This window comes from Melanotaenia boesemani, chromosome 7 (genome assembly GCF_017639745.1).
Source record: "Melanotaenia boesemani isolate fMelBoe1 chromosome 7, fMelBoe1.pri, whole genome shotgun sequence".
Lineage (NCBI taxonomy): Eukaryota > Metazoa > Chordata > Actinopteri > Atheriniformes > Melanotaeniidae > Melanotaenia > Melanotaenia boesemani.
In genome coordinates this window covers 27,394,786-27,538,964 of record NC_055688.1, presented here as the reverse complement: position 1 = coordinate 27,538,964, position 144,179 = coordinate 27,394,786, and the positions used below count along the sequence as shown (strand labels likewise).

The 144,179-nt window shown below is 38.3% G+C and overlaps 5 protein-coding genes and 1 long non-coding RNA gene across 11 annotated transcripts; 3 read left to right on the top strand and 3 right to left on the bottom strand.

The window, feature by feature from the left end:
* The first annotated feature begins 43,669 nt into the window (after window positions 1–43,669).
* LOC121642816 lies at window positions 43,670–58,444 on the top strand. 2 transcript variants are annotated; one of them, XM_041989778.1, is made up of 3 exons: window positions 43,670–43,683; window positions 56,426–56,530; window positions 57,135–58,444. In XM_041989778.1, exon 3 carries the CDS (start codon window positions 57,514–57,516, stop codon window positions 58,441–58,443), a length of 930 nt encoding a protein of 309 aa, XP_041845712.1. In that variant the 5' UTR covers window positions 43,670–43,683; window positions 56,426–56,530; window positions 57,135–57,513; the 3' UTR covers window position 58,444. The 2 variants fall into 2 exon arrangements, with proteins under 2 accessions (XP_041845712.1, XP_041845713.1); XM_041989779.1 differs by lacking the exon at window positions 43,670–43,683 and adding an exon at window positions 56,222–56,238.
* On the top strand, window positions 49,749–53,946 carry LOC121642815. Of its 3 annotated transcripts, XM_041989775.1 has the most exons (4): window positions 49,749–50,007; window positions 51,156–51,216; window positions 51,448–51,573; window positions 52,879–53,946. In XM_041989775.1, exons 1-4 carry the CDS (start codon window positions 49,761–49,763, stop codon window positions 53,798–53,800), a joined length of 1,356 nt encoding a protein of 451 aa, XP_041845709.1. In that variant the 5' UTR covers window positions 49,749–49,760; the 3' UTR covers window positions 53,801–53,946. The 3 variants fall into 3 exon arrangements, with proteins under 3 accessions (XP_041845709.1, XP_041845711.1, XP_041845710.1); XM_041989777.1 differs by lacking the exon at window positions 51,156–51,216; XM_041989776.1 differs by lacking the exon at window positions 51,156–51,216 and having other exon boundaries at window positions 49,749–50,011; window positions 51,439–51,573.
* Window positions 58,445–79,904: 21,460 nt separating the features above from the next.
* LOC121642818 lies at window positions 79,905–83,183 on the top strand. Its single transcript, XR_006010973.1, has 3 exons — window positions 79,905–80,050; window positions 80,749–80,856; window positions 81,497–83,183. It is a non-coding gene; the product is annotated as an uncharacterized LOC121642818 (long non-coding RNA).
* A 1,512-nt stretch (window positions 83,184–84,695) lies between these two features.
* On the bottom strand, window positions 84,696–98,035 carry reep2 (receptor accessory protein 2). The gene is made up of 8 exons (XM_041989780.1): window positions 97,686–98,035; window positions 95,491–95,563; window positions 92,912–92,988; window positions 92,484–92,604; window positions 92,215–92,328; window positions 90,318–90,498; window positions 89,193–89,359; window positions 84,696–86,764 (listed from the first exon to the last, which is right to left on the bottom strand). The coding sequence occupies exons 1-8, from the start codon at window positions 97,715–97,717 to the stop codon at window positions 86,693–86,695; spliced, it is 837 nt and encodes a 278-aa protein (XP_041845714.1). The 5' UTR covers window positions 97,718–98,035; the 3' UTR covers window positions 84,696–86,692.
* Window positions 98,036–99,198: 1,163 nt separating this feature from the next.
* kdm3b (lysine (K)-specific demethylase 3B) lies at window positions 99,199–127,516 on the bottom strand. 3 transcript variants are annotated; one of them, XM_041989829.1, is made up of 25 exons: window positions 127,022–127,516; window positions 118,132–118,296; window positions 117,449–117,562; window positions 114,927–115,032; window positions 112,753–112,877; window positions 112,587–112,646; window positions 111,599–112,297; window positions 110,292–111,465; window positions 109,992–110,208; window positions 109,670–109,884; window positions 109,352–109,504; window positions 109,066–109,173; window positions 108,843–108,970; window positions 108,450–108,750; window positions 108,085–108,338; window positions 107,574–107,846; window positions 107,286–107,457; window positions 107,103–107,193; window positions 106,599–106,729; window positions 106,254–106,373; window positions 105,840–105,863; window positions 103,339–103,478; window positions 103,010–103,186; window positions 102,766–102,900; window positions 99,199–100,047 (listed from the first exon to the last, which is right to left on the bottom strand). In XM_041989829.1, exons 1-25 carry the CDS (start codon window positions 127,229–127,231, stop codon window positions 99,967–99,969), a joined length of 5,373 nt encoding a protein of 1,790 aa, XP_041845763.1. In that variant the 5' UTR covers window positions 127,232–127,516; the 3' UTR covers window positions 99,199–99,966. The 3 variants fall into 3 exon arrangements, with proteins under 3 accessions (XP_041845763.1, XP_041845764.1, XP_041845765.1); XM_041989830.1 differs by having other exon boundaries at window positions 108,450–108,747; XM_041989831.1 differs by lacking the exon at window positions 105,840–105,863.
* Window positions 127,517–128,550: 1,034 nt separating this feature from the next.
* On the bottom strand, window positions 128,551–142,542 carry spon2a (spondin 2a, extracellular matrix protein). Its single transcript, XM_041990438.1, has 6 exons — window positions 142,401–142,542; window positions 138,885–139,113; window positions 136,959–137,179; window positions 131,128–131,319; window positions 130,634–130,805; window positions 128,551–130,346 (listed from the first exon to the last, which is right to left on the bottom strand). The coding sequence occupies exons 2-6, from the start codon at window positions 139,111–139,113 to the stop codon at window positions 130,156–130,158; spliced, it is 1,005 nt and encodes a 334-aa protein (XP_041846372.1). The 5' UTR covers window positions 142,401–142,542; the 3' UTR covers window positions 128,551–130,155.
* Window positions 142,543–144,179: the final 1,637 nt, after the last annotated feature.

The window sequence follows — 144,179 nt, the reverse complement described above, 5'->3', positions numbered from 1 at the left end:
TAGGTTTTTTGTTTGTTTGTTTGGTTGGTTGGTTTTCATTGTGGTGGCTGCAAAGTTATCTTTGTTTAGATGTTGTGTTGGAGACACTGCAAAGAATTAGCAAGGGACTGCATTGTTTCTGAGCTCTGCAATCCTACACATACACCCCCAAGGTAATATGGGGAATTTTTAGCAATGCAATGTACAGCACTTTAAATTTCTATTTACTCATACCTTGTGGGCATACAGTAATTTTTCCTGTCCAGAAAGAGTCAAAGAGAATGCTTAAATATACTGTATTTTTACACAGTTCAACAATTAGATAGACACTATGGTAATGCATCCTTGCTTTTAAAAAAGATGACAGAAACAGTATGATATGTGCATCATAACAAAACCTCTGTGTCAGATCCAGGTCTGCCCAGATACCTGTGGGTGGTGCTTCACGAGTGAGGCCCACTAATCTGAGAGCGGGCTCTGGCCCAGATCTCACTGAGTGGGAACCACCCCGACCATCTGTGGGTCTCCACACCCTCCCTGGCACCTCATATAACACACATGCACTCTCCCTCTCTTTCTCTCTCTCTCTCTCTCTCTCTCTCTCTCTCTCTCTCTCTCTCTCTCTCTCTTTAACAGATAGTAAAAAGATTAATTAATTAATTAATTAAAAACAGAAAGAGACATGAAGAAGGTAGAGCAACGTAAAGATTAGGACAGAATTGTGAGCATTTAACAGAAGGTTATCATGTACATGTATACACTTAATGACACAGATACCACAAACTGGCTTTCTGTTTCATATTCTCTCCTTCTCATTTTTTTCCTCTGGCAGGAAGCTGCTGGTCTGGAAGGCGGCATTACAGGGCAAGCAGGCGGCACGGTCGAGTCGACCTTCTGCGGTGGCTGGGTGGGAGGGCAGGAGGACACCCTGCGCCCCAGCCCAGGCCTGCCGAGAGGCCATCTGGACGGGGGAAACACATGCAGAGTACCTGGCCAGACCTGGAGCTCAACTCTGACTCACACGACCACACACATGACACATGTACATACACCACATGTAGCACAATTAGGCACACACAAGGTTATGTGTGTGTGTGTGTGTGTGTGTCTCAAGTATGCATACTTGCACAAACAGAAATATTTATTATGGTGCAGATATACAATTTGCAGTGGGACTGCATATGTGTGTGAGTGTATATCACACACAAACTGCCCTTTGTACATCATATGTATAATCAAGACTATATCCAGCTTGAAACTCCCACTCAAACCCACACACGCTTTCCACACAGCACTCTTCAGTCTATGGTGATGTTAACGTTAAGCCCCTCCGATTCTGCCTGCCAATGAGAGTTTTACATTTGGTTAAAACAGATTCTGCCTGTGTTGCTTTGGAGAGTGCTACATTTGGTTAAAAGCCATTATTATGGTAATGTGAGGGTGCTTGAGATAATGGCAAGATGAGAGCAGCTCGACTGCCTCTGACATAACAACCCTACTCTATCTATCTCTTCAGCTTCTTCGCTCTCGCTGTACTGTATTCTGCCTCTTCTCCCTCCCCTTCTCTATACCTTTCTCTCCCTGACTCACCTCGATTCCTGATCGCAGAGCTAGTTTTTTTTTCTGTCTCTCGTTACCTGCCTACAGCATAGCTATTTTGTCATTAAATTAAAACATTTCAGCGGGAGAGCTTTTGCAGCAGGTACATTTCAACTCTGTTTAAGAGAATGCCTTTCAAACAGTACATTGTTGCATATTTGCTATATTGTTGAAAATTAAATGGCATCAATCTGTTGCTTTTAAGCCTGGGTGCTACCTGTGTCGCAAGGATCTAGGAGAGTTCATCTCTGGGATGAGCGTGGATGGTAACACTGCTGGTAACAGAAAACAGAAGATCAACTCACCATATAAGTCACTGGCGAGGAATTTTTCAGGTCACTGGCATTGAAAAATCAGGAGTAAATCATGATGATGACAGAAGAGGGGCAGGAAGAAATGAAGTAAGAAAGTCAAAGAGAGAAGAGCAGAAAGAAAAAAGCGGAGATTGAGAGCAATGTAATGCCATGCACATCGAATTTCCCTTAATATGATTTTGTGTTCTGTGTTTATTCAAGTCAGCCCTGATTTGGTTGTGTGTATAATCGCATCAGAGCAGGGATTTGCTCTGGCTTTTTCACTGCTGTTGTGTTGTTTTTTCTCCTCTTATTGGAGTTGGCATCAGCCTTCATGACACAAATCCCCTCTGATAAATTAAAAATGATTGATTCAGAGTCAAAGATGGAAACTGCGACGCAGGGAGTAAACGCGCGTCCCCACTTGTGTCCACGCACCAGTACATGTTTAAAGTGCATGCATGTGCTTGAGTGTTGCTCTGCTCTTCTTCGTTTGTGCAGCCTTGCAAGTGCTGTTACGGGAGACAATGTGTGAGCACAGTATGCATGTACATTTGTTAGTAATGCAAGGCGATAGATGGGCTTACAACATTGGTTTCCTGACACTTTTAAAGAATGTGAGAAGTTGGCAGATATTCGATGTGTGAACCTCAAAGCCATCAGTGTGCATTTAATGCTCTAAGCTGCGTATCTTGCCAGCATCAACTAAAAGCGTGAAATTCTGGACCAAAAAGTGTGAAAATCCACCAAGAAGATAGAGTGAGCTTCAAATACCTATATTAGTTCAAATTACTTACATTTATACCCTAATACATCATATGTAGGCTTAATTAAGTGAGCATATATAAGTATACTTTGTCTTACATTCACTTATTCCTCCTAAAACAGATACACACTCTTTTTGACACACATACACTCGTTGTGGGCTCTGGCTCTCCCAATTAAGCAGAGGAGTGTTGCGGAGCATCGGTGTCGGGGGATTCTGCTTTCTTCTCCTCTGTCAGGACCCATCACAAAGGCTCCTCATTAGTGTCAACCTCAGCTGTGCCACCACTTTCTCCTTCCCTCTTCCTCACTCTCTCTCTCCTCTATCGCTTTGACTTTTCCTCTGTCTCTCTCCACATCTCCATCTCGCCATCTTCTCCGTGTTTGACTTATTCACATTCTATTGATTGCTGAACACCGTTTCCAAAAGCTGCAGCTGATGGCCCTGTTGTCACCCCTGTTGCGTCCGGCGTTGTTCTGGTGTTCTTCTCCTTCTAGTAAATTCCGTCACTCCTACAGACATCTGAGCTGCCGACAGCATCGTTCTCCCTCAGTGTCAACAACAGGTGTGTTTTTGTAGCAATGTAATGACAATGAGCACAGACATTTCAACCAAAAGAAGGGGTTACATAGTTAGTCTCATCATTAGACCCACAGAAAGGATGGAAGTTGATTTGTGACTCGACACGCAGCATCATAGACATATAATGATATTAATGATCAACAAGCTGCACACACAGCAGCGGAAACAACATGTAAACAAGGCAACAGGGGAGTTGGCATGGAAGCGCCGAGTTCAGAGATCACTAGATACATGCCGAGGACGAGATGTGGAAGAAAAGCAGCGAGATAAAAAAGATGATTGTTGTTTGTTTGTTGTTGCAGTTTTTCCCCTGAGTAACAGTTTCCTTTACCCCTGTACCCCCTACTGTTCCCATGCTCTTCTATCCCATTAGCATCCCTGTAGTCCAACTCTTTCTCTTATTCCCCCTCTGTGTGCATGTGCACCTCATTTTACTCTGTAATGAAGAAATTGAGCTTTGATTTCAAGAAAGGTTATGGGTACCATATTGGGATGCAGCATAAGATCCTTCACCCCGAGTCTCAGCCTGAACCTCTACACTGCCAACTCCAACAGGCTCATTCCCTTTTTCTGCACTATTTGGTATCAAAGACATGATAATTAGGCTGAACAGAAGTTCATCTGGTTTCCATTACTTCTCTTTAATTAATAGCGTATAATAATGACATAAAGTTACTCAAATGCACTTTGTGACTTATTGTGTGTCTGTGTGCGTAAGAGAGAAAGACACAGAGTGTGAACTCGTGCCTGTGCATGCATATCTTTTAGGGCACACATAACTTTAAACCCTGAGACGCCGCACAGATAAAAGGCGCCAAGTGTCAAAAGCTCGCAAACTTTTCTCTCCTTTCTCCTTCCCTCCTACCCCTCCTCCTCTCTCTTCTCCTCCCTTCTCTCCTCTCTTCTCCCTTCCTCTCCTCTTCTCCTCCCCTGTGCGGCAGCTCTCTCCTCACCGCATTTGTGGAGACCTAATGAGGACATTTCTGTCACGCTCCTCAATCACACACACAGCTGCCAGCCCCAACCAGCTATAAGTCCCAGGTATCTAAGACTTCACTCCTTTTTCCCCTAGATGAAAAACAACAAATAAATAAATAAACAAATAAAAGCACATTTAATGCAGTGCAATGATGTGAAGAAGAAGGGGAAGGGGGAGTATAAGAGAGAAGACTTAAAAGAAGACACAGTGGGAACAGAGCAAGGCTGAATTCACTAATCTCCGAAGAGGCATAAAGTGAACATGCCAACCACCTTCAGCTCCAAGGAAAAATTCCATTGGTTTGGTGATAAATAGGATTTAAGTTAGGGTGACAGCTCCTCTGTATGTATGCGTATGCATGCATGCTTCAATGTAAGTGCACGTTTGTCTGTTTTTTGTGCGCCTAAGCACATTCAACTGATACGCAGCAATGGGCATCCTTCCAGCGAGCCCCGGATGCTTTGCTTTGCGCTTGTTGTGACTTATCTCTCAGAAACAAAGATGGATGTGTCAGTGCGCTTATTAAAACATGCTTTTAGCCCTGGCCGCCACTCTTCAGGAGGAAATCATTTTCTGGCGGAGATTGACAGAAGAGAAAAGAGAAAACAACATCCTCATTTAGGCCCAACATCTCGGACATGATTGCTCGCTTTAAGCTGGGTGTTCCTACTGAGGATTTTTAATTGTTATTTGCTTCTTTTGCTCATAGCTCCATATTCACTAGCCAGGCGGCCATGGCTGAAATCTTTAATTACCTTCAGCTACCGTCCCCATACTTCAAACAATTGCATGATTAAATGCTTTTTTTTCTTTTCTTTGTGTCCTCAAAAACAGCAGTTATGTCAACAATTTTTTGTTGGTCGGCTTGTTTGTTTAACTGTTGAGTTTTAATTTTTAAAGCCACAGAGCACAAACCAACAAAGACTCCACTTGTGTTGTGGCAGAGTAGCAGCCTGGTTTTTGAACGCAGCCTGTTCAGATGCAATCCAGCTTTGCCTCTATCACATTATCGCACAGACATGATGGTGTCAGCTTACAGAGGAAATGAAAAGATTGTTGTTGACAAATCATCGCTGACAAGAGTAGCTGAAGAGATCCCTCCAGCTTCACACAGGATTAGCTGTGTGCCATCTTCAAGACAAACACAGTGGCCCATGTGTTGCTATTTCCATCAGTGATAAAAACAAAGGCAGGGGGGAGAGGAAGGCTTGTCTTAAGTCTTGGCGAGATGATGGGCTTTCTTCATTCGGTATTAGCAGATTAGACATGTTTTATGAGCCAATCACTCTGGATGATGTGGTGGTGTGTGTGAGTGCAGGAACACAGCAAAACAAAAAAGGGGGGTTGGTTCACTTTTGGATTTATAATTAAAGATGTGAAACAATATGGAATGGGAAGTGTTGTCATCTGCTGAGATGCAGCCTTACAGCGATGTATCTGCTCCAGCTCCATCTTCTAAAGATACTGTCAGCTGAGTTTGCTTTACGTTTGATCTTAAATGGATACTTTATTCATGAAGTGCACAGCTAAGCTGGCATTTGCACACATAAAGCTGTCAGTCCAGTTAAGTTCACATGTGTCTCATACTTTCAAAAATGAAAAAGAAAGGAAAACTAGAGGAAAGTCATATGTTTGGAGAATCATATATTTGACCAAAGTACTGCATGTTCTACTCTGTGAGAGGATGGCAGTTGCTACTAGGTATGATAAAGCTACACTTTCAGTCATGCGACAGTAATTCTTTGCTTTCTTTGTCCCCGTTTTCTTATTTCCCTCTGATGCCTTGCCAGAGTAATCGAGGTAATCTCTGGCAAAAAAAGGGTGGAAAGGAGAGGAGACGTGGAGTGTGGAGAATCGGCAAAAAGGGTCTGCCAGCACATGTGATCAAAGCTTATATAAGTGCAGCTAAAACTTCCGAAATTCACCTTGTGCTCACACTCCTGAGCCACTGACAACCTAGCATTTCCACTCAATGCTCTGCTTTGTTCCCAATTAAATGCAAAGCTGTCTCAAACAGTAGGAAGGAGGTCCTGCAAACCCCCCTGCTCCCTTCCTGATTGTGTGGACACACAAGAAACTTGACAAACTTGACTGAATCTACTTTGGATATTCCACCATGCCTGATAACCACCTGTTTTGCTAAAGTAACAAACCATATCTCCTGAAGTAAGGCTATTTATGTAACCCAGATTGATGGAATAACAGCCAACCACAGCTAGTAATGGATTAGCCAAGAAACCAGGTATCGCTTTCAAAATAGTGAACTCTGAGCACAATCGGTTATTTTATTAATTAAGCCAACTTAGTTGGTTTCACAGATTTTGCAAAGGTAGCTGCAATTCAAAACACTTTACAGATGAGAGACAAGATAGCACAAATACAATCAAAGTATAACTTCAAAACACCTTCAAACAGATAAAATAAAGAACACATGCAGAGTGGAAGATCAAAATTTAATGACAAAATCTAATAAATTATATCAAGCCACAGTATTTTCTCAGATAACAAAGTATAAAATGTTACTTGAATATGAGAATATACATATTTAGAATATATGTTTGAATTGCTTGTAAATATATATCTGAACAATATGCTGAATATAAGGTTTTATGTTAGTTTTAACTGGAACACTGAAAATGGCTGAACAAAAGACAAAAGTGAAATTGTTAGTACTTCATTTCATAGTCAATTTCTTTACCCTTTAATGATAAAAAAACCGACTTTAAATTCCAAATTTGTTGCAGCAGTTTAAATATGTCCTGATATAACACATGCATTCATGTCAGTGCAAAGCGATTGCATCTAGTTGCTGCCGTGGAACGATGGCTGTACCATGAGGTACGCACTTCAGGGACAAGGATATTCAACAGGTCAAAGGCTTTGCCCACAAGGTGGCGCTGTTCTGAAGCTGAGACTGAGTAACATGACTGAACTGCTCAGTACTGCCTAACCTGTTTGGTGAAGATGATTTGTTTGTACCATCAGTCTTGACAGAAGCAGAGGCACCTTTATACACTCTCTTTCATTCCCTCAAATGCTTTGTAGCTTTTATCTTTATGAGGATTTTTATTTTGCATCAGAATTTCACTAAACTACACCGTGGTAATAACCTAAATCATCTTGTTTTTACCTTAGCAGTTATTTAAATAAATACCTTTTCACACTGGATAGTAAGCTGACCAACTTCTATTGACATCTGGATTTTGTCTCCAGTGGGAAATTCAACATTTATTAAAGACGAAAAGGCTCAACAGTTGTCAGGTTTTATCAGTTTGAAGTGCTCAGTAACAGCTTTTGTAGATACAATGATAACTTCTGTGACTCTTTCCCACAAATTCAAAGTATCCATTCAGCAGATCTCAAACAGTGTCAGCCAATCTTGACTTTGATGAGAGTGCAGTAAAAGATACTTTAACAGTATCTGCAGTTATATTGTTACTGGTCTCTATTATGCTTTCCACTGTTTTTATGTTTCTAAATATAAATCAGGATTAGAAAAAACAACGCACTGGGAAAAGAGTCAGTACCCCTAGTGGGTTCACTCAAGTCTAAAACTTTTTTCACACAAGTACATGACATTAATGGTTTCATCAACCTTATGATGTGTGAATAACTAAACAAGATTTGGTTGTTCACACATTGGTTAAATTTCCATTAATGTATTCCTCATCATTCATTTAGACTTGCTCCTAAAAGTATTAGAAAGAGCCACAATGCACACATAATATTCATTGTATGAAGTGTTGTAGAATGTGAGCTAAGCGCACAGTGTTTATGTAAAACACAGGTACTGGGTTAAAAACAACTGAAAAATCTCACTTCCCTACATTTTAATGATGTTAAACAGACAGTGTTGAACTTGCAAGGGTTTAATTGCATTACAGTGGTAGTATAGTTAATGTCAACTTGAGAAAATCATGATATTTACTTTTCTTGAGGACATCTCTGCACATTTTTTGTGTTTGTGTAAAAAAAAAAAAAAAAGTAAGACCTTCAGTATTTGCTGTTTTCTGATCACATTTCATTATTCTTAGAATTCATATAATTTTTTTCACTTCCATGCCCCATTTTTTTAAATTGCCACTTGGGACAAATAAAGTGGCCTGAATTGAACAGAATACATATCAAGCTGACAAACATAGACCACTGGTAAACAAAACGGCTGAATATGGACACAAATGAAACATTCATATGATCAGATGGAGAGAAAAAAAAGCTTCAGCTACTGTTCAATCACTACTCTTATTATTTTGGCCCAGCTACTAAGTAAAAAGCAAATTGATGTTGCATCTAATAATTGGAGATAAAAACATGGAGAGTTTGCACAGCTTTGTTTTTTATTTATTCAGAATCATGACCTGTTGGATTCCTCAGAACAACTGTTCATATCAAATTAACCAACAGACGCTGTGCATACCTGTCAGTTAATGTGACTGCAGCACTTCACACTTGTGCAGTATTTAAAGTGATACCTATGTGTTAGGTCCAACTTAGTCAGGTTCCTATCTCAAAATGTTACAGATAATCACAAGTGGGTGATTCATTAGCGACACCAATGTGTTCATTTGCCATCAGATGTATGGAAATAATAAATGTATGAAAGGGGTTAATGAGTCCTTTGCATAAATGCAAATTTGGATCTAAAACTGTTTAAGTGAATGCTGTGTTCATGTTGCATGAAAGTCTGAAGACCCAGAACTCTCACAACAAAAGAAACACCCTGTACCACACACACACAAAACACATGGCTCCATCAGGCAGCATCATTATTAGCTCATAATGAACTATGTCAGCCTTTATGTGGATCTAAGTCTATGAGATGTAGAGCTGTGGTGGATGCAGCTTGCTGCCTGGGATGGAAACGCCTCTGTCTGCTTCCTGCCATGTCTAGAGGGGACAGTCCTTATAGGCTAACCCTGGCCTGTCCCGTGCTCTCATGTGCCACCCTGCCTAGTCGTGTGGACATCTGCCATTCTGACTGGTGTCAGCGCATGTTGCCTCTGTTTGGCTAACGGCTTTTGACACTCCAGCAGCCCCAGGCAACACGCTGTGCTGAGTGGTGGGCATCTCATTTGTGTAGCACATCTACAAACCAGCAGACACATTGACCTATTCTTTTGGCTTTAGCATCAATGTCAGACTGCGGCCTGCCGGTTGTTCAATCCAGACACCTCCAGATAGACCCAGATGCCAGATAACTCCTTCACTGTGAAACATCAAAGAGACAAATAAGCGTGCCGTTGAGCATGCCCATCAGGGGAGTGGTGGAGTTAACCCTTTCAGCGGATCACCTCTGGGAAAACTTCAAACACTTAACGATGCCATGGGCAGGAACAGCTAGTGATTAACACAGCAACTGCCTAGAGTGGTTGCTATAGAGACAACTTAGGCTCCAAAGAAAATCTAAACAACTCAGGCCTGTTGAAGCTTATGTGGTTCTTGTAGTCGACTAAAAACTTTCACAGAACTACAATCAGCAGAAGTTTCTTCTAAACTTTGATATTGTGGGATGTACATGCAAATCAGCATATCAGGCTCCTACAGGCCTTTATTAAATGACTCTACTGTTGACCAACAAAAGTATGGATCCTTTGTGTGCTATCTATCCCAGACATATTGTTATATAAGTATTAGCTTGGGGGCAGTTCACTCTCCTATCTGTCTACCAGGCCTGCCTTCTTACTCACCCTGAGCGCCCTTTTTTGTATCAAACGACATAATGTGCTTCTATTTCTGTGCATTCTGCCTTGAAGACACAGTTGTAATGCTTCTGTGCGCTGAAGCGAACCTTGGTGTAAACACACAGAAAGATGAGGAAAATATTCTACACTTGTGTCCTGTGTTGTTCACATCTATGAGAGAAATGTGACACAGGCAAGAGACTGAAAAGAGCACTGGGTTACTGAATATCCCCTTTGGTTTCAAGAGCCCTAGCATGTAGCCCTTTATATTAGATCACTCTATACACATTATTAGAGTAAGGGGGCCAAGGTGTGTTTGTACGAGTCCCAGCTATGGCAAGTTTTGATTACCTATGGTGGGATAATTCTCAGCTTCATAAAGATGGAAGTTGAAGAGGAACATCCTGAGCTGTGTGAGTCTCTGTATGTGTTGTGCTGCTTATGAGCATGCATGTATGGATAGGGACTGATGTGAGACTTAGGAGAGCATCTCCACACCAAAAGATCCATTTAGAGGTAATACGACCTGTCTTTCTAAAGGTGAGGAAGAAAGAGAGAAGCAAAAGAGAACAAGGAGAGATGAGAGAATGTGTGGACTTAAAAGCCTCTGGGCCTTTAAGAGATTACTGCCTTATTGCTTTGAGACTATCCAATCTAACATCAGCTATGTAGCACTAAGAACAGCTGACCACTCACGCAGATCCAGCAATAAAATAGAGACACAAAAATCTGTGAGAACGGGAATAAAGCAATGACGCACAGAGCAGCAGCCAAAAGAAACCAAGCAGGATCTTTCAAAACCAAAGAGAAGTTAGCAATATTACATTTTATACTGAGGTTTATATGAAATTTGTCTGTTAGTGTGGGGTGGAATCCATAAAAAGAAGAAAGCAGGCAGTAGGTAACAGGTAAGAACGAGACAGATAGAGGAAAGGAGGTGTATAGGTGGAGATGCTGGGATGGTAGAAAAAAGATCTTTCCACTGACAACTACAGAGTCTGGAAACCTCCTCTCAAGACCAGACATTGGGGGGCAGCGTGGGAGAAAAACTAAGGAAGGCCTATTAAAGGCCTATTAAAGAAACCAAGCTGAAGAACCACAAGATGAAGGGACTGATGCTGGAAAACAAGTAAAAGATTGTGTAGGTTGGAAAGAATTAAAAACAAAAGGGAGGAAAACAGGAGCAGGAAGGGGGTGTGGAGTAGAAGCTGGTGCGACAGAGAGGTAGTCCCGTCCATCGCCCCCTCAACCCAGCAACAGTGTCATGAACGGAGAGGAGAGCCTGGATGCTGGTAGCCACCCACAGAGCAACAGTAACCAGGGGAGCCCTGTTTCTGCTGCCTGCCTCCCACTCCACATCCAGTAGCAGCCAGTATATTTCCTCCCACCACACTCTACTTACAGACTCCACTTATTTAACCTCACCCACACACAAACACACACCCACTCTCTGTATCACACAACAGACTCAGTATCACTCTACAGCGGCAAACCACTGATTAGTCAATAAAGGTGGGAATGAATTGAGCAACAAATGGTGTGAACAATATTATAGACATGGAGGTGTGCTGCTCCTCCGTGGAGTTTCCTCTGGTATTTCATGAGTGGGTCTCAAACTGACATGGCAGGTCTTGTTTCATATGTAGAATGATGATGTAGCTGTTAGTTTCATCTCACTGCACATCACAGCAGGCTCAGCTAATGCAGATTGACTATTATTTACTGGTATCAAAGAACTGCTGTATGCTGTGAAGTTGGATCTCACTTACATCTGAACTGACACCACTTTCAGTGTCTGGAATTTTGGCCTTTTTTTCCAACAAAACTGGAGTTGTGATCAGCAACAAGATAACTTCAGTTTAGCCCAGGTTTTGAAAGTGACCCTTAAGTACATCAGCTTGTTACTATATGCAGTAAATCTAAGCTGCTCCAGGTTAGAGTAGGTTGTTCTCAAGCTCAAAACAGATAAAAGCACCAAAAACTGACAAATCGCCTGTATATTATCCTTTTTCTGATGGCCTGTATTTGTCCTTGATTGACAGCATTAACTGTCTAAACTGAGCTAGATATACACCAAACATGGCCCAAATCTGCTTTTTCTTTATGGGCCACACCTGGCTCACATACCTCGACGATGCCAAGAATGAGTTATAAGTGCAAAAAGTATCCTATATTGAGCCCTAATGTGTCTCCTAAACTATATATATATATATCTTGTGTGCCTCTGACAAGAGGCAGAGGGATTTATTTAACAAGGAATTTATTCAATTGTTAAACTAGGAAATCAGTTCACATATATAATTTCACTGGCATGGGTGCAGCCCCTGAGAGTACACAGAAAATAACCTCAAACGCTATGGCTCAGTTATGCCATGATCAGAGATACACATTTAGCAGTGCACACAGCATCCAGCAGAGCAGTCAGTTTTCATGGCCCCAGCAGCCACTGCCTGGAGAAGGCTGAGACCTTACCATTGGTACTCCAAGACAAAAGACTTGGCCTCGCCAAACCACAGCCACCTCGGAAGATGGGAGGAAGACAGCCCTGCCGGACAAACACATTTGCTTTTAAAAGACGCACGGTACCTCTGACTAATCAAGGTGCAAGACAGGCACAGTGCCATGTAGGAGAGAGACGACCTCTGGCTATCTGCATTTTTTTTTTTTTTATGGTAATCATGACCCATTTGCTAAAAATTTAGGCCTTAAGTTAAGTGGTGAAAAACCAAACTTTTTCACAAGCACAAATCTTGTATGCAGATTTCCCTCTGTCAAGTGATATAGTTGACTTTTTTTTTTTTTTTTTTCGCAAGAGGCAGGGTACACCCTGGACAGGTTGCAAGTCTATAAAAGTTAGTTGTAATCATTCCTTTTAAATACTTGCTGCTATCTGTAGTGTTCTCAGTGGCTGAGGTCGGTGTCAGTTTTAAATATCTTAACAAGGCACTAAAAAATATGGAGATGAAAACATTTTATGAAGCAAAACTCACTGTTTATTGCTCCACAGGTGTTTTGGTAATGCATCACGAGGAACTCCATATCCTCCCACACAGATAACACACATGTCAGCTCCACAATACTTGGGCTGCACAGCCAGCGACTGATCTCAAGCCTTGTCTGTGCCCTTGGGTTGCAGAACAGAGTAAAAAAAACTGATACCAATTTTGAAAAACAGAGAGAGAGGAGTAAGAAAGACAGAAAGGAAAAATAAAGAGAAAGAGACAGAACACTTTAGAAATCCAGAAACTGGTGTCTTTGCAGAGAATGAACATAACAACCTATAACACACATAAACACATATACATGGGGAGGGAAGCAGTGATGCACAGACAGGTATCCAGAAACAGTGAGTGGGTGGAGGTTAGCCCTTGGGCTTTCCCCGGAAACCAGCAGACTTGTTACAAAAGTAAACACACACTAGCACACACACATAAATGCACAAAGGACTTCCCTGATGCTGTAACATCTGTGATAAAGCATGAACACTTATAGGTGGAAGATAAAAGGGAAAGTATGTGCATGGTACACACAGCCTTGTACTGTAAACCAATACATAGTAAAACATTTTATATTGTTATTATATTTAAAATTGTTTGTAGTCCTCACAACAGACCGAATAAAGTGCTACTCCAGGTTCTTCTCGGCTTTAAACAAATAAGATAGGATTACATGAAGGGAAAACCCATTAATGTCAGCTTATTGATGTAATATTTATGAAGCCATATCAAGAGGTTCATTTCCATTATTCACGGAAGCAGTTGTAGTGTGTGTGTGTGTGTGTGTAGTTGGCTTTCACTACCAGAATACAGGGGCAAATGTGGGTGGAAAAGGGCTTTACCGATGACATGGAACAGTGCAATGCCTGCTACTCTTATGTAAGCAAGGATATTTACTGTACAGCAAACACCTACACCCCCTCACCCGATGCAAATCAGCTGCCCAGGGCAACCGTTGCATAAAGCAAATAAAAAGACGTTAACCTTAAAAATGTACATTAACATGGGTATGGTAAGAATATGCTGTGAGTTTGAGCAAATCAAAAGACAAACGAAGCCTACAGGATTTTGTTTCACTGAAATGCCACAAAACAATGAAATTCACATTTGATTGATAATGTTTTTACTCAGGAACATTTTATTTCATTTTAAAGATTTTTTTCAGTGACAAAAGAAAGAAGAGAAAATGGGGACTTTCTCTTCAGAAAAGAACAGGACCTCAAAATGGGGGAAGAAAATAAATAAAATTAAATTAATTTATTAAATAATAATAAATGATGTTACAGAAAGGTAGGACATACAAATGGCTGTGTACAGTTCTATTTCAAAAGGTAATGAATAATAAATAAAAAAGACAATGATACAAAATAAGATTGCTGTAATAGCTCTAATTGTATAATTTGTTCCATCTTTTAGTCCAGTGTTAGATACATCAGTACTGAAATGCAAGGGTACCGGGAGATTGAGAAGAATATGTCAGTGCGAACACATGCAGGCCTCCACACACATGCCGAGTGTGTCGACAGATAAGCACACACATATCTATGCCCACCTAAATCACCGGATGTTTTTAGCGTTACTAGGTCTAGATTATAGAGGAGCTTCACTGAATTGTAGGTTGGAGAAGTAGTTTAAAAAGGGTTTCCAGATCTTGCTAAATTTGTCCCTGGATTCTGGGTAGAGTAGTGGATCTTTTTGAGACTTAGACATGACTAAATGTCCAAAAGCCACTGAGTGTGAGTGGGCAGGGCAGCACATCTGAGCAATATCGCCCACCTGGCTAGGAGAAAGGCAAAGGACAAGATGTGACGCTTTGATGGGGTGAGGTGTTTATTCTCCTCTTCGATAGTATCAAACAAAGCGGTGGCAGTGACTGCAAAAGACCTCTGTCCAGAACTTTTGTAAACTATGACAAGTTTAAAACATCTGAACTAAGGAGGCCACTGGGTTGTCAGATCTTGCAGCAAGCGTCAAAGTGTGGAGAAATCTTGGACAGCCTGGCTTTGGACATATGGGCCCTGTGAACAACCTTAAATTGAAATAGGCAATGACGGACACAGAATGAAGAAAATTGACTAGGCAAAATATTTAGTCCCCATCTAAAATGGTGAAGTTAAGATCCCTCTCCCAAGAACCTCTAATTTTCCCAGAGAGATGTGATTTTGTGCCTCTCAGTTTGTTGTAAATGAAGAAACTTGCACCTTTAATGGATGGTTGTACCTTAAGGAATTTATTGAACAAATAAGTAGGCGGAGCTTCTGTGAAGTTTGGAAGCAGATTTTTTTAGAAAGCATTTTAGTTGGAAATATCTGAAAAAATGGGTGTTGGGGAGTTTGCATTTTAGAGAGCAAATCAAATAATGCCACACTGTTATTGATGAACAATGGCTACATAATTTTAAAGGAGCAAATTCAACTGTCCAAACTGCAGGTGCATCTAATGACAAAAGTCTTGAAAATAGTTTGTGACAAAGAAAAGTAGGGTCATGTCTCTATGGCCAAAACTTGAAGGGCAGAAATAAAACAGCTGAAGCATTTAAAACTTCCAGTAGAAGTTTAATCATTTTTTTGTGATATAGTCTTAACAAAAACTGCATTTTAAAAAGGCTCACAAGATCTTCAACTGCAGAACAGAAACTAGGTGCCCAGAGCTGAGAAGACATTTCACTGTGCTGACACTGAAATGGAGAAAGTGAAATCATGAACTAGACAATAATCTTTTTTTCACCTGTCTTCAAGTTTGAAAGTCAGTATTTGGTTTGACCATCTTTATTCTTTAACACAGGCTGAAAAAAAATGTTTTCCATTGCTGTTTTCTTAGTGTGAACATTAAAAGCTTTAGGAATTTTCAGGAAAAGAGCTTGATGGTCTGTTCTGTGTCATGATGATCCCATAATGTTTTAGTAATGTTGAGGTCTGGGTTCTGGGGAGGGTTCGTTAGTCTGTATGATATGTTGCCACTGATTTGCTTCTATAATCTAGAAAACCTTTACATTTCCTTTATGTTTCTATAGCTTATGAAAGTCTTCTTGACAGCCATCTTCTATGTAGACCACTTCAGTGAACAGTTGAAGGATCAATTGAAAGTCCAGATGAGTCTGTGTAAAATCTTAGGATTTAGGATAAAAGATGGATTTTTTTACAGTTTTCTCAGAACATCACTTACAGATGCTGTTCATCTGCTGTTGATGGTTTATTTGGTCTGCCATGTCATGAGCTGTACAGCTCTAGGTCTGTCTTTCCTTTTGTTTCATTTTATCTCTTCCTAGACGGTGGGCCAAGGCTGCTATCAGCTTTAGTTTTTGAAAATAATGATCCCCAGTGAGGGAGGACCTGGATCTTTTACATTTTAAAGCTTTTTTTTTTCTTGATCAGGATTTGTTTGTTAGCACTCGTAGTTCTTGCACATTTTTCCACAATCATAAGTTCTTTAAATTTACTGGCAAACACAGCGGCTTACTAAGTTAATTGAACCAATGGCATCCAAAGCTAAAAATCACATGACGTTATTACGCCAATCAGACGTAGATCTGCAAAGACCATTTGTTGATCTCAACAATGTCCACTGTTGGAAATATGGTGGACGCATTTAAAAACCTTTTTCATGAGCTAAAGAAGCAGCTTTTATTGGTAAATATTATTGTTTGCCAACCGCCAATAAAACTGCATAAGAAGAAACTACTAAGTACTAAAAAAAAGTACTAAAGTTGCTCAAAAATGCTATCTATGCTATTTATTTGATGCATAACTTTGGCGAAGTTTATTTTGTGTAAATGCTAGGTCTTGTTTATGCATGCTCGATTAATTGATCAATTAATTACACAAATGTGAAGCTCAAGAGATCTGAATCTATATTTCAGTTTCTCTGTTTGTTCTTAACAAATTAATATCACATCTTTCACCAAACCTGCTGTGAAATAACCCAAATTATTTGAGGTTAAACTTGTAATCATTTGGCATCTGGCCAGCGTTAATCATTAAGAGCTTAGCCATGTGTGTAGATATAATTAATGTTACCGGTTAGTTTATTTAGTGTATATTACTGGTGTTACCATAATATAAATAGCCAGAAAGAGAGATAGAATGGAAGGAAATTCGGTTAGCATGGGACTCAAGGAGCAAAATCCAGAAGCATCCAGTGATAGTTATTATATTTAGTCTTTTTACATAATTCTAAGAATCCAATAAGCTTATGTTACAAGTTAAAGACAAAGTTTGGTTAACAAGTTCAACGTACTTAATATAATTGTGCCTTGATGCCAGTTTCCTTTTTTTTTCTCCACAGATTCACAGCTGAAGTTTAAGATTCACACAGACTTAAATATTCTTTCCTCATTTGATACCTACCTTCTCTTTCAGCCTCTTTCTGAAATAAAGATGCCTTTTGACTTCTTCTCTGGGCTCATTTTATGTTTGTGATGTTAGTGAAGTGGCTGTAGCAGTCTCTGTGATAGCCACTGTTGGCTGGAAGTGCAGCAGGTTCCTGAAGTTCCATTCTGTGTCTATAAAGGGGATTACAGGACTATCTTTTTCAAAAATGTGCATACAGCAATCCATTTCTGTGGCGTCTGCTAGCAAACAGTTTGAACAAGAATCTGTGGCTAGGTCATTTTTGTGACATCATGCTCATCATTTTGTTAGATTGACAGGTGTAGGGGGCATCAGTGGACCTCAAATGTGGGAAAGTGGTAATATTATGTGCAACCAGAGATACTTGAACTTTTGAAGCAGACTTCAGTGCAATGCTCTGTGACAGTTTGAGGACATGTTACAAAAGTGATTTGCAAATTTATTTCAGCAGTGTATAAGTGTGTTTGTAGTGTGATCTTTAACAGGCTGATGGGATCAACAATGAAAGCGCAAGCTTAAAAGCCGACAAGAAAAACCCCACATTTGTTACTAGCAGGTTAAAAGCCACCCCCCACCCCAAGCCAAGTTTTGAGACGTGTCATTGGACAATAACTACAACTACGTCATTCATGTCGGGCCCCGAGCATAGCTGACCGCTCAGGTTGCCGGTACCAGCAACTCTGATAAAGTTGCAGATAAACAAAAAATGTGCAAGAAGTGAAAGTGCCAACAATTTTTGTTTCAACTGATGAAAAATGAAGATGCTGTTAACAAAAAATTAGGTCCTCCCTCGGTGGGGATTGTCCAAATACACGAAATCTTCCCTTGGCCCACCGCCTATCCCTGGTGTGTGCTTGTGTCAGTCTTCCCCTGTTACAGTGTGTGTCTAAGTGTGAGCGTGGCCTCGGCTCTCTCTGACAGAGTTCCTGATGAAGGTGTTCCTCAGCACTTTGTCAAAGCAAGGCACATTTATTTGTATAGCACAATTCAACGACTACACGGGTGATTCAAAGTGCTTTACAAAAATATTGAAACATAAAAAGATAAGAAGCATAATTTAAAATTAAAAACAAAAGGGAATGGGAAAGAAAGAACATTAGTTAAAAAAAAGTATTAAAACACGATTAAGTTTAAAAATTTAAGCTTAAAAGAAAGGGTAGATTTGGACTTTTAAAATAGGAACAATTGAAATGCAGCAGAGAACAGGTGGGTCTTTAACCTGGATTTAAATAAACTGAGTGTTTTAGCTGATCTGAGGCTTTCTGGGAGTTTGTTCCAGACATGTGGAGCATAGAAGCTGAATGCAGCTTCTCCATGTCTGGTTCTGACTCTGGGAACTGATAAGAAACTGGAGCCAGATGGCCTGAGGGTTCTGGTAGATTCATACTGGGTCAAGAGGACACTGATGTACTTTGGTCCAAAACCATTCAGAGCTTTATAGACCAGCAGCAGAATTTTAATGTCTATTCTCTGACGGACTGCCAGCCAGTGTAAAGACCTCAGAGCTGGACTGATGTGGTCCACTTTCTTGGTCTTATTGAGGAGTTTGTTACGGCCCCCGGCCTGTCAGCCTGGTGCCGGAATTGGATCCAGCTGTGTCTCGTTGTGACCTGACCACTGCCTCAGGAGCTGCTCCTCTCCTCCCCTCTCCTCCGCCAGGATTGGTCGCCTGCAGTGCTGGGACTTCCTGGAAGGGGCGGTGCTTCGTGGATAAAAGCCAGCTTCACCGTCGTTCTGGGTGACTGTGTACTGTGGGCACACAGTTCACAGGCTTGGAATAGACTCTTTCGTGTGTTGTCCCTGTGTGGGTTTAGCAGTGGCTGTAGAATTTGTGAGAGCTTTTCTAATTTACAGAAATTGTGGTTTAAAGAAAAGACTATTTCTATTTCAGTTTATGTTTGATATTTATGAGCGAAGTTTGTTTCATAGGAAGTTTTTGTGGTTTGTTTTCCATTGTTAAAGTTATCGTTACCCTCAATAGGAGGTTTCAGTTAGTAATTTTCAGTTGTTTTGTTTTTGTATAGTAAACCTGAAAAAGGACACTTTGTTATTTGTAACCGGACATGGTATATTTTGTTTATAGGAACTCATTCTTTGTTTATTGAACTCGGTATTTGTATTTTTGTTTATAGGAATCTGTATTAATTGTTTTAATAAATACTTTTATTTATACCATTTTGACGAAGTCCGGTCCGGTTTGTTATCGCCCCTTTTCCCCTAGACAAAAAGGGGGTCATAACAGAGTCGAACAGCAGAGTTCTGAATAAGCTGCAGGTGTCTAAGTGATTTTTTTATGTACCTTTGATATATTCTTAAGGTGAAAGTAGGCTGACTTTGTGATTCCCTTAACTTGTTTTTTAAAGTCTAGGTCTAAATCTATCACTACACCCAGATTTCTGGCCTGGTTGGTGGTTATTGGGTGTATAGACTGAAGCTCTGTGGTGACCTTTTTAATAATTTTTTTTTTTTTTTTTTGACTCCAAAGACAATCACCTCAGTTTTGTTTTGTTTAACTGAAGAAAGTTCAGACACATCCAGTCTTCAATATCCTCAATGCACTGACCAAGTCGCTGTACAGGGCCTCATTCTTCTGGTGACATTGTAATATATATCTGCATGTCATCTGCGTAGCTATGGTAAATAGCTATGGCTGGAGCAGACTTCACACCTTCTGTCAAACTCCACCTTAGAATTTGCTTGTTGTGTAAATATAGACCAGAGCCCTGTGATATTGATTTTTATTAGTTTATTAGCACATTATATTGATGTCAATTCATTATAGACAGTATAATACAAACCTTAATTCTAACATTAAGTTACACCTTATGCCAAATCCAAATTAGGACCCGGGTTTGAATTGCTTGTGAAGGACTAGGCTTTGATCCTAAGAAGAGCAACTACAATGGACAAGATTATTTTTATAAATTAAATGGTTGCATTTATGTAAAAATGGACACAGACATAATACGCATACATATATCCCAATTGACCCTAAGAGAATGTCTCAAACTTAAAAAAAATCACTTCTTTATCTGTGGAGACTAAATTGTGGCTACAGGAAGTCTTTATAAATTGGTGTCCAATCAGGTTTTGGTCTTGATCATGGTAATAAAACCAGGTAAACACACACAGCAGGTGTTAAAATGAGTCTGATTTGTTTGTTACATTGTCTTTGTGCTTTCCTCCTCTGCACCTGAACCAGTTTGTGTGAGTTGGTGTGTGTGGAGGACCAAACTGGTTTGTTTTCATTCCTCTGGTGTCAGGAAAGTTTGTGTGCTCCTTTGTTGCTCACACACAGCTCAACAGGATTCCTGCAATTACATTACAACTCCAAACTAAATACAAGAAACACCAAAATAACACAAAATGAATGAATGAATGAATGAATGAATGAAAAGGGAAACTAAACAAACCAAAAAGTAATAAACACAGTAATAAATGCTCAAAAAGGAAGAAGCACCCACTTATTTTATCCTTTGCCTCTTTTACTATTAATAAACAATCTTCACTACTTCCTGTTCAAATTTGTACTAATCTAATTACAATTACCTACATATTTCTATTTCATGAACCTAATAACCCTCCAAAATATACACATTTTTAATATTGTGACAACCGCTCCACCATGTGTCCTCATGAGTTTGCTGTGCAAGGTAATCAGTTACATGAGCTTTACCAGGACCTGGTGTCCTCTGGCCCTGTAAGATCTTCACCAGTCTGCAGTCTGTGAGTCTCCCTGGTTAGACTGGGAGGTCGCCTACCTCTAACTGGTACAGCATGTTATTTTGTGTCACACACTACATATATTTTCAAGCATCCATGCATGCCTTATACTACTGACACTGACTTACACAGTAATGTTATTTTTGTAAATAAGTTATATTTTTCTAAGATTCCCACTCATGTTTCCATCCTGGTATTTTGCCGTTTTGAGCCAGACTGTAACAGTATAAACACCCATACATAAAATTAACACAAAGGTAAGAAATATATTAAAATTAAGTCATGTGATTTGTAAAAACTGGTGTATATCAAATACAGTGAACCTGCCTGGATGCTCAAACCACTGTGAGGCAGGGGAGTCCAAAATTAAAGCTTTGCTATATGGTTTGCAATAATGATTGCTCATAATTTTGAAATTATGATTTTCACTGCTGGAAGAAAACAAGTTTGTTTGGTTTTTTTTTTGTTTGTTTTGTTTTGTTTTTTTTTGTTGTTGTTGTTTTTTTGTTTTGTTTGTTTGTTTGCTTGTTTGTTTGTTTTTCTTGTTTTGTCCAACCTGGAATTAGATTTGAAAGCTCAGGTCAGTTGATTTTGATGGTCTCTCTTTCTATTTTTCTTTCTTTCTTTCTTTCTTTCTTTCTTTCTTTCTTTCTTTCTTTCTTTCTTTCTTTCTTTCTTTCTTTCTTTCTTTCTTTCTTTCTTTCTTTCTTTCTTTCTTTCTTTCTTTCTTTCTTTCTTTCTTAATTTAACTTGTCCTGTCCAGCTTCATGTTGTGTTTTTATGCTCTCTTAACCTGCACTGTCAAAAATAAAAACAGGATGACTATCATTATTTCCTGTGTCTCTCATATAACTGCAATAAATTTATCTTTGTAAAAAAAACAGAAACATAACATCATTATTATACATGTTGTTGTAGAATCTTTAGAAATAAGGTTTGGGCCAATAATTTAATAATCTGATGGCAATAAGATATGAGTATTAACTACATCTACTGTGCTACCATGTGATGTATTCTAACAGATATCAGCATGAGACAAGCGTTCAACACTATGAGCTTTCTGGTTTCCATTTGTATCCCAAATACTGTTAACCATTTATGTTAGGAACACTGGTCACATGAAGGTTAACAATCCCTGTGGTGCAAAAGATTAGTTTATTTCTTTTCTGCATTTTAACAACTACTGTTGGACAGAATAGGAAGTCTTGGTACAGAAATCCATTATCCAGATGTCTGCTTGTTCTGGAACATTGAGCGTTCCTCCCGTAGGCTAAGTCAGCAGACGATCGCCAGTGGGTTCCCAAATTGACAGCTATGTAACCGACACCCCCCCTCAGACACACACATCAAAAACCTTTCTTAGAAGAGCTGTTAGTTTCACACAGAGACTTTCAAATGTGCCTGTAGCCACTGTCAAAGCTCACCCCTGTTTTCCTGTGAAGAAAAGGAAAATCTCATTGAAGCTTCTTATGGCTGGTGAACTCTATCTTGCAGTCGGGGACTGATTATAACATAGATGTCAGTCTGCTTCATGTACACTGACCTTACCATTAGCCATGAGTCCGCTGTTTCCTAATGCTCAGTGTTTCCTCTGTTGTATTTTTGTCTTTATGATGTGTTTGTAGAAGCTTCAAGTAGAGTTTAAAAATTATAAAAAAAAATAAACATTCCTAAAAGCACTCACAGAGCACAGCCCTCCGCCAAGCCATTGTAACATTTTATTTTATTTTATTTATTTATTTATTATTATTTCTTTTATTTTTTTTATTGGCAATAATTGTGGACATTATTTTTGAGTTAGAAGCCCTAATGGCAAAATTATCCCAAACTCCTTATAGCAAAGAATACTTTAAAAACTCCTGAATCCAGGCAGTCACCCTCAAAATCTGATAATTTGTTCCTTATTCCATTTCTGAAATTTCCAAAAATAATTTTGTCTGTTAACATAACTTTTTAATTATGTTGTCAACAGACAGACAGACCAACACCAGCGAACACATGACCTCCGCCTTGGTGGAGGTAATAAAACTCTAAGCTGTTGCACAAACATCAGTGTAATGTAACAGCAGCACTCCTGGAGTCATGGACTGCAGGATTGGATAATTAGCCAAGTGTATTTAAAATCTGCCAAAATATATGCCAGTGTGTGCCACGATGGACAAACTATATACGTTAGTTTTCTTTTTTAACATGTGGGTTCATAACGTATCAAAAGAAGTGTGTTGCTACTCAGCTGCATTCCTAGATTACTTGAGACATAAAAGAAAATGGAAACCTTGGCGTGGCCCCTTGTTAAACCTCCCCATGTGCACACCACTCAGCATCAAGAGAGAGGATATCCTCTTGTCTGTATGAAGACATTTAATTACACACCACCCCTCACCCATGGCCAATACGCCCAGCCCCCCAAATCTGTGTCGGTTATGTAAAACACGGGCCGAGGAGTATGGGAAAGGTCCCTGGAGAGCAACGTTGTCATCATACATTAAACAGCACCCCAGGTCTGACTAAACACCGGCTCATTAATAAATAATGAAGAAAGTGGTTAAAAATAGATCCTTCACAACTCCCTCCCTCCCTGGTTCTCCCCCTCTGACAGGAACCGCTCCATATGGAGAGCAGAAGACAAGGCCTGCCCTGTTCTGTTCCTCTATCGGTCCCTCGTGTTGGGATCAGCACCATGGAGAGCACCATGTTGATACCGATTGTGTGTGTGTGTGTGTGTGTGTGTGTGTGTGTGTGTGTGTGTGTGTGTGTGTGTGTGTGTGTGTGTGTGTGTGTGTGTGTGTGTGTGTGTGTTGACAGCCCACCAGGTGTCCTCTCAGTGTGAGTTCTTCAGTAAACAGCAGCTGAGCGGTAAACACAAGCCCTGCTGATGGTTATGATGTCAAACCCTCATCTCACCTCTTCTCCCTTCTTCCAGCTCTCACTTTGTTCACTCCATCCATCCTCTTCCTCTTCCACAGTCTTTTCTTCACTCACTACTGTCTGAATCAAACGTTCCCTCCTCACCTTTTCTTTCACCACATTTGAACTTATAGCGCTCTCCTCTATCACTCCCGCTCACCTTCCTACTTTTATACTTTATCCATAAAAATGTTAAAAACTAACTCTTCTCCATCACCAATAATTTTAGTGCATCTTCACCTCAGTGCTCCAGTGAATAGTTTAGTTTCCACAATCCACCTTTTTCTTCCTTCCTAAAGACCTATATCTGTTCCTCTGTCTGATTTATGCTGCAGGACTATTTTTTACTCTTTCCCCTAAAGGGCAGATGGATTTCTTTTCATGAGCCTGAAGAACAAGAAGGATGAGGAGAATTTGAAACCCAAAGGAGCGATCGAGGGGATAAGATAAAAAAAAAAAAATGGGTGATGGGTTGCAAGGAGCAGACACTTTGGCAACCTTTAGCTCTTCGCCTAGAGGGAGGACGTACATGGGGAGTATATCTAATCTGTTCTGAAAAATCAGGAAAATCTGTGTTTCAGGGGCTTTAAGATATGCATGCTGAATGTGGCTTATAAATGTAACATAACACCTGGAAACTATTGGAAACATATTTAGTTTTCTATGCAAAAATAAAGCACGGATTAAAGTATTTCTCATTTTTAAGCACGGAAACGTTGTTTATCACTGCCATCCACACATTCTAGATGTCTGTGAACATTTCCAGGTAAGTTAATCAGATGCTGCAGTGGACTCCTGGAGGCTTTGAAGGTCAAAAGCTCCACCTCTGGTTGGTAGCCAGATGACAGTCTGCCCATTCAGGTGGAGCAGATAAAGGAGGGGGGCACTTGTTTTGGAATGGTAGCCAAGACTTTGCAATAAATAATGCTCCCATCCAAAAGAACAACACCAAGAAATCACAGCAAGATGAACGCAATGGTGGGAGTGAGAGGGCTTAGAGGAAGACATGAATCTCATCGCAATAGAGAGGAGGGAGGAGAGGAAGAGGAAGAGGGTGAGATCCAGGGGTGAAGATGGAGTAGCAAAGTTGCCAGTGTCAGAGAGAAGGAGTGAGGGATGGAAGAGGAGAAGGGTGGTAGATGATGCGGGAAGGTGAGCCAATCGTCCTGCTCACTTGACCCTTCCAATTACCACGGCGACGGTTAATTAGCGCCGAGGTAAGCTCCAGTAATTACCACATTGTGTCTCGGACAAGAGGCTGCTCACACGGATCACACACACGCACACACTCATAATACACACACAAACATGTTGCTATGGATACCTGCAATCCTCTCCATCACTGTGCTGCCAAAGAAAGAGAAAGAGAAGATAGAAATAGATAAAAATGGATGAGAGGAGATAACAAGAGCAGAAAGAAGAAACAGGGAGAAGCAAACAAAAGCTCCACAAAGGGAAAGGAAGTACGAACAGTGTTTAGTTCAAAAGGAAGTGGTGGATTCTGTGTGTGTCGGCCACTTTGTTAGACACACACTTTAAACTTTCACTGTCGAGGAAAGACAGCTGAAAAAAAAACAACAAATTGATCATAAAGTGCACTCTTTAGCTTTAAAAATGAACATTTTAGGCACAGATTTCTTCAAAGAGACAGCAGGAAACATAAACTGTAACATGTTTGGGTTTAAGAGAAGGTAGATTGAAACAACATAACAACCATAGCCTTGCAATTGTCTGCTCGACACATCAGATACCTTATTAGTGACTTTTTCACCTCTCAAGCTGCTGTGGCTGTTTCTAAGGGCAACGTTTTTGTAGGATCTGACATACTAACCCTCACCATGCCACTGAGCAAACACATACATTTGATACACATGATAGGATGCATTTCTGCAGACAACTGCACAAACACACAGATACAGAAGTGTGTGTAACGGCCTACAGACTGCCACACAAGCAAAGATGCGACAGATAGGTCTTGGCACTCTGACCTGACTCCTCACCCCTGCCAACACCTTTACCCCTAAAACACTGATATTGTATGTCTGGAAACACACGTGTCTGCATACACATAACAAAGTGTCTCCCCTGTTTAGCTGACATGTTGCATAAGCTGTCGAAAATCGTATTTCTCAGAGGCAGTGTGTATTAGGAGCAGTAGCCTCCTTACACATCAGTGGAGAGGTGGCCAAGCAGCCTCTGACAGGCCAGTTTGTGACCCATGTTAGGGTTAAAAGACCCCCCCCCACACACACACACTCACACACACTTACAAAGACCTCCTTGTTTTTCTTCTTAAACAATAAAAAAGGATATTGAAGTTCTAAAAAAAAAATAAAAAGGATGTGAAAATCAGTTTTGACTCCAATGAATGCTGTCTTGGTAGAATTCATTTGTCCTGCGGTCCCGCAAAGCTATGATCACTTTTTCATCTTTCTCAAGAAAAACAGGTAAAGCTAAATGTTGGGCAGAGTGTGGCTGCCCCCTTCAGCTCCAACGTGTCTTTAGGTCCTGAGCTGCAACGCTCAGCCTTTACCGCCCAGCACATCCTTTCTTTCTCCTTAGTTAGAGAGCACCATCAAGTGCTGAATGGTTGTATTGCATCTGTTTAGCAGGACAAACATAAAATAATTTGCATTTAAAAGAATATTACATTTTTTTTAAATAGACTCAAATTCATATTTGAATATCAAGTGTTTTTATTGTAAGGTGAAATCATTACACACGGAAGAGGTAGAAAAGAAACAGAAACTTTAATAGACCACTAATAATACAATAACTGATATAGTATTAGACATAATTCCTATGGAGATATTATAATGAAGAGAAAATAGACTGTGAGTGAGCAGTTACCACTTCCCCATCATTGCTTCTTTGAGGAAAATAATTGAAACAGGGAAGCCATGAAGTAAATTCTCTCAAAATGTCTTAAAGATGAAAAGAGGGATGAATTGGGAGACAAGTGTGTCTGATGATGTTCTGTTAATGTCATGGAGAGAAGAGATTCCTGGTGGAGACTGAATGTAATACATAGCTGTTAGGTCACTCACTTATACTGCATTGAATCAATAGTACAGCAGGAGAGAGAAACCTGAGTCATAATTTCTCCCTAAAAGTCCCTACATCTCTGAAAAAAGAAAATAACAGAAAGAAAAGAGTAAAAAATCAATTGAATGTGCGGTTGGTGTTGAGAGGGTGGATGACTGAGTTGAAATGCTGAAGCCAAAATGCCCATTGTTTTGACAGATGAATCAGAAAAGTCAAATTTAGAGAAGCTTTTCTTTTCTGAGACAAAGCTTCCTTTTCTCACTCTGCCAAACACACGCTTGTCAAGATGACAATATTTCCTGGAGTTTCTTCAACTCCAGTGATGTCAAACTTAATGCACAAGACAATGTCAAAAAGGAAAGTGGGATGTTGTTTCAGCAAAGGAGCCTTTGACTGCAAGAGCCGTTAGTTATGGTCATCAAACTGACTAATTCTGCTAAGATGTGTGTCTAAAGGACATAAAGCAACAACAGATTTTTAATGACTGAGATGACAAAATTAAGACTGACTTTGTGTCACTGTGCAAAAAGGCATTAACTGCAGTCACATCAAAGACTAAAACTCAACAACTCTAAATCAAAAACACAAACAAATTTTTAAAAATCTCAATTTTTCAAAAAATAAAAGAGCATTTCACAAAGTAAATCAACATCAATGGGAAAAACAATACTTTCCTAAAATACAACACAACTGTTATCAGGAAAACACATTTTATAAAACGCAGCTGCTTCCTACAAAACACATACATGACACTGAAAACATGTTTCAGAAAACACAACAAAACACCACAAACAGAAAGAGAAATAAGAAAAAAAAACTAAGTTACAGAACACAAAATAAAACTAGATTTCTGAAAACCCAACATTTCAGAAATTTTTGGCAGCACAATAAACATTTTAAGAAAATCAACCTGATCTCACTCCTAACTTCACATACTGACACCTAAACAGGAGCCCTGTGTATCTATTTTGAAGTTAGAGACGTGTAGGTGTATTTAACATAGGTAGTGTTGTATTATAACAGTTTTAGGATGAAAACCATGGCAACTTAAAGGGTGACAGCCAAGTTCACTGTAATATAATGTATTTTATTGTGTATATTTTAAGGAATTACTATTGTGTTTTCTTAACTTTTGCAAAAAAAACAAAAAAAAAAAACAAAACAAAACAAAACAAAAAAAACAGCAGTACCAAGGCTGGACTCGTACACTATTTCTTTGGTTTCCAGTCTTTATTTTTCTTTAAAAAAAAATAAAAATACAATAAAAAACAGGTGGTTAGACGTGTTCCTCGTGGTTGGCGAACTGACTGGACGGGCACTTGGACATGAGAATGTGGTGCAGAAAATGGTACTTCTTTTTAGGAGAAATTATTTCAGACATTGTGATTAACAAAATAAATAAAAAAAACAGCATCTCAGAAAACACATTTCATAAAACAAGATGACTTTATTTACTATCAAGCACTACTATTAACTGGACACTTAGTTATGTGCTTTGTACCATTTCACACTCATCATTGTGATTTTTGCAAATTGGTCCTCCCTTCATACTTGCAGCTCCGTCACAGCTTTCACTTGGTCTATGAGACAGTCCCGTCATCTCTTCTTCACCTTGCCCACAGTACATATCACACTAGGTTAAATGAATATATCATATTTGTTATTCCCAACACCTCTACTATTTTGAGCTACAAATCCTTTCAAATGACTGGAACAATTTACAAAATACCCTCAGACTCACAACTTTGACATTTCTTACTATTTTCTAGCTTAAACTACAACAGATTATAACATTTTGTTGCTCTAAAAATCATCCTGGAATATAGAGTACTTTCATGCATACATACATGTGTGCATGCAATAAAATAACAGTTGCTAGAGTCTAAAAAGGAGCAGGACGAAGTAAAAAAATGCATTCATTCCTGCCTCTCCTAAATGATCAGAATTTATCTTCCTTATGTTTGTCTCATTAATCCCTTGATTGTCAGTTTTCAGTTGTTTTTGATTTATTTATTTTTTTAGAAAAAAATAAATATATACAGAAAAAATAAATATAAACATGCATGCATACATCGTCATGTACACATCTGCATATATACATACACATGTATACTTACACAATGCAAAATAACCGAGCTTCTCACCTCCAACCCGCACTGGAAACGATTCTGATTTACTGCCAGCGATGTGGACCAAGCTCTGACACCGGTCGTACAGGGACTAGACAGCTGGTACAAGAGGGTCCAGCACTCCATACCCCTGGAGTACCCCCAACAGGAGTTCACAGGGTAGACGGTCCCTCCAGGACCCTGAAGAGAGTGTAGAGATGGTTCACTTTTCCACGACTGGGATGAAAACCACCCTGCTCCTCCTTAATCTGAGATTCGACTATCTCCTCTCCAGCACCCCTGAATAGACCTTACCAGGGAGGCTGAGGAATGTGATCCCCCTGTAGTTGGAGCACACCCTTTTTGAAGTGGGAGACCACCAACCCAGTCTGCCAGTCCTGGGGAACTGTCCCCGATGTCCATGCGATGCTGCAGAGGCATGTCAGCCAAGACAGCCTTACAGCATCCAGAGCCTTGAGGAACTCTGGGTGGACCTCATCCACCCCAGGGCCCTGCAACTGAGAAGCTTTTTAACCACTTCAGTGATCTCAGCACCAGAGATGGGAGATCCAACACCAGGGTCCCCAGACTCTGCTTCCTCATTGGAAGATGTGTTGGTGGGATTGAGAAGGTCTTCATAGTATTCCCTCCACCACCTCACAACGTCCCGGGTCGAGGTCAGCATCCCCCCATCCCCACTGTACACAGTGTTGATGAAGCACTGCTTTTCCCTCCTGAGCCGCAGGATGGTGGACCAGAATCTCAAAGCCGTCTGGCCTCTCCGAACTCCTCCCATGCCTGAGTTTTTGCCTTAGCAACCGCCGAAGCTACGTTCCGCTTAGCCTGTCGATACCCATCAGCTGCCTCTGGGGTCCCACAGGCCAAAAAGGCCCGATAGGACTCCTTCTTCAGCTTGACGGCATCCCTTACTGCCAGTGTCCACCAACAAGTTTGGGGGTTACTGCCAGACGACCTTGCGGCTGGTCGCCTGAACAATAGATGCACGGAACACAGCCCACTCGGACTCAATGTCCCCCCACCTCACCTGGGACATGGTTGAAGCTCTGCCATAAATGGGAATTGAAGCTCTTTCTGACAGGGAACTCCGCCAGACATTCCCAGCAGCCCCTCACAGCACACTTGGGTCTGCCAGGCCTGACCGGCATCCTCCCCCACCATCTGAGCCAACTCACCACCAGGTGGTGATCACCTGACAGCTCCGCTCCTCTCTTCACCTGAGTGTCCAAGACATGCGGCCACAAGTTTGACGATACGACTACAAAGTCGATCATCGAACTGTGGCCTAGAGTGTCCTGGTGCCAAATGCACACATGGACACTCTTATGCCTGAACAAGGTTCATTGCCCACATGGGCATTGAAGTCCCCCAGCAGAACAAGGGAGTCCCCAGAAGGAATGCTCTCCAACAAGGAAAACTCTCAGTACTGACACTTAGCTATCAGTTTATTTACCAATGTCTTAAGTCATTAAAACAAAAATATTAATTTTATTAGCAGTTTAATTATTTAATGTCACTGTTGTTATTGTCCTCACTTTTTTGGGACTAGAAATGTCCCATTGCATCATATAAAACCCATATTTTTTAATATCATCACTATTAAAAATATAATTGTTCATTCTGCGATGTTAGAGTTTCATTTTCTAGCTCAATAGTCAAATTTGATTCTTGCTGTTTGCAGTCAGCTGCATTACAGGCCTGTGCGTATGATCGCCATGTTGGTTAAAAATTAGATTAGAATTAAACCAGTCATGAGGTTTAGCTATAAGCTTCAACATTGAAGGCTCTATTCCATCTTTTCTTTTTAAACAGGGACTGTTATGTACAACCTAATTCCAAAAAAGTGTAGAAAGCTGTGTAAAATGTAAATAAAAACACAATGTAATGACTTTCAAATCCTATAAACCATATTTCATTCCCAATAGAACATAAAGAACATACCAGATGTTGAAACTGAAACCATTTATTATTTCCTGAAAATATTAGCTCATTTTGAATTTGATGGAAGCAAGACTTCTAAAAAGTTGAATCAGAAGCAACAAAAGAATGGAAAATTGGCAAAACAACATGAGGAGCATTTGTTAACTAATTAGGTTAACTGGCAGATCAGTAACATGACTGAGAATAAAAGGAGCATTTAGGAGAGGTAGTCTCCGATGTAAATATGGATGTTCACCACTTAAAGACAAAATATCGTCTCTTGTGTGATGTATGTATGCTGTTAAGAGTCCTCAAATCCTTCATTTACCTGTGAGCTTACCTGTTGTCTGGTCCATGCATATCGGTCCAGTCTTGCACACATTTAATGACTGGCATACACAGGATCCTTTTTGAACATGAAAATGTTCACATCTGTGAGGTTGAAATGAACAAATCTGTGTGAAATATTATTGTTTGTAAAGTTTATCATTTGTGTAAATCTGTGTGTAAATTGCTTGATTTTTGTATGTCCATGTGAACACACTTGGAAGTACAAGTAGCTGGTTCACACAGTTTACAAATAATGTATTACATACATACAACAATGCTGAGTCGATTTCTCTCCATAGACTTGTGACTGCCAGCACTGCACTGGGCATGAAGTTTCCTCTGAGCTTTGTGTTCATTGCTGCTGTCTGCAGTGTGATATTAATGTCGACCACTAGGGAGAGACAAACTCCACCTTGACTGTTGGTCAAGTCACCAAATAACTTGCAAACGTAAATAGTTACTCGACTGTAAAGGTTTTACCGTTTCAATTGGTGGATTTTTTTCTTGAAATACTTATATTAGTACTTGCAAATCATATGTGATGACAGCACAGTGTTGGACTTTCTATTTTTTTTTCTTTCCTTTCCTTTCCTTTTTTTTTTTTTTTTTTTTTTGCTATGAACTCTTATCTCTATAAAAGAAGTAAAGAAAACAAACAAAACATAACATAAAGAACATAGCTCTTCCCACTAGTGGAGGAATTGATGTAACAACCATGGCATGGAAGTATGAAGGCGTTTAAAACGGACGTCACTAACTATGTATGTAAAGGAGGATAAATGGGTTTTTAATCACAGAAGTGGGAGAGACAACCACAATTATATTACCAGCCACCAAATCAGATTCCAGATCAAAGCAGTGCAAGAGAACAGAACAAATCCCATAATAAAACCTTGTACCAACTATCAAGAATGATGGCTCTTAAAGCTGTTCTGTCTAGCAGAATAGTCACAGGACAAGGACACCATCCCTTTCATAAAAAGAAAGAGAATCAAAATCAGAGTCTGCTGTTTCCACCTCTATTAGGGGGATGGACAAAGATGCATTTTTAACCAGCATAAAACACCAGTTTATAATGGGGAAATTTCTGATGACAAGCCCAATGTACCAACTTTTATGTCCGGAGATCCTGAATTCAACTCAGGTGTAAGAGTTGAATCTAAATCAAGTAGAAACAGCCACATAGGACCTCTGTTTCCTAAAATATTGTTTTAAAGACTGTAAACAGCTGCTGTATTGAAAACTGATTTTAATAGTTTTCTCACAAGCAACATAAACAGACCCTTAAAATTTTTTTCCCAAATCAATTTGAATATTTGATGCACTCAAAGCTGCCTAACCATGGTCCAAATGTTCTTTTCTTTTATGAGAGAGATTCAGAGCAGATTTGATTTTGTTTTCTCGTCTTCAGTGTCATATATCTTATGACCTCTATATATATATATATATATATCTTGCAGCTCTTGATGTTTGTGGCTAATTTAAAAAAAAATTCTCATATTCTCTGAAATGTTGATGGATGATACAGTTTAGCTGAGAGGTGTCAGAATACCAGAGATGTTTAAAATTCTGTGGGCCAGTTATTCCCCCACTTTTTCATGGAGGGTTTTTAGGATAAAATCCATAATAACGGAACTATTTTTGACTTGAGTCTGGATATTTAAACATACAAGGAATAATCTTGTCAGGTCTGTGTAAGGATGGGCTGTTGTATGTTTGTATAGCTAACAAGAGCTTGGACTTCATGTCCTTTTCTCTGAGCAGTTTAATGTGTTCTGTATTTTGGGTGGAAGAAGAATAATTGTTCTTTTATCTCTTTGCAAGTTTTAGTGTGGACTTATCAAAAATGATCATCTCATCATTTTTTATTGATGCAAAAGCACGTGCATATTGTCCATGCTTATGCTTTATCCATGTCATTAATAAAGTTGTCCCATTTGTTTTTCAGAGCTCGAGCTTGTCGTGTGGAGATGGTTTATGATCTTGCCTAAAGAAAAAACAAAGTTAAACTTTCTAAAAATGTGAGAAAAAAGTTGTATTATATATATATATCGCAGCTTTAAAACAAAAACTATATGGTTTTTGTTTTAAAGCTGCTGATTTATGGTTTCAGTAGATACACAGAGGTGATGTTCAGTGATAAGCTTTAAACCTACTATCCTGTTTGACTGGCTTGTGTTCTTGTGTGTATTTTGATTACATTAAAATAAAAGATATTTCTAATTCTTATCCCTCACCAGAAATGCATTTGCTCTGAATTTGAAGAGAGGAGAAATTTAAACAACTCTATGCTTTTATAATACCAGCATTAAAAAGGGAGACTGGGTTACAAAGATTAATTTATAGTCTAATTCTGCAAACAAGGGGGTGCAAACAGACCTATAGTTTAATACATCTATGCCTCTCTCAGATAAAAATGGACTGATACATATAAGGAAAAATACACTAAGTTAAACAGGAAAAACTCCATGTATTTAAGCCCTGAAAATGAATAAGGCAAGCAAGCTCATTCTCTACAGACGAGTTACTTACATGTTTATTCGTTATTTAGCAACTTGACCAAGAGTTGATGTGGAGTTTGTCTCCCCCTACTACATAATATTAGTATCACACTGCAGAGAGCCATAGTGAACGCAGACAGTCTCAGGTATTATTGCAATGGTTCCCAACCTGGGGTCCGGGCCCCTCCAAGGGTGTCCTCCAAAGATCCTTGTCCTTGAGGCTTTAAACATTCAGAGACATTGTATTTGATGTTCACACAAGCTTATAGAGTTTCCTGGAGCTGTTGACAGAGCAGCACTAACAACTTAGACCAGGGGTGCCCAAGTTCGGTACTCGAGATCTACCATCCTGCAACTTTTAAATGCAACCCTTTTCCAACACACTTCGCAATCCCACAACTTAGTGAAACAATCACCCTGTTCACCATAAACTTTGTTTCCACTTTGCCTTGTAACCATTGTACTTTAAGAAGCTGTACAAACAATACAATACAGTCAACAAAATCAAATTATGCTGTTCTAAAATACTTGTCCAAAACATCATAGAGAGTAAATTTGATTTTATTCAGTAAATTACTGATCTCATTGTAATTGCTTGGATGATGAAATTCTTTGTCCACTAGATGGCTTCATAGAGCCAACAAATCATCAAGAAGCTACGCTCTAGAACAGGGGTAGGCAGGTTGGTTCCAAGAGAGCCACAATCCAGGAGGTTTTCCAAATTTCCCTGCTCCAGCACACCTGACTTAAATTAATGAGTCATTGTACAGGTCCTTATAGGCTGTTGGATTCATTTAATTTGAGTCAGGTCAATCTAATCTTCTGATCTCCTATGGGGATGTTACATGTGTTTACTTGTTTGAGATAACATTCCTAATAACTCAGGGTTGTGTTGTATAAAAAGAGAGTAGTTTTTTAGAACATATAACACACTCTCACTGTTTAGATTGTTAAAGCAACTTTGCTTTTGGTAAAGTGTTAAACCAGTTTACTTAGCTTACTTAGCCTTATTTCTTTTTGCCAAACAATTTAGGGCAGATCTGGTCTATATACAAGAATCTCACTCGGTTTCTAACAATGCTAATTACTGGAAATCTCAGTGGGGTAACTCTGTATGGTTATCTCATGGCACAGAACACTCAGCAGGGGTCGCTACGTTAAAGAACAGGTTTAATGGTAATGTTTTATTTACTGAGTGTGACTCAAATGGTCATTTTGTTGGTCAAGTAATTCAATATAATGACAGAGTGTTTATTACAACAATGTTTATGGATACAATACAAAACAGGAAAATGACAATCTTGTTATATCTATTGAGAATTTATTAATTAGCTGGTTAACTAAATTTCCAAACGCCACATTATTGTTGGGAGGTGACTTCAATATTGTTCCAAATAATACTATTGATAAATGGCCTCCTGGTTGGTGTAATAGAACAAATGTTAACCTTGCTGCATTTATGGACAAATTTAACCTTGAAGATATCTGGAGGGTAAAATACCCCGACAATAGAACATTTACCTGGAGTAATAAAACAGGGTCTAGTCAGTCAAGAATTGATTATTGGTTGATTTCCAAAGGTTTCAACAAAAATAATATTGAAGTAAATATATCCCCCACCCCTCTTACAGATCATAAGGCTATATATATAAAGCTAAACTTATCCACGCCTCAAATAAGTCTCACTCGCTCAGTTTATTGGAAACTTAACAACTCTTTACTATCAATTGAGAATGTCAAAAAAGAGGTGGTCAACCTTGTAGCTTATTTCTGGAATAAAGCCAAAAAAGAAAAGGAATTTTGTTCTAACTGGGAATTGTTGAAATTTGAGCTTGGACAATTCTTTAGAAAATTCAGTAGTGACTTAGCCAAATCCAGAAGAGCCAAAGAATTACATGTTATATCAAGGATCACCTGTTTATCCTCTAAACCACCAGATGCTCTATTCGAGGAAGAGAGGTTAGAACTCTCTAACTTGCAAATTGAATTAGATGATCTATATAGTCAAAAGGCCAAAGGTGCGTTTGTCAGGTCCAGGGCCAGATGGCTTGAAGAAGGAGAGCAAAAATCTCACTACTTTTTTAGTTTGGAAAAACATTGCTCAAATATTAATAATATTAATAAACTAAATGTTGATGGGGTGCTTACAGAGGACCACAACCTAATATCTAACTACTGCAGTCGCTTCTATTCAAAACTTTACAGTTCCAGATCTTGTCAGGCATCAGCCGAGGCTTTTTTAGAGGCACTAACAAGTTAAACTATCACTGAAAATGAAATGACACTGTGTGATAATCCTATTACACTCAAGGAGGTTAATGATGCAATTAATTTATTAAAAAATAACAAGTCACCTGGTACGGATGGTTTGGTTTCAGAATTTCACAAACTTTTTGCAGCTGAATTAGCTCCATTTCTACTTGAAGTCTTTCTAGAAAGTATTAATAAGGAACAACTTCCCACAACCATGACACAAGGCTTGACAACTTTAATACCCAAATCCAACAAAGACACTTCCTTTATTGATAACTGCCGTCTACTTAATAACAATTATAAGATATGTGCTATAGTTTTTGCCAGAAGGCTGAAAATGCTACTGGACTCAATTATTGAAGAAACTCAGTCTGGTTTTATGTCTAAAAGACATATAACGAACAATATTAGGTTAATTATGGACATCCTGGATTACTCAGAAAAGTTAAATCTTGATGGCTTTATTTTGTTCCTAGACTTCTATAAGGCCTTTGATACAATGGAGCACCACTTCATCCTACAATCGTTAAAGAAATTTGGCTTCGGTAACTATTTCTCTTCTGCTATTAAAACCCTATATCCTAACAGTAATGGTTCTATCAAACTACCAGGTTGCACATCCCCAAGATTTATTCTGTCCCGGGGTATTAGACAGGGTTGTCCTGCCTCTCCGTACCTGTTTTTGATTGTGGCTCAACTTTTGGCGTATCATATTAAAATGAGTGCTGTGGAAGGCATCTCTGTTCTTGGTAAAGAACTAATCATAACACAGCTGGCAGATGACACCACACTATTTTTGAAAAATGAAATTCAAATTCCTCTGGCAATCAGTGTTATTCAAGAATTTTCTGTGGCCTCTGGCTTGAGTCTAAATATCAAAAAATGCAAGCTTATAGCTATTAAAGATTGCACAAAATCGGCACTATGTAACATCCCAATTAAAGATGAGGTACATTACTTAGGAATACTAATAACAAAGGACCAAAACAGAAGAAGTAATACCCATGCAAAGTACCCATAATGTACATATATATAATAATGTTTGCTTTTATATAAACTGCCATTGTGTGTTCACCGTAGGTCACTGTGGGATCAAACCACCGAGCCAGCAGTGGCACTGAGGCATTTACCACCTGCGGGCTACGACGCTGCTGTGGAGAAGAGGAGGCAGCAAGAGAGAAATGTTTTAAAAAAGTATATTAACGGAGCGGCGCTGCTATAAGGCAGCATGTAGGAGGGTCATATACCTTAAAATAAATAAGCATACGTTCTAACTCATGTGCAGCCCGAGGAGGATCGTGCGCTAGATGCGACAAAGTTTACAGGTGGGGTTAAGTAAGGAGTTAACAAAGTAAAATCAAGAGTTGGAAAGGCGACATGCTGTTACTGTGCTCCTTGAGAGGGGGTGCTATTCACAGCAGGGGTGCTTATTTCGGCACGACACCAGCAACACCGACAGTAAAAAAAAAAAGAAAAAAAGAAAGAAAAAACTCTGTTGTTTTCTAGCCGGTACACACTTAATTAACCCCTAAGTCCATGAATATCAAATGTTACCGAATTTAAATGTCACCCTTTAACAAATGTACTTGGTTTTGTAACGTTTATACTAGTGTAGTTAAAAAAGCGTACTTTTTTTAAAAATAAAACTTCATTTAAACTTAATACGACTTTTTTTTTTATACGACTCTTCTGAGGTTGCTGATTCGCCACCGTCCTGTGCGCAATCAATTGTGGGAGAAAAGAGGCCGTGAAGGATGCGTCACCAGCAGCCTTCGTTTGAGGCCAAACGAAGTGCGAAAAGAAGGGTGGATTCGGAGGGTCCTTAAAATTCTGTGAATTGGGACAGTACTTCGCGCACCGCAAGGACGTATGTGGCCGACGAATCCGCACTTCGAGGTGTGCAGACCCTGGAGGGGCAGGTCCAAGATGGCGTTGTGAACGGTCACGTTTTTGAGAGCAGCTTTCAAATAGAACTTTTATATTCGCAGCCGGCTTATGAATGCCTTTAAATACACTCTTTCAAGCATGGTAACACATTCTCTCAGTCTAAACCAACTCAAAGAATACCTCTTAAAGGAAATGTCGAACTCAAAAAGGAAAATCGCTGGGAAGTCGGATAAAACGGGAGTCGATGCTAGCAACGTTAACGCCCTCATTGACAACTGCCACGACTACACTGCTAGCATGGAGACCCCAAGATTTTCAGTGATGGACGAAAAAGATATCCCCTCCCTGCCCGCTACCCCAGAGAAACCCCCTTCTAAGAAAGGTAAAAATGAGGCAGCTAGCACAGACATTGTTGCTACATTGTTGAAGCTTATTAATACCTGGTCAGATGAGCTAAAATCCCTGATTCAAGATAACACGACACAGATTGCATCTCTAGAAGTACATGTGGAAATTCTCTGCAACCAAATGAGTGAAGTGAAGGGGGAAGTTTCTCAGCTCGTACTCACTCTGGATGCGGAGAAGAAACACATAAGTGTGTTGGAGTCACTTATTACTGATATGGAAAGATACTCCCGGCGATGGAACCTGAAGCTACACGGTATACCAGAGCGCATAGAAGAGAAGAATATACGTAAGGAAGTGATTCGAAACTGCCAAACTCTGTTACCTTCAGAAAAAGGAAAACTCCCGGATCTTGTTGATACTGTGCATCGCGTTTAGTGAAAAGACCCAATGGTACCAGAAGCATCATAATACAATTTTCCTCCCGCGTGTGCAGAGCAGCAATTTGGGCCGCAGCCAAAAATTCTTCCTACCTGCGAGACAACAGCCTCTGTTTTACAGAGGATCTCTGCAAAGCTGACAGAGAAACCAGAATGAAGCTTTGGCCTCTGGTGGCTGAGGCCCGAAAAGCTGGTAAAGCAGCTTATAATGTGGGCGGTCATGCCTTTATTGAAAAAAAGGAAATTCCTCTTCCAGACTGAGGTGAAACATATTATTTGCTTCTAACTCTGATATCCACTGTTATAGGAAATTAATATGCAATCTGTTAAGAGCTAACTTAGTTTAATATAAGCCACCTGTAAATTTTGGCTTTCTACTTCTATGCTGCTCTCACATCACTGTGCAGTTCTTATAGTCAAAGCTGTTTAGCTGACTCAGTCTATTGCTCTGTATTATTATGTCTTTATCTGTTATCTCACTCAACGCAAGGGGTTTAAGAGATCACTTAAAACGTAAGGCTTTAATTTTAATTGGCCAAGCAATGCAAAACTGACTTGTGTTTTTTTCAGGAAACTCACTCTATTACGAATGATGTTCATTTTTGGAGGTCTCAATGGGGAAGTGAAGGGTATTTTTCACATGCTTCACAGCGTTCAGCTGGGGTTTGCACTTTCAAAAACACTTTCTCAGGTACTGTACTTCATACAGAATGCGACAGGAATGGTCACTATGTTTTTCAAGTTTTGGATGTTCATAATATCAGTTTCATAATTGTTAACCTTTATGGCTACAACACGATACATGATAACAACAGTTTGCTAAATGAGGTAGAAAACAGAATTCTTTATTGGCTTCCCAAATTCCCTCATGCTTATTTGGTTATTGGAGGTGATTTTAACATTACTCTAGACAACGCAATAGATAGATGGCCAGCAACGACGCAAACTATTACCAATGCACAACTAAAATTATTAATGCAAAAATTCGGCCTAATTGATATCTGGAGAGAAAAGTACCCCTCTTTAAAAAGCTTCACTTGGAGCAACAAAGCAAAGTCTAGACAATCTAGAATTGATTTTTGGCTAATATCAAACAATTAAAAAAATTAATCAAATGCTGAAATCATTCCCACACCCCTAACGGACCACAAAGCAATTAAATTGAATATCATATTGATACCGTCATCTAGCTGTTTGCATACTTCGTACTGGAAACTTAATAGCTCTGTCTTACGTCATATTGTCAGACTCAAAACCATAGAACTACTACAAACTTTTTGGAACAGGGCCAAAGCTGAGGAAGATTACGGCAGAAAATGGGAACTTTTTAAATTTGAAATAAGTAAATTTCTAAGGAGACACTGCAGTGATCTAGCTAAACAAAATCGATCAGCGGAAGAAAATGTGGCAGCCAGGATATCTTCTCTGTCCTCCATCCCTCCTAATGCATTGACACCAAGAGAGAAGGAAGAGCTACTTGAGCTCGAGACTAAGTTAGACAAACTCTATCAATTTAAAGCTAAAGGGGCTTATATCAGATCCAGAAGGCAATGGCTAGAGGAAGGCGAGCAAAATTCTGCATACTTTTTCAGGTCAGAAAAATCTCAATCTAAGAATAACACAATTCACCAATTCCAAACAGATAATGGCGTGAGTAGCGATGCAGCCTGTATAGCTAATTTTTGCTCCAACTTTTATAAAAAACTCTATAGTTCTAAATATTGTGAGAATACAACTGCTGCCTTTTAGACTCGATAAAAAATATTAAGCAAATTAGCCCTGAAGACCAAGAATTCTGTGATCTCTTTAAAGAAAGTTCTAGATTCAATTGATGGCTTAAAAAATAACAAAACACCTGGAACAGATGGTCTGCTGTCAGAGTTCTACAAAACATTCTCCAAAGACATGGCTCCCTTACTACTGGCGAGCTATAATGAAAGTATTATCCAAGGCATCCTCCCACCCACAATGACTCAAGGGCTGAAAACACTCATCCCCAAGCCAAAGAAGGACCTAGTACTTATTGATAATTAGCACCCAATCAGTCTTCTAAATAATGATTACAAAATATTGGCCTCTATTTTTGCGAAGCGCTTAAAACTGGTTCTGGATAATGTTATCGATGAAACACAGTCAGGATTTTTAAGGAACAGACACATCTCCAATAATATCAGACTTGTGCTTGACATGCTAGATTATCCAGAACTAATTAATGATGAAAGCTTAATTCTGTTTCTAGACTTTTACAAAGCTTTCGACTCAATTGAGCACGAGTTCATCTATAAAACAATTGATATGTTTGGATTTGGTAACCTTTTTTGTAATACCATTAAAACTTTATACAACAACGGGAATTGCACAATTAAATTAAAAATGGAACTTCCCCAAGGTTTAATCTAAAATGCGGAATAAGACAAGGTTGCCCTATTTCACCCTATTTATTTTTGCTCTCCACTCAAGTATTAGCTAACCATATCAAAAACAGTCAACTGAAGGGTATATCAATCTTGGACAGAGAAATTATCATTAGTCAACTGGCTGATGATACAACAATTTTTTTAAAGAATTCCTCACAAATCCCTCTGGCACTCGAAATCATTAAGACGTTCTCTAAAGCTTCAGGCCTCTATTTAAATCTGAATAAATGCGAATTAATGGCCATTAAGAACCGCAAACTACCATTTATTTGTAATATCCCTGTCAAAGACACTGTTACATATTTAGGAATAATTATAAATAAAAATCAAAATATTAGATGTGACTACAATTTCAACCCAATTCTGGAAAAAACTAAGACAAAACTTACTTCTTGGCTTCAAAGAGACTTGTCCCTTCGGGGCAGAACATTGCTCTCTAAAGCAGAGGGAATATCTAGAATTACTTATGCAGCCACTTCATTAGAGGTTGATAAAAAAAACTTGTAGAAACATTGATCAGCTGCTATGCAACTTTGTTTGGAAGAATAAAACCCATTACATTAAAAAGTCTGTCTTAATGAACAACTATAATAAAGGTGGTCTTAATTTTCTTGACTTTACCACTATCAACAACACAATCAAAATTAATTGGATTAAAAAATGCCTCCAAAACCCTACCTCAATTTGGAACTTTATTCCCCATCATGTTTTCTCTAAGATAGGTGGCCTTAAATTTGTTCTGCTATGTAACTACAATATTGACCGAATTCCTGTCACTCTATCTAATTTTCACAAACAAGCCCTTTTGGCCTGGTCTCTTATTTTCAAACATAACTTTTCTCCAAATAGATACTTTATTTGGAATAACAAAGATATGTGCTACAGAAACAAATCTTTATTTTCTGACAACTGGTTTAGGAAAAACATTGTGTTGGTAAGCCAACTCTTTAACTCAAACCTTCTCAGCTACCAAGAATTTCTTTGCCATTTTAAGATTCCTATAAGCCCAAAACAATTTGCTGTTGTATTTGACGCTATCCCGGCAGCCATGAGGGGCCAAACTCCTTCACTCTCTGACGCTCTGTTACCTTCTCTTGATCCACTTGACACCTCTGTTGGTAGGTTATGTTTTTAATCTGGCTCTTCTAAAAATAATAAAATTATTCGTAGTTTATTCCAAGCTGACTCTGTATCTGTCCCATATGTGATCTCAGCCTGGTCTAAGTATGGTTACTGGAGTATGCTGGAACAAAACATGGACTCTCCCCAAAAAATACTTATTAGTTAATAAAGTGAAAGAAGTTTCTTTTAAAATCATCCATCGCTGTTACTCAGTGAAATCATTCCTGATTAGGTATAAGAAAGACATTGATATTGCCTGTTCCTTTTGCAATGTTCATCCAGAAACAGTCTCTCACCTTTTCTGGGCCTTCGAACACACCAGTCACCTGTGGCGAGGTATCTGCCCTTTTATTTTAGACAATGTTTACGATAATTTTAAACTTTTTTTCAAAGATGTCTTATTTGGACTCAGAAATATTGAAACAGATTATGATTATTTCTTTCTATGTAACCTTATACTGTTGGCCAAATTTTATAATCACAAATGTAAAGTTACCAAAACAAAACCTCATGTGTTTGTTTTCTAAAAGAAGTGGAGCTATATATCCACACCCTGACCTCCTCTGACAGTAGGAAAGCCCAGAAAACAGTATCCCTATGTTCAAAATTTAATGTATTTTTATAAGTTGTATTTGCTTGTCATTGTTTATTACTTTCATGTAAAACCCCTGGCGTTTCTTGTTTTTGTGTTCTTTTTTTTTTTGTTCCCTGTTCTTTTTGTTAATTGTTAATTTTCCAATTAATCTGTATGTTCTAAGATTTCAATAAAACAATGGAGAAAAAAAAAAAGTGTGCAGACCCTGAATTGGGACACAAATTGTCTCTGAGCAGGATTCAGCATGCCAAAAGTCACGTGATAGACCAAACGAGGCCTCGTTACGTCATTGTGCAACATTACATTTTGACAACAAAATTAGGGAAAGCATCACATCAGCATCAACTTGTATTGGATTACATCTAGCTTTTAGAGATTTTGGGAAACAAACGTCTGCCAGGGTAACTGCTGAAGGAGCTCGGAGTGTGAGAGAAGGACGGAGTGGACAGTGCCTTCAACATCACAGGTAAGCTTTATTTCCCTTTCTTTATATAGATGTTTTTTTTAAATAGCCTTGCAAAAAGCAGACTTTAAAGTTAATCATAAACTGCAACCAGAAGCATCAGAGGAAACGTCTCAGTTTACAGCTGCAGGGGAAAAACCACAACCTGCAGGACCTTAGAAAGCCAAGCTGGTTTCTGACCAATTACAATTAATTAATTACAATTTTGTTCTTGTGTTTCTTTCAGGTGCAACCTGTCCGAAGCTGGAGAGGTAGTGTGCCAGAAGAGGAGCAGACTGAAGCCTGACATTATCGAGAAAATACATATTTTAAATAAAAATCTATGACACATCACAATGTTGCCAAAGTTTTTTTCTCATAATACATTTCAAGATTCAAAGTGTTTGTCATTTGCACAGTAAGGAAACAAGTTTCCCTGAGCAATTAAAATCTTACTTTGCCGTCCACCCTAAATGTCATAAAACATTATAAAATAAAAAACAAGCAATTAAAAAAAACTAGATAGAAGATAAAGATAACAAAAGAACTCTTAATAAATAATCTATGTGCATAAATGTGCAGTGTGCTATAAACTGTTGTGCCACATTCAACAACGATCAGCTTGGTATACTTAAGTTACACCACAATTCTGTTACCTAAATAAATGTTACCTAATACCCCTCCTTGTTATTTATATGAACAACAGAAAGTAAATATTCACTTGGATGGTAGATTACATATCATTTTTTGAACACGTAGTCCAAGCTGAGATAGGGCTGACAAGTGTGGTGTCAACGCTGTCCTTCTGATGCATCAGACGCCCACAGCCACGGCCCAGTGGTAGACCCAGGTAGTAGCAGGAAAAGAGAGAGACATCCTGGTTAGCTCAGTCCACGTGTTTACAAGTGCACTCAGGTTAAACAATTTGAACTAAAAGAAAAATACCAATACCCGGGTTTATTTTGTTATTGTTTGAACATATGGCTCCTTCACTTGTATTAACACGTGTTGCTTTCTGTTTTAACGTGCAGAAAAGTAGAGGCTGTCATTTCATGACTGAGACTGGTGTCAGCAGAAAAGTCTGGCTCCGAAGCAGGCCTTTTGGCCCACAAGGTACACTTCGGGGTCATACTCAAAACAAAACTCTAGCTTCAATAATCTTCTTGTAATGGCATTTGCACAACTAAAAGGCAGGCTATTCAGTGTATGGCTTTTAGGAGCCACACCTTGTGGTTACAGCTACAGTAATGCTGTGATGACAGAAGCAGCACAGAGTTTACAGGAAATCACGTGATGATCTTTTTATTGTCAGCTGTTCTGGATGATGATCACTGCTTTATATGTTTGTGTGTCTTGTTAGAGATAAATTAGATTAGATTAGATTAGATTCAACTTTATTGTCATTACACATGTACAAGTACAATGCAACGAAACACAGTTTGGCATCTAACCAGAAGTGCAATAAGCAACAAGTGCAAGATATATTATATACAGTATGTGCAAATGACTGTACAGTATGTACAAATGTGCAATGTACAAAAGCAAAAAAAGTGATTATCACAGTATGATGATTTAAGTACTATGAGCATAATATACAGATGGATATGTGCATTAATGTACATCAGTATTTACAAGTCTTTATGTAACTTAGTCACTAGTGCAGTGGACATTGAAATAATGCAAAGTAATGAACAGGAGTCTAACTAAATAAACAGTGAAGTGGAAAGGCTAGTGGAATGTTCAGTACATAGTACTCGGTCAGGTCGGGGGGTGTGTGATGGGACGTAGTGTGGTATGGGGTCAGTCAGTGGGGGGCAGAGTTCAGCAACGAGACAGCTCTGGGGAAGAAGCTGTTCCTCAGCCTGCTGGTCTTTGTCCTGAGGCTTCTGAAGCGCCTGCCAGACGGCAGGAGTGCAAACAGTCCATGTGCAGGGTGGGATGAGTCTTTGAGGATGCTGCGAGCTCGACGCAGACAGCGTTTCCTCTGGACTTCCTCGAGGGCTGGAAGTGGAGACCCTGTGATGCGTTGGGCAGTTTTCACCACTCGCTGCAGCGCCTTGCGATCTGCGACAGAGCAGTTCCCATACCAGACCGTGACACAGCTGGTCAGGATGCTCTCAATCGCACAGCGGTAAAAGTTCACCAGGATGGCTGAAGACAGGTGGTGTTTCTTCAGCGTCCTCAGGAAGAAGAGGCGCTGGTGAGCCTTCTTCACAAGGCTGGAGGTGTTGGTGGTCCAATTCAGGTTCTCCGAGATGTGGATCCCCAGGAACTTGAAGCTGGAGACACGTTCAACTGCCATCCCGTCGATGTGGATGGGGTGATGTGTGCCTCCTCTCTCCCTCCTGAAGTCCACGATGAGCTCCTTGGTTTTCTTTGTGTTAAGGAGCAGGTGATTGTCTGCGCACCACGTGGCCAGGTGCTGAACCTCCTCCCTGTAGGCCGACTCATCGTTGTTGCTGATGAGGCCGATCACCGTGGTGTCGTCAGCAAACTTGATGATGGAGTTGGATCCATGTACAGGCCTGCAGTCGTGGGTGAAGAGAGAATACAGGAATGGGCTCAGCACACAGCCCTGCGGTACGCCTGTGTTGAGTGTGATGGTGGAGGAGCAGGTGTTGCCTGACCTAACATGTTGAGGTCTGTTGGTCAGAAAGTCCTTTATCCAGAAGCAGAGGGGGGTGGTGATGCCCAAGTCTCCAAGTTTAGTGATTAACCTGGAGGGTCTGACAGTGTTGAATGCTGAGCTGAAGTCAACAAACAGCATCCGTGCGTATGTATTGGTATTGTCCAGATGTGTGAGCACAGACTGCAGCGCTGTGGAGACTGCATCCTCTGTACTCCTATTGCTGCGGTAGGCAAACTGATGTGGGTCCAGTGTGGGTGAAAGGCAGCTCTTCAGATGTGACAGGACTAGCCGCTCGAAGCACTTCATCACAATGGGTGTGAGTGCGACTGGCCGGTAGTCATTCAGGCATGCCGGACTGGAGTGTTTTGGTACCGGTACAATGGAGGTGGATTTGAGGCATGTTGGCACAGCTGCTTGGGTAAGGGACAGGTTGAAGATGTCCGTGAAGACCTCTGTGAGCTGCTCCGCACATGCTCTGAGCACACGACCAGGGATGCCGTCTGGGCCAGCAGCCTTGCGTGCGTTGATCTGTTTCAGTGTGGTGCAGACGTCTGCAGTGGTGAGTGTGAGGGGCTGATGGTCTGCTGGGAGCCAAGTGCTGGTGACTGCTACAGTGTTATCCCCGTCAAAACGAGCAAAGAAGTCATTTAACTCATTTAAAAAGGAAACATCTGTGGTGATCATGGATGAGTTACCCGATTTGTAGTCACTGATGACCTGGATGCCCTGCCACATGCGTCTGGGGTCGGAGTTGGAGAAGTGTTCCTCCACCTTCAGCTTATAGCAGTGCTTGGCCTTTTTGATGCCCCTCCTCAGGTTAGCCCTGGATACGCTGTAAGCCTGTGCATCACCTGATCTAAAGGCGGTGTTGCGGGCTTTCAGCAGGAGCCGTACCTCCTTGTTCATCCACGGCTTCTGATTTGGGTACGTGGTGATTCGTTTCTCCACTGTGACACTGTCAGCATGATGCCTGATAGAACAGAGATGCAGGATGATTGTTCATCTCAGGGATGTTTCAAACAGTTGATCTGTTTTTAAAACATTAAAGGGACATTGTGTAACATTTTGTTGTTTACTTGCCAAGGTAAACTTGACCTAAAATGTTTTTTTGTACCAGGCGTTAAACATGTTTATTTCTACTGAGAAGTTGGCCTTGAGAGTTTTTAATAACCTTGCTTATGTCTGTGGACTGTGGTAGCTCCGCTGCTTTGGTTCTTCTAGATCTTACATCAGCCTTTGATGCAGCTGATAATCAAATCTTGTTATCTCGTTTTGACACGTGTTGGCATTAGAGGTCTAGCTCTGAAGTGGTTCCAGTCATATCTGGCAGACAGGAGATTTTCTGTCTGCCACATTCTCCTTTACAAATTGTTCAAAACTTGGCCGCTCATCTTCTGACGGAGAAACGACATGAGCATATCACTCCAGTGCTGGCTTCACTTCACTGGCTTGCTGTACAGTACAGAATCCAGTTCAAACTTTTACTGCTTGTTTTTAAAAGTCTTAATAGCACAGCACCACCTTACTTATCAGAGTTTTTAATCGTCCATAGTCCTGTCAGAGCACTGAGATCAACAAACCAGCTACTCTAAACAGTTCCTAGCATCAGGTTAAAAGGCAGAGGTGACAGAGCTTTTTCTGTCACTGCTCCCAAACTCAACAGTAACAGCAACAGTTTGCCTTTTAATATTAAATCTGTACAGAGCATTAAGCATTTTAAATCATTATTAAAAACACACCTGTTTTCACTGGCTTTTCCCTCAGCTTGAGCACTCTGAGTTTTTATATTTATGCTCTTATGTGTTTTATGTTATTTTAATGTGATTTTAAATTATTTTATTATTGTATTTTGTTTTATGAGATATGTTGGTTTATTTTTTAAATAAACTTGGCTTATTTAAACCAAGGTTGAAGACCCAACTGTTTTCAGCTGCATTTCAATAGTTCTTACTAGGAGTCCAGATCTGCAGCTGGTTCTTTTATGATGAAATCTTAACTTTATTTCTTTATCTGAGCTTTTTCCTTTTGTTTTTATGTAATCAATTTGATTTTTTTTAATCTTTGTTTTTCTAATGCACTTGTATTTTTGTATATATTTTTCCTGCATCTTGCTGTAGTGTTTTTATGTTTTGGGTAAAGCACTTTGAATTGTCTTCTACACCAAATGTGCAATACAAATAAATTTGTCTTGACTTGACTTGACTTGACTTGACTCGTAAGCTAAGAATTTTAGATTTGTTATTACATATGACAGGTCTGCCATTTTGAAACTACAGCCATCGGCAAGCGACAAATAGCACCAACTATACGTTTTCCCTGCAAAAAATGGAACTTAAAAGGCAGCGTGACCAGACAATACAAAAAGGAAAAACATCAGGCTAGCATTCCCTGGTAGAAAGAGGTCAAGAGGAGAAAGATTTTAAAAGGGATGCTGAAGTTGACAGCTTTCTCCTCGATAAGTAAGTCAGCGGTACTGCCTAAATGAGCCTAAAGCTAACTTTTTTCATTCGACTTTGTTAGACAGTGTTGCTTGTTACCATGGGAGCATAACAGTAGTTTCTGCTAAAATAGACCATAGCAGAAGTGTATGTGTATTTATATGGTTTCAGTCAGTTTCATAGGTAAACGCCGGCTTTTTACAGTTGCGATACAGTCGGACTAAAAGGAGGTGGGACAGCTTTATAAGCTGGATTTTACTAAATCAATAAGGCAGTGCTGTGTCAAAGACAGTTTTCCCGTCGAGAACTGTTCCCCCTAGAGAACCATTCTTCCTTCTAAACACAGAGTAATGTTATCTGACAGAGTTTCTGTCTACCAGATGTTGTGCAGTGAATAAAGTTAATGTTCAACCACTGTTCAAGTAAATCATTTCTTTGTAACAAGGTGAACACTATTAATTATTGACATGCTTTCATTAGTGTTTTCACAGCTTTTTGAGACACGGTATCTACCATTGTTGCAACACGTTTACGAAATTGAGACGCTAGTATGCACTATACGTTAGAATGTGATACACGATTAAAACAATACATGGCAGTAATTTTTACACATTGTCCCTTTAAAATTTAAACACCTTCTCTTTCTGTTCTGGTGTAATTGTTCAGACCGATTAGTGCTTCATTGTGGTACAGTACTTTGAATTGTCTTGTATGTGAAATGTGCCTGGCCTTACAACGTTGGTGCTTATTGTAAAAAACAACAACTACAGACAAAATGATCACCAGCTTAAATCTTATTAATTCAGGTTTCAAGTTGTTTTTTTGTCACGTGCAAGATGGCAGTGAAATGCAGTCATACATGTATCGAAGGCTATGCACACCCATTTACCACTAGTAAAAAAATAAAAACAACACGGTAATAAACTAAAAAGACAATACATATAAACATAATAATACAATATTTACAATGTAAATGATAGAACAAAATATAAACCTTTATAACCTGCATACCTGTGTCAAAATTCTCTATTGTGACAAAAGTTCACATTCATATCATATACATATTATCTAATTGACAAAAGAAAGAAGAAAAACTGTTTGTAATTTGTATTTGGCACATCAACTTTAGTGGGTGGTATATTTTAACTCCTCAGCATGAAGACACAAGCAATTTCTCAATACCAAGCCACTCTACAAGTACCCTAAATACGTACTTGAGTACAGCACTTCTGAGGAATGAAGGAGTAAAGTACAGGCAAATATTACATAATGAACAATAATGGTCCCACCCATCAGCATTGACACTCCGCCTGCATCCTTGTACACATAATGAAACGTAAGGCAGACAGCCTGGATACAGCCTGTAAACAACCCTAGACCAGATAATCTGCCTCTAAAATAATAATAATAATAATAATGATAATAATAAGAAGAAGAAGAAGAAGAAGAGATATATTATGTACTCGAATACGACTAGGAAGACGAATATTTGTTCAAAAAAGAGGACGAATACAGTTTCAGATAAGAAAACCGAGACAAACACGAAGAAATAACACTGGAATAATACCTATATCTTCTTCAAAGATATGGAGGAAGAAGATTTCTATCTCTGTTTACTTGCTACTTATTCGATTACCAACTTTAAGGATACATCTCCAGTATGGTAAGACATGCAACTCTCTATTAATTAATTTGTTTTTAGATATTTGATGTTTGACAGTTTAAATACTTTAATTACTTAAGTTTAGATTTAACTTTTTATTTGTCAGCATGGTTCAGAACTCATTTCTGAGTTACTGCCACCAAAGAAAAATAAATCATGTTATAACGTGCTAAATTAATTGTTGGGCCGTGATACGTAAAACATGTTCATGTATTGTGCTTGTGGGTGCAGCGGTGCTGACTCATCAGCTTTGGACCACAGGTTTCTTTGCACTCAGTACGCACGAAAAGAATGTCTTCAAAGTTCTTCTTTTACCTTTTTATGCTAATTTACACAAAACAAGACTTACATCTAAACTTTTCTATAAAACTAACAGTGTCCTAAAACTGTGTTACTCGTCCAAAGATTTCTGATCTACTTTTCTGGTGATTTAATCATTGTTAGTACAACAGCCAATCAAAAGTCAGTCATACGTGTCATCAGTCCCTGGTCAAAATTCTCTTTTCTACTGCAACACAGAAATCGGCGAAGAAAAATAAATCCATCACATCGCAAAACTAGGATAACTGAAAATTAAATTACAGTCATAGGGAAAATGGCATGCAACAGTGCTCGTCTTTTAGCGGGGAAATCACATGGCTGGCTTAACTACAAAACTGAAACTAAATTTCATGCTGGATGCAGACATGGCGATATTTTGTTATTGTACTTTAGATGACACTGTTATATGCATACTCAGTTACGATCTGACAATAAATCCTAAAACAGGATAGATAGGATAGATAATCTTTTCTCATTGCCAGAGAAAGTTAGACTTACAGAAAGTGAGCGGATGCTTCAATTTCACGTCTTTTCAAATGAAAAGACGAGGCTGACGTGTTTTTGAGCGCAGGTGGACGTAATTTGCACAACATATACGCAACACACACACACACACACACATATGAGAAATCTTAGACAGAAAGAGTCCAAAAACTCTTCTTGCGCTCTGTGGGTTCGTGAAGTTAAGATTTTTTTTAACCTGTAAATAAATAGGAAATCACACAAAATACAAACTGTAAGATACTTTTTCATTTCTTCGGTTTTAAACAAGGTCAAAGTAAGGATTGTAAATAACATAAGTAACAGTTTTTTCTCTTTCCAAACAGAAAATAGCAATCCATCGTTTGTATATCTGGGAAGGCAGCAGGACATCACTGATATTCAAAGGTATTCTAAGAAATGCAATGTCATATTTAAACCATCTAGTTGTATCAACTACCTGGAACTAGGTGAACAAATTAAAATATTTAATTAAAACTTAATTTTTATAATAATTTAAATTTGTATGCATAACTTTATCATTTCATCACATCCATCTTTCTTTAGATTTAAGTCTACAATGAATTAAGCACATCACATGTAAACTTGCATTTTTATTTTTATCTCGTTTGAATCCAGGTTCAGACAGTTCTTAACAGCTCAGTGTGCCGGGAAAGAGCTTCCATGTTGTACTTTAGAATTCATCAAGTCCACCTTACCCACTCCCATTAATTTAGCTGGTACCAAAAGTGGAGCAACCCTTGGGTAAGTAACTCAACCCTCATTCATCATGCTTTATGAGAATCAAGGGATAGAAGGATTTTTTTTCTTTGATTGAATATTAAATAGGTAACACATACATTTTACAGGAACAGTTTCATAGGAGGCAATTTAGTGTTAGTCTCTACAAGAACTTTGCAGAATAAATGCAAATCCTGACTTCTTGCTTCTCAGCTCAAATTCGAAACGGGACTGCAGCAAACTTATTTACATGTTTCAACATTATTCTGTCTTCACTAAACTCACAGCCCTGCAACAATGCTGAAGTTCTAAAAAAAAAAAAAGAAAAAACAGTGCCAACACATGCTAACAACGCTCTACTGAGAGGTCTTCTGTTGACATTCAGTATTTTTGTATTTCTAAAGTATGTATATATGTAGTAAAGTAAATGTATCTATTTTTTGTGGGATAATTTTATTTTAAAAGAGGTATTGGGAGGTATGGACAGTCACCTTAGTAATTCCCACATTTAAACCAATCTACTAACATTTTTTAACTATTTAGATAGTAACGGCTGCACATAGGTTTACCATAACAGTTTGTCAATTATTATCTAATGGACTCATAAGTATTGAGATTGGTGTGTTTACAAAATTAGACTGTAAAGTAATAATTTTGATCCTGCCCCCCCCTTTCATAATTTTACATGTGAATAAATCTCTTATGTGTGCTACACAACTAAAGTATTTAGCACAGCCAGTGATGGATGTGAATTAGAAATATCTTTTAGTTAAGTGTAATCTGAACATTTACAAGCACACTTGCTATTGTGGAGGAAAGTATTTGTTATTACAAAGTAAAGCCTTAGTGAATCAGTCTCCAGTCAAATAATTGTTTTTCTGGGTTTTATTCTAAAGCTGATTGATGAAGGAGCTTGTATGACAGATAGCAGTTCAGTATTTTTGGGATACAGGCTCAGAGGTTTCTTCATGCACACAAACTGTAATCATGTCATCAGCTGACTGCCCATTATTCTTCAATCTGGTTCACACTGGCCTCATTCTTTATTATCCTGAGTCAGAGTGAGACAACATTGCAATAACAACACCAGTCATAAGTTTATGTCATAGCGTAGAAAGTATTGCTTACAGCTATCTAAATAAAATGTTATGAACTGAGAATAAGATCAAGCTCAACACCAGTCAAAACAGCATAGCACATTACTGAAAACCTCATATCTGTACACATGAAACCGAAACTACAAAAAAGAGATCCACGAATAAAAAAATATATAATGTGCTAAATAAATTTAATCTCGAGTTTCAATGTCCAACCTTGTTCTTTATTCAGGGAAGATGGAGGGGCAAAGCAACGTCACCTTACACCAAAAACTCAAGAAGTAAAAGAAAAATTGGACAAGATCATGAAGGGAAACAAAGAAGCTGCGTTCACTGACATAACAAAAGCCACTCCAAATTTTAATACACGTTCCTTAAATGGTGTAACATGTGAACATAATCAATTTGCACGCTTTTATTTACTTATGAAAAATTGTACCTGGGTCATTTCTAATCAGTACAAACCAAATCATGCAAATTCTTTACACTCTGAAGAAATTTTACTTAATGATTTAAACACATTTCTTCAGGACGAAGGAGATGAAGTCAGCGCTCTCTTCATCTATACATTCAACAGTCCATGTTTACACAGGTATAACAAAACCCCATGTATGTTCCTACTTCTAGACCAAAGTCCGATCTTTAAACACTTCTATGGGTTTCAGAGACACATTTTTTATACTAAGAATTATGGAATAGCAGGCCCACATTATTACAAAAATATCAAGTACTCTGACATTTCTCATTCAGGTTCACCTTTCCAGAAATTCTGTAAAGATCAAGAAAAGGTCGCATTCAATATTAAGTCCAATTTTCAAAATTTAATCAAAGAATTTTTTGAAAATAACCATGAAAAAAACCTTTATAAAGACAAACTTAAATCTGCTTTGAACTGCCATCGTACAAGACAAGAGCATTTGGACCAAGGGCATGAAATTTTTGGGTTATCGGACTATAATGCAAAATGGACTAAAATAGTTGAGAAGGAGTTCATGCAACATGTAAGAGAAAAACTAAGATCAGCAGTGGTTCCATATTTCGCAAAGACATTTTTAGGAAACAGCTGCCCTAAGCAGCTGTATCAACTTGGTTCAGATCAGTCGTTTTACCCAAGAGTAAACTTGCCGTTCTTATGGCGTACTCTCATTTTTTAATTTTTTAAGTTTTTAAGTTCTATGTTTTTGGGGTTTTTTTTCAAATGAGACATTACTACAGTGGTTGATGATTCAATTTGCTGGAATTCAATTACAAGGCCATTCAGTTCACACCATTCAACTTCAACTGAATTCATGTCATATTGGTTCATTGTTATGAGTTATCCTTTGTATTAATTGGTTTGTTATGTTGTATTTAACTTTTACACCTGTCCCAACTTTGCAAATGTAATGTCTCAATGAAATATATTTGTTTGAAGTTTGTTTTGGTGTTGGTGATAAACATTTAGAGGATGTGCTGATGATTGAGGATAAAAATGCAGTTTGGTGGGGGGGACGTAAAGTGACACAATGAATTAATTAAATATATCATTCAATAATTACTTAAATGTGTCATTAAATAACTAAAATGATAATTAAATACATAAATGTGTTATTAAATGTATCATTAATTAATTAAAATACAAATGAATATATGTAAAAACATATATAATTATCTCACTATTTAATTAATTATTTCTCTATTTCATTATTTCACTATTTAATTAATTATTTATCTATATAATTAATTATTTCTCTATTTCATTATTTCACTATTTAATTAATTATTTATCTATATAATTAATTATTTCTCTATTTCATTATTTCACTGTTTAATTAATTATTTATCTATATAATTAATTATTTCTCTATTTCATTATTTCACTATTTAATTAATTATTTATCTATTTAATTAATTATTTCATGGTCCATGTTGCAGTGCATCATGAATTTATTTTATCTGTCAGCCTAGCCCATCAAACGCAGTGGGCGGGGCTAACCAGCGCATGTAGCGAGGAAAGCAGAGAATATGTTGAAGTTGTTGGACTCATATTAGTCACTTTCCGACCAAAATATTGACCACAGTGGCTGGAGATTCTCTCACATTCTGAAGCAGCAGAGAGAGAGGACACCTTGCTGGTAATAATGACGCTCTGTCTAACAGTTTAAGTATGAGAAATCTCATGAAGAAATAAAATGGGTACTTTTAATACTAAAAACATGTAAAAGTCACTGTCAAAACCCTGAACTGATGAATAGTGCTGTTATTCTCATTGCCTCAATGGGCGTCTACTGGCTGAAACCTTTGTGTTGCTTATAGTTTGTATAGATTTTACGTTACTTAGTTTTATAGATTTTAATATTATTTAGGCTTGCATAGATTTTATTTTTAGACACTGTCTCATTGGCAGCTGTTGCAATTTCATCGTGCATCAAAGTATAAAGACAATAACGTATTATAGTCTATTCTATTCTTCTCTTATGTAAATAAACTACGTTGAGAAATCACATCCGCTTGTCACTTGTATGTAGAAATTAAAACAGTTTCTATCATTTGCAGCTTAGAAAATCATCCAGTTAAGTAAAACTTCTTCATGGTAATTAACTTTAACTTTTTTCTTGTCTTTAAAGTTTGGAAAAACAATTTTTTATTCTGCCATTTTTCATGAAAGCAATAGAAAAGCCATGTTGTTTCTCTCCTGTAGATCCACATCTCTTTAAATGTTTTATTTGTCCAAAACCTTTGTGAGCCATTGTGATACACGTTTTGCTTCTTGAAATGGAAATATTTTTATGAGATGTTTATAAAATGCTGTTGGGTCATTGTTTGCTTTTGTTTCCAAATATTAATCAAAAACGGAATTTTTCACAGTCAGCATTTAGCAAAACTTAGCAAAAGACTAAATTTAAGGCCACCATGTTTAAAAGTTGATTATCTTCACTATTAAAAATTACTTAATTCTTTTTTTTTAACGGCTAACAGTTTTAACTTTAAGAAATGTATTAGGTCAAATTCTTCAAAACTGAAAATGATCCCCTTTAAAGATAAATTGATCTGCCTCCAGTTGTTCTTTCTAACTTATGTCTCCTTTTAGAATTAAATGATGCAGTTAGTGGCAGAAAATGACGTGACATCCCATCACACCTTCATTTACTTAATTTTTTTTTTTTCTTCTTGTAGTCATGTAGTCCAGGTACTTTAATGACTTTGGTTTAGTCTACATGCTTATTTGTCAGCATGGTCCTGCACTCAGGCTTCAAGAACATATCTAGTACGGACAGGGATGTTATTGACATGACAACATACAGTACCAAAGTCTGGATGCATTTTCTAATGTTTCAGAGGTACAATTAAAAATCTAGATGTGTCAACTGATACTTTGAACTCAGGTTGAATAATTCAAGGTGAACTGATTGCATATTGCATTTAAAATGAAGACTTTTAAATAATATGAACTTTGATGCATAATTTTCATCATTTAATCACATATTTTTGTTAAGACATAAGTCTGTAATTTATATCCCCATCATAAATAAACTTGCATTTCATATCTTAATCCCAGGGTGTTCCAGCACAGATTTAGTAGTATGTAATAGGTTTAGTAGGATCATTTAAGGTAAACTGATTAAAATATTGTATTTCAAATGAACCCCTTGAATAATGAATAAATAATAATAGGAATTTTGATACATACATTTTTTAATAGTCTTGTCACTTACACTACTTTTACCTTAAAAAGTCTATGTCATATAATAAAATATTTCCATCATTTGTAAAATTCTTTTTTTACATCTTCAATCCAGAATAACAGAGTTGAAAGAAGCCCAGTTCATCGATACAGACAGGACCCTTTCATCTTGTCTACCTGTTCACGCCACTTCTGTCTCCAAAACTGGAACAAACAACCGGTAAGTAACACAACCCTCACTGATTGTGTTTTAGGAGAATGGGGAAAGATACAGATGATATTTTTTTTAGTTAGATATTGAATATAAATTGTGCATCTACCCAGCCATGAATATAATTTGGTGTTAGTGTGAACAGTGTTAGGCTGGCCTCTGGCTTCTCAGCTTAAGGTCACCAACTTAACTGGAGTTAAAAGAAAATGGGACTGCAGCACACTGAGCAACAATGGTGCTCTGAAAAGAGAAATTGTGTTGACATTTAGTATTTTTGTATCTATAAGCACTAAATGTTTCCATCTTGATGAGCTTTTTATTTACTTTAAAAAAGGTATGGATGTGGTATGGACTGTGATCATGACTATTCCTAAACTTGGACACTTTATCCAACAGACCTGATATTTTTGTTAACCATTTAGATAGTGACAGTTGTGGATTTAGGTTAAGGGCAAATATTTCTGGTGAGGGATTGGAATTAGAAATACCCGTTAAATAAATAAATATAGTCAGAACACCTACAAGAACACACAGTCAAGCAAGATTTTATGTTAAAAAATTATCAACTTCTAAATATCAATAATTAAGTTCACTCTTGTTCTTTTTTATGTAGGAAAGATGGAGACGAAGATTTGAAAGATGAGGAGAACATCACAACTCAAGGCATCATTGTCAGTGGCAGAATATTGAACAGTGACTCAAAGTGTGAACATGATATAAAAGAGTATATACACAGTTTTGAGAATAACTTCAAACATTAGTCCAGCACAGCTTATGAAATCATCATTAACTTATTTGGCCATATTGCAAGCAACCCTTATTTGGAAAAGCATAATGTCATCCAGACTTTGATATTTCAGATACTACATGAAAAGTTGGGAAGAAAATTATGTCCGGAAAATCACAACAGCCCGGTTTTACCAAAGGACTTCAACCGCAGTACAAAAAACAATAAAACACCTGGGTCAGAGTTATTTAAGCATATAGTGGAAATGTTTCTACTCACTGAAACAAATGATACCAGTGATAGTGTGTCTTCCACTGTAACAGACGGTTTCTATCAGCCGATAAAAGATTATGTGAAGATGAATACAGTTAATTCCAAACAGTATGCCTTCGCAACAATTTTTATGCGAGATGGCAGCAAAACAAGTTTTAAGCCCAAATATCCAAACTTTGCTAACCGTAAACACACTCATAGCGAGGAGTTTGTGATTGAAGAGCTTGAAGATTTCATAAGCCGTAATGGACCAATGGTAGAAACTGTTTATATTTATTCTTATAACAGTCCTTGTTTACAAAGAAAGGGTGGAGTACAGCCTTGTATGTTTATGTTGATGCAGAAAGCGGCTGAATGGAAAGAAAAATATAACATCTTATTAAAAGTAGGGTTCACCAAGTTTTGGGTACCAAAATGTCCAGATTGGTTTGAAGAACTCATCTCAACCCTAGACTCTGAGAAATTTAAAGACTATAGGTTTAAATTGGATTACAAAAATTTAGCTGATAAATTTAAGAAAAGTCCGATCTTCTCCTTGCTATCACAAGTAGATAACCTTGAAAAAAATACACTGTTTGACAAAATCACATCCACTCGAAAAGATCTGCTGGATCTAGCACAGAGTCTCGATAACATCGGACTGAGAGACGATCTGTTGCTTAAAGGAGAACAACTAATTAATTCTTGCAAATGTTCTCCTATAGTCAGGGATGAATTTTGTAGAATTTTGCTGAAGGAATGGAGTGAAACGGTAAACAACAGTTTCGAGAAAGACATTAAAAGCAAGATCAGAAAGGAAGTTGGCCACGCAGTGATTCTTCTTTTTATGGACAAGTTAAGGTCAGATTGGAGAAACAGCTTTCCTCTGAAACTGTACCGTGTCAGTTCACCGTTACAGCCAAATGATAATGATGTCCAATGACATCCAGTTGTTAGGCCAGGGGTGCCCAAGCTTTTTGCATCCATGGGCCAAAGTGAAAATGTACCAGTGAGCCGCGGGTCAAACACAGCGATTTTAGGGGTGAAACACAAATAAATGTAAATCGTGGTTCTTTTAATTATTTTTAATACATGCAAATGCATTCTTGTCCTCACTGCAAAAAACACACTAAAAACATTAATATGGCAAAATAACAATAAAGGCATAGTTAGAAGGAAAACAAACAAAAATTGCAGACAGTAAATTGTAACCAAATATAGTGCAAAATGTCCTCAACCAAAAAAAACTTTTTTTTCTTGAAAAAAGAAAAGTAAAAAAAATGATTCCAGTACATCTTTTTCTTCTTCTTCTTTGCCTTCTTCTTGTTATTCAATTTTTATTCTTTCTTCATTTTTCTTCTCTTGCTCTCCTTTTTCTTCTACTTAAAATCTAAATAAAAAAAATATATATACATTTAATTAAACTAGATTGCTGGTTTAATTACAATAAATATAATTAAACCAAGTTTAATTATAATTAAACTTAAAAAAAAAATACATATATAATAAATATATATAAAATATAAAAAAAAATGGATTATTTTATAATTACGTTTTAGATTAAAATTTAATTAACCCTTTAAAGCCTGACCCAAGAAATAATGGACAAATCTTTCTTTTAAATATCAGAAGTCTTTATTTTGACCTTTAATAAAACATAAAATAAAAAAAGATTATTAGTCAGGTATGATTAAGACTGTGTTAAAGGGTTACATTTCAAATTTATTATTTTAATTTACTAAATATTCAATGCAACAAATAAAAATTAATTAAATTCAATTGACTTCACTGGTCTCCAATCAGGAGTTTAATAAATATAAAATAAACATCAATATTGATAGAAAATTATTAATGTGGTCATTCCATCAGGCTGCAGGGCAGGTACACATGTACCTTCCCACCACCATGAATTTGGTGCAAGAGGAATATTGGATTCAGTGTGAAGCACTATTTGTTCCTCGAAAAACACAGCTAGTGGATACATCCACTGTCATTTAGGGGCGGCATGACTCAGTGAGTAGAGTGGTTGTCCTGCAGCCCAAGGGTTGCTGGTTCAATCCCCAGCCAGAGAGCTCATGTTGAGGTGTCCCTGAGCAAGACACCGAACCCCTAATTGCTCCTGATGGGTCGTGGTTGAGTGCCTTGCATGGCAGCTTCTGCTTTCGCCATCTGTGTGAATGAATAATACACAATGTAAAGCGCTTTGGGGGCCTTGAATTTTTTGTATGAGATATTACTTAAGTTGTGATGATTCAATTTACTTAAATTCACATAAAAAGCTGTTTAATTCAAATGATCAAAACTGGTAATATATCAAGTCGACCACGTAAACAGGGTCTGCACTGCATCTCCTGTTCAATTCAGTCTGAGCATGAGTGGGCAATAGTAGAGAAAAGCTCCCGGTCAAAGGGAAGACAGATGCAGCTGAACCAGACTTTGAAAAGGCCTGACAACCTCCAACCTCCAACGGACTTGATTGTTACTGCATTTGATTCTGCCCGCCCTCTTATGTTGAACTAAATTGTAAAAGAAAAAAAAAGTTTTTATTTTATTAATTTGTTTTATGTAATGTCTCATAAATAAAAATTACTACCTTATCCCCACATGGTGTCCAAGAGGTTTGTTTTAGTGTTGATAAACATTTACAGGACATGTTAGAGGTTGGTGTTAAAGCAGGAAGAAATGAACCCACCTGCAAACCGAACAATTAAACAGGAAGGGAGAGAAACATAAAATCCCAAAGTTACAAAAGACAAATGAAGAAAAAAAAAAAAACACACACAGACTTAATTTCCTTTATTAGCATTTTATTTACTGATGCATCTGTACTGTTGTGCCAGCACACACACACTCCATTTCCTTTTTGAAACTAATTTTTGACAAGTGGCACAAAACAAGATACAAGTGAACTCCTTATACAGAATACTGAGTTTAAACATAAAATAATTACAATAAATACCACCCCCCCACCCCAAAAAGGAAAACTAAGATAAAATACAGAGCTGCATCTTATTACTTATAGTTTAGTAATAAGTGGACTCTAAATCATGTGACACCTCAGAGCAAATTTGGGGGAAAAAAAGGCAGATTTTAAAATATTTGTAGGTAGAGAACACATCAGGCTGTGAATGTACAGGCAAGATATGCAGACTTCTTAATTAGTGATTGAAACAAATATTAAAGTAGTTAAAAGAAAAAAAAAGTCAGTTTTGCTCTCAGCATATGAGTCACCAACACTAAGATGAATAAAACAAAAATCCACACACAAAAAAAATAAAAATAAATTAAGCTCAACATATATAAGCCCAGAGAATGAATAAGGCAAGCAAGCTCATCCTGTATGTACAGTCGAGTTACTATTTACATGTTTACAAGTTATTTAGCAACTTGACCAACAGTTGAGGTGGAGTTTGTCTCCCCCTACTGGTTGATATTGGTATCACACTGCAGACAGCAGCAATGAGCACAGTCTCATGCTTTAGTGCACTCAGAGGAAACCAGGCCCAGCCCAGTGGCAGGCAGCCACAAGTCCTGTTTGCTTAGAAACACCCACAGCCTGGTCCAACTCTTCCTTCAAACACGTGAAACTACCGCCAGGGTAAGAAAATTATTTCTTACAGGCCACTTATGACCTTTAATACGTTTAATATACCTAGACCACTTTGCTTTGCCTCAGCTTCTACAGCAAGGTGTAGAAATATGTCATTGCACAGCTGAGTTACAAAAATGATGAGAAATTGCAAAACTTCAATTTAAATTAAAATACTGAACATAAATATGCAGTCATTACTAATGAGAAGTATTTTTATCTCATCTGGGATCTACAGTACTTATTTATGAGAGTTATAATCACTCAGTGACAGCAAACTTATATTTATTACTAATGTCACATGACCAGCAGATACAGATAAAAACGTAATAAATTAAATATACAACCTTAGTACGAGCTAAGAGTGGTGTCTAAATGAAAGATCCTAAGCCATCAATAAACAAGCCACTTCTTCACCTGCACTGTACCCGACCTGATGGTCACATAAGGACTCTCCTGAACTGAGACCTGAACGTAACAGAGCCAGACTCACTCAGAGGTATGGAAACGCTTAATGAAGGGAAGACCACATTTTAACCATTGCAAAAATCAGTCCAGGATGTTGGAATGAAAGTAAAATGTGAAAAAGGTAAAAGAAGTGAGGCTTTTACGGTGGACTAGAGGTAGACAGCTTCAAGAGTCAGGAGTGGCAGGTCCTCAGACACTAACAAATGATGTTAACACACATCTCGGATTTGATCCTGCCTTCCTCTTACTCCTAAGCACAAACCTCAGGCATGAAACACTAATTTGTTTTTTGTTGTCTGAGCTCCAGTTGCGAGCCTTTCAGAGGATTTCTACCGTTATGACAAAGTTTCTAGATGACCAGTAACAGCCACTAGCAAGGCTTGGAAAACATCCAGAGTAAATTCACATCCAGGTGACGTAAAAGTGAAGAACAAAACATTTAGTGGCAAATTTTTGGCAATTATTTAGAGAGACAGCATCAATCAGAAGCAAAACTAATGAGATCTCAGCTGGTTATGCAAGTCCAAAGAAGCATTTTGCCCCCAAAAAAAGCACTAAAATCTCAGATAAACGGACCTTAAAAGGTGTGAGAGAAATACACGAGTCAGAAGAACATATATTACCTTTCCTGAACTAAAAATGGCCAAATACTGTTAAAAATTAAACTCTACTTTTCTCTAGAAACCAGCAGGACTGACACAATCAGTGCTTGGTAGATATGCGTAGATGTGGTTGTGTGAAGACCAAACAGGAGGAAGGAGGACTCTGCAGGCTGTGGGTGGAGTGAGTGTAGACCAGTAGACGTGGACAGCAGGACTCATGGAGGTGTCTCTGCATTGTTAGTTGTTGTCTTTTTCTTTACAGGCTTCTTCGCTGTCTTGATTTGAGTCTATCAAAGGATGGAGACAGTAAAAATAAAATGCAGCTGATGAATCAGAAGGAAATAGAAACAATCTTTATAATTAAAAGAAAAATGAGGAGGACAGGTAAGGTTTATTTCTACTGATATATTTGTCTACAGTATATAGGAATTAATGTTGGTGAAGATATTCATGGAAATAATTCTGCTTAGTTCTTTTTCTGTAGCATCTCTGATCAAAATGTCAGTTTGTGAAATATCTTCATGTACAAAGTACCTACAAAACTACCATCTTCAGCTTCCACTATATCTACTGCTCATACTTAGAAAAGCTGGCTCTGCATCAGTGCATCAGTACAATAAATAATTGGCAGTTAAAAATTATAGGTCTGTTTTTCCATTTTAAGAATCCAAAAAGGTTAAATTTGACTAAATCTGGGACGAAGGGATTAAACTTATAACCTCTATCCAGCGGATTTTACATGATCCCTATTTTGCCTTCTTATCTTATTTATTAATTTTTTTCATTTATTAATTTACTTACTCTTTTTTCATCTTAATTTTGATGAACAGCATAAGTAATTCTCTCTGGTTTATTTATTGGATATTCTAAGAAAGGCAGACAGGTGAGGAAGAAAGCTGTATTTACACCATGATTGTATGTGAAAGAGGGGGTATGTAGGTAAACATGAACTGTACATGGGCTAATCCAGTATAGTTGGAAGAAAATGGACATGCCTATTGGGAAATAATGAACTGTGATATATTTGGAGGGAGGAGAGTTCTCGCTCTCCTTTTTATAATTTAAATGCATTAATCTGTTAATGAAATGTTTTTCCTTTCCTTATTTTTACATTCCTTCACATCTGGGAAAGGAAAAAAAGGACTATTTCAAGATTGCTCTTGCAATTGCGCCTGGTTAATTTTCTATGATGATGCCTTTTCCAAACTAAAATGATAAAATAAAAAAGAAAAAAAAAAAAGAAAAAGATTGCTTAACTTAAAAGAAAAATGAGGAGGACAGGTAAGGTTCATTTCTACTGTCATATTTGTCTACAGTATATAGGAATTAATGTTGATGAAGATATTCATGGAAATAATTCTGCTTAGTTCTTTTTCTGTAGCATCTCTGATTAAAATGTCAGTTTGTGAAATTTCTTTATGTACAAAGTACCTACAAAACTACATCTTCAGCTTCTATTGTATCTAAACAAAAAAAAGAAAAAATTATATGCACTGCCTCTAGCTCTACATGACAGCACCTGGATCCAACTGGACTCAAAGCAGTCTGACTATCACTTAATTATGACGTCCCATCTTATTTAAATTCTTGTTTGTGTTCTTCTTACTCTCAAATGTAAGTCGCTTTGGATACCAGCATCTGCTTAATGTCTGTAGAATAAAATAGAATAGAATAGAATAGAATCGAATCTACTGCTCATACTTAAAAACGCTGGCTTTGCATCAGTGCTGGACCAATGCTTACAATACATAAAACATAGTGTTCAAAACTCAAACAGTCCCAGAGTTTGAAAACCTGTACCTGGGTCATTAAGAGAATCTGAAACAAAAAAAATCCATTACTAGGAAGGGGAAAATCCATCACCACCTACAATAAATTTAGGAAATTCTCAAAATAGAAAAACAGACCTATTCCTTAAGAATCATAGGTTGAATTTGACTAAACCTGGGACAAAGGGATTAAATTTATAACCTCTATCCAAGCAGATTTTATGACCCCTATGTTGCCTTCTTATCTTTTTTTTCTCATTTATTCATTTAGTTATTCTTTTATTCATCTTGATTTTGATAGAAACAGCATAAGTAATCCTCCCTGGTTTATTTATTTAAAATTCTAAGAAAGGCCGACAGGTGAGGAGGAAAGCTGTATTTACTCCATGATTGTATCTGGGTGAAAGAGGGGGTATGTTGGTAAACATGAAATGGAAAAGGGCTCTGTAAAGATTGCTCTTGTAATTTTGCCTCGTTGGCTTTCTATGATGACGCCTTTTCCAAAAAGAACGAGAAAAAAAATGCAGGCAAGTAAACATTGCTAAACTAAAGTAATCATTTGGGAAACAGCCAAACTGTCGAACAGTTCCCTCCCTCCCCACTCAGCTGCTAGGACAGCACATCTTGGCCATAAATATAAGTCTAAGTGTAAATATAAATACATGTTCTCTTTCTAAGGCGAACATAACAGGGGTTTTTGTAAATTATGTTGCCTAGTTCTTTTCTCTGACTCACCCTTGTCTTTGTTATTCTCCCATCAGCTGAATCTAGCCTTATGGCAGCGAATGAATTCTTTTTATTAAAGTGTACAGCTTTGCAGACTATTTCTATTTGCAAGGCAAGGGCAAGGCAGTTTATTTGTATAGCACATTTCATGTACAGGACAATTCAAAGTGCTTTACATAAAACAAAGACATTACAGATATTTAGAATAGTAAAAGGCATCAACTCATAATCAACACATAATCACAATAAAATAATAAATTACATTAAAATGATTAAAAGCAAGATAAGTTAAAAAAAAGGTACCGTGCAGATTTCATGCATAGGCGCATGAGAAAAGAAAAGTTTTTAACCTGGATTTAAAAATGTCTACATTTGGGGAAAGTTTAATCTCCACTGGCAGTTTGTTCCATTTGTTTGCAGCATAACAGCTAAATGCTGCTTCTCCATGTTTAGTCTGGACTTTGGTCTGGACTAGTTGACCAGAGTCTTTGGATCTAAGAGCTCTGCTAGGTTTATATTCTCTGAACATATCACAGATGTATTCTGGGCCTAAACCATTCTGGGATTTGTAAATGATCAGAAGGGTTTTAAAATCTATTCTGTGACTGACTGGAAGCCAGTGTAAAGATTTTAAAACTGGTGTGATGTGTTCAGATCTCTTAGTCCTGGTTAAAACTCTAGCAGCAGCATTCTGGATGAGCTGCAGATGTTTAATGCTCTTTTTAGGAAGTCCTGTTAAAAGACCATTACAGTAATCCAGTCTACTGGAGATGAATGCATGGATGAGTTTCTCTTGGTCTTTCTGGGAGACTAAACTTTTAATTCTGTTGATGTTTCTGAGCTGATAAAAAGCTGTCTTAGTGACAGCTTTGATGTGGCAGCTGAAAGTCAGATCTGAGTCTATCAACACTCCCAGGTTACGAACTTGGTTGGTAATTTTAAGAGCCCGAGTCTCCAGGTGTTTGCCAATGCTGACCCTCTTCTCTTTGCTACCAAACAGAATAATCTCAGTTTTGTCTTCATTTAATTGTAGGAAATTCTCCCTCATCCAGGTGTTTATTTGCTCCAGACACTGACACATTAAGTCTATTGGACTGCAGTCATCTGGTGACAGAGACACATAAAGTTGTGTATCATCTGCATAACTTTGATAACTAATGCTATAGTTTTGTAATATTTTACCCAAAGGGAGCATATACAAGTTGAACAGAAGAGGTCCAAGGACTGACCCCTGGGGGACTCCACAAGTCATGGCCACTCGCTCGGATTCATAGCTGCCGATCGTAACAAAATAACTCCGGCCTTCTAAATAGGACCTGAACCAGTTAAGAACCGCTCCAGAAAGTCCAACCCAGTTTTCCAGCCTGTGCAGCAGGATTCTGTGATCTACAGTATCAAACGCAGCACTGAGATCCAACAGAACCAGGACTGATACTTGACCAGAATCGGTATTCAACCTAATGTCATTTAACACTTTGACCAGAGCTGTTTCAGTGCTGTGATGAGGTCGGAAGCCGGACTGAAATTTATCAAGATTTCCACTTTCATTTAAAAAGTCATTAAGCTGGTGAAATACAACTTTTTCAATAATCTTGGAAATAAAAGAGAGGTTAGAGACAGGTCTATAGTTGTTCATTATAGAGGCGTCTAGAGTCCTTTTCTTTAGGAGTGGCTTAATAGCAGCTATCTTTAGTGACTTGGGAAAAATGCCTGATGCCAGTGAGCTGTTAACTATCAGTAGGAGATCACTTTCTACTGAGGTAAAAACAGTTTTTAAAAAGTCGGATGGTATCATGTCCAGAGTGCATGTTGTTGATTTCAAATGCCAAACTGTTTCTTGTAGGACTTTTAAATTCACCATTTTAAATTGTGACATGACATCAGAATTATTTCCGGGTTTTAGACACAGACTAATTTTCTTGTTTGACTGTGTGGAATTAATATTTTGCCTAATTGTTTTAATTTTTTGGCTAAAAAAGTTTGCAAATTGGTTGCATTTCTCAGTGGAAAGGAGCTCAGGGCTTATCTGTTTAGGAGGATTTGTAAGTTTTTCAATCATAGCAAACAGAGTGCGAGAATTGTTGACATTCCTGTTAATCATTTCAGATAAATGCAGCTCTCTGGCCTTGCACAGCTCATTGTTATAGTTACGCAGGCTTTGTTTGTACAGCTCATAGTAAATTTGAAGTTTATTTTTCCGCCATTTCCGCTCAGTTTTTCTGCATTCTCTTTTTAGGCTGGTAACCACAGTGGTGTTTCTCCATGGTGTTTTCTGTTTGCTCAAGTTGCTCTTGATTCTTATCGGTGCAACAGCATCCATTACATTCAAGATTTTCAGATTGAAATGATCCAGGAGTCCATCAACTGACTCTGCACTGGTTGTTGGTAACATCGCTATGGCCTCCACAAACTTAGCACTTGTTCTTTCATTAATGTACCTCTTTCTAACGGAGAAGCAGGTTGGTTGAACATTCTGAGTGATCAGTAAATCAAACAAAATACAAAAATGGTCAGACAAGGCCAAGTCAGTGACCGCAACAGAAGAAATATCAACACCCTTTGAAATAACCAGGTCCAGAATGTGACCTCGAATGTGGGTCGGTTGTTTAACATGTTGCCACAAACCAAACATGTCCAATATGGAACAAAATTCCTTGACATTACCATCCGTCATGTTATCTATGTGAATGTTAAAATCCCCAGTTAAGATGAAATGGTTAAAATCAGTAGAGATAACTGACAATAATTCAGAAAATTCATCAATAAAATTTACACAGTGTCCTGGACGTCTGTAGATGATTAGAAATAGGACTTTAGGAATGCCCCTTAAAATAAAACTAAGATATTCAAAAGAAGTAAAATCACCAAATGACATTTCTTTACACTGGAATGAATCTTTAAATAAGGCAGCTTCTCCTCCCCCTTTCTTCCCGTTTCGACATTTATTCATGAAACTAAAATGAGGGGGTGCTGTTTCATTAAGAACTGTAGCACTTGTGTCTTCTGTTAACCATGTTTCTGTCAGAAAAAGAAAATCTAAACTGTGAGAAATGATGAAGTCATTAACTAACAGTGACTTGTTGGACAGAGATCTAACATTTAGTACAGCTAGTTTTATGAAGTTTACACTGGTCTCTGTTGTATTCTGAGTTATACAAGGTACAGTTAACAGATTAGATCGATTCACCCCACAAACTGACCGTGTTCGATTCCTTATTTTACTAACTAACACAGGAATCCTACTGGGTCCAGGCTTGATCTCAGAACAGCTGTCAGTAGTAGCAAAACTACAGCAAGGACCCTGAACGCATCATGGCATGTTATCTTTGTTGTGAATTTTGCTGCTCTGGGACCCTCCTACCATGCCCTGCTCGGTCAGGACAGATGATCTAATAGGAGGATGAGGAGGGGGAGGAGGGGGAGCCCTGTATTTCTTGGTAGATGGTGGTCGCTGGGGTTCAGACCTGGATAGAGACATCCTTTTAAGACCTTGAGTGATGTGGAGAAGAGGGTCTGGTGAGGGGGGAGAGCTGGCAGTTGATCGCTTCTCTGCTGTGTCCTTCGCTCTTATCTGTACACTCATGTTTGGGTTTGCCGTCCCAACAGCATGACGCAAGTGTGCACCAAGTAATCTGCATCCAGTTAGATTTGGATGCACACCATCAGGTCTGAATCGCTCCTTACAGTTCCAAAAGATATTGAAGTTATCAATGAACTTTATCCCATGGGTGATACATGCGTTTGATAACCATGTGTTCAGGCCAAGAAGCCTACTGAAAAGTTCAATTCCTTTACCCGCTGTAGGAATGGGTCCTGAAATGTAAACATGGTGTGCTCCCAACTGACACAGTCTCTCCAACAGCAGAGAAAAGTCTTTTTTAAGGATCTCAGAGCCAATTTTCCTCCTCAGAATATCAAAAGACCCTGTGTGGACAATAATCTTCATACCATCTGGATGTGAAGACAGAATGGTCGGCAACATCTCTGTCAGTTCTCTGACTGATGTATCAAAAAGTGTTAAATTTTCCGTCTTTGCCATCCTCACATGCTGTGTTATGGAGTCCCCAATCAGAATTGTGTCTATTTGTTTTTGTGTGGAGGCGCCGATAGCTTCTCTAGTCCTCCTGTTTGTGGGATTTTGGCCTCTCCTCCTGGTCTGGTTAGCCCTGGGCTGAGTTTTAGGGCTATTTCTTGAATTTTGATAAATCCTTGCATTACATTCATCATCATTCATTTTAATATGACTCAACACATCATATTTATTATGCAGTGAGACTTCAGATGGTGGAGTGAGTGCTGGAGCTTTAAATTTCCTGCTGGATTTACCTCTGCGACGAACAACATCGGACCAGGTTCTGGCCGGGGTTGAGGACTTTGGTCTGGCACCAACAGTGTTCCAGAAGGAGAGATCAGTCTGATGGTCCGGTTTGGGATTTTCCTCAGCTATTCCAATGTCATTTGAACACATCCAGGGAAGTGTATCAGCCAGGTCTGTAGCGGGAGGCTCCACATTCGACATGCCGTCGCGTATGAAGATGTGACTCAATCCATTTGACAACTCAGTAGCATGTACAGAAGCTACTACAGAGTCAATAAATTCTTCATTCACACGAATGTCTTGCAGTGTTTCAATCCTCTTCTCCAGCTGTGTTATCCTCAAAGAAAGTTGCTCACACTCAGTGCAGCTCACTGATACTGCAGGGTTAGGAGACATCATTCCACTAGTTCTCCGATGGCAATTTAACTAAATTTATCAAAAATATATTCGTTCCAGTGATTTATAAGTGACCAGGAGTCCTTGTTCCTAAATTTCTTGCCGGTAAGGATAAGAAAAAAGAAGAAAAAAAGAAGAAAAATGCAGCAGAAAGGAGAGCAAAGCAGGAAGCGTCCGCACGGCAGCAAAGCAGGAAGTTAGCCAGTTTGCAGATCACAATATTTGATTTGTGCGGATGGTTTTAGTAAATAAATGCGTAAAGTCCTGCTTGTCTGTTTATTCTTTATATTCTGGTGTCCAGCTTGCATATTTATAAACTTTTCCCCCAAACTGAATTTAAAAGATCTCAGTGATGAAAGGGAGCTTCACATGCAGCTGTTTCAAATAGTTAGGTTACTATTACGTAATATTGTCTAAATGTATTTCAGCATATTTTCCTACACAAAATTAAATTATTACCAACTTGGATTGACGTTAGAAGAAGGATTGAAATGGACTGATAAATATAAGGAAAAAATACACTAAGTTAAACAGGAAAAACTCCATGTATTTAAGCCCTGAAAATGAATAAGGCAAGCAAGCTCATTATCTACAGACGAGTTACTTACATGTTTATAAGTTATTTAGCAACTTGACCAAGAGTTGATGTGGAGTTTGTCTCCCCCTACTGGATGATATTAGTATCACACTGCAGAGAGCCATAATGAACGCAGACAGTCTCAGGTCTTATTGCAGTGGTTCCCAACCTGGGGCCCGGGACCCTCCAAGGGTGTCCTCCAAAGATCCTTGTCCTTGAGGCTTTAAACATTCAGAGACATTGTATTTAATGTTCACACAGGCTTATAGAGTTTCCTGGAGCTGTTGACAGAGCAGCACTAATAGCCTTAGACTGATACAGTTCAGGGCTGCCTTGTTTTTGTGTAGTTGAGGGGATGCTAGATGGTGAAAGTCTTCCACCTCAATAACCACTCATTCACCCATTTCAAAGAGGGAAAGAAGCTTTCTATGACAAAACAGTCTACCATTTATGATAGATGGATACCTTGATGGTCCCTCTCCTCTTTAGTCTGAAGGACACGACATCTATTGTTTCCAAAAAGAATTTAAAATTTTGAGTCCCCTGACTACAGAACAGTTTTCTACTTGAACTCTATCTACTTTAATCCTACTTTTGCATGATAAAGCTTTAACATACATTTGTGGATTTCAAGGTGAACTATGTTCACAGTCAGTGATTTCTGGTTGTGTTCCTGACCCCATGCAGTAATTTTCACTAGACAGTCAAGCCTGTTTTAAATGCAGTTCTACCTGCAGATGCAAAAATCACAAGCATCACAAGCATCTATTTATTTTTTTTTAACCTTATTTCTTTATTTATTATGAATTATGGATTATATGTAATTATATAGGACCTGGCTGGAGGGGACAACAAAAGCAGAATAATGAAGAGAAATAAAAAGGAAAGTAGAAAAGAGGAAGAGGAGATGAAGATACAGTAAACAGAAGCAACGACCCTTCAATCCATTTAACGCCAGACAACTAACTGCTACACCTGTACATAAACACAACAGAGAATTTCCTACAGTTAAACTAAACTGATAAATCATCAGGTGTTTCTAAAATAAATAACCAAGACAGCAACAACAACATGGATCACAACAACAACCAAAGTACCAGTAAAAAATACCCAGAGGGCGGCAGAGGAAGACCCCAGCCAGAGCCCTCCACGGTCAAGGGGCAAAGGCCCCAGCGGGCCGAGATCTGCAACCGCCATCCACACCAGGCACCGGTCATCCAGGGCCTCAAGGGTGTTCTCCCAGCAAGGTCTGTATTCTGATTGTAAATACTCAATGACGTGGCCTATGTTTGATGTATTTTGGAAATTATTTTTCTTATTTTATTTTATTTTTCATAAAATTATTTTTACTCAGTAAATCACTGATCTCATTGTGATTGCTTGAATAATGAAATTCTTTGTCCACTAGATGGCTTCATAGAGCCAACAAATCATCAAGAAGCTTCGCTCTAGAATGAGCCCATTTGAAATAAAGATTAATTGCTTTAGGGGGCTTTGTCTACCAATCACAAGATTTAGGAATAAGTCATCTTTGGACTTTATAGCCAGTATTTGTTACATATAGTTCAACATAACCGAAAGTTTGTAACACCCAAAAATAACACTTACTCAGGAAGCATTTAAAGGAATCATACATACACAAACACATTGATATTGTTGCAGGCCACACCAGTCTGTTTCTTCCTGTTCACACTGGGTCACACTTCTTTGTTCAGAAGGCTGTAAAATTTGTAACTTTAGATATGCTGTTATGATTATAATTAATCATGGCCACAATTCTTTTGGTCCCTAAGCACAGTGTATGATACATGTGGAGGAAGTCCACTGAACCAAAATTCACAAACGGCTTGAAAACTATTTTTATTTTTATCTAATGTGGCAATCACATATACAGGCCTGTAATGGTGGTGATTTTAGTTGAGTACAGTAAAAATCACATTTTAATATTGATCTAGAAAATGAAACTCTAACATCACAGAACAAACAATCATATTTTGTAATAGTGATAAAATTAAAGTAAAATGTATGTTTAATGTGACTTAATGGGACTTTTTGTTATAAAAAAGTGAGGACAACAACTTGATTTCAAGGACTGAAATCTTTAAAATTCTTTCAATGTTTGATAGTTTTGGTTGTTTTTCCAAGAAAATTATGCTGAAAAAAGCAGAAAACATTAATCTGTAAAGTTCGATGGCAGTTCTTTAGAAGTGGACATTTTTGTTTAATGACTTTAGACTGTAGCTAAATAAACTGATGGCTCAGAGTTAATACTAGGAAATAGTACACTGGCAAATATAAAAATCCCTCTTGTGGCAGCTGAGAGTCCTTTGGGGGGATCATCCAGATGGGTGGTTAGCTGTTAGCTGTCCTGTTTATTTATACTCCGACATAGTCACTGTCAAAACCCTGAACTGATGAATAGTGCTGTTATTCTCATTGCCTCAATGGGCGTCTACTGGCTGAAACCTTTGTGTCGCTTATAGTTTGTATAGATTTTATGTTACTTAGTTTTATAGATTTTCATATTATTTATGCTTGTATAAATTTTGTTTTTAGACACTGTCTCATTGCAGCTGTTGCAATTTGTCATGCATCAAAGTATGATGACAATAACGTATTCTAGTCTATTCTATTCTTCTCTTATGTAAATAAACTACGTTGTGAAATCACATCCGTTTGTCACTTGTATGTAGAAATGAAAACAGTTTCTATCATTTGCCGCTTAGAAAATCATCCAGTTAAGTAAAACTTCTTCATGATATTTAACTTTAACTTTTTTCTTGTCTTTAAAGTTTGGAAAAACACTTTTTTATTCTCCCATTTTTCATGAAAGCAATAGAAAAGCCATGTTGTTTCTCTCCTGTAGATCCACATCTCTTTAAATGTTTTGTTATTGGTTCAAAACCTTTGTGAGCCATTGTGATTTACACGTTTTGCTTCTTGAAATGCAAGAATTTTTATGAGATGTTTATAAAATGCTACCATTTAAGGCCACCATGTTTAAAAGTTGATTATCTTCACTATTAAAATCTCCTTTTGTTAAGGCTAACAGTTTTAACTTTAAGAAATGTGTTAGGTCAAATTCTTCAAAACTAAAAAATGATCCACTTTAAAGATATTTGATCAGCCTCCAGTTGTTTTCTCTAACTATGTCTCCTTTTAGAATTAAATAATGCAGTTAGTGGCAGAAAATGACATGACATCACACCTTCATTTACTTAATTTCTTTTTTTCTTCTTCTTCTTCTTCTTCTTCTTTTCGTGTCATCAGGTGATTTTCTGGAAACTGATTCTGCTGCTTCCCTCATGACTGTACACTGCTAGCTTTCTAATTCTCAGGTCTGACGTATGATAGCATTCCTGAAGTCATGTTTCACTGTTTAAAAAACACTCAATGACTGTCACACTGACAGTGATGGACAGAGAAAACTTCCATTTTATTTCTCGCTGATGAAGGTCAGGCAGAATGTACAAACTTATTGATACATCAGCACCAGCCAGATATCCTACCAAAATCATTATTGACCCAGGGGGATTGGGTTCAGTGATCCTGTTATATGTCTGATGAAAATGAAAAGTTTTAAACTTTTATTTGCAACAAAGAACTTTTTGTTTTGTTTTGTTTTGTTTTGTTTTGTTTGTTTGTTTGTTTGTTTTTTCACTTAGTAGAGTGAACGACTTACCACAACTGCTTTCCCTCCCCTACACCCATCTATCCATTAACGTGGATGGTGAGTTTTTAATACATCTGGTTTGCACACTTCAGGAAAACTTTATGTGAACAGTGTTGGTGCAAATCAATGTCTAAACAACCGTTTTGTGAATAATTTACAAATTAGAAGAATAGAATGGATAAAGGTATTTATCATGGCATTAATAAACCAAGAAACAAAAACTACATTTTAATCTGAAACTAAATATCAGACCTAGGGACTGTGTTTTCATTAAACCATTGAGATCCTGCATTTAAGAACCTTTGAGCTTTCTGTATTGTAGCAGAACAGACTGAAAACAAAGCAAAAACTTCATTACAGCAAATGTTCTGACTTCTGTATTCTGTTGCGCCGGCACAAAAGATTCCCAACTTAAACAAACCATGAAGACAGAGGACAGTAGAGAAGACAAAACTTTGTTCATGATTACAAATAAAAAAAGAAGCAGATAAGAATGTTTAAAATTAAAACATTTAACTAAAGCTGAAGTCTCTAAATTCTCAGAGAAGCTGAATATGTATGAAGGTTTAAGAAACAGAATTTTAGTAAGAGAAAAACTCAAGTATAAGCTTGAAAATATGCTTCCTAGAAACATATAAAAATATTACATTAGCTGTTGATCAATTCATGGCACATTTTAGGAGAAATCTGATATATTTAAATTAAGGTTACATAATATTAAAATTATATTATTACTTTTTCATCCTCTTTATTTTTTCATTTACTTAAATTGTTCTTAATTTTTTCTCTTCTTCATTTTTTTTCTTTATTTAGAGGTGCTTGGAGGCAAAGGATGTAAATTTACAGGGTACGGTGAGATTTTTTTCTTCTTACTCTCATTAATGGAGTCAGGTTCTTTCAGTTAATGTTCTCAGACTTTTACACTAGCATACAAAAGTAGTTGTAACATAGTGATCATCAACCGGAGCAAGCTGGTAGTAACAAGATTCTTATGTGATCTTCTGGAAACTCTTTGTGCTGCTTTTCTAATGACTGTAAAGATGCCAGCCCAGGTTCCTCAGGTCTGACATCATTCCTGTAGCTGAACATTAAGGCATGGCTCATTGTTTAACACATACTAAATAACTACAGAGGGAGTGTACACCACCTGCCTTTAGTTGTGTGTGCAATCACAAGAAGATGCTTGCTGGTAATGTTCTCTGAAAACTGAATCTTAAGATTTACACGTACATGTTTCTGATTGCTCGGGTTGGGTTTGCATGATTGACAGTCTGGTAAGATTAAAAGATTAAAGGGACTTCTGTAATAAAAGTAAAAGAAGAAAAACTGGGACAACAGGTATCTAAGCTGGTTGAGATGAAATCCTCTTTATGGAGACTGTAAGTGGTTGTTGCAACAGCAAGAAAGAAAACAGAAACTAAATTATCTAGTGTGGATTATTTATTATGTATTGCAAGATGTCATTTTATTTTATCTGATATTAATAAAAGGATAATTTGTCTGGCAACCATAAATTTCAGTTTACATTGATGTGATCTCCTAAAACCACCAACCAAACCAAAGGAGCCAAAACACATCTTTATCTAATGAAGCCTTCAGTCAAAAAGCTCTCAATAACTTCTGGAACAAGAACCTTTTTATGTTTTCCATTTGTAATCCACCGATAATTCATAATTAACTGGATTCTGGAGATTTTGAAAGGCTATACTTTCCTCTTTGACCAAAGAGAAATATCTTAAATTTCTAGCATCACAATATTTGGAACATGAAATAGATATTAAAGTTTTCATTATCAGCATTTTGTTCCATACACCAACCACTAGAAGTCAGTTCCTAAATATCCACTGGTGCTAATAAAATAATATCTTCTTCACAGCATTTTTCTCAGCATCACATTTTAATACATTTTAAGGGTTGTCTTTTGAATTTTACACACATATAAGCTGATGGCTGTTTACATGATTGAGAACCAGAATGAGGTTTAGGAAAATGTTTCTTTATTTGAAGCCAAATGCTTTGTAGGAAAAAAAGGAAGAAAAATAAACATTTAAAAAAAGAAAAAACTTAAAGTGCTAGCTTCACTGGCGATGGTGGATCTGTTTTAAACAAATCCTGGTCCACTTCCACTGATAGTTCAGTCTGTTTGATGCACTGAGAATGTGCATTCAGACTCTGTTGCAGAGCAAAGAAGCAAATTCTGATCCGCTTAAAAACCTTTAGCCATTTTTGGCACTTCCTGAAGGTTTTTTTTTTTTTTTTTTTTAGTACCTGCACCAATGCAGAGGTTGGTTTGTCTGCCTGTCTCTTAGCATCATAATTAAAAAAACGATGAATGGATTTTAATAAAAATTTTCAGGAAATCTCAGAAATGTAATAATAAATAAGTGATTAGATTTTGGGGGTGATCTGGATCACTGCCTGGATCCTGGAACTTTTAAAGGATTCGTTACTATTGCCATCTTCTAACTCCACAATCACTGGAAACAAAACATGACAATGAGGTGAAAGAGGTCTGCGCTCTCTGAGTGCTTCTAGTTAAAACAGGTTTTAATTTGAAAGTTCCCTGCTTCTTTTCCATATGTAATTATGTTAAACTTTCTGTTTTTACATGTCTTTTTTACTCTCCTCTGGCTTTACGGTTTGGTTACATTGGGAATCTGGTACGTTGGTTCCCTTGCCTTTCTGACCAACACCTTCTTCCTTATTTCACAGGATGTAGATGTTACTGAAAGTCTTTGCTGTGTCACGGCTCCTTCTTCGTGGCCGTGTTATTTAATTATGTGTGTGTGCAGGTGAAGCTGGCGTGTACCTGGCTGTGCGTGCGTCAAGGGCCCAACGCACTGCGCGTATAAAAGACCCGCCTACGACCCGCTGCACCTTGCTTTTGCATTACTTTTAGTTTAGTTTTATACCATACAACACTGCACTCATTATATTCTTACACACGACCATGCACGCACCTACTCTTGAGTAATTGAAAAGGATGAAGTACAGAATGATAGTGATGAAGAAAAGGAAACCATGAAGCAAAATTATATCGTCATTCATCTTAACCATATTTGGTACTTCCTGATGTCACTGAATTCTTTTATTTTTTTGTAAACTTTCCAGTTTATAACTCATTTACACGATGCATCGTTCAGTCATGTTAGGAGTCGAAGCTGAGAGAAAGCAGCTGGAGGCCTATCAATTTATCCTTGAAGGTTTATGTAATTACAAGTATAATTACTATAATTACCTAAAGTTTTCAAGAATTTTATCTAAAACTTTCTTATTCTTATAAACAATTATTGAAAGTCAAAATTATTTGTAACAGATTTAAATAATAAAAACAAAATTAGTGAAGAATAATAAGAATAAGAATTTGAATACTGAAAATAATCAAACTTTTAAGCATGCTGAGATTTCAACATGTACAGAGTTTGTACTAAATGCTGACAATGGCAATGTTAAAAAAAATCACTTTTTGATTAATATGTGGAAACAAAAAGGAATTACTGATCAAACAGCATTTGTGCAAGTTGTGATGGGGAATCTTTCGTTTAAAGGTGCAAAGTTTGCTAATTACAATTAATTTTTCACTCATGACATCTTTACAAACGTTTTTGAACCAGTAAGAAAACATTTAGAGGAATCTGTGTCTACAAGAAAAAAACAACATGCTTTTTCTATTTTTCTCATGAAAAATGGCAAAACAAAAACTTTTCAAAGGGTATTTCCAGAATTTAAAGACATGAAAAACTCAAAACAGAGAAGTGAGACAGCAGACGCAGTTAAACACAGTGAAGAAATTCTACTTCAACAACTGGATGATTTTCTAAGCTGTAAAGGAGAAATGATAGAAACTGTTTTCATTTATACATACAACAGTCCTTGTTTAAAAAGGAAAGATGGAAAAGAGCCTTGCATGTTTAACCTGCTCCATAAAGCTATTGAATGGCATGAAAACTATTCGTTCACAAAGGCTTGGGGACAAAGTGGTCCAAATTATTTTACAGATCTCACCTCTTCCATCATCTCAACTCCAAACAGCATTTTTTATCCATATGTAGCTAAATGTAAAGATGCTCCTTTCATATTAGATCACAAAAATTTAAAGAAGAAGAAGATTTTTAAGAAAAGTGTTATCAATGACATACTATTTACTACTGGTAAATATAAAGAAATGATGAATATGCTTAGGTCTCCCATTCGTCTGGTCTTTCACATTTTCACAAAAATGTGGTTTAGATGTTGCTACATGTTTGCTTTGGCACAGAAATGATTCACTGGAAAATATTAAAGAAATGTGCAAAACCAGATATACTGGCTCACCACCCACATGATTCCCCAAATGGAGTGGAAGGGTGTAGGTTCTACATACCTCCGCTGCTCTCCTTTCTACACTATAGGGGAAAAAAATAGTAGTTTTAGGCCCTAACTTTACCAAGTGAAAAAAGACTACCTTGTTGCATATTAGATTTTTAAGCAGGCATATAACAAGAGCACTGAACTATATCCTTGTACTGCCACTATAAGTTTTTGTTAGACTCATGTATTAATTGTTTTTCTGCCACTAACTGCTTTGTTTCATCCTAAAAGCTGGATCAATTTATCCTTGATAATAATAAAATAATCCGTACTGCATATTGAAGTTTTCATAATCTTGTTCCATACACCAAGGCAATTTGTAAATGTCTTTACTGGTGATACTCTGGTCAACAAGCAAGAAGCAGGCAACACCCTGGACAGGTTGCCAGTCTATCGTAGGTCCAACATAGAAAGACAAACAACCACTCAGGCCCACACTCACTCCTAGGGAGAATTTAGTGACCATTTGAACCTAACATGCATGTCTCCTTTAGAGTGAGTGTGTGTGAATGGTTGCTGGTCTCTCTGTATTGGCCCTGCCATACTGCAAATCAATCCCATACCAAGTAAATCAAGATCACCTATACTTTTGCTTGACATTTCACATTCATTTAATGATTTTGCCTTCAATTATTGATCATGAATATGATCATAATCAAGCACAATATAAAGATTTTTGTCAAATACAACATTTTTGTTAACAAACTGAATGGCAGAACTGAGAAATTTAAATTTAAGCTTTTTGTTTGTAAAAACAACATAAAATAACATCAACAATGTAACAAAATGATAAAATAACTGTTATTTCTTTTGATCACACACAGTAGTTTGATAAAATAAAGTCAATCATTTAAACTAGCTAAACAAAAAACTAAAACCAACTACTGGTTGTCTCTCATTCACACTCTTTGGCTTTTTCCCTCCAAAGCCCTCTGCAAGAAAAGCATCAGTCTCATCACGCTGGTATTGGACTATCCTGATACCAGCCTAGGTACTGATACTATCAATATTTGGATCAATTCGCTCAGCCCTAATTCAGTGTGTGTGTTAAATAGTGAGTCACGCTTGTGGTTACAGCTGCAGGAATGCAGTCATGAGAAAAGCAGCACAGAGTTTCCGGAAAATCACGTGATGTTTTTATTACCTGCTTGTTCTGATGGATGATCGCTGCTCTTTGCTGCTACGTTTGTGTGTTTTGTCAGAGACAACTACCTGATCAAACTTGATGCAGGATTATCGCTTGTCTAAGTGATGTTTTAACTGAATTTTATTTATGGTGAAAAAAAGGACATAATTGCAAATTAATAATCAGATGATTAATAGATTATTGGGATTAGATTGGGTCCTACATAATGGACGTCAAAGAGAAAAGTAAAACCAGGTGTTTGTCAGATGTGGTTGATTCTTTTCATGTTTAACACAAAAGATATTGTTTCTATTATAACCCTCTGGTTTAAAAGGTGTCCCTATACAAAGTAGAAAAACCTAATTAGTTGTTGCTACTACATTTAGGCATCCATAAGTAGATATTTTGAAATCCCTGGTCATTTTTAAAAACATAATACTGTGAAAACTAACATATAACAACCGCTTATTAATGATGTAACTAACAAGTGCCTGAAATTTGGGGGGGGGGGTTAATTCTTACTATTAAAAGTCATTCTTGGTGATCATATAAAAAAATAAATTGTTAGTATGTTCAGCAACAAACTGGTGCATTTTCTTCGTTCAGGCTTGTTGAATATTAATAATTTGCCAGGACCAATATGAAGGCGCCGTTGACCAGCGCAGCATCTACTGTCCATTGCAAATACGGATTGAGAAAATCTGGTCCTGGCTCCACCCACCAGCCTTGACACTCCGCCTCTATTCCTGTACACGTCATGAAACTTAAGGCAGCAGCAGCAGCATATAAAGGCTAAAAAACATTTATAGGTTTAATAACAAGAAGAAGAAGATACGAAAGAAGATGGAATCAAACGATAATGACAACCAGAACTATCCAAATCATGACCCCAACCAAAAAGAAGATCATTCCATAAATATGAGGACTGGGTGGTTCTGGGTGATTCTAAGTGTTTTGTAAGTAATGCAACTATTTATTTATTTATTTTTTTTTATTTATTTATTAAGGTAGACGGGTGATATCTGAAATGTCTTGTAGTCCAGGTACTTTAATGACTTTGGTTTAGTCTACATGCTTATTTGTCAGCATGGTCCTGCACTCAGGCTTCAAGAACATATCTAGAACGGACGGGGATGTTATTGACATGACAACTTACAGTACCAAAGTCTGGATGCATTTTCTAATGTTTCAGAGGTACTCTTAAAAATCTAGATGTGTCAACTGATACTTTGAACTCAGGTTGAGTAATTGAAGGTGAACTGATTGCATATTGCATTTAAAATGAAGACTTTTATTAATATGAACTTTGATGCATAATTTTGATCATTTAATCACTTATTTTTTGTTAAGACATAAGTCTGTAATCTATATCCCCATCACAAATAAACTTGCATTTTATATCTCAATCCCAGGGTGTTCCAGCACAGATTTAGTAGTACGTAATAGGTTTAGTAGGATCATTTAAGGTAAACTTATTAAAATATTGTATTTCAAATGAACCCCTTTAATAATGAATAAATAATAATAGGAATTTTGATACATACATTTTTTTAATAGTTTTGTCACTTACACTACTTTTACCTTAAAAAGTCTATGTCATATAATAAAATATTTCCATCATTTGTAAAATTCTTTTTTTACATCTCCAATCCAGAATAACAGGCTCGAAAGAAGCCCAGTATATTGATACAGACAGGACCCTTTCATCATGTCTACCTGTTCACGCCCCTTTTTTTGTCCCCAAAACCGGAACAAACAACCGGTAAGTAACACAACCCTCATTGATTGTGTTTTAGGAGATTGGAGAAACATACAGATGAGATTTTTTAGTTAGATATTGAATATAAATTGTGCATTTTACAGAAACAGTCTCATAAGAAACATACTGAGTCATCTACCCAGCCATTAATATAATTTGGTGTTAGTGTGAACAGTGTTAGGCTGGCCTCTGGCTTCTCAGCTCAAGGTCACCAACTTTACTGGAGTTAAAAGAAAATGGGACTGCAGCACACTGAGCAACAATGGTGCTCTGAAAAGAGAAATTGTGTTGACATTTAGTATTTTTGTGTCTATAAGCACTAAATGTTTCCATCTTGATGAGCTTTTTATTTACTTTAAAAAAGGTATGGATGTGGTATGGACTGTGACCATGACTATTCCTAAACTTGGACACTTTATCCAACAGACCTGATATTTTTGTTAACCATTTAGATAGTAACAGTTGTGGATTTAGGTTAAGGGCAAATATTTCTGGTGAGGGATTGGAATTAGAAATACCCGTTAAATAAATAAATATAGTCAGAACACCTACAAGAACACACAGTCAAGCAAGATTTTATGTTAAAAAATTATCAACTGCTAAATATCAATAATTAAGTTCACTCTTGTTCTTTTTTATGTAGGAAAGATGGAGACGAAGATTTGAAAGATGAGGAGAACATCACAACTCAAGACATCATTGTCAGTGGCAGAATATTGAACAGTGACTCAAAGTGTGAATATGGTAAAAAAGAGTATATACACAGGTTTGAGAAAAACTTCAAACATTAGTCCAGCACAGCTTATGAAATCATCATTAACTTATTTGGCCATATTGCAAGCAACCCTTATTTGGAAAAGCATAATGTCATCCAGACTTTGATATTTCAGATACTACATGAAAAGTTGGGAAGAAAATTATGTCTGGAAAATCACAACAGCCCGGTTTTACCAAAGGACTTCAACCGCAGTACAAAAAACAATAAAACACCTGGGTCAGAGTTATTTAAGCATATAGTGGAAATGTTTCTACTCACTCTACTCTACTACGGTTTTTATCAGCCAATACAAGATTATGTGAAGAAAAATGCTGTTAATACCAAACAGTATGCCTTTGCAATAATTTGTATGCGAGATGGCAGCAAAAGAAGTTTTAAGCCCAAATATCCAAACTTTGCTAACCGTAAACACACTCATAGCGAGAAGTTTGTGATTGAAGAGCTTGAAGATTTTATAAGCCGTAATGGACCAATGGTAGAAACTGTTTATATTTATTCTTATAACAGTCCTTGTTTACAAAGAAAGGGTGGAGTACAGCCTTGTATGTGTATGTTGATGCACAAAGCGGCTGAATGGAAAGAAAAACATAACATCTCATTAACAGTAGGGTTCACCAAGTTCTGGGTACCAAAATGTCCAGATTGGTTTGAAAACCTCATCTCAACCCTAGACTTTGAAAAATTTAAAGACTATAGGTTTAAATTGGATCACACCTATTTAGTTGATAAATTTGACAAACCTCTGATGAACTCCTTGCTATCACAAGTAGATAACCGTGAAAGAAGTAAACTGCTTGAAGAAATCAAATTCATTCTAAAAGCTCTGCTGAAACTAGCAAAGGGTCCTGATAACACCGGACTGAGAGACGAACTGTTGCTCAGAGGAGAACAACTAATTCATTCTTGCAAATTTTCTCCTATAGTCAGGGATGAAGTTTGTAGAATTTTGCTAAAGAAATGGAGTGAAATGGTAAACAACAGTTTCGAGAAAGACATTAAAAGCAAGATCAGAAAGGAAGTTGGCATCGCAGTGGTTCTTCTTTTTATGGACCAGTTAAAGTCAGATTGGGGAAACAGCTTTCCTCTGCAACTGTACAGTGTAGATCCATCACAGCCAAATGATAATGATGTCCAATGACATCCAGTTGTTAGGCCAGGGGTGCCCAAGCTTTTTGCATCCATGGGCCAAAGTGAAAATGTACCAGTGAGCCGCGAAACACAGCGATTTTAGGGGTGAAACACAAATAAATGTAAATCGTGGTTCTTTTAATTATTGTTAATGCATGCAAATGCATTCTTGTCCTCACTGCAAAAAACACACAAAAAACATTAATATGGCAAAATAAGAAATAAAGGCATAGTTAGAAGGAAAACAAACAAAAATTGCAGACAGTAAATTGTAACAAAATATAGTGCAAAATGTCCTCAACCAAAAAAAACTTTTTTTTCTTAAAAAAAGAAAAAAAGAAAAAAAAGAAAAAAAGAAAATTAAAAAAAATGATTCCAGTACATCTTTTTCTTCTTCTTCTTTGCCTTCTTCTTGTTATTCAACTTTTTCTTTCTTCATTTTTCTTCTCTTGCTCTCCTTTTTCTTATACTTAAAATCTAAATAAAAAAATTATATATACATTTAATTAAACTAGATTGCTGGTTTAATTACAATAAATATAATTAAACCAAGTTTAATTATAATTAAACTTAAAATATATATATATATATATAATAAATATATATAAAATATTAAAAAAAAACGGATTATTTTATAATTACGTTTTAGATTAAAATTTAATTAACCCTTTAAAGCCTGACCCAAGAAATAATGGACAAATCTTTCTTTTAAATATCAGAAGTCTTTATTTTGACCTTTAATAAAACATAAAATAAAAAAAGATTATTAGTCAGGTATGATTAAGACTGTGTTAAAGGGTTACATTTCAAATTTATTATTTTAATTTACTAAATATTCAATGCAACAAATAAAAATTAATTAAATTCAACTGACTTCACTGGTCTCCAATCAGGAGTTTAATAAATATAAAATAAACATCAATATTGATAGAAAATTATTAATGTGGCCATCATTCCATCAGGCTGCAGGGCAGGTACACATGTACCTTCCCACCACCATGAATTTGGTGCAAGAGGAATATTGGATTCAGTGTGAAGCACTATTTGTGCCTCGAAAAACACAGCTAGTGGATACATCCACTGTCATTTAGGGGCGGCATGACTCAGTGAGTAGAGTGGTTGTCCTGCAGCCCAAGGGTTGCTGGTTCAATCCCCAGCCAGAGAGCTCATGTTGAGGTGTCCCTGAGCAAGACACCGAACCCCTAATTGCTCCTGATGGGTCGTGGTTGAGTGCCTTGCATGGCAGCTTCTGCTTTCGCCATCTGTGTGAATGAATAATACACAATGTAAAGCGCTTTGGGGGCCTTGAATTTTTTGTATGAGATATTACTTAAGTTGTGATGATTCAATTTACTTAAATTCACATAAAAAGCTGTTTAATTCAAATGATCAAAACTGGTAATATATCAAGTCAACCAAGGAAACAGGGTCTGCACTGCATCTCCTGTTCAATGCAGTCTGAGCATGAGTGGGCAATAGTAGAGAAAAGCTCCCGGTCAAAGGGAAGACAGATGCAGCTGAACCAGACTTTGAAAAGGCCTGACAACCTCCAACCTCCAACGGACTTGATTGTTACTGCATTTGATTCTGCCCGCCCTCTTATGTTGAACTAAATTGTAAAAGAAAAAAAAAGTTTTTATTTTATTAATTTGTTTTATGTAATGTCTCATAAATAAAAATTACTACCTTATCCCCACATGGTGTCCAAGAGGTTTGTTTTAGTGTTAATAAACATTTACAGGACATGTTAGAGGTTGGTGTTAAAGCAGGAAGAAATGAACCCACCTGCAAACCGAACAATTTAACAGGAAGGGAGAGAAACATAAAATCCCAAAGTTACAAAAAACAAATGAAGAAAAAAAAAAAAAAAACACACAGACTTAATTTCCTTTATTAGCATTTTATTTACTGATGCATCTGTACCGTTGTGCCAGCACACACACACTCCATTTCCTTTTTGAAACTAATTTTTGACAAGTGGCACAAAACAAGATACAAGTGAACTCCCCATACAGAATACTGAGTTTAAACATAAAATAATTACAATAAATACCACCCCCCACCCCAAAAAGGAAAACTAAGATAAAATACAGAGCTGCATCTTATTACTTATAGTTTAGTAAAAAGTGGACTCTAAATCATGTGACACCTCAGAGCTAATTTGGGGGGGGGGGGGCGGCAGATTTTAAAATATTTGTAGGTAGAGAACACATCAGGCTGTGAATGTACAGGCAAGATCTGCAGACTCCTTAATTAGTGATTGAGACAAATATTAAAGTAGTTAAAAAAAAAAAAAAAAAGTCAGTTTTGCTCTCAGCATATGAGTTGCCAACAGTAAGATGCATAAAACAAAAATCCACACACAAAAAAAATAAAAATAAATTAAGCTCAACGTATTTAAGCCCAGAGAATGAATAAGGCAAGCAAGCTCATCCTGTATGTACAGTCGAGTTACTATTTACATGTTTACAAGTTATTTAGCAACTTGACCAACAATTGAGGTGGAGTTTGTCTCCCCCTACTGGTTGATATTGGTATCACACTGCAGACAGCAGCAATGAGCACAGTCTCATGCTTTAGTGCACTCAGAGGAAACCAGGCCCAGCCCAGTGGCAGGCAGCCACAAGTCCTGTTTGCTTAGAAACACCCACAGCCTGGTCCAACTCTCCCTCCAAACACGTGAAACTACCACCAGGGTAAGAAAATTATTTCTTACAGGCCACTTATGACCTTTAATACGTTTAAACCACTTTGCTTTGCCTCAGCTTCTACAGCAAGGTGTAGAAATGTGTCATTGCACAGCTGAGTTACAGAAATGATGAGAAATTGCAGAACTTCAATTTAAATTAAAATACTGAACATAAATATGCAGTCATTACTAATGAGAAGTATTTTTATCTCATCTGGGATCTACAGTACTTATTTATGAGAGTTATAATCACTCAGTGACAGCAAACTTATATTTATTACTAATGTCACATGACCAGCAGATACAGATAAAAATGTAATAAATTAAATATACAACCTTAGTACGAGCTAAGAGTGGTGTCTAAATGAAAGATCCTAAGCCATCAATAAACAAGCCACTTCTTCACCTGCACTGTACCCGACCTGATGGTCACATAAGGACTCTCCTGAACTGAGACCTGAACGTAACAGAGCCAGACTCACTCAGAGGTATGGAAACGCTTAATGAAGGGAAGACCACATTTTAACCATTGCAAAAATCAGTCCAGGATGTTGGAATGAAAGTAAAATGTGAAAAAGGTAAAAGAAGTGAGGCTTTTACGGTGGACTAGAGGTAGACAGCTTCAAGAGTCAGGAGTGGCAGGTCCTCAGACACTAACAAATGATGTTACACATCTCAGATTTGATCCTGCCTTCCTCTTACTCCTAAGCACAAACCTCAGGCATGAAACACTAATTTGTTTTTTGTTGTCTGAGCTCCAGTTGCGAGCCTTTCAGAGGATTTCTACCGTTATCACAAAGTTTCTAGATGACCATTAACAGCCACTAGCAAGGCTTGGAAAACATCCAGAGTAAATTCACATCTAGGTGACATAAAAGTGAAGAACAAAACATTTAGTGGCAAACTTTTGGCAATTATTTAGAGAGACAGCATCAATCAGAAGCAAAACTAATGAGATCTCAGCTGGTTATACAAGTCCAAAGAAGCATTTTTGCCCCAAAATAAAAGCATTAAAATCTCAGATAAACGGACCTTAAAAGGCGTGAGAGAAATACACGAACTAAAAATGGCCAGATACTATTAAAAATTAAACTCTACTTTTCTCTAGAAACCAGCAGGACTGACACAATCAGTGCTTGGTAGATATGCGTAGATGTGGTTGTGTGAAGACCAAACAGGAGGAAGGGGGACTCTGCAGGCTGTGGGTGGAGTGAGTGTAGACCAGTGGACGTGGACAGCAGGACTCATGGAGGTGTCTCTGCATTGTTAGTTGTTGTCTTTTTCTTGACAGGCTTCTTCACTGTCTTGGTTTGAGCCTATCAAAGGATGGAGACAGTAAAAATAAAATGCAGCTGATGAATCAGAAGGAAATAGAAACAATCTTTATAATTAAAAGAAAAATGAGGAGGACAGGTAAGGTTCATTTCTACTGATATATTTGTCTACAGTATATAGGAATTAATGTTGGTGAAGATATTCATGGAAATAATTCTGCTTAGTTCTTTTTCTCTAGCATCTCTGATCAAAATGTCAGTTTGTGAAATATCTTCATATACAAAGTACCTACAAAACTACATCTTCAGCTTCCACTATATCTACTGCTCATACTTAGAAAAGCTGGCTCTGCATCAGTGCATCAGTACAATAAATAATTGGCAGTTAAAAATTATAGGTCTGTTTTTCCATTTTAAGAATCCAAAAAGGTTAAATTTGACTAAATCTGGGACGAAGGGATTAAACTTATAACCTCTATCCAGCGGATTTTACATGATCCCTATTTTGCCTTCTTATCTTATTAATGTTTTTTCATCTTAATTTTGATGAACAGCATAAGTAATCCTCTCTGGTTTATTTATTGGATATTCTAAGAAAGGCAGACAGGTGAGGAAGAAAGCTGTATTTACACCATGATTGTATGTGGGTGAAAGAGGGGGTATGTAGGTAAACATGAACTGTACATGGGCTAATCCAGTATAGTTGGAAAAAAATGGACATGCCTATTGGGAAATAATGAACTGTGACATAGTTGGAGGGAGGAGAGTTCTTGCTCTCCTTTTTATAATTTAAATGCATTAATCTGTTAATGAAATGTTTTTCCTTTCCTTATTTTTACATTTTTTGTTTTTCAAGATTGCTCTTGCAATTGCGCCTGGTTAATTTTCTATGATGATGACGACTTTTCCAAACTAAAATGATAAAATAAAAAAGAAAAAAAAAAGAAAAAGATTGCTAAACTTAAGTAATCTTTTGGGAAACAGTCAAACTGTTAGCTAGCTGACAGTTCAGTACCCACTCAGCTGCTACGACAACACATCAGCCATAAATATAAAATATTTCCTTCTGAGGAGAACTTATAAGTTTTTGTAATTCATCTTGCCTCCTTTTTAATTCCCACCTATTATCAGCATCATATTGCTCTAAAATGTGTCCAGACTTGGTCTGAAGAACATTTGAGTTAATTCATCCTCGCTGCTTTGTGACAAAGAAAAAGCTGTAATGTTCATGTGCATTCATCACACACCAGATGTGTTTCCTGACCTCTTAGTGAAAAACAAATCAAGTCAAAGTCAAGCACCTGAATGCAAGAGGATCTACCACTGTGTCACAGATAACACCATGACCTGCATTAGGTAGACCAGAAAAGCTCTGAAACCCGCAGGAAGAGATATTAAAATCAACCCTGCAGAAAACATCTGCAATACAAAACGCATGACAAGTCCAGATGCAAGATGGAGCAGGGACCCCGATCTGAAAGAGGAAAATCCCTAAATGGACACAAGGCTTTTCTCTCTAATTATTATTCTAATCATTAATTGTCTTTGTTATTCACCCATTACGTGAATTTATCCTTATGACAGCGAATGTTTTCATTCTTTTTACTTTGCTGTACACATGTTGATGCAGACAATTTGCAAATAATTAGTTTAAGTGTCCAGATCTGTGCACGATGTTACAAAACCAGACTCTCTCACGGCTGTACAGACTAACATTAATGAGAGTTCAGTGGCTGCGTCGCTTGTTTCCAGGTTTTACTGCAGGTTTCTATTTGTAGATTACAATATTTGTTTTGTGAGGATGGTTTTAGTAAATAAATGTGTAAAGTCCTGCTCATCTGTTTATTCTTTATATTCTGGTCTCCAACTTGCCCATTTATACACTTTCCCCCCAAACTGAATTTAAAAGATCTCACTGATGAAAAGGAGCTTCACATTCAGCTGTTTGATAAAGTTAGATTACCACTAGTAATATTATCTAAATGTTTTTAGCATGTTTTCCTACACAAAATTAAATTATAACCATCTTAAATTGAAGTTAAATCAGATTAAGTTCTCATGGGTAATGGATTTAAAAAGGTTATGTGGCTTTAAAAGAGACAACTTTTCTCAATATTTAGTTATTTTTTATCAGCAGATTTAATGAGAATTTGACTTATTGATATTAATAGCCTCAGTATAAGTGCTTAAATCCAGCACAACTTTATTTACAACAATAACAATGATCGGCCTGCAGTCTGTTACTATAAAGTCATTTATTAACAGATACAATACGGACATGATCCTCTAGATGGAGGTACTAGCTTGTCATCATTATCAATAAGTTTAACAGTCAGTTATATAAAAATGCAAACTGTGGACGTAACCTTAGATACAGGCATATCACCTAACGTGTTCTCGTGTGTGTGTGTGTGTGTGTGTGTGTGCGTGTGTGTGTGTGTGAACGAGTGTGTGTGTTCTCTAGCTCTACCTCTGTCTTCACAGCAACAGGTTTCTTGGTCGCTTTGGTGCTGGCGCTGCGCTTGGCCGCTCTGTCCACCACGTCATCATCAGAGTGTTCGGTCCTCGTGTCCGACTGGTCAGAGCTGTGCTGGGATGATGCGTCATCGGAGAGAGATGCAGCTGCCACAGAGCGGGCTGCAGAGTGGGACGAAAAGCGGTAAAACAGTCAGTAAGAGGAGCCCAGGGTTCTCAAACTAAATCACCGGATGATTTGAGATACAGCAGAGGCATCTGTAATTAAAGTAGATCCAAAACAGAGACTAGCAGAACTCTGTACTCTATTTTTTGCTCAGTGGGGCTGGAAGTCTTTTGTCTAAACTCTAAATGACCTGGGCTCAGCTGCATGTCGTCAGATGGGTGGGGTGATGAAATGTTTTGGATAGAATTTAAAAAGAAAAAAGGCCAATCATTTACAAGTTCATACATTTCTAATAGAAATGTGAGAAAGATGCTACAAAGCTGTTGCTGTTTTTTGGGATGCAAACAGGAAAATGATCTGGAAACTCTTGTAAAATCCCAAAGGGGAAAGAATTAAGAGACAACAAAGCTGACATTAGCAGGAAATCTGAACAGCTGAAATAAAACAGGTTTGTCTTTTAAAACAAATTTTCCTCAACATCCAAAGACCAGTTTCCACAGCTGGACCCTGACTTCTGTGTCTTGTGTTTTATTTCTGTCAGACTGATTTTAAAGCCAGTGACGTATTTAACATCCATTGTTTCAGTGTCTCTGTATTCTACTCACAGCTCGTCAGGCCCACACAGTTAGCCAGCCGGCAGTGTGGTGACACACAAAGAGTCCTCCTTCTGAGCCTCTACTCCCTCTGGAATCACATGCTTTCACCCTCCCCACCCCAACTTGACCCTCTGTGCAACACTTTCCCTCCTCATCCTGCAGTCTTTTAAATCATATGACCCCACATGGTCCAGATGTCCCACTTTTGAAAAAGTCAGACAAAAGAAGTCCTCACAGTCAGACTGTAGCCCAGTTAGCAAGTCTTCAACACAGCGTGTACATGTATTTAGGAATTTGTGCATGACTTCATGCTCATGCACACGAAGCAGCGTGGGATGTGTGTGTCACATGGCCTTACTTTGCCTTGTGGCTACACTCTTGGCCCGGGGCAGCGTGCTGGCCCCCGAGCTCATCTCATCCATGGGGTCTCGTCTCATGCGAGCAGCTGAGGTGTGCAGGTCCAGCTCGTCCTCAGCGTTGATGAGAGTCAGGTCCTGCATGCTGAAGCTCCGCAGCTTGTCTGACAGAACGCCCTGCCCCTGGTGGTCATAATGAAAGCAAACACAGACGCAGCAGATCTAAGACCACATTGTTGTACTTTATCAATATCAACATTTATCAAACATCACATGTTTTAAATGATCTATTAAAATTTATGTGCCTTATTGCCTTTTTTTCTGCCCTACAAGTGCTTTCTGGAACTTGCCAGGCCAACGTTGTAAAGAAAAAAAAATTCCTAACGTTTTGCCTGGTAAAATAAAGATTAAATTAAAAGACTGAGCAGTGTTATGAAACTCTGGGGGTCCATAGGTTGGCCATATGGGGAAAGTAAAAGCTGGGTCACCGTTTTATCATTAATATAAAAAAAAAGCCATTATCTGCAATCAAAAGGCTTATTAGGTTAATGAGTTTATTATGTTCAAAACTGAGGCTACTGATATATTAGTACATAAATGATTTCAAATTGGTTGTGCTTCTTTCAATGACAACACTTCACACATTTCCTCAGATTGTTCTTGTTTCTGTGCCCTCATGTTCTCACTCCAAAATGAGTAAAGTACATGTTGGAATTTGTACCATTATAAATGTGTGCATCCAATCTAAGCGCTGAATACTGTGGAGACTTGTTAGTTTCTCTGTTCAGTATCACTGTAAACTAAATATTTTAGCAGCAAACCATTAGTCAGAGGAAACTAAGACTAAATTGTGAATAACTGTACTACACAGTTTGTCTACAAATCCTACTTTTTTGAAAGTTTTACTACTATTTGTAAACCAACTGTAGTAAAATATTTTCTTTCATAGTCAGAAATGGCGAAGGTTTAACAATGGCATAGTGACTTCCAGTCACATGGCATTATATAAATATGTAAGTAGTCACTTGACATAAAAACCTTGTAATTTGGCTGCGCTGACAACATAAACATCACAACGCGTCTAATGTAAGCAAATTAGCACGACCAAACAGGACCATTTGTGAAGTTTTGATCAACAGTTATTAATATTTTAAGCTAGCAATGGAGATAACTTATAAACGCATGTCACCTTCTTAAAAAAGGTACATTGTGTAACAATTACTAACATCTAGTGGTAAAGATGGGCATAGAAATTACTTTAAATGCCTAGCGCAGTTGTGAATGGATGGTCAGCCAAAAAATCTTCCAGATATAAACATGTTTTTATCTGCAAGTGGATCCAGCGGCCCTCAGGTGGAGCGACGAGTGGACTACAGCTAACTACTTTTAGTGCCTTTTTTTTAAAATAAAAAAAGGTGTCATTTATGCAAAACAGTGCTCTTTCACCCATCTAACAAAGTTGATACTACTGTTGTAAAGCTTAGAAGTTTCTCACTTCACACAGATGTGTTTGTCCATTCAGAGATACCGTAGTAAAAATGGTGGCACAAATATGGCAGCTGTCATGTATGTACGTGGACCCACGGCAAGTAGATATGAATGGCTAATTCTAAGAGAATTTTAAAAAACAACAGTTATTTTAGTAAATTGACAAGATAATAATGGAAAAACAGTTAATGAATTTTGTTACTTGCTGCATTTTCATTATAACTTCTTTTTTCATGGATTTTGAATTAAATGCAAGTTCAAAACTGTCAAAGGAAAAAGAAAACATCTAATCTAAGAGCTCTAACTTGTGATTTGGCAGACACAATCTTGATCTGACTTGGTAAAACCTGAACAGGAAGATGTTAGAACGGTCAAAGCATGAATGGCAGCTTCACCGAGTGCACAGCTCACCTTGGTTGCCGCAGTGACGGCAGCGTTAGCGGCGAGGTTTAGGCCCCGTTTCCCAAACCTCATCATGGTCTCATAACTCCTGTCTTTGGCTTGTGCAATATACTCATCTATCTCCTACAGACAGCAGAGGCAGTGAAAAGAGCATTAAAGACTGGCAGAAAAAGGAGAAAACTTGAGTAAGAGGGAAAATGTTAATGTCTACAGGTAGATGTGGACATTTTTTAGATTTATGATGCTAGCTTTGGGGCTTAAAACTTTCACATTCCTACCTTCTCTTTGTTGGAGAGCGTTGGGTGGACGAACTTGCGGTAGAGGACGCTGGAGCCCTTGGTGTACGGGGACAGCAGCCAGATGACAAAGGCAATCTTTAGCTCAAAGTAAAATGGAAACCTGAAAAAAATGAGAGTAATAACAAAAAATAAATAAAAGTGAGGCAGCTGTAGACACCTAACGTACAGTATAAAGTATATAAATTGCACAAGATCCACTTTATGTTGCTTAACTACAAAGTATTTACTATCTAAGCATTATTATAATTTATAATTATATTGTTTTACTTCATTTATAAGCTAGACACTTAAAGAATGGTGGCCTAAAATAACACTCAGCACTAGACACACACATGTGTGCATCTGTTGATTTTATACAGGCTGCTTTTTTATTACAAACGGGTTTGCATGAGCAGCTCCTGACTCACCATGACAGGAGCAAGTCTGTGGCCGTTTCTGCTGTGGTGAACAACGCAAATACTATCCAGTACATCATCCACTTTACCTGAAGAAATACACACACACAGATATATGCAGGACATCATAAAAATAGCACATGAAAACCCACAGTGTCACGCATCACACGTGCCGGGACACGTGGAGCAAAGCGGAAGCTGTGCGCCAACACAGGTCTGCAACATATGTTTCAATCGATTCGCTCGGCCTCCGTGTTCACGTTCAGCCTCCAAGACAAAAAAAAATGTGGGACATCATCAAAATCTGCCTTAAACTAGACTTGAGAGGCTCAAATGTTTACTGGAGACTCATATTAGTGTAATAAGTGTGATGAAAGAGTTGCATATTAATGTGATGTCTGATGAAGCGTTTGAGCCTCAGACACATGAAACTGAATAAATTAATTAACCAAATAATTAAAAAAAACGGTAGAATAAAAGGGATGGAATCATCAGCTCTAAAAATGGCATCCCCCCCTCCTCCTCCCGTTTGTTCGTTCTGTAGCTGACTGCTAGGGCAGCCACTGAGAAGGTGGGTTGCCATAGTAACCAGTGAGGAGGAAACTGTTCTAGTGTGAATCTAGGCTGGGGCCAGATTGCTCCTCCTCATCCTGGCTCTCCTTTGATCCAGAGATGAGGTAAGCAGGAGGGACCCCATTTAGTTAAGCCACAAACAACCAAAGACAGAATGCTTTTAATTACCCTTACAAGGTTCCCGTGGCAACACCTCTTAATTTATTGCCACTTGTGTAATTTAAAAAAGGTATTCACTCCTTTTGTTAACACATTTTAAATCTCAGCATTGTGAGATTTTCTTTTAAAAAAAACAAGGGATTTGGAGTTAAGAAAAGTGGACATCTGAATTATCAATATTATTAAAAAAAAAGACCTTGATGATTCTTGGCCTCAACAGCCTCTGTATTGATTTGTCTTCTACCGTTGCAGCACATGAATGTAACTTCTCATTACATTCGAATCATTACTGCTTTCCAATCATTTTCAAATTACAAAAAAAGTGAGGACATATGTTTAATGGATTATTTTTCCCTATTAATAATACCAACTGGTGTTGCATTATACATCGTGGGAAAGCCTAATTAGTTACCTTTACAACGACTAATAACTTGTAGGGAACTGTGAAATGAGCAACACAGCTGAACATGTGGGTAGCGCCCCCCAAAAAACGTGCCAAAATCCCTTGTAATATTCTCCAGCTGATATTCACTCTTGTTTTGCGTTGCTTGGTGGAATAGATGATTACACTTCCCCACAGAAACAAAGAAAAAAAACTATACATATTGGCCATTTTTACATTTATTTCATTTTACACTATTAGGGATTCTCTAGGGTGGAGTTCGGTCCCAAGTTTTGGAGATGAGATTACCACTGACTCCACAACTTCCTTCTAATATGTCTGTGCCAGTCTAAACCTGGCAGTCTAAAATGCTTTGCTGAAACTAGTGCAGACAAAAAAAGCATCATCAGAGCAAATTTAACCAGTTCTGAATCTACAACAATCAGCTGATGTACTTGAAGTCTATAAAGAGATTGCAGCATTTCACAGTGAATTCTTACTGATGAATCCAAGTGTGAAATTTATGTTATTAACTGAAACATTTATGAAAGGAGACGAATACAATATGATCAATAAGCCACAGTGAAAAATGGTGGAGAGCATGTTCAACTCTGAGGGCGTTTGGCTGCCTTGAAGTTGGACACCAAACCAATCTGACAAAACAAAACAATCCATATCGAATACTACACCCAAACATGCGTCTTTGTGGAGAAGACTTCACTATGAGTGTCTGAGTGTGAGGGGAAAATGACCAAGCTTGAGCGCAGGAGATTTGAACCTGCAACACTAAACTTAAGAGGAGCAGAGTTTTGAAAGGAAGAATAATATATTTGAGAGCAAGAAGGAACTTTGAGTGTGAGAGCAGAGTTTTGAAAGAGAGCAATAGTATATTTGAGGGTGAGAACAAGAAATCTTGCTCTCAAATCAATTACGCTCTTGATTAAAGACAGCGAAATATGCCCATACAGCACAAGCCTAAAGGTCTGGAAAGACCTGGTACAAGAGTGAGGAAAACCTTTATTTACCTTCTTGAAGACTTGAGAGAACAAAACAAGAAAAAACACATGAAGTTCTTAAAGGTACTGGTACACCATTCCGCCACGATGCTTTGATTTTCCTTTTAAACTTTTTCAAATTTTCATATTTCAAATGAAAATTTTAAGAATGAAAATTGGGAGCAAGTAAATGTAAATTTATAATTTCCATTAGTTTATCTTTTACTCCTCTTATGTTGCCATAGTGACCTGAAACAGAAGTGTCTCATAAATCCACCTGCGTCCTCTCATGAAACAAAGAGTCTTTCTGACCTCAATTCGATGCTACAGTCCTGCTCAGCATCTGCAGAGCATTTAAAACTTCACACATTAAGAGTAAAATAGCTGACAGCAGCCTGAGTAACAATCTCTTAAAAGTCAAACAGAGGAGACGGGGGTCATGAACAGTCTGCTGCAACCAAGTAACCAGAAGTGATACTCACATATTCCTTCACGTTCTTCGTTTTGACAGCCTTGTATGAGGAGTACGCTGGGTAGAGAGTCCCAAAGGCAAGGCTGCAAAAGCAGAGGAGCAGAGAGGGATGGGTCAGTGGAAAGAGATTCAGTAAGACGAGATGGCCTCGAGGTATTGGACACTTAAACTCACTGCTGCAGCTTAGTGGCATTAGCACTATTATGGTAACAAGAGAAAGCTGCTAATTCTGCTAAACTGTTCCACTTTTACTTGAAGGAGTTTAATATCTCTGTGGTTTTGATCTGACAGAAAATGGTGGGCAGTGACCTGACAAACACACCATCCTGATAACCAGTGCAAACATTGTAATGGAGCTTACGTAGTCAGGAAGACTGCAGCCAGATAAAGTGGAAAAACACACAGAGAGCACTGCTAGAGGTGGGTCAGCATGTGTTAATGGATGCACATGCAGATTGGGACTATGCACACAGAGCTGTGTTTCTGATGTGACGTTTGGTTGCATCCTGGGCCTCTGTGGTGTTTTGCGCTGATGTGACAGGATGCTGAATGAAGGGACCGCAGAGGGAATCCAGTCGGAAAGTAACCAGTATGTCTGGATGCTTACAGTATCAGCCTGTGTCTGTGACTTGTAAAAACAATCAAACAGATTTGAATATGCTCCATACTGAGGTTTGTGCTTCCAGCTGTTACTAGCCTGAACAGATTTGTCATTTTTTTGCCAGCATTAAAATAGACGTCCTGTCCCAAGCACAGCCTGAGCTGCTCAGTCATGTGTGCGGAGCCTCTTAGCTTTCCACATTGAGCCGAGATGAATCGAACTAGGCCTTGAGGCCAGTAGACTTCCTCAGCAGATGCCCTGTTTCTCCTTGTGCACACATCACAATTTTACCTCTGAGCTTGTTTGATGCCATCGGGTTCTTTAACCCAGACTCAGAGACATGTGAGCTTATATTAACTGCTTAGTCACCTGTTTCAATACCTGTCGAAAATCATGCAGCTACATGTTTAAAAGGATAGAATAAAACTAAGAAATGATTGACCATTTGTTTGATGTGCAGGAGCCACTATGATGCATATCCAGTCACCTTGTGAGTCCTCAACAGACACATGACAACCTGAGGTGCAGTGAAGTGAAAACAAACAGTAACAGTTTGAACCTCTGCTGTGACTCTCTGTTTATGGAATCCAGGAATATCTATAGGGATGAGCATCAATTTCACACCTGGGCAGTTCATTCAGAGATTTTGCACTGAAATGGAACTGCACTTAATTTCGTTTTACTTTTAAGTACAATGACTATTCTGATTACGGGGACTTTTTATGAGGCCAACTGATATAGTTGAGGCTCCAACAGAAAAGACAAAGTAAATTGACACGAAAAAATGCATCCAGCTATTAGATAACACAATATCCGCTCTGGAAACTCAGCTTTCACTTGACATGGAAAAAAAACATTAATGCAGTATTGTGAGGGAGGAGTGGGTCAGGATGATGAAAGCTGGTGGCTCTAGTTGAGTCATCCTCACTGTGGAGAAGTGGTGTTCAGGTGGAAGCTGAGACCTTAACTGTTCATGTGATGACATACATATCCATCATCCACAAAGGCAATACATCATACTGTAAATTGAAAAATATTTGCCATGCACTTTGTCACTGATGGATGGGTGATATCTTTGGTATTCTTGCTTGGGCTCCCCTATGCCACCACTTATACAAAGGTATGATGCTCAAGTCCAAAGAGCAGCAATATTCCGGTTGTTTTTTTAAAAGCCTTGGCAGGCGGTTTTGTTTGCGTTTACTGGCCTGCAACGAGACTCGCATAACAAGCAGGTTGCAGTGAAACAATACGGCCAGCTAGCTAACAGTCACTTTACCTGGCAGGACATTATCTGTCAGGTGGTCATTTGCTGGCCAGCCAGCGTCGTTAGCTAACAGCGGCTAGCACGCGCTGGATGCAGATTGTGCTGCATCATCGCATAGAATTTAAAATAATAACAGCAACGGTTTTAAGAATGTGCACTCACAGCTGTTTGATGTGTGTCTTAATGCCAGTTTACCCCCCAGAATAGTCTTTATCAACCACACAGACTGTATTCAGATAGAAAATTAAAGGCAGACCTACCTCCGCATCAGACAGAGATGAATGGGCTGATCTAGCTAACGTTTTGACACAACAACAGATGGAGCCCAGCCCATACTCACACAACTATCCTCGAAATAATCCAGGATACCATTTTTGCTGGTCAGCCGGCCTTGAGCCTTCTCCGCTTCTGGGAAATCTAAGTGGCTAGCAAGCAGGCTCGGTGGCCCCCATTCCCCTCCAGGACGCGGTGTGTTGCGAAGAGAGCCAAGAGGCTGCTGCCTGTCCGCCGCTCCGCTCGGCTGTGCTGTCAGGTGGGTTAACGGCAGCTGGGAGTGTGCTGCTGTGCAATCTGCTCTACCCTACACAACTCCTGGAAAGACTTAAAGGGCCAGGACGCTCATTTATCTTGTTTGCACTTAGAAACGTGCCTCACGTTTTCTCCTCCTCTTGCTGAACTGTTTCACACACGTGGTACAAGCTCACAGTGACAGCGGTGGGAGAGACCACGTTTAAATAAGCATGAGTTCAAGTCTTTTTGCATCCGACGTTGTTGGGTAATTAACCTCCAATTTTAATTTCCCAGATCCTTTTACTATACAACTAACTGAATATAAAGCACTTTTGAAGTTCACTTCCTATGGGAAGGCATCCCATCCCTAAACCAGGGGTTTTTGAAGACCCAATGTGTTCACACTCAAAGCAGATCATCCCATTCTCTCCACGCTCAAATTTTGGAGCTATCCTGTGATGATCTTGGCTTTGTGGATGGAGTTAGGTCCAAGATCTGTGACTGGCACACACCTGCACAGAACACAAATGAATAGCAACAAGAGAATATTGCAGGGAATCTTGCACATTTTGTTGAACACTTTAGCCATGTTGCTCATTCCACAGCATGATCCTAACAGCTTTAACCCCATGGTATAAAAGTGGCTAATCAGATTCTCCAAGGACATTAAAGGGAAAATAAATTCACCAGATGTTTCTTTACTTTGTGTTAAAGTTTATGTATAAAATTATTTTAAACTGTATGTTTTAGTCTACTTATTAATGTCAAAATATGAACTTAAATATTTTAAATGCTTACTACTGTTAACTAATAACCTGACTTTTTTTTATTAAAAGGTCCCATATTATACATTTTTTCAACAATTTCATAAGCATGTCAAAGGTTCCAACAACACTGTTTTCAAACTGTATTACCCCACATTCAGCCTTGGTCCTTAATTTCAGCCAAGTGTGGCTCTAGTGAGCTCTAATGAGAACGGGCTGTTTCTGTGTCTGAATCTTAAAATGTTCATGAGTGGTGCATGTCCACGCTCCTCTCTGGGAGAAGATCCGGCTTTTGCTGGGGCCCGGTTGTTGATTTTAAAGGGAGAGATCTCAGACTAACCTGTTTGAGCACACATTGGCTAAAAAGTGGATTAAACGAGAGAAGAGACAGAATTTTCTCATTTTTAGGCCTCGTACATGGGCTATGAGGACACATTTAACTGATAGAAAACCTTTAAAAAGTGAATTTTGCATAAAATGGGACCTTTAAACCTACAAGTGGCTGCCCTTCGGCCACTCAAATATTTCCTTGTCTGAGACACACTGGTTGTGGATGAAAGGAGACTTTGCAGAGAAAGATGATGTTTTTGTAAACTTTATTGTGAAAAAAAAATCAAACAGACTGCTAAGATCAATATATATATTGACACAATGTTAATGGCCAGTAGTTCTGTTAAAAAAAAAATTAAACTGCCCTCTCTGATACTCTCATTACCTTTCTGTGTTAAAAAAAAAAGAAAAAAGAGAGAGAAATGAGAAAACTAAAAATACAAAACTTTGGTCTGCTTCCCTTGACTGGCTGCTTTCAAATTCATTTCAGCCACAGAGGGCAGAAACAATCAGCTGTTTAAAAACTTAAAAAAAAAAATCTACAAAAACAGGTCAACATTGCTGCTATCGAAGAAAAATACCAATGTCATCAAAATAGGAAAGTTAGCCCAGTACTCACATTTACTCAGTTGTTTATATCATTGCTGAACCTCTGCTTCAAAGGCACGTCAGCTTTTACCTCCCTTACTCACATCTTACATATACAATGAAAACAGAACACACTGACCTTAAATACAATGTTAATCAAAAAAGAAAGAAATTTGAAAACAACTAGACAAGTTTGAGCGTACTGTGAAACAGCGATAAAGGACTTCCTTTATCGAAGCATTGATTAGCCCCTCCCTGTTTAATCCCTCCCCAAACGAAATGTTCTCTTGGCCAAAACCCAAACTTTGACATCCCCAAACAACCGACACCATCTTTGTACGCTGCAGCTTGTACTTATGCAGGTGTCTGATGTGTGCCGTGTGTACGTAGTGGAGTGGTCTTCAGCAGCTGGTTGTTTGGGGTGACAGACTAAGGGCGTGTTAGCTTAGATTCGTGGGCCTTCAATGTCCCGACAGCATCCTTCACCGCGTGATAGATGATGTTCTTCACCTGATAAAAAAACAAGAGTTAATCTGTTAAAACATCGACACACAGGGAATCTTCCACGGTAAAATAATACTTTACACATCCAGCTACCTGTGCTCTCAAAGCCCTTACTCATGTTTGTATTGAAAATAATATATATTTGACTTTGGGTGGAGCAGCAAAAATCTGAAGTGCACTCCAATTTCTTAACCTCATTTTATTACATTTTAAGAACTTTTTTTAATCATTACCCACAGACTGATGGGTATTTAAATTATTGTGAACAATAACAAGGTTTATAAAAATGTTAATCGTTATGTGAAGCATGAATGTTAAGTAGAAAAAAAAAATTCTTAGTCATAATCTCAGATAGCTCTCTGGTCTCTTCTCTGTGCTCTTAACCAGCTTACATGTCAGTCTTTACCGGCTTGGTATAAAAACTATATTCATTGCTGTAATTTGTTGACTCTTTCAGCTGCATCAGTGTAATAAGTCATTTCCCTGCATGCTCTAGGGCAGAGGTCCCCAACCCTGGTCCTCAAGGTCCACTATCCTGCAGGTCTTAGATGTCTACCTGCTGCAGCACACCTGATTCAAATTATTGGCTCATTAGCAGACTTGTGCTGAGCTCGTCAGAGAGCCGTTGAAGCTGCAGCAGGTAGACATAAGACCTGCAGGATAGCGGGCCTTGAGGATCAGGGTTGGGGACCTCTGCTCTATCGTATCCTCTGTCTCCTCTACTTAATCTCTTTCCATTTGATAAGAGTTCCAGTAAAATCAAACTGGTCTTGGGGTGGGTCAAGCTCTCAAATGAGACTGATGAGGTTTGTGTTATTTAGTGAATTTCTTAATTGTTTTTTATCCTCCGTTGTGCTAAATCCATGTTCACGTGATTTTAGGAGTTCTTTAACAGTTTTGTTTCAATCTGATTATCATCTGTGTTTCTTAATGAGTTACTTGGTATTACTTATGGTGGTTTCAGCCATTATTAAGGACAACACGGGACCTTAAGAACAACTTTGTCAATATTTTTCACAAGTGTACCTCTAATAGCTTGGTGCATTTCTGGCAGACCTTTTTTATTCATGCAGCTGCCATATCTTGGTGTTTCTAGAAGGGTACTTCATCTCTTTCATGAATTTAACCAGGAAATATTTGCATTAGCTAATTCATTTTGTACTGAATCACCAGTGAGTTAAGTTACTTTTCTATAATTACTCTCATCATTAAAATACAACCAAATTAAATGATAATGTGTGCTTAACTAACACATGGCCACAAGTTAATGATCTCTTCCAGACGTTCATAATTCCTGACCACGGGATAACATTTTTTTCTGTCAATCTCATCAGACGATAGCTTTGTGAAATAAAATCAAAGTTTTTAGAAACCTTTTAATTTCCTCTTCAAACTACAAGTGTGTGTCTCTGTTTTCTTCACAGCTGCTGTTAAAAACGGCACAAACGACACAACACTACATTAAATTATACGGTTGGTGTCACTACTGTTCAAGCCACGTGAATGGATAGTTTTACTGGGGCGGGAGAGTGCTGAATAGGTAGTGGAAGTCCCGCTCTTCCTTTTAGTTTTATGGCTGCGATGCATACGTCCTCTGCACATTGTTATCACACCGCTGTGATTATATGCGGGAATTATTCCGCATTATCAGAGCTAGGTTTGCAGGAACTGAGTAAATTTTGTCCCACAATCACACAGTAAATTTCAGGCTCTGCTTTATTTAAAAATATATTTTAAGTGCTAATTTCTATGCTGAATAAAACTAAATATGTCAAACTCTAAAATAGATTATGAGGCTGCGCTGCTTCTGGCAGATTTTCCTCCTCCAGATTTACATTTAATCGTTTTCATGGTGATTATCTACTTGGACTTGCATTTCATTTAATTAAAAGCAGCTTCTCTTTAGTTATATGCTACGTTTATGGTTGCTCAAAAAGTCTTAAATATCATAGTATTTGTCTTAGTTAGCCACTCTCCCATTAGTATTTTAGTCGACTGCAATTAAAATGTATTCCATGGACCTTCTGCAGGACGGCCTCCAGGTGCAGCTCAAACACTCGGGGTGAGATTGATGATGGAGGCTGCTCTCGTTTTCTGGCGTTGTTTGTCAGCCAGTATATTCTCAGTCTAATGCTTCACCAGAAACAGGTGCAGCTTGAGCATTTTTTTCTAGAGCTGCATAGCATTAAAGTTCTTGATTTCTTTGGATAACTAATGTTTCTGCCAGCCGCTTAGCCTCTGCTGACCTAGGTTTTTTTTCTACTTTTTTTGTTTGTGTGTGTGAATTTTGATGTAAAAAAAACTTGGCCATGGTGACTTAAATTTCACCATATACAGATTAGTTCAGCCCTACAGAAACAAGACCAGAATTGGGCATTGCTTTAAATTTGTTCCTCAGCACCTCATTTTTTTTCAAATACCACAATGTTTGTTTTTTTTTTTAATTAAGAAAAATATATACATATTGTCTAAATCACATGTAGCTTAAGCATAGCCATTTTAAAAAGCAAACATCATTTAAATGTACCTTTTAGATCTAACCAACCTATAAAATACACATATGTCTAAAAATGACTAATAATAATGTCAAAATAATTAAGGATGTAAGAAAAATAACATTTGAGAGTGACTTGAGTCATCCATAGTTAAAAGCATCTTTCTAGACAGAGACAAAACAGAAACAGTCCATATGTTTGTATACGTGGAAAACACTAGCACACCAACCTGTAGTTTGTCTTCATGGTTTGTATGAGTTGTCGACAGGTGTCTGAACTCCTGTGTCAGTCTGAAACAGTGCCTCACATGCTCAGGAGACACAAAGTCCTCAGCCACCTTGATACAGCTGTACAGGTTGTGTACCTGAGAGGAGAGCAGATGAAGAGAAAATAGATTCATGAAAGGAAAACACATACATGTGTCTAAGAATCGCATAAGATATCTATACTTTACACCATGCAACATGTCTGACCTGGTGTGGAGCTCCAGCAGGGATAAACACAGCATCTCCTAAGAACTGAACAATGGACCAGCCTTGGACGCCGTATTCTTCATATAGCCGGCGGCGAAGTACCTGATCCAAGTACCAGCTCTGGTCATGAATAGGGTCATGGTCTGGGGGGTTCTCTTGACCTTGCTCTTCTCCCACCTGACACGTTAGTTAAAACAAGTATAAAAAGGATTACATTTAACAAGGGGGCTTGTTTTCCTGAATTACTCAAACTAACTTTATCAGCTGCCTGAGGGACCCTGACATGTTGTTACAGAGAGTTACAACACAGAAATCTACTGGCTGCTGACCTTGCGGAGCAACTCTCGGATCTTCTCAGCATCCTTGGCAGCATAGATGTGCCAGAGAGCTCCAGGTTTCTCCTTTCCCTCATGCACCCTTCTCTTTGTCATTTCATCCACATCCCCTTCCTCAATGGTGGTCATGACCTCTGGTGACCAAAAAAATAAGCAAACAAAGCACACAGATACAGGATACAAAATATTAATCAATAAAGGGGCTTTAACTACACACTGTGGTTGAATTTCTTCTTTATATAGAAATCGAGACTCTGATCTGTGGTTGGTTGTTTCTTTAACATTAAAGCGTTTTTTTTGTCTTTTTTTACTTTCAAGAGTCTGCATTGTCACACCTGGGAAAGTAATTGGGACTATTAAAAGTTTTTCATCTGTCATTCATAAATGAGTTAATGTCCATCCACAATACTGTTTGACAAGAATGATGAAGAACTGTAGTTCTCAACTGGTGGTCAATGTCCCAGTAATGTTTCGTCAGCCATTTTAAGTGAATTGCAATCTGAAGTCCACTCATTTTTAAGAGCTTCTCTTAGGATGCTGTGTAGCAGCTACAGCTGTTTCCACCTGCATGATGTGGCTGTTAGAAACAAGCATCCTGGGCAGAAGCTCTGTGTGTTCATCGTCTGGCAACAAAGAACTCACACCAATGAATTTAGCTGCAAGCAACAATAACTGGGGGGGGGGGGGGGGGGGGGGGGGGGGGGGGGGCAAGCATTTGTGCAGGCACAGTAGGTGTGTAAATCAGGTCATCTGATCAAGTAAAAAATGCAACAGTGCCCCACAAGAGGTTGAAAGCAAGTTTCTGTTAAGCTTCAAAAAGGTAGAAAGTTCCTGTCCCAAACCTGAGTTTGACAGAGCAAAGTCTTTCTGAAATATGGCGTCACTTCACTGCCACTTTTAACTGGCTGTGATGACGATGCTAAAGAAAAATGTCACATTTGGTGGTGCATCAGTGCTCAAAAAGCAGACAAGTACTGTTAAAATACTTATGAGACCGGCTCTGATTGGTCGGGCAAATTCAGCCATGCGCTTTTTAGAAGCAGATACAGATTCTAATGGGAGGAGGGGAAAAGGACAAGGAGGAAGTAAAAGAAGATATTTAGGAAAAGGGTTGCATGAAAATCCCATAGCAAAATAACTCTAAAGCATAAGTTAATCCTAACAAAGCAATAAAACCTGCTCAAATTAAAAATTATGCAGCTAAATTTGGATATGTCCAAACCAGTTGAGAACCACTACAGCAAAAAGAGGAAAATTTACAGACTACACAACCACATTTACTAACACAATGTTCACATCCACAGCCTACTCTTTATCCTACTGCAGCTAAAACTACTGCCTTAGAGTCCATTAGCCTCTCATTTTAATACAAATTGCTTTAGAAAGATCAGTGAAAACAAGTTTATGGCTGATATTTATGCTTGAGTTGCCTTTTGTTTCCAACAAGCCCGAAGCCGTTTACCGTCAAAGTTTTATTACACAGCCTGACCATGTGTTTGCGTATTAATAACTTGCAGGAATGTGTGTGTTGTAGCACAGACATTTAAAAATAAAAATCAGGCCACTTGCAGATTATTCTTTTCACAGCTTAAGTTCAGTTTGAGTTAAAATCTGTGTGCATTTTAAATGTGATGTGTGGATAAAAACTTGGCCATAAGAGGAAGACGGACTCATGTGTGTGCACCTACAACTGCACCGGTTTGTACACCAGGATTAATACTAAACTGGTTTAAGTACTTGGTTGCCGATAACCATTAAAACCATTAACAGTAAATTTAACAAAGACAAATAAGAGTTAACTAGTGGAAAAAAATCTCCTCCCCTTAAACAACTGACAAGATTCCACAATGATGGATTTTTATGTAATAAATAAGCAAGGAGCATAATGAGAACTTGTGCAGTTAGAAATTTAGATTTTACCAAAGGATACTATCCGACTAGAAGCACTTGTTTTAAAAAAAAAAATCCTAACAATACCTATCCCTTGTTTTGTGTGGGTTTGAGTGTTTCAGTCACTGTTGTGAGGGAAAAGTGGACTGCAAGGGGAATAGGGATGCCCAGTCTAGATACCCTTCATTCAAACTTCTCTCCCAAGACTGAGGACCAGAGCACTGTGCACCCGGGGCAAACAGGAAGTGAGGACAGCCCCAGTAAAAAGCTCTACGACATCTGCACTCTTGTTAATTCAGAGAATTAAAATTGATGCAAATATGACAAATCTTAACCAAAACTTTAGGTCTACATAGAGGAATAATAGATTATTCCCTAGAGTGTAACACCAGGAATATGTAGTTTAGTTAATTAAAGGTTGCATTTAAATCTAGAGCAGGGTACAAGACATACAATACAGCAATACAAACAGCGATAGGTCCCGGTGCTCTGGCCCCTACTGCACAGATAGTAACAAAAGGATGGAGCGCAGGAGAGGAGAAGAAGGGGAGTTAGTCAAGAAGAAGGGCATGCTACTCAAGTGATACAACTGAAAGTCTACAGACCTTGCCGTCCAGAGATATCTGCCTCTGTAAAGGAGAAATTTTGCCACAATGTAAATTGGTGAGACCCACTGGAGGGTCTCTCCAACCTATAAGCCTAACCATAATATTTTTTTGGCAAAGTTATGATAATATCCACAAAACTGCTCAGGGAGTATTAGCTAAAGAGTGAGTGAGTGATTTAGTTATCTAATTACATCATACTTATAATGCACACAAAGTATGTTATTTGGCACGAGAGGGAAAGTCCAACAACTACAAATTACTGTGAATACAAATCTTTTTATTTCATTTCCCTCTGGGAATTAAGCTGTGATTTTAATAACATTTAGCTGTTCGGTTAATCCTGAGGTGCATATTAAATTTGTGTGAGCGTGTGTGAGTGCATGAGACAGGAAGTCTTTTGAGTCTACTGACCTTCCTCATGGTTGTCGTCTCCATGAGGTATCCCAACATAAACCATGACGTTGACAGCATCGGACACATCCAGATGGAGATTAGTTGTTCCCACCTTCCTGTCTTCAGTTGAGATTAAACCTGCAGGTAAATTTAAAGGAGGAGTCCAAGACAGAAGGGAGAGGAAAACCTGATTTATTATGACAACAATTTTTACTTTATTATTTGTTATCAGGAAATTAGGCCCTGCATTTTACCCATCTCTAGATTTATGAAAAAGCATACTTCAGTGCCCAGGGAGGGTTTTTCTCAGTAGTTCACCTAACAGAGGGAAAGACAGATGAAACATCAGATACTCCCTCTTACCGTAGGCATTGTACATCTTTGGTCCAAGGTCAGGACGCACGAAAAAGTTGGGAAGACGAGAAGCAAGGTTTAGACGACCATCTCTTTTTGTGTACTCAGGCAGGGGGAGGTTTTCCATTAAATCATCAAACCTGGAAGAGCAGCATTAAATAATAAAAAATGAGAAAACTAGGAGAGAAAAATGTTATCTTAAACCTTAAAATGAATTCAGAACTTAAATAACTCAAAAGGTTTCTAAAAATATCCCTAAAATTTTCTGTCAAAAAATATTATGGCTATTATATTAAATAAAAAATCTGTACATGTGAAAGAAAAGTGAAAGCTAAATCACCAAGATGGCACAAAGCACCAAGAAAGGAAGCCAGTATCATGTGTCAATAAATTTCTAAATGTTCTCCTAATTTGCAATGTCGTCGCTACACTTTCACAGACAAAAGAAAATTGTGGTTCAAACCCTTTTGGTGTAGAAACAGCTAGAGACAAAGAAGTCACTGGGGTTTTCACCTTGTGGGCATCATGTCTCTGAAGTCTTCACCAGGAGGCCAGTCCTTTAATTTCAAAACCATGGGGCTGCCATCATTATCTTGCAGTCGCTCTGCAATCACAGAAAATACATGAGTTATATTCAACTGACATCAAATGGTAAAGCGCACTTTTAATTTAGGTGAAAACAGGTTGTGTACTCACTGGAGATGATCTGAAAGCCGTCCCAGAAATCTCGCACCTTCACATCAGAAATAATAGCACAATTTCTACAGTTGACCAGGTCTACATCCTGATCTCCAAACTCCTCACTGAAGGCATCAGGTCGCCACAACTCACTTTTCAGCCGTCTATGTATCCCCGACACCAGAACAGGCTGGAAACATGGAAGAGAAGATCAGACTTGCTCTTATATATGCCAACCTTTGACAGAATACACGACCATTCCACATTCATGCAGAAATGCTGAGCTAGAATGCTCGTGGTTCTTACTTGTCCCTGCTTCCAGCACTCTCTGAAGATCTTCCAGTTGTTGCTGTTGCTGGGATCCTGAAGGCAAAGGAGTCGCCCATCACAGAGCCAGGAGTGAGAGGTATGTGGCTCCAAAACACTAAGACCCATCACTCCATCTTTACGAGTCCCCATTACAGCAAGTTCGCCACCTTCAGAAGCCCCAGAGCGACGGCCTTCTGCTTTCTTGGTCTCCACAACTGAGGCGATGATGTGATCCAGGAAGTTCGGTAGGCTGCTCTTCATTTTGTCGCTCTAAATGACCAAAGATTAAGTCTTGGTTACACAACTATGTACTTTAACCTTTTTTTCCCAATGTGTGAAAACAGTTTTTCACTTGTCTAAATGAAATTTATGAATTAAAAAGATACTTAACCAGTAGATGGCAGTAATACAATCTAAGTGTTACTTTATAATAGATTTTTCTTGTAAGTTTGGAAGATTTTAAAATAAATCAATAAACAAATAAGCAATGGAATAGTGAGAAACATACACTTGTTGAGGTAAAAACGGAGGGGAATGGTACCCCACTTTCTCCAGGGCCCTGTGGCAGTTTTCCCGGTCCGGAGTTGAGCAGGTCCCGGAGACTGGACCCCTCTGGTTTTGACTGGGACATGCTGGGGCCCAGTAACAAGCTGTTAAATAGCTTAGGGCTGGAAGCAGAAGGCTTTGACAGGGCACTGAGTGAGTCCAGGCCAAAGGGAGGCCGACTTTCCCGGCTCATCATGGAGCGAAATGAGCCAGATTCTGGAAGAAAATGGCAAAAGGACAGTGATGCAACTTTAAATATGAAACTGATCTAAACAGTCTTTATGCACTGAAATAAAACAGACTCGTCATTTCATTTTTCCTGCTTACCCTTGGTGTCATCCTTGGCTTTCTGTGTGGCCAAGTCTGCCAACCAGTGTAGAGCAGAACTGTTACCCTCTCCTGATGAGCGTGAGTCCTTGGAAGAGGACTGGGTGACGTTGCAAGGGGAAGATGTGCCACTGGTAGAGTTACTGGTACTGGCCACATTTTCCCCACCCCCACTGTCTGAAGGTGTTGCGGTTTGTGAAGTTTCTGTTTTGATCACCGATGCTTCTGCCTCTGATTTTGGAGTAATGCCAGTACTAGAGGCTGCAACTGTAAGGCCACCCCCACTGCTTGTTGTAGACTGCTGAGGCAAGTACAAAAGAATAGCAGAGCCTTTAAGTTAAACTATTTAAAAAATGCAGCCAAAAGAAAAACACCAGTGTGGCAAAACGCTACCTGTGAAATGCCATTGGGGGCAGCAGGCCGTACTAGAGGCTTTGTGTGTCGATTGGCACAGGGACAGTTGGCTTTTATACCCCACTTGCCTCTTGCAGCGTGCACCATGTCACCTATGTTGTAAAGAGCTAAAGGGGAAAATCAATGCAAAATAATTTGAGATCATATTTACTTCCTAAATATTTGTAACTTACATTTATTTCAGTCATGCCGTGTATGTTACCTGTTCCAGGTATAATTTGCGTAGGCATGAGGTTTTGTGGCTCATGGGGTTGGCCTTTGGCACACTTTAACCAAGCGAAAACCTCATCCTCTGGTGTTTCATCTACATCTAAAGAAAAGCTTAAAATAAGCTGTAGTTTTCCTACTTTCTCAAACAAACCCCAACAATACCCCAGTGAATCTTCTGATCACAATTCTGTTTATTGAAGAATGTGCAATAAGGCAAAAATTACTTCACACTGCAGTGAGCAGTCAACGCTGAAGTTCCTCTTGCTGTAGAAGCTTACCTTCCCTTGGCCTGTTTCTGCGGAGCCGATAGCAGTCCAGGCATACTCCGAAGCCACACTTACGACACACCCAGTGGATATTGAACAAGGTTGTCTCACATACATCGCACATTTCTCTGACACCTCGGACAGCACGTTTCCACGCCACTTTCTCTGAGGGACAGTAGAAAAATAAGATTACAGACATATTTTTTAAAAAATGGGCTCAGGTGAAGTTTATTATGTGTGTCTTTAATGAGGCCGCTGGTCATGATGAGAACTGGTTCTCCATTGACCTTCCTGATTAAAATTTAAAAAAACTAAGATCTTTTTACTCACGGTGTGGTTCCACCATCATCATGGCCTCCTTCTCCGACATGACCAACTGACAGAACTGGTCTCCTACATTAGCCAGGATGTACTTGGATGTATCAAGATCAAGGCCCTCTTGGACAGCTGGTGCAGGTAACCAGAGACCCATAGCCATGGAATCGCTCTGCTGAGGACTTAGGAAGCCTTCCACACGCAGCACACCTTTACGAGTGAAGGCCAACCTGGTCACAGGCAGAAGAGAAAAATAATTTAGTAACAAAGACAAACTGTTCGTGCTTTCTCCAAGACACCAATGCAACCATGAGCCACAACGGAACGTAATTTGTACCTTCTGAAGTGGAAGAAACGACAGGCCACATTTGGGTCGTCGTCTTCATCACTCTCGTCGTCTGTAGTTCGATATTTACGGTAGCGCTCCAGTCGGCATTCACGGCACTTGTGCAAGTGGGGGGCCACACTGATGCAGGAGCCATCCTGGAGGAAGGACTCGCCAGACTGCTTCAGACGCCGCACCTTGCTCTGATCTTTTAATACTGACTGGCCCACTGAAAGAGAAAGCGTAGTTTCAGTGTCATTATCAATCTAGTTCATTCCTTGGAGAAAAAAATTAACTCTACAAGTTACTCACCTTTAAAAGGCTTGTTACGTGGACGGCCCTTAGGAGCCCCTTGGACTTTAGATTTTGGCAGAATGGCTCCATCCTTGGAGTGATGAGGGGGTCCTCCAGGGAGCTGGCCTTTCTCAAGACCTTCTTCATTCTCACTGAGGTCTGACAAGTCACTGTTGCTACTGGAGTCCGAGTCATGCTTAGACGACTGGGCTCTGTCTTCAAGGCTGAACTTTTGAGACTGGCTCTGGTCAAAGGACACAGGCACATCCTCCATTCCACCAGATGTAGTACTTCCAAACATGGGGCAGCTTGAGGTGGATGTAGGCATCTCTTCAGTTTCCTCTTTTGTTACAGTCCCCTCACTTTGTAATGTCTGACATGGTGCTGGAGAGGAGGAAGAGCTGACTGAACCAGCAGCTGGGAATGCTGGGAAAGTGGAGGACAAAATCCCCTTAGATGGCTCTGCCATAGTGAACAGGTTAGACCTGCTATCCACTGTTGCACCCACAGTCTGTGGCTCAGTCCCAGTTAGGCCAACAAAAGATGTGGGGGCAGTTTTATCCCCATATGCCAGAAATGGATTAGCAGGCTCTTTGGAGGCCTGCAAAAAAATGTTCTGGTGGCTTTGTGAGGAATTCGAGCTACACTGCAGCCCTAAGCCTGCTGCAGAAGTTCCATTATTACTGTTCTTGTTAGTAGCACTTTGGGCTCCAGAGGCTATACCAAGTTCACCAACAGTTAAGCTAGGACTCCGTCCTCCTTGAGAACAACCCTGGAAGGCTGACTTGTTGAGAACACCATTTCCTGCTGGAGGAGCCTCAGGCACTTTGGGCTGCTCAGGCTTTTTCAGTCCTTCAGTGGAAGTTGCTGGCTTAAAAAGGCTTGGAGGCTCTTTACTCAGACTTTCAGACACTGCAGTAAAATAATTTGTGTCCTTGGACTGGGTCTGACTAGCAGTTAAGCTTGGGCTGGGGCCAGAATTCTGGGTCATGCACTGAAAAAACAGGTTTTGGTCTTGCTTAGTCAGAGTCTCATTCTTGGTTCCACTAAAGCCAAAACCGAAAGGCTTGGAAGTATCCTGGGAAGCTGCGGTAGTGTTGGGGGCTCCATTGGTCTGAGAGGTAACGTCTCCAAATACAGGAGCAGTGGGCACAGCTTGGGACAAACGAAAACCTGGTGCCGTTTTAGAGCCCTGAAAAAGTAAAACAATGTGAAGTTTGGCAATATTACTGACAAACCTAATTTATTTGTTTCCATGGCCACACATAATAGCTCTGCCAAAAAAAAAAAAAAAAAAAAAGAAAAGATCATGCTAATTGTCTTACCTCAGTCTGGCTTCCCCAGGTGGGCGCTTTAGAGCTGAAACCCACAGGTGCAGACAGGGCCACACTGGGGCCGCTGTCTTGTGACCAAGAAATGGTGACAGGCCCCGGGGAGACAAGAGCCGCTGTTTTAGAGTAAGCTGATTGGCAGGCCTCCTCTCTGTCTGGTTGGGGGGATGGGGAGACCTTTGGGGCTGGAGCTCCAGGCACCAAGACTGGCATCTGGCCTAGTGAGGGAAACGAAGTGGTGGAGAAAGGAGAGGGGGCTGGTTTGAGGGGAGGTGGGGTGGGTGTGAGAGAGATGGTAGTGGTAGAGTCTGCTGCTCCTTGTGTAGAGACGGTGCGACCATTTTCTTTGACGTGGGTGGGATAACGAGGAGTAGTAGTGTTTGATTGGTCCATCTGGAGTGAGGAATTGGTGTTTGGGGACGACACGCTCCCCTGAGGAGAGGTTCTCTCTGAAGAGCTCCCATTATTGGTTGTGCTGCTGACTCTTTCAGAGTCTCCAACCCAGATCCCCATCCCTTCCACAGGAGTTTTGGTGGCGTCGTCACTGTTTTGTGCATCCGTTTCAGAATCTCCTGCACCTTTAAACCGTTTCAAGTTTAAGTCATCCTCACCCTCTGATGCAGTTCTACGCCGGCGTGCACCATCCCCTTTCGCTGTCTCACTGTCCTTCCTTCGTCGCCCATTCTTACCAAGCTAAGAGGGAAAACCAAAAGGAATTATTTTATTCATACTTTTTTTAATCTTCCCCTGAAAATATTTCATCATTTTTAACAAAATATGTTTCAAAGTACAGAGTATAATTAAGTTAAGCGTTGCTACCTTTTAACTATGTCAAGTTCTACAACAACATTTGTCTCTCGTGACTGAAATAAAGTTTCCATCCATGCACAAAGACATTTCCTTGCAATAACCATTAGAGGGCATAGCTCGTATACTACAGACACCATACAGAGCTGGAGGATTATTTTAATGACAGCATTACCTCCTCTTCTGTTAACATGACATGAATCACACGAGGGTCTACCATCTGATTTTCTTCCCCCTAAAGCAAAAAAAAAAAAAAAAAAAAGACAAAAAAAGCATTCTTTATTCATCATCCTTTCACACACTTATTGGCAAAATACATTTATATGAAATATAAATGTCACCTTATCCAAGGTAATCTCCATAATATGTGAGATAGGGTCATGTTGCGATACCAGCCCCAAGGCCCAGCACTCTTCAAACTCTGGCTGATAAACACGAACCCTGCGTCCCTGGATGGTGTATGAACCTGATAACAAGAACAAAGAGAAAAGAATTAATTTAATTCAGATTTAAGCTACACATTGAGGATGTGGAATGGACAATGAATTAATGTTCATTGTATAACTTCCCCATAATTAAATCATTTTCAGACGCTTGGCGTTTGATGTTGACTGAACTCAGAGCCATAAACTTAAAAGACGTGCACAAAAGATGCTAAAACTATTCAACATGCCTCTGTGTAATCACTCATAGATAACTGCAGTTGTCCATCAACCTCAATCAAGGTGTAAATTTGAAGTTATTCAACAGCCTGCCATACCTTTACAATCAATACACTGTTGATCAAAACTTTACAGGTTTATCTTATTGCTCTTAATTTATGCTCTTAATGCTTAATTTGTTTGGCTAAGGTATATAATGTTGTCCCACTAAAAGACTAAATGTCAACCAACGTGTTTTGAAGCACCATAATATTAGTAAATGCCGGCTGCCATACACGCCCAAGCTAGAGAGAGAGAGAAGCTATTGTTTGTCCAGCAGCCACATTCTGCCCAGTGTGATCTGGAAAAAATTACACGTTTCGTTTTCACGTTGAATTCCGCGTCAATGAAATGTAGCGTGACATTTCTATACGGCTCTATGGTGCGGCTTCAACACAAGTTCGTGGCGGTGGCGAGACATTGGACCGTAGCCACGTCCTTCACAACACCTTCACGACACTCCTCATACAGGGCAGGTAGAGACACTCGACCTAAATGGTGATGAGATGGCAGTGATACCGTTTGTCCAAAGTGTTGAGTTTTTTAAATCCCTGGTTGTTCACTGTGTTAATTGAGCACTGATCTTTGCCGAGAAAAAAAGTTATGTTTGTTTATAACGTTTTTCTCTTTCTGTTTCTGGGAGCTGGTGGATTATTTAGTCGCGACTCTTGAGTCACCGTAACCGACCGCACGCCGACGCTGCGCGAGTATAAATCCACCTCAACTTCAGGTGTTGGTAACTGCCGTTGAATAAAACCAAAGCCGTTGGGGCTGTGGGAGGAGTCTGCAGCAGAGCGCTGCAACGCCAGTGGCGCTCTAACTGCACAAGCGTAAACTGCAAAGGAGCAAAAAGTTGGATCATTTCATTTTCAGATCGTAATTGAGATTGAAATTTGATTAATCGCCCAGCCCTACTTCAGGTCATCCTTTGCTGTCTGAACATCCCAGTGGTACATCAATTTTGTTAAGATGTTTATATCTTTACCCATCTGTGCATCAGTATCCATCAAATCGTTAAGACTTCACACATTCAAAGAGGACAAATCTTGGACCTGGGTAACACAGACTAATTATTTAATAGTGGCATACCAAGAACAATGAAAAGAATTTTTTTTTTTGAAGAATCACTCTTGACAGGAAGCAAAAAACACAAATAAAAAAGGCATTGTGTTTCAAAAGCCCCAACAAAGTTGAACCAACATCTTGAACACTGAAGTAATCCAAACAGTTTGTGAAGAACTCGACTATGAATAACTTCCTTTGAAAAAAAAAATGATTCAAATCAAGCAAAAAAGCACAACAGTGATGGGAAAGACTTGGACCGGAGCACACACTCTGCAGATCTTAACATAATCAGACATCTCTGGTGTAATATGGAGCAGCGAGTAAGGAACTGCATCCCCTGTCATCGTCATTGTGCTTGAGGAATGAATAAAGTTGTGGTCATCCATCAACCCCCCCTCTCACATAACTTTGTGGCTTGACACATTAAAACAGTTACTGCTGCCAGAGAAGCAACTACATGTTTATTATCTATTTAAAATGGCACTTCCATCATTTTAATGCAGTATACATTATTTTATTTCAAACAGAAGCACTGTCCAAATATCATAAGCATAAAACACAAGCTAAGCAACTCAAGCTGTTGGTGGACCTACAAACACCCAACAACTACACTGATAAAACATGGTGCACTCAAGTATTTCTAACAAATATATGACTACCTTGTTTTCTAATTTGAAGAAATGCCTAAATTACAACATCTTTCAAGTGTAATTACACAATAAAGAAAAAAACAACTGGCTGAGCCTTACCCTTCCTGAAGATCTCCTGCAGTTCAAAGTCAGTACGCCAACTGGAGACAGCAGCCTGCAGAGAGGGATGCTCCAACAGCAAAGGGTGTCTGATGTCTTTATCAACCTGCACAAGGACACAAATATCACTGTCCTGACACAATGGTAAAAACACATACTGCTGTTTTACATTAAAAGTAGTGCAAAAGAACAGGTTTTTAAATGTAGATGCACCTGCCAAAATAAACCAATTAATTTTTTTTCCACTACTACTAGAAGTGTGTTTAATCTCAGTAATCTGGGAGCCACAACGTACTCCCAGGGAATAAGCTTGTAAGGACTAGATGATAAAACAATCTAAACATATAGGTTAATTCAATTTAAAATACACACCCACTCATTACCGTGAATACAGCTGAATCAATCTACAGTAAGTGCTTGATTTAACTGTGCAGCTGCCCCAGTTCCAGTATCAATGCACAGCAGGGTAATCAGGTTATGAAGCACTGAGGAATCCCAGATGCATTCAGCCACTTCTAACTTTGTGAGTGATCATCATACATCTAATGTGCAAATGTTGTCTTTAAGTAAGCTGAATGGTGATTTTGCCAGATTGTTCAGCAGTTTTGTTTTTTTCTTCTTAAAAGGAAAGCGGTCTAGATGGACCATGAACTGACATGTAGTCTTAATGAGCAGCTTTGTGACAAGTTTTACTTTGACCAGTTTAAAAAGGGCTGTGGCATAAAAGAAATCTTAGATTAAAAGCATTAAGCCGGTCCGGTACTGCGTACCACCAAAAGATTCACTGGCGGCTATGCCTGTAGCGATAAGCAATACGTCAATTAATTGCACAGTAAGAAAAAACGAGTGCAATGAGTTTGCCGGCCGAGATAATTGTTTTTTTTTTTTTTCTATCTTACTTTACCATAGGCTGTGTATGACAGCAGGTTTCACTATGGAGCATCTCGACTGAACGCTGTCGTTTCTTGCGGAGTGATCTCTCTCGTGTCATACTTGACAGCAGCATGTTGCAGCAAGAGACCGTGGTGAAGCATTTAACCTGTGCAAGCCGGTATGCTGCATTTGTTTTACAGGGATGCCAACTCTCACGAATTGGCCATGACACTCGTGCATTTGAGTGGCCTCTCACGCTAAACGTCAGATTTCTTATGCTGAAATACACCTCAAGAGCAATGCCGGCTAATCGAGAGGTTCGGAAGGATTCCCAGTGGGCCACATTTCTTTTGGGCCGGTGTCCCGGCGTATGTGGAAAAGCGCAGTGTCGCAGCGCGCGGTTCACTCACTGCTCATAGATCAGTCTGACATGCAGTGAGTGAGATATTTCAGCTTCACAAACAGCAACGATGCGCAGTATTTTTTTTTTTTTTTAGTTTAATAAAATGGTACTAACTGGCAGTTTTACCGGTTTAACCTGTATGAGCTCCATGTTTAATATTGTTTTTTTATATATTTTTTGAAGGGCAATGTTGTTTACAGAACAAAGACTTTATTATCTATCATACTTTGTGTTTTTGGTTGTGTTTGGTTTTCATTCATCGTTAATGAGACTGAGAGTCAGTTCTATTTATTGTTTTGTTTTGTTATTTAAAATTTCTTCCAGTTTCAGTGTAAAATGTTCTATGTAGAAATGAAAGTTTATTGATCTTTAAAAGGGTGTACTTGCATTATTATGGCATTGTCATTTATTAGTTGAAAATGGCCTTAGGAGAGTAAGCAGTTGTGTTTCGTGTTTTTTTTTTTTTGTTGTTGTTTTTTCTCTTTTATTTTAACGGCACAGAAAAAAAGTTCTTAACGACCGGAGATTTCACTGCGCATGCGCGAACACAGCGGTTGCTATGGGGATCGGTGCGTTTGATTTAATGCACTGGGACATTTTCCACAATTGGTCAACAGACGTCAAGAGACGCCGCTTGCAATAAATTCCACCAACAAAATTCCACATATTCTTCTGCTTGGCTAAAACACTTTTAAATATCATTATCATCTACAGACATTTTAAATAAAAAAATTTTTTGCTCGTGACTTCATGAGCTGTTCTTAGAGACTTGTACTCTGCATGTTTATTAATGTTCCAATTAAAATAAATAGTTTAACATATTGTCAGGTGTTTTTAATTTTTCCCTGCTTCATAGGCCTACATGTAGCCTACAGTAAAATATTGAAATTATTTTATTTGTTTCAGTTTTGAGTTTGTTATTTTAGAATGTATGAAGTGAGAGCGAGATAAAGGTTTTGGAAAAAGTACTGGCAGGAATTTAAAACTACTTTCACCCCTGATTATAAGTAATGACAAATTTCCTGTCTGATAGTCAATAATCTAGACATTCAATCAATGATATGAAGCAATATAATTCAAGAAAGGATCAGTAAGGAAATCACATCAGTAGAACCAGAAAGAGCTTTTGTACTGTTTGGTTAATAATCTGAATATTAAGCTCAGTAAAAACATATTATCATAGAACTGGTTTATACACTAATTACTTTAAGACAACAATATCAAAATACTTAATAAAACTGCACACCTCAAACCTCTGGACAGCTTTGTTATCAGGCAGGAATTCAAATTTCCTGCTTCCAAAGTACTCCACAGGAACCAGGGAACCTAAACCCACTCTGTCCACTAGTGAGCGGAAAGCCTGCAGAGCAAAGGAAAAAAGAATAATTTTAACTCAAACAGAAACAAACAGCTCAAAAACAGAGGAGCATCAGTAAAAAATCATTCCACATCAGACAATAATGCTTTTAACAGCTTTATTTAACTGATTATGTCATTTTAGCTGAGCTGAAAGGTAAGAAAGTAAATACAAGTTCCAGTTTATTTTCTATTTTAACTGAACTTCATGACATTTGGATGTTTACTGCAATAATCAAATAGGCTGTCATTTCCCCAGTAATGTTTTACACCAGGGGTCACCAACCTGTACTCGTCCAATGGTAACAACAAAAAAGCCACAGCCAAGCGCACACCTTGAAAGAATAATTTCCAAAACTTTACTGTCACTTTTCATTCCATGTAACTAAAATTCACATTGAGCTTCCACACTTCTGTCCAAGGACAGGAATTCCGGTGTTCACAAGAAGTTATCAGCTTTTGTTTTTAATTACAGGTGCTGAGGGCTTTTTTCGGCAGGTACAAACTGTGTAACAGGAGTGTTACCACTAACTGATGTTTTTCCCTGATCACGCTGACCAACTGTGCACTCACCAGAGCAGGCCAAGCTGTGGCTGATGCTGGAGCTCCTGCTGACCCCGTACTATCATTACGGCTGGCCCAAACGATGGAGTCTTCAACCAAAACAGCCTTCACCCCCTCATCATACACTTGTACCCAAGAACATGGCAGAGACGTGTTTTCGAACTCCAGAAACACCTAGAGTCAGTGAACAGAAAGAACCAAACCATTAGCATTTGCCTTTCATATGATACACAAATGCTAAACTAGAGAAGAAGAGGAGAATCAGGAAGGGAACAAAACAGCAGAAGAATAAAAACAAGGACAACTGTAGAAATTGTGCGGGCTTTTGAAGAAAGAGTGTTTCGGGTGTGATGGGCAGTTGGAAACAACTTTATAGCGCAGCATTACCGCTACCAAACGGTGTCTGAAACTGACGTCGGCTTGCAGGAGTAAACTCTGAAACTAGCACTGCCGACTAGCGGAGGAATTGACTTAACCATGGCAATCCAAAAGATGCATGGAAGTATGAAGACGGAGACGTATGACGTTTGAAACGGACATCGCTATTTACACACATAACAAAGCATAAATGCACTGTAGGACGCAGCCACCATACTCGCAGAGTGAAACAGCAACTTAACATAAAAGAAAACAAATGAATGGATTGAGATAAACGTAAAAACGCTGTTCCTTACGGAGAAAAATTTAACAATCTGACAAGGGAACACGGGTGGATAACGGATCCTAAAAATCTAGGATGTGTGCAGCTGAGTAAAGCACCTTCAGCCAGTGAGGTTTCTGTACTACCTGCAAGCTCTACATTTATACACACACACTGGGACACATACTGGACAATGAATAACAGCCACAAACCAGTTTTATTAAGTAACAAATTTCTCTCCTTCACAAGGAACTACCAAGCGAAGTTGTAAATTGTGATATTTTTGTTACAGGAGAGGAAAAGAAATGTAAGAAATGTAAGAAAATTAAATAAACTAAAAACTGTTTTAAATAGCTCACAAATAAAGCATCTTTCTTAAATAAAAACGGATAAAAAATTTTAAACTAGTGTGCATTTTTTATTTACTTGAAAATTCTTTTAGTGTTAAGAAAGAGCAGCTTTAACATTTCCTTTATCATCTTCAGAATAGAAGGCTGAATAATCTTACATGACAAAACAACAAATGAGGACAGGAGGGTGAGTGTGAGCAGCCTACAACAAGATCTTTCCACTATGTGGCAGTTTTTTCATTACTAAGCTTAATAATGGAGCAGTAGTAGCATTATTAGACTCATAACACAGTTTAGGCTATGTGTGTTGTTAGTTGTCTTATTCTAAGTCTAATGAATTTCACAATCTTTCCTTAACTTTAAAACGTTTAAGTCAATGCACACTGCTCAATAAAAAGGACTACAGGAAGCCATCTTTATTTAATTAGTTTTGTACATAACCAACCGAATCCCAATACATTGATGCAGGTTACAATATTATAATAAAAGTTTAGTAAGCGAAAACTACTATTTACACCCCACCCCGTCTTTAATCCGTAAAAACCCGTCCTTAACTTCTTAACGTGGGAATCCCTGACAATTTTAGAAAGAGAATTGTCCATTGACAGAAAAAGACTAAATTACTGTTATTGGACAGGCTAACTGCTGCCTGCATGTAGGCGATGATGCTGGTCCTGCTAACAGGTCAATAAAAGGCCAATTCAGGGTGAATCCATATTAAAACTTTGAAAAAGGTGCGTCATATGCCAGTCTAGTTTAGGCATGGGAATCAGGAAAGGAAAGCTTCAATAAAATGGCAAGATGCCAGAAGATAAGTGTCTGTGGTGGTAAAATAGGTCAACATAATGCCATTGTGTATATCCTTGATAAGCTTTTTTTATTTTAAATTAATGGATACTGTAAATAGGAGCAAATCTTCTTACAGACTCTCCTCAAAGAGGCTACACATGCACCCAGAGACCTTAGTTTCATGCAGTAATGACTGACTTTGTCTTCCTGGCTGATATGCCATCAGTGCACTGGCATATGTTACAGCGTGCATCCTCACGAATAACAAGCTACACTTGGCAGGCCTCTGCAGACACTCACGTGGATTGGTGGAAATAAAATTTATGTCACTCAGTCATCAAGACTAATGTTTACAAAACATCTGCTGAACATTAAAGACAAAGTTAAAACAATTAAAAAATTGGCTGAAAGCTTCAAACAGACCATTAAGGATGACTTAAAGGTTTAATTTGCTATGTTAGAAGCATTATTTTATTCATTACATCTCAGAAGTTCTCTAACAAAAATGCTGATATATTCACAAAGCTGTTGTTTGCAACTTATGCAGAGTTCAAATTATTATACTCAACGTAAAACAAGTGCAGTGGAGACCACTTGCTTTGTACAGTGGCCATCATGTAGTTTTAAAAGTAGGGCTGCACAATAAATCGCCCAAAAAAAATTAGCAATCTCAATTCACACATACATGTGATCTCATTTCTACGCACAGCGATTCTAAAACATTTTACATCAAACGCTCCTAATTTCCTCTTGGATTTTTTCAAGGGTCCCCAAACGCAGCACTGCTGTCCCTCAACCAATGGTAAAGCTCTGTTACAAAACATGATTCAGTGGAGGAAGCCGTATGCAGGATAGTGTTTGGAAAGAGTGAGCGATAGCGTTTAAATGTAAAGCGACAAAGACCCAAGCGGTAGTGGCGAGAGTCCCCCCCTCACCCGAACCTAACTCATACCCAAAAAATGTTTGCATTCGGCAGCGGTGTGGAAGTATTTTGGATTTAAGCCAGATGATGAGCAACAGTGCGAGATGCATTGTAAGGTGTGTTTTACACTGGTTGCAGCACCACTAAGCAACACCACAAATCTCTACAGTCACATTAAACGTGTACAAAACCAGAAATAAAGACAGTCAATAACTGGACTAAACCTTATACAATATATATATATATATATATATATATATATATATATATATATGTGTGTGTGTGTGTGTGTATTATATTTATATATAGAATATATACCTCTAGAAAAGTGACATTAAGTACAGTTTAACTTTTTGCATTTTTTCTCTTGCTATGACGACATTTCATTTTTTAATAGAGGAGAGCCTGTAGAAAATGTTTTCAATTGAAATTACTCTGGAAAAAAGTGCATATAGAGCCATAAGAAATAAATGCAACAGATCTGAAAAGACTTTTTTCATTTTTTATTTAATGATTAATTTTGTATTATAGGCAAGAACTAATAGGCTCTGTTAGTTCCAGGTTCAATGTGTGCAATAAAGTCATTTTAAAAAGGTTTTCAATTTATACTGAACCAGTCCGGACCTCAACTTGTTAGTTTTTTTTTGTTTGTTTGTTTTGTTAAAGTGCAAAAAACATTTTGTGAAAAAATTGTGCTAGAGAATCATGATCTCAATTCTGAGCAAAAAAAGATTGTGATTCACATTTTTCCTTGAATCGTGCAGCCCTATTTAAAAGTGGACATTTCTATACTATTTATTTATTTATTTATTTAGTACCCTTGTGTAGACTTAAAATTCAAACTCAGGTTTTAGAAACTATAATTCCAGCCAGTAAAAGGAGGACAAAGGTATAAACAGTGTTTGTTACAAGTGTCTCAAGGGATTCACTGTTTTTTCCCTGGCGGGTTTCTGTGACCATGGCTTTGCCTTCTTATCAGTCTCATACTTCAAACTGACACATGTACAATAGGAGATTGTAAACCCAACCACAGACTGAATGAAAGTCACTGAAAAACCTTACTAGAAAAGCCAGACACTGAAATACTGGCTTCATGGGTCCCGAACTTGCATTTACTGTACTAACAGGCTGTTTTCTCACATGAGTGTCTGAAATGATCAGCAAAATGTGCAGGCAGTTTGGTCTGGTGTGAGCTTTTTCCACAATTGCCATTTGTTGCCGTTTTAGACTGCTGGAAACCCTCAGAAGGGGGTGCAGGTGAACCTCTCCCTGGTACACACAGGAGGCATGATGTGCTACAAAAATAACTGTAAAAATCACTATTTTTTAACTGTCTGTTAAAAACAACAGACGAAGCTTTAAACTAAATATATACCAAATCACCATCAAAGTAAAAGGTCATGCTAATATTTTGTTGCACCTCCTTTGATTACAGCAGCATTTGCTGTGTCATTGTTTCGATAAGCTTCTGCAATGTCACAAGATTTATTTCCATCCAGCGTTGCATTAATTTTTCACCAAGAATTTGTATTGACCACGGTAGAATCCAACAGCTATGCAAAGCCTTTTCCAGCACATCCCAAATATTCTGTGTGAAAATAATGTCTCATGCTCTCTGAAGCACTCTTTCACAATTTGAGCCTGAAAATCTTGGAATATGCCCATGCCATCAGGGAAGAAACCTGCTTATTCAGTATATTCAGGTATGCCCTGAAAATATTCTTACTTTCACTATTAAACATAGTCCTGAGTTCTACTGTTTTTAGTTTTTTGTTTTTTTTCACAAAAAGTTTAAGTGATCACCATCATTAAGGATTTTTTTTCATGACCAAATTTCTTCCTCAAAGATGATGGTTCCCCACAATCCTTTAAGATTTAAATGATGCGTTGGACATTTTTAACCCAATTTTAGCTCTGACGGAGCCTTTTTTTTTTTCTTTAGTGAATCAAATCAATAAAAGTGTACAGATTCACCATCAATGATCCCAACAATAAATCTCCTTGGATGAAATTTTAAAGTCGAGTTAACATGACAACAACAAAGCACCATCAAGGATTGAAGTTCGTTTATTGTCATCCAACCATGAAGAATGTGACAGAACAAAACTCCGAACTCTGGTCTCTGTATGTTGTGAAAATATTTAAGTGCAGTAAATATTTTGTCTCATGCAACATATGCAGGCATTTACTGAGGACATTACTGTCCCGCATCATGACCATAGCAAATGTACTGGCAGAAGATTATTATTTTTGGACTTGGCGGGGTAATACAAGACACAAAAGTTGAGTTTTCTGCAGGTGGTTAATTACCTACTATCAGTCTGACCAACAACTGGTGTCGCTCCTGGTGGGATCAGATTTTCTGAAACTCAGACTTGGGATTTCTTCTCATGGTGGCACTATCTATGTAACTACTCAGCAAATGGCCCTGCTCTTCAGCTTTAACAGCAAAGACAAAAAGTACCCGTCTGAAGTTAGAAAAATAAATATTTTTAACCCAAAGCTAAAATTCTTTTTTTCCTCACAAAAGTGTAATAGGTTTTTCCACTCAGTAAATGAAAAGAATAGATCTTACAACCAGTGTTAAGACAAAAACAGATTATTAATGTTCACAAACAGCAGTATTACTTCTCGAAAAGGGAGTCCTTTGTATGTTTTTGATAAACTAAAATGATTGTAAACAAGACATTTAGTATAACACTCTTATTGTATCTGTAATTGTTTTGTTTTCTTGGTTAAGAAACACTTTTCCTCTTCTTCAAAGCAGAAGAAGTAAAACTAACCATACATTTATCCTATGAAAAATATTTGTTTGCCATGATAACACCACTGGTACATATATATGTAATATATGTACTGGTATATATACACACCACTGGCATGCATATATATATATATATATATATATATATATATATATATATATATATATATATATATATATATATATATATATATATGTATAAATACACACAGACCTTCACCCCACTGGAAATGTTTGACATGTGCAGGGAAGGCTTCTGACTCTCTCGCTTTGTCAATACAAGAGCTCAGTTTCAACAAACAAAAAAGCAAACAAACAAACAAAAAAAAATTAAAAATAAAATCATAATCAATGCAACTCCGGACTGCAACTCCCCATGTGAACTTATTACTGCTCCGGGTAAACAAATATCACCACAATTCCTCTGGCAGGTGTTTAAAGAGTTAAAAAGTTGGTGGGACAACAATTCTGTTTTCTATCTCGACATTTTCCTCGACGACTTAAAGTAAAAGTCAACAGATATTCATTCAAATGTGGAGATTTTAAACCTTAATTGCTTAGTTAAACCCCACCTGGGAAACATTTATTTTCACCTAAAAAAGACCAAAAGCATCACAACAAATTGTGTTTTAGATCATGTGTTGATAAGATAAAGTACAGTCCTTTAAAATAAATAGTTACCAGTTCACCACCAACAAGCTGAGGATAACGTGGTAACAGAAGCTAAAATCAGTTAGACAAAAACTCCTGATATTATAACCTTATATTTTTTTTCTGTGTTCAGCTCATTTTACAGTACAAACCGTTAAGATCCACTCTCAACCTCAACACTTTCTAGCAAAGTAAATCTTATAAAATTACTCTCTAACAGGGAATGTGAGCAGTGCCGATGGAGCAGAACAGCTTTACTTTGTCTGAAATATAAACTGATCTTTTGAAGAGCCGGTGTGTCCGTGTTCTCTTTGATCACTGGTGATGCTACATCCCATTACCAGCATGTGTTCACACAATGCCTGCAGTCAATTTTTGTCTTGCATGAAGTATTTTACACTAATGTAGCTTGGGCTCAACGAGCCGAAGGATGCTTTCTCAAACAGACACAGCAGTCGGAAAATGTACGAGCTCAGAAAGGCTGCTTATGACCTTTGACTTTCAGTTTAAACTATTTTCACTCTTCTGTTCACTCCTCTCTAAATTCACAAAGACGGGGGGTAAAAATGACAGATAAGAGCACGAAACACTTCTTAGATTACATGCTTTTGTTTTAGTTTTTATCACCTTGCATTCAGCAGCAGCTGATCGCCTTAAGAACATTTTTTTAATGTTAGCATTGTTAGCTGCTAAAAATCTAAACTGCAACAGAACTTTTTTTTTAATCATCTTTAAAATGAGAGAATAGTTGTAAGCTTAATCCATGGTTTGTTTCTGTTCTGTCATGAAGGTTTTTGCAATCTGAATTTTAGTTGCACTTAATCAGTGAGGAGAGTGAGATTGTTGTTACTAACAGACAACAGTAATTCTGTTCAGAGAATAGTATCTAGATATAATGTAGATGGCACCTTCAGCTTACATATTACCACACTGACATGTCTAGATGATCAGACTATAAAACCACTCTTCATAAGCATCTTTAAATATTTGAGAAGATTTAAAAAATAAATTTTTCATTCATTACTTTTCAGCTGTGGAAAGTCATCATTGGTTTATGAAAATGTGTGTTTGTTTACATAGAAAAAAATAAATAAATAAATAAAAATGCATGGTGGAAAGCTGAAAAATCCACACCAGACCCTGCTCAAAATAAATAAATAAATAAATCCAACTTTAATGGGTCTTGGTGAACCCTGAAATGCCTCCTACCTTTTAAGCAAATAAACAAACTCCTTGGTCATTTATTAAGTTGGCGCACACGCTTTTGGTTTCTTACAGAAACAGCTGGGTTTGATAATATAATGTATAATTTTAACATTTATTAGTCCGATCATTCTTATAGAGTAAATAACTGTTTAAGTTTAACTGACAGGCACATATTCTCAAGTTATAGCTAAACCTTCACTCAGAAAGGCTGGTATGTTTTGGGTCAAGCACTGTTTTATTTCTGAGTTATTACATCGTGGGGTTCATTCTTGATGTATGGTGCTGTAAATGTGTTTTTCCTCACCACACAAATGATTTTCCACTCATCTGCAAGTAAGTAAGTAATGATAAAATATGGTGATTTAAATATGGGTTTATGACTAGTGCATTAAACTACATTACTTCTACACACTAGCAAGCACTTGAAAAGAGCAGACACAGAACTCACCTGGTTTTGTGTTGGGTGTGCTGAAGAAAACAATCCAGTATTCAAGCTACAGAAATAAAGCCTCCCACAAATTGTTTAATTTATCCCTGTATTATTTAATTTTACATCATATTCTCCATAATAAATGTGCAATTATATTTTTAACTTGACACTCAACAACACATAAAAAAAATAAATACATAAAAACAGTTACAATGAATGCACATATTTGAAGAAATGACTCGGTTCTTTCAGTTCTTATAAAAATCAAAAAGTCCTAAAGTTAAGCTTAGAGTTTTCTGGAAAGTTCTACACTCAATAAGCTCCAGAATAACTAATGACTTAACTTCTGTCAAGACATCGTCTTACTTTGTTTACATTTTACTTAAATTAATATCAATGCATCTCCAGCTACATATAGTGGTCAACTAGATTATTTAAATTAAATTTAGCAGGAGCCTCGTTTTACTGGTCGTATATTCAAATGGTAAAATCTTTCTTAAGGACTGTACAAATGCTGATCAATATTTAAAAAAAATGTTTTCACTTGATGAAACCTCCATGCTGGTCAACCATCAATCTCCAGTTTCCTTGCAAATTAATTTTATCATTCATTCAAGTGTTGGCTAAATTATCATATCGTACCACTGCATAACATAAAGTCTTCTGGAGGCAACAACAAAGTCTGAGCGACTCTTGTGTCCCCCTTTCATGAACTTGTAAGGCCCTTAGACTAACGTCAGCTATTGGTGGGAACTGGGTACCTATTACTGTAACTCATAACTTGTTGGTGATTAATTACAGTATTATAAACGTTTAGCTACATATAGCTAGTGTGTGCATAACTGTGAGTGCTACAAGATTACGAATAATATTGCTTAAGCTAGATGTCAAGAAGCTAAAAAACGAACAAAGCAAAGGCCAGAAAATCCCCGGCCTTGAGTTTAGCTTCGCCCGTCTGTCTGCGACTTACAGCTAGCTAATATGTGCACCAGCTAACGGGAGCTACTAACAAATATGCTAACATTACTGGTTAAAAACAAGTTGGGCTAGGTTGAAAACATACCAAACAACTATCAAACGTTGCACAGTTAAAAACTGATGGGTATTTAACTGTGCAAGACGGCAACACTTGCAGATAAATACTGACCGTCAGCCCTGCAGCAGTGGTTGTTGTTGTCGCCTCCCCTCCTCCGCTAACCTCCGGGGCGGCCAGGCCAATGACGCTCACTGCCCGCACCGTTCCCTGTAGCCATTCCCGTGCCCAAGCAGCCTGCTCCGGTTCGGTTCCATTTGCGGACCTATTCTCGTCGAGGAGCAAAAGCAGACGCTTCCCGATCAATTCGAGAGAGTCCCCCATGGTTCGCTCACGAGCTAGTTGCTGACTCTAATGAGCCACCATGAACAGTCTAACTTCTCCGCTCGGGATGGGAACCGAAGAAAGCTAACGGTAGGAGACGAAAAGAAATATAGTTTAATGTAAAAACGTAGATGTAATGTAGATGCAGAATTATTCCAGTCTGCACCCGCAGACATGCGGCGACGGACCGAGTCGCGACAGGAATTCACCCAGTCGAAACGTTTTTGTCCTCGGCGTCAACGCGACTATACTGCTCTGTCCGCCATTGAGCTCTGCAACAATCAAACGCACTCCTCCTTGTAAACTGGCAGCACTGCGGAGACACAGAAAATGTGTGGAAACAGCGACCTCTAGCGACCGGCCGAAGTAACACTTTCCCCGCAGTGGCAACCGGAGGTGGACCAACTTATCTCAAATGAAGATGGAAAAATCACATGATTTATCATTAATATTCATTTACTAAAGGCGACAGGAGTTTTAAGGTAGATGCAGATATTTAGAAATCAGAATAAGTAAACATTGTTATAAGATTTATTTTCCCTGAAGTATCTCACACCATTTACAAAACACAAAGAAATGCAGACTATACTGCCATATAACATTTGTTTAGCCTTAATGTATCAATTATAATAAAATTATTTATTCTTTATTTCTTAGTCTTTATAGATGGTCTTAGTGATATTTGTTGCGGTATTGCAGCATTATTTTTTACCGATTACGGCCACTAGGAGGTGCTACATCGCTACATACTGTACATTGAAAGGCAGTGGAGTGATGCTCTGCCAGAGCAAATACCATATTTAAAGTTGTCTGGGTCAAACAAATAAATAAATAAAAATAGAAAATGAATGACATTTTAAAAAGAGTGCATTGTATGCCATTTTATGTATAGTTAATCTGAAAACCAGACTTTCATTTAGACAAAAAAAAAAACAGTCATAACCTTTTCATGCTGTGAAATATTTGTTTATTTTTGCACTGAGACTGAGAGTTCTTAGGATAAAAACAGACGTGTCAATACTGGTAAACTGTGACATACATATCATCACTGTATTATTGAAACTGCTTATCAAGAATGTTCATTGGTGTTGTGTAAGCTTTGAACAAATATGCTGTTTTAATAAAATAATAATAATAATACAGTCTAAATGGAAAATGTTAGAAGAAATTTTTAACAAAGATTTTTTTTCAATAAAAAAAAGCTAATATTTATTTAGAAGTTTTACAAGATAAGGTAAATCATACAGTATGTACAAAATATCAACACTATCAAAATAGAAAACAAAACACATTTATTTATCATTCATTAAAGCTGCACTCTGTTCTATTGAATAACAGGATATCCATGGTGGAGTGACTGCGCTTAAAGTCAGCTATTAGTTGATTCTGACAAGAGGCAATCTTTATAAATAGGGGCGTGAAGTTATTTTTAAAGAGTTTTAAAAGCTGTGCTAACGCTTCCATGGCAGCATAAGGATGCAGTATGTGCAAGGACCTTCAAGTGCAGATCTCTGTGAACATGTGTGCATGAAAAAGTATATGATGTTACTAGTGTGCCTCTATCAGTTGTAAATAAAAAAAAAAATGCTATTGTGAACATACAATGAAAAAACTTGTAAAAAGAGTAATATAAAAAATGTAAAAAGAGATGTCAATAAAACATTTTGTAAATCAATTACATCCCAAAGGCAACATGTCAAAATTTTTTTAAATATATTTATATTTTAATTTGGATGCCATCAACAAGTTAAGCAAACTTTTCCCTGTAAAATTAGTAGTCTACATGGCAGCATATATTGCTCCAAAACCTACATATTGGCTTTTCACTTTCTACTGATAATACGAGTATGAGTGTTCCCTTTTATCTTTAGCCTGGAGGACAGAGTGTCCATGATTAAAAAAAAAAACATTTCTAATATTCATTTGTCAGATCAAAGGACAGTTTTCTACTTTGCCTCAGTGCATGATCATAACTGAGCTTTGGCGCAGAGAAGGCAGCAGTGTTTCCAGAGCTTAGTAAAGTTTTAACTTTCATCAGGGGATGCATCGTTGAAACGTGATAACTGATGATAGTTTTCAGAGGTGATCCTGAGCCGTAGTGTCTGGTTTTAATGCAGCGTTGCCTGAGGGCTTGAAGATCACAGCTACTCAGTAATGTTTTTCATCCTTGTCCCTTGTGTGCAGACATTTTCTCTCAAACTATCCGAATCTCTTTAATGATATTATCTACCACAAATGATTAAACTCCAAACTTGCATGCAGCTTTACTCTGAAAACGTGGGGTGTTGAACCTCTCCTCTTCTTTTCTTCTGAGGGCTTTAGCCTGTATGGGATGCTCTCTTTTTATGCTGCCTTTTCCTGACCTGTTGGCAGTTGAGCAAATTAGCTGGAAGATGTTTCACAAGGTCAGCAGTCTTTTCTTGCCTTTGTCTCAAATGTTTTAAACATTTTTTTTAAATGGAGATGTTTCTCAAAAGTAAGTGACGTTTCTTAAATGTGTTAAGTGATCTTTGTAATGTTTTCAGTCCAATACAGGGTTCACATATTTTATAAATCATCGCATTTTGTTTTTATTTACATTTTACACCATTTCCCATTCTATTGGGAATACAGTTGTACATTTATAAAATTATTTTACACTATAAAACATCTAAGCTATTGTTTTGAGCCTGATTACTCATTCAACAGTTTTTCCAAAACACTTTAAATTTCTTTTTACTGCTCCTAAAAGATATTCAGAGGAGTATTTGCTCTGAACTAATCACTTTTCAACAAAAATACAGCTAACGTCCACAGTATGGCTGCAAGAAAATAGGAAATAAAAGAAAAATCTATCATTAGAGATGCTCAAGATCCAGCAACATTTTCTCAGTCCGGCAGTGATAAAAATCTGAGTCTGTGCTTGTGCTTGTGCACGTTGTGGTTTACTGCCGTTTCTTCATGCAGCTGTGTGGCATACATTCAGCCTGTTCCTCCAATTCAGGGCAAGGGCTGCCAGCATTGGCCGGTCGCAAAAGGATGTAACGTGTGCGATGACGAACACCACCCCTGGAGCAGGGGCCTAGACATAGACCCCAGGATGACCAGAGGGAAACTTCACAATCCAGAGGTGTCGCTGTATGGGGTTGAGAGGGACAGATGAAAACAAATGTAGAGCTGCTATACTCTAATCTTGAGAGTATTTCCAACACAACATTAAATATACCAAATGATAATAGTAAAACAATTAGAACATCTTTGTATATGTGGTGAGATTATGTGTCCAGACCAGTAAGAAGTGTGCAAATCATCAGTGAATGTAACTGTAAGAATTAGGGCAATATTAAAAAGATATAAACTACCAGTCTAAAGTTTGGACACACTTTTCCACTGTCCGCAAACAACTGCTAAAGTGAGTCTTACCTGAGAAGCGCTGAGGACTGATGGAGTTTGGCAAAATGTGATTAGACATCGAGCTTTGACGGTCAGGAGATCTTTGCTGCCGAGTGAGCTTTATGCTGGCAATAGGTGGAAGCTCCTTTAGGCGCGGGTAGTAGAATGAGTTGGCTGGGTGGTTCGGTTTCTGAGACGTGATCTGAATAAGTCAGCAAAGAACAAATCATATCAAGAGTCTTAGTAGAATTGAAAATGCATAACAAGTCAGTTTAAAACACATGCAAGCAAAGGATGGATGGCGTATTATATAAGCAAAGGAAGAAGGGAGGCCCATCTTACTCAAACCCTTCAGGTCAGACATGAGGGCTGCCAAGCAATCATTTAAGTGGAGACAGCTAGGAAAGATGCCTTATTCTCATGCTTATTACTTCTTTTAACCACAATCAAATTAAATCACCAATGACTAAATAAATGAAATACTTAGACTCATCAGTTCTGATGGCTTCTTGCAGAGCTCATACCTTTGTGATGTTTTCTGAGGGGCTAGTGGGGAAGTTGGGAGAGGAGAAAGTGAATCCACTGTCCGTCCCTGCGTCATAAGGCTGAAGGTCCAGGGTCACTTCCTGTTTCCATTGGTTACCCTCACAAAGATTCAGACTGTCCACACCCACAAACCAGTCGGGGCTGGGGATCATCTTCACCATCAGGGACAACTGTTGATCAAAGGAAGATAATACAGTAGCTTCAGACCTTCATGAAAGACCAAAACTACTAAATGAATGCTGGGATTAAAATATAAACAGAGATATAACAGCATAGAACACATATAGAAACATGAAAAGAAGTTTCATTTAGAAAAATATAAATTTCCTAAGGGATAAATTTGAATTTGTTTTTTAATGGACTTTAATGTCATTAAAATTATAGTGATGGATTTCAAGATACTTTTATGTTTCAAAGCCACATTTATTTCTCGGCTCAGCTGTTTGTTGGTGTGGTGGTTAGCACTGGTGTCTCCCAGCGAGAAGGTTCCTGTTTGAGACTTAGTTTAGTTAGTTTGGGCTGTGTGGAGTTTTCATGTTCCCCTTGTTCATGTACAAGTTTCTCAGGGTATTTTGATTTCGTGTTAGACGAATTGATTAAACTGTGAATTGGCTGTAGGGGTGGTAGTTTTGTATTATTTGTCTTTGTTACGGAGTGGAAACATTCATTTTTTATAATAATTTCATGGAGATACCAATTAGTTTATTTCATGTTGATAGTAATGTTATTTAATAGTATTTTATTTAATAAAACGGGAGTTTCCAGAATTAGTAACCTTCTGAAGGACTTTATTATTAATTTGTGATCAGATTTAAGTCCATGGGGAACAATAGTAACCCTTTAGCTCCCTCCAGTATAACTTATAGAACTCCTATCAACCTCAACACCATGTTGTGGTTTGTAATTATCATCACATGCTAGCATGTAATAATACTAAAGTCTAATAAACAACTTAAAACAAAACATGTCAACATTTCACTAAATAAAATAGCAAAAGGTCTGACAGCAATAAATCATAAACTCCAACATTTCCCAAAACATACCATACCTGTAGGTGCAATTACATAAAAACATAATGTTTTAGAAAACAATAAAACAGAGAAATAAAATAAACTCTAAAGAATGTAACTACATTAATGCTTATTTATTTATTTTCCATTAATACAGTAACATGCCAAAACCAAGGCAAAGAAAAACAGATGTGTTTATTGTTTTGTGGTTGTGATATGTCTAATGTTACGTTTTACATTCCGTAGCCATGTGAAAAAGTACATGATAAACAACACATCATTTTAAAAAAAGAAAATTACATTACATGAATCACATAGTGCTAATCTGACTCATAAAGAATTTTAGTCAATCCTGTGTGAGCAAGTAAAACAAGCTGTCAAGCTGCTATTTTGTGAGGAAATGCATAAAAAAGGGATTGAGTGCTTGGAAAAAAATGTGTAAAAATTTCTTGTATATCTTAAAATAAATCAAACATTTGGCTACTAAATGTTTCTTTCTCTATTAGTTCACAAACAAGGAAATCAATAGGAAAAGACAAGGCAAGTGAAAATGATGATACCACAGGGATATCAAACACAAGGCCTTAGTACATTTCTAAGAAGCAGACGTGCAGAGGAAAATAAATGACTGAGGTGCAAGAGACTTGCAGATGAGTGGAAAATCATTGGTGTGGTGAGGAAAAACCCATTTACAGCATCATACGTCAAGAATGAACCCCAGGATGTAATAACTCAGAAATAAAACAGTGCATGACCTAAAACATACCAGCCTTACTGGATGAAGTTTTAGTTATAACTTGCAAATATGTGCCTGTCAGTTAATCTTAAACCCTTATTGATTAATTCACAGCTAGGTAAGATAAGATAAGATAAGATAAGATAAGATAAGATAAGATAAGATAAGATAAGATAAGATAAGATAAGATATATACATGTTACTGTTTAAATACTCTTGGTGTGAACAGTTAGCAGAGTGCAGAATAAATTAAATGTTCAGGAATCATGGTGAGGACAGCCAAGACAATAAATGTAAAAAGCCTGATGTCACACACATGCAGAGTTGCCCTAGGGAGTCTGTATCTGTAAATGGGGCCTGCATGAGTGTGCATAATCTCCCTATAGTGTTGCACAGTCTCTCCTGTGTGATGTATGTTTCCTGAGAGCTGGTGACCTCATACAGGAAGTGGCATGAGGGTCAGCACACATGTAAGTGGCAGATGACCAGGAAAAGGTGCATCTTAAAATGCCTTTTTGCATGCCAGACAAATACTGTATTTGGGACCTTGGCTGAACTTTTATGTCTGATGGTTGGATTAGTGGGTTTGGGCTGGATCAGAAACAGAGTGCTGGAACAGAGATAAAACCAAATCCTACCCGGTAAAACACGGCATCTGGGACAGGAGCTAGGTTGTGTCAGGATGACACAAGAAATCTGTTTTTTGGCTGAGACACATGGCAAAAGCAGAGAGACCAAATCAGAAAAGTCATCTTGCCCTTAAAATTCTTCATTTCCTTCCTTTATTGTTCTTTTAATATCCCCCCATTTATGCTTTCAGCCTCAGCTGAAACAAAGATTTTCCAAGAAGCTGTCCTGTTATATCCATTGGTCGACTCAAGGATGTCCTCTCTGCGGTGTTCCTCATTACTGGCTTGACGGTAGTTTGCAGCATACAGTATAGAAAGTATCTCTGGTGCAGACGGTTACTCAGAGTTCCTATGATCCCTCTCACTTTTTCTCCATCACAGAAAATCTTCTACAGAGCCTCAGAGAGAACTAAAGGAAAGCATGCAAACCAACTCCATTTTCTTTCTTTTGCGGCTTCGAATTGGCACATATTTGGTGTCATCCGTCTGCTTTGAGTTACACATTTAAGAACAGCATCACAGGGCTCATGAATATGGAAATAGGAATCATATGTGTTTGGGATTCTTTGGGCATTTTGTATGAATGATTTTGTTCTGTGCAAAAGAAAAGAGATGGCATTTATAAATTTACAAAGAAGCACAGTCACAGATTACAATGTCAACACATCCACATAATTCAGTCTCATTAAAGAAAAACAAACTGGTTTGTTTTTGTTTTGTAGTTCTTTCCACTTCTCCAAAAATAGAGGCATTTTGAAGCAACCGTAGACATGATGTATCTAGATGACAAGCTGCCATTCATGACAACGTTGCCCTTTGACAGGGTTGTTTATAAAGTCTAAGGTTCTTGGAACAACCAATAAATGAAGATAGCTCACCAGACTCTGAGTTGGGCATACAGCTATTTCTAAAAGTTCAAGTAAATATCCACCTATCCTCATCACTGTTTTTCTTCTCACTGATCTGCATGCTGGACACATAAAGAAGATGCTATAATTCTGTGAATAGTACAACACATTTTTCCAAAGTGCCATACTTCACCTTTGTTTAGGCCCAGACCCAAATTTAGCCCAGCCTGAAAAGTGCGTCCAACCATGACCTTTGCTCCCAGCTGCTCTTCAGCAGCAGTGGTATTCTGTGGCCCAAACAACACAGCCAAAGGACAGCCAAAGCCTAAAATGCAGACTAACATTTGGTTTAAACACTTCAGATGGATTCGTTGTTTTGATGAAAAAAAAAGGAAATAAAATTCTTTTTGTACAAACTTGGCATTAAGAAGCATTCTTGGAAAAGATTTACTGGATTTGCCTAACTTAGATTGATAAATTCTGTGTCAGTTTTGGTTGCGTCAAATAAGGACTATGGTTTGCATCTGTAAGGAATAAATGAAGACTTTGATGAAAACTGATTTACATTTTGAGTGTACAAAATGGCAAGTACACAAATATTTCATATGCTATACGTATATCTATGATACATAAAGAGCTACATAAGCTAGGTAGCTTAGCATAAAGGCTGGAAGCTGCTGGTTAGCTTAATAGAGATCCCCAAAAGGGCAAAATTCTCCATACAAACTCTAAGCTTTATAAACTCTGGCTGTTTTACTATTTGCTGCTTGAAAGTTTATTTTATGTGACACCACTGGGTTTTCCAATAAGTCCTGAAAGCAAAGAAAGAAACCCAACTAAAGAGGCAAAAGTATTACACTGTCAGTTATTTGATAAGAAAAGCAATTTAATATTCTTTGTTTCTGAGTCTGTTAGTGTTCATGGTTTAAGTGCATCGTCAAGAAGACACTAAAGAACAATGGTGTGCATGGCAGTTCTGCAAGGAGAATGACACCACCCTCCAAAAAAAGCATTACCAACCATCTGCAGTTTGCTTAATTTTCACTGATTATTTGAACAGAGGAAAACACAAAGAAATATGACATAATGAGTCAGAAATAAATCAGAAATCTACTAATGCGTCAGAAGTCCCAGCACAGTGGAGTGAATGAACTCATCTGCCGGTTGCTAAATATTAAACCAGAGAGCTTTTGGAAAATGGTTTTGTGGACGGATGAGGCCAAAATAGATGAAAACTTTTCTATTTAGTGAAAGGAAAATATTGTGATTTAACATAAGAGCCTTGTGCTATCTGTGAAACATGGCGGCTGTAGGGTCATGACAGCATGTCATCATTGTTGGAACAATTCATTCTGCTTTATACTACCGATCTCAATTGTAAGTACACAACCATACACACAAGCATACAGCCTAGCTAGACAATGCATTCAGTCTGACTCAAAATAGAAATTCACTTAAATAATGTCTTGAACAGTGCAGCTGTCATATATTGGATTGAAAGTCTGTTTAATCCCAGTTACACTCTAACTCAAACCTTTCTGTGCAGTTTTTTTTATAAAGATTTTTAGATTAGCAATGAGCAGAAAATTTTTAGGGAATATTTAAAAGTCTGAAAAAAGCCATAGCTATTGTTACACATTTGAGTGGGTTTTACAGATATTCTAGGACTAGTAGTGTGCCAACAACCGCAAAAGTTAGGATTGCATTTCATCAATCCCACCAGTAATGGTTAAAGAGTGACTGACCTGCCTTTAATCTAATAGAAAAATTATGGAAGGACCTAAAGTGAGAAACCACCCATGTCCCACAGCTGAAACTGTGTTCAGAGGAATGGGCCAACAACCGAGTTGATGTGAGACACTGATTGGCTGAATAAAAAACATTTAGTTGCAGTTCTCATCCAACTAAGGGATCGCAGCAGCTACTGAAGAGAACATTCACATTTTTATCACACTAAGACATATTGAATATTTTTCTTCCTATTTAATTCTGAAGTGTAATCTACTTTTATGTAATACTGACAAAGCAACACCAAACTGTTAAGAGTTTAAAAAGTTTCAGGCACAATTACACATTACTTACTTATCTAACCTTTGACATTAATATGCCGTTTGACTTTGTTGTATATGCAGATAAAAATTTTGTTGTAACATGAGCATGCTAATTAACAAATTGTAGACACTGATAGGCAGATTTTGTTTCCTGTGGACAAATATCGGCCAGCTGTTTTTCTCCTGTTCCCACTCTTTTTGCTAAGCTAATTTAACTGGCTGCCAGCTTGATATTAACCGTACAAACATGGGCCCCTCTCTCCTGAGCTCACAGAGTTCAGTGGGACAGGCAGCAGACAGTGAGCAGACCGCGCAGGATGGATGTGGGCGTTTGTGGCTGCTGGGCTGAAGCACTTGGGCTAAACATAGTCTGACTGGATATAGTGGAAAGAAGTGGTGAGGTATTTGGTCGGAGCGGATGGGCGATGTTATGGGGAGGCCCGGGTCAAACAGATGGTTTGTGTGATTTTACTGTGTCTGAGCATGTGTGTGTGCTTTTTCATAAATGAGCAAAGCTTTTTTTTTTTGTACCTACCAGTGAGTTCCGGGGCTGCATGAGCATCTCTGTGGAGCTGTGGCCAATGCCGTTGGGAATGCCGGCCGTTCGGTGCATAGCGCCGACTGTGCGTTTCCTCCTGGCCTCCTTGGCTGCCCTCATCAGCTCCACCGTCACCCCAAGTTCAGCAAAGTTCTGCACCCCTGGACTGGCTGAAGCACCCTCCTCCCAAAGCCTAAATTGGCGATTGTGGCTGACCGCTAAAGAGAGAAAAGAAATTAAAGAAAGAGGAGATGATAGGAGAGAGATGCTTATTTGCTGGAATGCATGTCAATGTCAATGAAGCACCACGGAGCCTCAGCCAGACGGTGAGATCATTTCCACCATGGAGCCTGCATGTATTTCTATGGCTGCCTCATACTTCCTGAGCTTAAACTGATAATTCTGAAGGATTTGCCCATATGCATGTCTTATTATATTATATTCTGCATCTATAACTGATGAAACCACAACAGGGGATGGAGCTGCCAGGAAACAGGTCAGGATCTTGCAGTTGGCTGCCAGATGAACAACAAATGAACTCTTTTGAAAACCTTCATAAATACTTTCATTACCTGAGCCAAATAAGCCATTTACTTCACATTCTTCTCTGTAGTTGTAGCGGTCTGCGTAATCTGTTAAAAATCAAGACCCAGCTTTAGACTCGTACCACAGGTTCTGCAGCTTACTGTTGAAACCCACAGAGCCATTGGCCTGGGCCAGTGGCTATAAGGGCAGAGTGAGGTTAGCCAGAAACACGCTGACAAATGCTCTGATGGTTCTGCCTTACCTCACTTTGCAGAGCTACACACACACACAATCATGCATTTAAACTTAAATAGTCTTGACACATGTATGATCACACCCACAGCCTGCCCAGCACACTTCACACACTATCTTGTTTCTTCTCAAAACTGCTATTACTTTTGCACTTAAATATATTTCCATCCTAACAAATTTCCCACTAACATCAAAAACTTGAAACCTGATAACGCATCACATTTAAGCCCCACCAAGACTTCAAAGCCCACTCTTCCTAAATTGCTTGTGTAATTTTTGGCCATTCTTTCAGTGTCCTCGGCCCCATCTCTAATGGGCACTCGTATTACAGCAATACCAACCCATGGAAGGTCCCAAAACTCCTTCACTGGTTTATCTATGACAAAATGTATCTCCAGCTTCCTTTTGTCTCCAACAACACAGTGTCAGCCCATTGAAGCACTTGTATATTTCTTCTCTTGAGACAAAGACCATCCCTTGCCCTCTCCGTGGAAAGGATCATGGGTGTGCCTGTTTATATTTGGAGTCAGTAAGACATCTTCTTGTAGGACACCACTGGGACAGCTGGAAGCCAGACAAAGCCACAGCTGCCATAGCCCCAATGCTCACACACATATGTACACACAGGTCTAAACATTTATCAAATGTCCTGAAATAAAAGATTGAATACAGAGGTAAAGGAGGAGGGGAGAAAGAAACAACTCTTCTACTCTGGCTCTGAGGTAAGTGGTCTGACCCCACCACTCCCCAGCTATCATCACCCACCTTCACCATTACTAAACCCACCAATCCAGCCTTTACCGCCAACACTGTGGTAAACCAGCAGAAATGTGAGAAGGAGAGTAGGACTGAGTCGAAGAAACAGAGAAATATTAAAGACATGATTGGGCAGACGTTTGAGAAACAAAGAGAAACACCATATGGTAGCATTCAGTCTGTATTTTTCATTCTTCCCTTGCTTTCTTACATCTCCCACCTCATTGTGTATGTGTGTATATGTTAACAATGATACTCTAAACCTCTGACATATGACAAAGGACAACTTGTTATTAGGTGCAAAAGAAGCTAAGTTACTACCCCTGCTAACCCTTTGTGATTCCTTTTGAAATGCCAGATTTTTTCTTGGTCTCCAGCAGTCCCTCTCACCTATGAGCTTGGACCACTGCGCAGGGGGCCTGAACAGCGGATACTGTTTTGGGAATGCCTGCGGGCTCCAGTGACCTGTAAAGACCAGGATGTAGGAAGCAGGACTCTTGGCTGTGCAGTCTGTCCCATTGGGAGGTCGCAGAGGCCCAGCAAGAGTGAGACAAAGCTTCACAAGCACGACGAGTAGCTGCTGCAGCCAACCACAGGTCAGGTTCTCTGATGACATCATCTGAAAGGACCGGAGAAATGAAAGTGTGTGTTATTCCTCAATATGGTTTGCACATGATTACATTTCCTACACAAACACTGGTTGTGATCACTGTAAAAAATGCATTTCTTACCACTGAGTTTTCATACTTTAACATTTGTGGCATATTCTGAAATCAATAGCTGTCTCAATAGCACACAAGCATGTCTACGTACATCGGCACGCAAACAAAAATAACTTAACATGAATATTTAGGAAACCAAACCCAGACAATCCTTTAAAATCAGAAGAAAGGGGGAAATTCCACATCCCTGCCCTCATATCACAATACATTTTATCTAAAAACAAAGCTTGTTGAACCCAGTGACCTTCAAGTTCTCAGCTACAGAAATCCTCCTACTCCTCCTACGCTAGACTGAGTGTGTACCAGTCTCTGGCTCTGGGACAAAACAGTTACAGTTCATCAGGAATGTCTGTTACAGGAGCTGCCCTGAAATAAAACAACATGGCTGACATCTCTGAGTATGGGCGTAAATTCTGTCTGCCCTACTGATCTCACTGACTGACCATCCATTGACCAGCAACTGCTGAGTCAGACATTTTTAAGAGACAGAGAGGGGAGAAGAGCACGTGCACGATAATCAACATAAACTTGAGTTTTATATTCATCATAATGTGGGTTTAAATGGGCTGTATTCATACAGTGACCACTCAAAGTGAATTTACTCTTCATCCCACATTCACCACTGGGTGCATCCAATGCAGCATGGGAGGTGGTCTGATGAAGCCTGAGGTTGAAGTTTCAACTGGCAGACAACCTGCTCTTCCTCCTGAACTTCAGCTGCCACAAAGAAAGGGGTTTAAGGAAAGTAATAGAAAGTGACCATGTTGTGGATCTTTTTTCAGAACCTCTCATTTTCCATCATATCATGTTCTCCACTTTCTCCCTGCAGTGCTGTGTGTAATGATGTGCATGAAGAGTATTGAGTCTCACCTAACTTTTTATTCAAGGCTGGATAAACCTTTTTCTCCTTTTTTTAAAAAAAAATACTTGTTTATTTATTTAGCATTTAGGTAAAAAGCATGAATACAAACGTTATATCAAACTGTTGTTTTCTTTATTGGCTTATGTTTTAAGTCTGAGGTTTATTTATTTACTTATTCTGTTTGCATGATATGCTGCTGTTTCCATGGATTTCCATACTATCACTAAAACTCCAAGCAGCTGTAGAATGCAGACAGTTAAATTTGGGCGAGTCAGCCAGCGCACAAACACGCACATGTGCACAAAGACACACAGACACACATACACTATCCCCACACATAACACCCATGTCCCTCTACATATTGTCCCTGAAGTCTATTTCCAGAGGTCAGATAGAATTACTGTGCCAATATAGCTGCAAAACTCCAACTCTGACACTTTTCTGACCGCAGTCCTATACGCCACCGAATGTTTTATCAATTCCCCATCTCTATTAAATGCTTATTAACCACTGCACAGTTTAACAGCTGCCCATAAAAATACCTTGAGCATGGAGACACACAAAGCCCAGCTTTGATCCTGCTGCTCAGTCACCTGATAACTAACTTTGCAGCTCTGCAGGAGGCAGATGGAGATTCTAGTTAAAATGCTTAAGTGTCCAACTGATTCCCAAAAAGTAACTCTTACTTTGTTGTATTCTTCAACATGACAATGTTGTGATTGAAGACTTGCACTGATGGATATGCATTAGCTGAATCTGAGCCTTACTTACCTAACGGTCAGCTATCTCAGATATGTTTAGTGTAGAAATAGGGATTCATTCTTGAACAGGTTTTTGCAAAGATTAACATTTCTTAATAGTTTTTTCACACTCAAAGAAGATCAGCATTTTTTAAATAAAAAATTCACTTCATGCTACTTGTCTAAAAAGGTGAGAAGAGTTTGTTGGGTTTGGGAAACCTTCTAGCAGTTTTTCTTAACTTGTCACACTCACATTATCACAGAATAAAGACACATTTCTTGAATTCCTGTCCAGACACTCTGGATATTACCTGTCAGCACATGGACCCACACATGCATTTTTAATAACAGCCCACATGGTAAGTTTCTTTTATATGCATGCAGAGGTACACACTTATTTTCCATTAACATAGAGTTTGCAGACACATGCATTCATGCTACAAACCTGGCCTCATCAGTCAGCAAAGACAGACACAAACAGCAGTTTTTCTGTCAGGCACAAGACACAATAAAACAGGGGAACGTGGCATGGAGCCAAACATGCCGGCTGCTGCCTTTAGGCACCTTTCTTTGTGTTATTAAAGTTACCTCATGCAGAGATAATGCAAACATTCACCCCAGCTCATATACACAGACATTCAGTCATGCACACACAACCACAGATTTGTGCACACAAACAGAAATATGCTCCTTTTTAATGAGGAGACAGAAAAGAGGTAATTTTCTTCCTTTTTTCCATCTTTTGTTAGGCAATAGTAGACTCAGGAGCACATGCTAAGAAAAAAATGCAACCATCTGTCTTGAATTACCCTTTTCATGCACGACTGTTTATGCACATGACTGTTGCTGACATTTCATTCATTCGTGCATGTACACAGAGACACAGAGACACAGAGGCAATCGGCCAGGTGGGCATCACATCAGGAGGTCAGACACTAAAGCAGCAGTCTGGACACAGAGAAGTGAGGAAGCTGTAGTTAGGAGAGGGATCAGTGAGGAAAGAGAGTGCATGCACACACCATGAAGACAGTAATATTGATGACATGCTGAAATGTAAAAATGTGTGTTAAATAATGTTAAATGCATGAATTTAGTGGCATAGAAAGTATACCAGCAGGGAATATGGTGGGTTTATATTTAGTTTGTTTTGTATTTGTTTTTTTTATAGGTGGCAGCTATATATATATTATATATATTTAGAAAAGTTCTATAGATAGATGTTTAACATGAAATTTTGCTGCTTTTTCAAAATCTTTTTTTGTGTTTATTCATACACACAAAAACTATTTACGTAGGTTTTGCAGTCAGTGATTGTGTAGAGCGCTTCTTTACATGTTTTTAATTACATGGGCACCATTTAATTTTTATAATTTTCTTCTTTTTGTTTTGGCTTTTTTTGTTGTTGTTGTTGTTGTTAAATCTAAACTTTTGCATTTGCATCCCATGCATTTGCTGAAAGGCGCCACATCTTATCAGAACAAAAAGACAGGCTGGCTGGCGCTGCTCTCACTGAAAAAGTCAAACTGAAGCAGACTTTGTGTTGCAGAGAATGAATGAAGTGAGCTCAGCGTGCGTTCCCTACCTGTGTTGGATCAGTCAGTGAAAGAGAGAAACAGCAGCAAATTCACAGGGAGGATAACGTTCCGCTCACTCTTCTCTAACTGGTAAAGCCTTATCAGCCTTTATCCCTCTGCTGCCTGCCTTTATCTCTTTCCAAATTTCTCTCCTCCTTCCCTTCTCTCTCGCTCTCTCTCTCTCTCTCTCTTGCTCTCTTTGTATCTCCTCATGTTACCCTCCTCTCCCTCTCTTTCTCTTGCTCTCTCCTCCCCCTCTTCTGTTCTCCCCCTACCTCTCCTTGTATGGAAAGGCAGTTAATGGCCCTCTCTCCTCTCTCCCTCTATCTTTTTTTGCAGCCTCATCGCTGACAAGGAAATCAACACCATATTGGCCCTTCTTAACAAATACCACTCAGCATTGTGTATTTTCTGGCCCCTGCTTTTCAGACTTGAAAGGTGCACAGCTGCTGAAAAATGGCAGTTGAATGGTAAGAGAAATGAAAGATGGGTCTTTACGCTCAGACATGCAACCTGCATGGCATACAAGAGGAGTCTGGTCAGAAACACTGGGTTTTTATTTCTGCAGCTAATTTAGTTTTGATTGGACATTGTAGAGAATCAAAGGGGTTTTAAATAGTTGCCATCTTTTTCCCCCTCTTTTGAAATAATTCTGTCATGTGGCAGATCCAGCTGTGATCTCAGTCGAGGAACCCCATTTCCTCCAGTCAGGTTGTATAAATATATGTGCGTGTAGGAAAGAAAGGGACGTGTGGTCACCAGTTCCCACAGCTGGTACCCACATGGACAACCAGGGAGGTTTGTGTTACCGGCCCGCCACTCTCTCATGAATTAGTCAAGACTGAGACTAAATAAGGCTGTTTGTACATGTGTGAGCCTGTGTGTGTGTGTGTGTGTGTGTGTGTGTGTGTGTGTGTGTGTGTGTGTGTGTGTGTGTGTGTGTGTGTGTGTGTGTGTGTGTGTGTGTGTGTGTTAAAACTCTATGTTACTTTTCTGTTTATGATCCACAGCTATGCCACAGCAAAATAGTTAGTAGTGAGGCTGGTGAATTTTAAAAGGAATTAATAATTGTTTCATTTCCAAAGTATGAAGGAATAAATTTTAGATGAATCAGTTTCTTCTGTTTGAGGCTAACTATTCCTTTCTGATGACATGTCTTTGATATAGATGTAGTTTTGTTTTTGTAATAAAAATGTAGCTAGTATAGATGTCTGAAAACAAGAGCAAAAACAGTTGTGTGACTGTGTAAAAATGACTATCTATCTATCTATCTATCTATCTATCTATCTATCTATCTATCTATCTATCTATCTATCTATCTATCTATCTATCTATCTATCTATCTATCTATCTATTTATCTATCTATCTATCTATCTATCTTGTAACTGAAAATCACTTTAATTACCATAATATATATATACAGTAATAGTGACAGAGTACAGCTAAACTACACAGCATTAAAAGCGTCTGATACAGCAGCAGATCTGCCTGACTGACGCAAAACTCCGAGATAAATGAAAGTTTGCTTCCCGTCAATCAGGCACACACGTCAGCGGTACTCAAGCCAAATGGGTGAAGTAAGAGAAGAGAAACCATGAGCTAATCACAGAAGACTGTGCAGGAGCCACACTACCAGCACTGCCTCAGGATCCCTCCAACAAACAGACAGACAAACAGACAGCAGTAAGCGTTACAAACAACTCAGTCCTTCTCTATCCTGTCTGTGTCGTTAAAGCCTAGTTTGTTTCCATATGTAAATCTTTAACAACAGGTCAGAAATTATTTA

Bases quoted from the DNA above. Each gene is read 5' to 3' on its own strand.
- LOC121642815 (XM_041989775.1), top strand. From the start codon at position 49,761: ATGATAATAATAAGAAGAAGAAGAAGAAGAAGAGATATATTATGTACT. The intron at 51,217-51,447 runs GTATTCTAAGAA...GTTTGAATCCAG, and splicing joins GACATCACTGATATTCAAAG to GTTCAGACAGTTCTTAACAG. The intron at 51,574-52,878 runs GTAAGTAACTCA...TTCTTTATTCAG, and splicing joins AAAAGTGGAGCAACCCTTGG to GGAAGATGGAGGGGCAAAGC.
- LOC121642816 (XM_041989778.1), top strand. From the start codon at position 57,514: ATGTTTCTACTCACTGAAACAAATGATACCAGTGATAGTGTGTCTTCC.
- reep2 (XM_041989780.1), bottom strand. From the start codon at position 97,717: ATGGTATCCTGGATTATTTCGAGGATAGTTGT. The intron at 92,329-92,483 runs GTAGGAATGTGA...TGCTGTCTGTAG, and splicing joins CGCTCTCCAACAAAGAGAAG to GAGATAGATGAGTATATTGC. The intron at 89,360-90,317 runs GTAAGGCCATGT...CCCACTCTGCAG, and splicing joins GAGTGTAGCCACAAGGCAAA to CCCGCTCTGTGGCAGCTGCA.
- kdm3b (XM_041989829.1), bottom strand. From the start codon at position 127,231: ATGGGGGACTCTCTCGAATTGATCGGGAAGCGTCTGCTTTTGCTCCTC. The intron at 115,033-117,448 runs GTGTGCAGTTTT...GTCCTTGTGCAG, and splicing joins AAGCTGTCCAGAGGTTTGAG to GTTGATAAAGACATCAGACA. The intron at 109,174-109,351 runs GTAAGCTTCTAC...GCTTTTCTTTAG, and splicing joins CAGAAACAGGCCAAGGGAAG to ATGTAGATGAAACACCAGAG.
- spon2a (XM_041990438.1), bottom strand. From the start codon at position 139,113: ATGATGTCATCAGAGAACCTGACCTGTGGTTGGCTGCAGCAGCTACTC. The intron at 137,180-138,884 runs GTGAGAGGGACT...TTCTCTCTTTAG, and splicing joins GCAGTGGTCCAAGCTCATAG to CGGTCAGCCACAATCGCCAA. The intron at 130,806-131,127 runs GTATGAGCTCTG...TGACTTATTCAG, and splicing joins CCTCAGAAAACATCACAAAG to ATCACGTCTCAGAAACCGAA.